This window comes from Bombus huntii, chromosome 12 (assembly GCF_024542735.1).
Source record: "Bombus huntii isolate Logan2020A chromosome 12, iyBomHunt1.1, whole genome shotgun sequence".
Taxonomy (NCBI): Eukaryota; Metazoa; Arthropoda; class Insecta; order Hymenoptera; family Apidae; genus Bombus; species Bombus huntii.
Genome location: NC_066249.1, coordinates 1,632,299 through 1,776,477, shown reverse-complemented (window position 1 = coordinate 1,776,477; position 144,179 = coordinate 1,632,299). Strand labels below are relative to the sequence as shown.

The window sequence follows — 144,179 nt, the reverse complement described above, 5'->3', positions numbered from 1 at the left end:
TTCCTCTTTTTTTCTCTCCTTAAGTTTTCTTTTTCGTTGCTTATTTTTCTCTCTTTTTACTCCAAGCTTCGTCCTCGTTTTCGTTCCTTCCTTCCTCCGTGGCTGTTCATCGTATATACTGTCGGCGCTCTTCCGACCGTCTAAACAGACCTCGTTTGAAAGAGTTACCATCGCCGGCCTGTTCCCGCTAACGAACGAACGTTCATCACGCTTCGTTCCCGTGACAATCGAGAAACACCGTTTTCTTCGGGGTAAAGGCGCATCGAAGGCTTTCGAATGGTGTAAGCGTCTTTTCTGCTCGAGTGTTTGCCGAGGCAGGGTTTGTGGGCTTTTCGAAGATGGTATCGCGAGATGGAATTATTAGAATGGTCTTTTTTTCGTGGAGACGAAGAGACGGCTTTGTGCTTGTTAGATCGGCTTCATTATGCTGCATGATCCTTTTTTTAGGATAATTTTCAGATGTTAGTCGGGAGTTTTATATTATCTTGTTGAACACTTGACAGGTAGTGTGTGTTCTGTTTTAGGTATTAGATCGAGCGATGGATTAGGATCTTACTATGTTTATAACTACTTTCGTTGTTTTTCGGATTTCCCCGCAAGTCCAAGAGCCAAGAAAATACACTTTGAAATCAATCGTTATACCAACGCCTTTCGCGAACTTGTACACTCGTGTATTAAGTTGTTCATGCAATATATAGTAAAAGTTAAGAAAGATTTGAAGGAATGTACTTTCATAGAATTGACAGAGATTTGTACCATTTCATTGTTTCTCATGATTTAGTAAAAAAGAGAACATATGTTTGCAAGAATGTTGCACGGAATCATTCGTTCACTCTGTCCATAGCTACAGGAATCGACCAGGCATGTTTGGATCATTCTTCCAATATACTTGGAGCAATATACCTTATGTTCGATTTATGTTCGATTCGAAACAATAAATTTTCAATTCTAAACAACTAAGAAACTTTCAATTCGAAACAACCAACAAACTTTCAATTCTAAACAACTAAGAAACTTTGAATTCCAAATAACTAATAAGCTTTGAATACCAAACAACTAAGGAACTTTCATTTCCAAACAACTAAGGAAGTTTCAATTCCAAACAACTAAAGAACTTTCAATGCCAAACGACTATCAAACTTCCAATGTCAAACGAATAACAAATTTTCAATTCCAAGCAACTAACAAACTTTCAATTCTAAACAACTAGTAAACTTATAATTCCAAATAACTAAAGAACTTCCAATGTCAAACGAATAACAAATTTTCAATTCTAAACAACTAAGAAACTTTCAATTCGAAACAACCAACAAACTTTCAATTCTAAACAACTAAGAAACTTTGAATTCCAAATAACTAATAAGCTTTGAATACCAAACAACTAAGGAACTTTCAAATTCAAACAACTAAGGAAGTTTCAATTCTAAACAACTAAAGAACTTTCAATGCCAAATGACTATCAAACTTCCAATTCTAAACAACTTGCAAACTTATAATTCCAAACAACTAAAGAACATTCAATGTCAAACGAATAACAAACTTTCAATTCTAAACAACTAACAAACTTTCAATTCTAAACAACTAGCAAACTTTCAATTCTAAACAACTAGCAAACTTATAATTCCAAACAACTAAAGAACTTTCAATGGCAAACAACTAACAAACTTCCAATTCCAAACAACCAAGGAACTTTCAATTCCAAACAACTAAAGAACTTTCAATAGCAAACAACTAACAAACTTCCAATTCCAAACAACCAAGGAACTTTCAATTCCAAACAACCGACAACCTTTCAATTCTAAACAACTAGCAAACTTATAATTCCAAACAAGTAACATATTCCTTATCTACAAATATTTCGCCAAAGTGGAGGGGAAGAACGGGCACTCGATCTAAACGATCGGGCCGGTCTAAACGCTCTAAAACGGCCTCTTGATAGATCGCGCAGAATTATCCGGGAAACGATTTTCGTGAGCGTGGACAACGGTGAATGGAAACGGGCTGGTCGCGCGTTTGTCCGTTCGAGCGAAAAGACGAAGGCTGCGATGGGTGGTCGATCGTGCATGAATGTTTCATGGCTCCTAACTATCCACGAAACATGATCGATGGCCGGTTAGCACTCCACTGGTCGGCCCTTATGGCCAGTCCCTTAACCGTGTCTTCGTTCGTACGTGTGATTACACAAGCTTGCGTCTTCGCTTATACGTGTCCCTCCTGTGTGGTTGCACCAGGCGTAGTTCATAAATACGCTGCCATTTGGCAGTAAATCTTGGTAGCCACCGAGAGAGCGGCCGAAGGTGGTCTCTCTCGTCCTCGTCGGTTCTCCACGGCGTTCCTCGTTGTTAATTACCGTGTTTTAACACCTAGCCCCACACCAGTTTTGCCCGTGAGCCTCCGCTCCTGCCAGCTTTGCTCTCTCTCTCTCTCTCTCTCTCTCCCTTTCTCTTTGTCTTTCGCTTTCTTTTTCTCTCTCTTCTCGTTCTTTTCCTTTCTTTAACCTCTTTCTCTTTCGTTCCCTTTCTCTTCTCTTCTCTTCTCTTCGCTTCTCTTCTTCTTTGCCGCGGAACTCGCGCCAGGGCCGTCTTCTATGAGCTTCCATAAGCGGTTTCTCCGGCTCGTTTCTTGTTACCCACCATCACCGACGAGGGACTAATGAGTGTCGTTGCATTACACGGATCCATTGTGTAGAATCCCTTGGTCCTTTCGTTGTCGCCACGCGGCGACGAAATGTTGGTTTATTTGATTGAGACCTTGGAAGAGGTTCGATATGAAGAACGTTTGATATTGGAGTATCGGAAGTAGGTTGCGGATTTCTATGCATTTGTGGGGAATTTAGGCGCGCGGGTATCGTTCTCGCTTTAATATTTAACAGACGAAAGAAGACTCCATCGAGATTCTTCTATTTTACTTGAGTTAATGTCAATACGAATTTGCATAAATATCCGCGGTAGAATTTCGCACAGAACATTGTTTTTCCCGTGTTAATAACAGTCATTTATTCTGGATATGTACGTATATCGTATTTATTAATTAATTATTGCTCCTGTTAAAAATAATAAACACGTTTTGTAAAATCGTGCTGATCTTTCATATTGCTTATCTTTCAAATTTTCTTTCCCACCAAAAATTCCCCGATCCGAAGAAAATCCTTTATATCATTTATCAAGATTCTTTATATCACTCTACAAATACTTCAGTTTCTTCAAAAAACTCGTACAATTGTAGGATCCAAGCGAGAAAATCCTGTCGATTGATCTGCATGAACGCGATATTAAAAGATAATATTCGACAATGAGCGAGGTGACGGAGGCAAGATTGCAGGTCCGAAGCGAAGTAGTATTGAAACAACGACTGCATCATAATCACGACGATTAAAAATACGATTCAATGATAGAAAGTGATTGAAAGACAATGGCGATACGTAGCAACGCTGCCACCCTATGTATCAATGTCTGGGAGATCAAGGGAGATCGGTTAAAAGATACAACTTTGTTAGGCAATGAGAAATCGATTGGTACTTAGCAATGCGTTTTCTTGACGATCGGTAACAGGTAGGCAGAACAATCGATCGGCGGATCGATCACGGAATGCTCTGGCCGGCCCTGGGGCGACGAAATCACTCGTCCCAGAAGCGACCGCGCCCAATGGGAGCTCGAATTTCAGCATTTTTCGAAGCAGCCTGTCGGCCCACCGTTAATTATACATTTGGCAGATATTACTGCTACCAGTTCCTCGTAAATCCCTACCGAAAGCCGCGACGACCTATCTCTCGGTCTTCCAATACTCCCGTGCTACTTCTCAACTTCTCACCGACGCATACGACGCATTAATTCCATTTTTTGCGCGGTCCGTTTCTTTGAAACTTGCATATTTTACCTGAACGAAATTAAAATTCCCTCTTTCGCACCCTTTATAGGCTTGCTTTAAAAATACGCCCATGCGTCTTTCTTTCTTTCTTCTTTGTTTAAAAAATTCATTTGCACTATGTCTTTAAATATAATGTGACGTAAAAGTTAAACTATTCGATCATCACAATGTTCGAATTTCATATTCACTATGTTTACTATCCTGGGAGATTTGTATAATTTATCTCCTTCGCTTCTTTCATTTGTCCCTATTCAAACCGTAAAGTGAAAAATCCTGGTGGAAACTCGCCGTTTCTCTCTGACATGTGATATACAGTGGCTACGGCAAGTATTTGTACATCATTATATTTATTACAGCATTTATATACCGGGTAATCAAGTTCACGTTACTTCTGCTAGAAAATTTGTACAATTCATCTGCCTCGTTTTTCTCGCTTTTTCTCATTCGGGAAACTACGATAAAGTGAAAAATCGCGTAGGAACTCGTCGTTCCTTTCCGATGTATGACACACGATGGCTGTAGAAAATATTTGTACATCATTGTATTTGTTATAGCATTCGTATGCTAATTAATGAAATCTATTCGGTTTCGTATCATCCGCTGGCAGTTGCACGTGACTAGAAAAATTGAATATTATAATATTTAAATAAAACATGTAATGATAAAAAGACGCGGCACTAAAAAGATAATGGTATGCACAAGTACTATTAGAAGTCAAAACGCCATGTACTACTCACATTATTCCCTCCAGAAAATTTCTAACAATTTTCCTCGTTCAAGCAACGAGAATAAAGTGGAAAATTTCGGCAGAAACTCGTCTTCCTTCTTGGTGTACACATAATGTACAATGACACACTACAGAAACTATTTACACATCGTACGTACATTTATTCTTCGTTGTACGTATCAAAGCTTCTATACATTGGGTCGTCCGAAAAGTTTCTTTCGTTTAATAAGGAAATAATGGATGCGCAACATTTTCCCTTTTATATTATTTTATCGAATTACATACGATGCATTTTGTTCTATCAAAATAAACATCACAACGTTCGATAGATTAGGTTTCATGTTTGTAGAACGATGCATCGTTGTAAAAGACGCGTCTGTAAAAAAAAAAAAAAAAACACTTTTCGGACGACCTAATACTAATTAATCAAACCCACTAACTTTCGTACCATCTGTGATAATTCTTTCATCTGACTAGAACAACTTAATACCATAAGAACGAAACCTGTAACCCGATAAAAAGGTGCTTCATTGAAAAATACGAAAACCTGTCTAAATCTATAAATATTATTTATAGACGTAATTTAACACTAAAACACTAAATATACTGTCCACGGAAAATTTCTAAAATTTATTTCCTCCACTTTCTCTCGTTTCCCCTTATCCGCCTAACAACAATAAAGCGAATAATCTCGCCAGAACCGTAGAAACTCGTCGTTCCTTTCTGATAACGTTCTACCCGCTGGACATATATCAACTCTTGGTTATGTCTCGTTAGCTATATGCAACACATTCGCGATGGCTACGGAGGCCGTCGGATAATAACCGTGCATCCTGTATCTCTAATTGCGGCGTCAGAGGTGGTGCACGGTGGCGGCTCTAGGAAGGTTCTACTCGCGCCAGAGGTTGCTCGTCGAGAGGGGCCGGATAACAGATAAGGATCGGCGAAAGCACGGAACGAAGCGGGGTTGTTGGCCAGCACGCCGTTTAACCTCGCGCGCATCGGCCACGGTGGGACGGGTGGTTTCAGCCGGATGCCCAAGAAATACGACGGGCCCGGGGAATTAATATACGCCGGCTGGCAATATGAATGGCGTTACGCAATTATCGGTTAACCCACAAATTGATATAGAATTATGGGTGCTGACGGGGAACGCGTTTACCCTGTCACGTCGTGAGCCCCCACGAGGGATGCTTCGGTTCGGTCGGTGAATTTGCAAATTTTCTGAAGCACGTCTGAGTTACGGAGGTGAAACGCCAATGAAGAATAATCGACGTGCTTTTGAGAATGGTCGAGACGCTCTGCGGAGCGAACGTGGAGTCCGATCGAAGCGCGTTAAACAGTTTTTAGCGTCAACAGGTATCGAGGAATCGTAGAATTGTTTTTTTTACAAAGGAGTTCATCGAGTCCAGAAAATACAGATTTTAAGTACATTATTCACAATAAACATGAATTTTTGTAGTAGTATGTTAGGCAAAGGTACCGATACGCGGCGGTACGACGTAGCCATGCTGTATTATGTGTCGGCGCTTTACTTTTTTTGTTGTATGATGCAGTTTTTGGGTTTAAGCCTCTGGGGAGCGGAGCTTTTTTTCTTTTTTTTTTGTTTTTATTTTTTTTTCTGTCCTGAAAAACTTTTTTGTTTGCTAGGAATTGTAGAATTGTAGAATTGTGAAAATGATTACAAATAAGGCGTGTAACTCTTTGAACAGATTAAATTGGATTGTTAGATAAATTAAAATTTTTAGATGTCTAAAGGAATTGACAAAAGTTGAACTGGATTGAAACATCGCAGACTTTCTGATGCAGGTAAATAGGATTACTCGAACGTTAAAGTGCCGTGACGATTACGTGGCTCGCAAATAGAATTTGTAATTGCGTGGCCGATTGATCGCGAAGAATGTCACGGTCAAATTGCAAAGCTCGACATACGCCTCGACTCGTAGGATCCAATAGTTGTCGAATCTAAAATACTTGTAAAATATACTTGTTCATTGATTTCATGTCATGTACTATATACTATGTGAAATGTCAATTTGAGGATTATGGGTTGTGATAAGTTTTAATGAAGATCTTCATAGAATATAATGATAGAATTCATATAATTACATTGGTAACTGTTATACGAGATAAAGTTCAAATCCACAAGAGAAATCGTTGTACTGCAAGATTTAACGCTGGCGTGATCATATTTCAGCATTTAAATACGTATATTCTAATCCTGCCTATGCTCATATAATCCAATGACATATTATGTAATAATCGCGTAAAAAAGATATAAGATGTAATAATAGATAAACAAAAATTCTAATTTTGCTGACCAAAAAGAGAAGAAAAGAAAACGATAAAGAACCAAGCAATTCCCGATCTGAACGAACGAAAGTCTCGTTGAGGTAGGGAACCGAGTCGATGATGCAACAGGGAGAAAAGGAAACATCCGGGTGTCCAAAACCTCGGAGATAGCCTCGGACGTGTATTCGTTCGAGATCTGTGTGTCGTTGGTACGTATCGATAGCGGTGTCGTCGTGGTACCGTGGCGAGAAAAAGGGCGTGACGTATGGTACCCTGGGGTCCTACGATACGAAAGCGCCTCTCCCCAAACAGCACCACCACCGTGGCTTGCTTATATTATTACCGGCATACATATTTATGCGTGGAGCACGCAAGACCATCGTAGTGGAGGTGGAAAGAGGTGAACGAAGAGGGAAGAAGAAGAAGAAGACGACGACTAAGAGGAGTAAAAAGGAGAAGAGAAGGACCTGAACGAGATAGACGAGGAAACGAAGAGGGAACAGAGAGTGAGGAATGCGCGAGAGAGGACGCCTCACGTTGGCTCGGTTGAGTTAGTTATTACTGAATCAATTACCCGTCCGTATTTATAGAGTGTAGCGTGTTTCTTTTCTGTTTCTCTCGGCGCTCGGCCACTCTCCGCCCCTTCCCTCTTCTTCACCTCGACTTCCTTTCTTTCTTTCCTCCTCTTCTTTCTCTTCTTCTCTTGTTATCCTGACGTTGTCTTCCCGCGCCAGTCTTCGACCGGATCGAGAAGAATCTCTGGTCTCGCGACCACGACGAAGATCGTATCGAGATACGACCGGAAATTCACGGGCGCCCCCTGCAAATATACGGCACCCATCGCTCGTGCTGACCACGCGGTGACCATTTTGGTGCATCATCCCCTTCGATCAACGCTTCACGGTTTTTTCGCGAGGCCCGCAGCACTTGCATGTTGTTAAGATTCGGTGTTTTTGGGCAGGTTTCAGTTGGGCACCTTTTCAGGAATTTTTGTTATACCGGGAGTTTAGAATTTTCTAATAAACGAAACAGGCAAGTGTTTACCGTACACACCGACCGGTTATTCGCTGCATAATCGCAAAGGTCATGGATGTACTATGTCGAATAGTTCATTCGATGTGGTAGTTGGCCCGACAAAAACACGGATGCGCTGCTGATGTATAAACAACGTTATTAAAAAAAATGTGCGCGATTTAAGATTCAGGATGTTCGTGAAATGCCAACAATTTCATTAAGAACGAGAGATGTCTTGAATCATTCGAGCGGCGGTATATAACGTTTAATCGCGAACATCTAAAAGCCTAGACACATATCCGCGCACGATAAACGTAAAACCATAAGCACAAACACTAGCATATCCATCTTCACGATCCTATTTCGAATCACGTTTATACAATCCCTCTGTCATTCCCCGTTTAGCACGCCGTTTAATAACTCGCTATCGCCGATTCGTGTCAGGAAGCGCGATTTTATCGGCCATAACAGGAATCGATGAAAAGATTTATCGCGATTGTCATCGGGTTATTGAATCGTGATCGACGAGACGAACGAGGGAACTCGGAGGATTTAGAAGAGCTCGCTGACAGAATGGTTGCTTCACGATACGGTTGAAGCGATGGCCCCCCCATGACCGGCAATAACAACGGGGCTAACGTTGGCAAAACAATTACCACGCCTCTCTCTCTCGCGCCTCTCGAGTAAGTAGGTAGCCGGCTATTTACGACTATTGCCTCTTGCCTGGCTCATTTCATTACCGATGCATTGCCGGATACCAACTGCACCGGTCGCCAAAGTCACGCGACCATAATGCCACGACTCGTAAATACGGTCAGAGGAAACGAGCCGTACGACGCCATTGTGATCCTTCGTTTGCTCGTGTGCTGCTGCCACAAACGCCACATGCCAAGTCGGCTCACATCGTGCCAACGACTAGGAAATTGCTTTTCAGATTGCTGGCTGGTGGAATTGGTTTGTGCTGCGATTTCGCATAATTAATTATTTAAGGGTTGATTCGAAGTTTTGCTTTGAAATCTTGACGTTACGATTCGTTTGGTAGCTCTGTTGGGAGTCAAGAGGGATCGGTCGTCTGGATCTGCATTCGTCTGGAATCCTAAGCTTTATAGGTTGAAGATTCTACATTCGACGAGAGTTCGCCTGTATTGATCCTGAGATTTAGCGAAAGTCAGATGGGGTAATTAGATTAATGAATTGCTCAGTAGTTGATTGCAGGTTCTGCAGTGAAATCTGTATGTGGAGACTTGAGAATTAATATGTTTTAATGTTACATTTGTTGAGAGTCAGAAGGATTAGTCATCTAGATTCATCTTATTTCATTCAAGATCCTAAGGTTCATAGGTTGAAGATTTTGCAGTGAAATCTGTATGTAGAGACTTGAAAAGTAGTAGGTTTTAACGTTACATTTGTTGGGAGTCAGAAGGATTAATCATCTAAGTTCATCTTGCTTCATTCAAGATCCTAAGGTTCATAGGTTGAAGGTTTTGCAGTGAAATTTGATGATGAAGATCTGAGAGTTTGCCAGTGTTGATCGTAAGACTTGGTGGCAGTCAGATGGGGTAATTAGATTAATTAATTGCCCAGTGGTTGATCGAAGGATCTGCAATGAAATCTGTATGTAGAGACTTGAGAATTAGTAGGTTTTAATGTTACATTTGTTGAGAGTCAGAAGGATTAGTCATCTAGATTCATCTTGTTTCATTCAAGATCCTAAGGTTCGTAGGTTGAAGATTTTGCAGTGAAATCTGTATGTAGAGACTTGAAAAGTAGTAGGTTTTAACGTTACATTTGTTGGGAGTCAGAAGGATTAATCATCTAAGTTCATCTTGTTTCATTCATGATCCTAAGGTTCATAGGTTGAAGGTTTTGCATGGAAATTTGAGAGTGATGAAGATCTGAGAGTTTGCCAGTGTTGATCGTAAGACTTGGTGGCAGTCAGATGGGGTAATTAGATTAATTAATTGCTCAGTAGTTGATCGAAGGATCTGCAATGAAATCTGTATGTAGAGACTTGAGAATTAGTAGATTTTAATGTTACATTTGTTGAGAGTCAGAAGGATTAGTCATCTAGATTCATCTTGTTTCATTCATGATCCTAAGGTTCATAGGTTGAAGGTTTTGCAGTGAAATTTGATGATGAAGATCTGAGAGTTTGCCAGTGTTGATCGTAAGACTTGGTGGCAGTTAGATGGTGTAATTAGATTAATTAATTGCTCAGTAGTTGATCGAAGAATCTGCAATGAAATCTGTATGTAGAGACTTGAGAATTAGTAGGTTTTAATGTTACATTTGTTGGGAGTCAGAAGGATTAATCATCTAAGTTCATCTTGTTTCATTCATGATCCTAAGGTTCATAGGTTGAAGGTTTTGCATGGAAATTTGAGAGTGATGAAGATCTGAGAGTTTGCCAGTGTTGATCGTAAGACTTGGTGGCAGTCAGATGGGGTAATTAGATTAATTAATTGCTCAGTAGTTGATCGAAGGATCTGCAATGAAATCTGTACGTGGAGACCTGAGAAGTAGTCGCTGTTGACGTTAAATTTGTTGGAAGCTCTGGGGGATGGTTTGATGAAGATGATGTGATCCAGTTAAAAGGTCCTGAATGGTGGATGGTTCATTCATAGGTAACATGACTTGATTGTATCTTATTATTGATAATGGATATATAGATTATTATTGTCGTTTATAGCAATAATATTACGTTTCTTAAGTGTGTTTCCTCACAAGGTTTAGATATTCCATACGCGTCTCTATAGTTTCTTTTTAGCTATTGTTCCCTGGTAATTTGCAAAAAATAGATATATTTTGCAAATGTCCATCGCAATTTTTTGAATAATTTATTCTAAATAATTATTACACAAATTCAGCCAAACAAAATGTTCCTATTCATATTCTCACCATTGTATTAGGTTGTCCGGAAAGTGTCTTTCTTTCGCAAACGTGTTTCTTACAACAGTGTACCTCCATACAAACGTGAAGTCTGTGAAATGTCGCGGTGTTTATCTCAACAAAATAAAATGAATCGTACGTAATTCGACAAAATAATAGAAAACAAAAACCGTTGTGCGTCTATTATTTCCTCATAAAACAAAAGAAACTTTTCGAACAACTTAATACATATAATACACTTAAGAATGAGCCGAAGATAGAGTTAAACATCTGATTGAGACGATAGAATAGGAAGCGAACGTTAATCGTGTGAAAAGAAGAAATCATTTATCTGCCAATCTGTCACCCTAAGTAACGAGACAGAGAATGTAGAACAGGATTAGCATTTTCAATTTAGCCAGAGACTGTTCCAAGGAAATTGGTTAGAGCTCTGCGAACGCATCGTGCTGGAAATTAAACGCGATGGAGAAGGCTGTATCTTCTCTGCCTGCTCGTAGACGAATCCGAAACGTTGCTTGCTATATAAACGAGTAATCATGTAGGGTTTATGTTCGATGGTTCGATCGTGGAATAGAATAGATGCTCGCTGATCGGTCTAGACTACGATTTCACGCGATGATGCCTGTTAGAAGCCCATCGAATCAAAACTGACTGTAAATTTACAATAACAATTTACAATGCGGATTATTGTAGATCGTAGAACGATTGTAAATTTACAATTGTAATGTTCTTCTTCGTGTAACGGATGTAACGAAAGCTTTGTACTTAGGAATATTCGATACGTTGGTCTTTATATCTATACTATTATCTTTTTATTGTATATTTTATACGAATTTACAGTCGTTGTTGAAGACTGAGAAAATTTTCTCTATTCAATTAGTGAAAGTTAATGACGCCAGCCACACTTACAGATTATGTGAATTTTGCATTCGTCCAATGGCAACGTGAATAAAATAAAATAAAACGATCGACGAGCAGCAACACTTCTATTTAACTTGTTTACCTTGAGGTTTCTATTTCATTTAATTTCCATCCTTCCTCCGATTTTACTCTTAACCGTTTCAACATGGATTTTTCTTTTAATAGTAATAATATCGCGCAGATCGTCGTACATTCAGATTGAGAAAAGAAACAAGAAAATTTACGAACAATTCTTAAAATAGTATTCACATTCTGTTCCATTTATAACAAGATCGAGATCCTATGGCTGGACTAAAAATCTCTATGAAATTACACAATTAGCAAGCGAGATACTCAATGGCTAATATTCTTTATATATGTTTCAATAAGATGTTCCCAAGTATGGTATTAATTGTATAATATCGTGTTTTACGGCTTTACGGGTCCCTATTAAGTTATACGAGACAAGAGTCGTCCCTATTGGGTTCTATAATTTGGGGGTGGTCTCTTTCGTGTCTCACGACATGGGAGTCGTCGTGGTCGGATCCCATGAAACGGGAGTCGTTCACATCAACCGTGACCATGCTACTACCATCATCACGACCTGCAACTAATTCCACAATCTCGATCCTGTTATCATGCAAAATATTGAGCCCGCTCTTTGAACAAATGAATTTTTCAGATACGTATAAAATTGAATAGCGATTGAAGTGCGTTGAAAATTTCTTCAGACTAACATAAACCAGTAGAACAAATGAAAAATCTGTAAACTTATTATTACGATCATTAAACGATATGGTGTAGAACCCAAACTGGTTAAAAAGCTACATAATAACAAAAGCTACATAAAAACTTTTGGAAAAGTTTCTCAATTGTAACAATTTGCATATTTTCTTAATATTAATCGTGGGCAATCTCACATTCAAATCGCGAGTTATTGTATAATTAAAAATTGATTCATACCTTGTTTAATAAAAAATTGCCCGATAGCGTAGAACCCAAACTAGTTAGAAATCTACGTGATCCTTGCGATAGAATATTTAACAATTTGCGATAGTATTATACAATCCAGTCAAGATCTATGTCACGATATTTGATAACCTTTACAGTTATAAAATATGATATTGTCGTATAATGTTTAATTCTGATAATCCAAATATAATGGTTGGCAATATCGATTGACTATACATTTATTAAAATAACGAGGAACATTCGTTACTAACAAAAATCGTGAAGGAAGAAGTGTTTGGAAAAATGAGAAGAATGGTAGCATCGAGTGCAGCGAACAGGAGCATCAATTTGTTTAGACACGATAATGAGGGGATCGTTAAGAAGAATAATGATCTGCGTGTGCCTGTTCTCCCTTCCACGTGTCCGTGCCCCCTCATTCCTCGCCCTTTCATCCTTTAATATATCCCGAAAGGCGCATCGCAGTATTGAAAACCAAAATCACAGATAATACACCGAAGCCACGTGCCGTCTAATGTCTGCGATAATGTTCACGTGCTGTGAATCTGTCTCGATGATCCGGTGCATCGTCATTTTTACGTGCCACTTACATCGATGTTGTGTCTAATTCGTGCGAAGACAGTTTATATACTCGCGAGAGCAAAAATCGTAATTCGTTTATAGCTTTCCGCTTTAATCTGAAATCTAATAATCAACAGTTCCTATAAACAATCTATACGGTACCAATATTTGTATACGATAGTAAATTGTGTGTTATTGCGCGATAATATGTTATAACAAAATACAACGATACGGTGATGAACGTACGGTTGATGTTAATTCATTTATTTATGAAACATTTAAACGTAAATATAAAATAAAACAAACTTCCTTTCTACGTAATACATTTCCAAGCGGGTGGAACAACAAGTAAAGAAAATAAAACAAAAGGATCTTCTTTTCTATATAAACTTTCGAACCATATAATATCATAGATAATTACGGATCTTCTTCTCTATATTAACACACTTCCAAGTGAATGGAGAAATAACTAAATAGAATAAAACAAAATAATCTTATCCTTTATACAACGAACTCGCAAATTGCGGAATATTACAAACAATTCCCAAACTGTAGCCATAAAATCAGTAGATACGTCGTCTGCTACTCGTTCAGACAACGATTTCACAGTTGTCGAGCAACTGATCGAGGGTTCATTTTCGCACTCGTGCCACTGATGGACGCCTAATGCCGTCCAATTAACGCGCGATGCCATTTAACCGAATGCCACGACCCAGATCTTCCCTCGGACCTGTTGTGTACCTGTTCGCGGCACGACCCTCGTACGTCGTACGTGAGGACATACAACGTCGTTAATGCGTGCACGGAAGTTTTCCTCGTAACTGATACTTGTCTCCGTTCTCCAGTTACCACGGAGGAATGGTACCGCGCCAGGGTACCATGACCACCTCGACCGTCGCATTCGTTGCGCTCGAACGTGCAATTTCGAGACGGCTGCCCCTTCCTTCCACCTTCGTCCGCTGCCCCCGATATCCACATCCTAGCTTAACGACGTTTTCTCCAACCTTGCCGATCGTCTTGGGAATCGTCCGACGCGTGCACGCCTTGTTTCTATACGCGGTTGAAAAATTATTGACACGCCAGTGTATTTATTACGACAGTTACAGAATGAACTATAGTTCGGTCATAATGTATCAGATCTCGCATCTTTCAATGGGATATTTACATGATGGGAAAAAGTTTGATACTACGAGAATGAATAAATGTGGAATTTCGTGGGAACAGAGTTAGGCGAAGAAGATAATGGTGTTTGTCTATACTTTTTATAGCAACTGTACGAGAGGATGCGGCTATCGAAAGGACAGTGATGTCTCTTCTATTGAAAGTTGCGAAGATAGTTGGCAGATAGGGGGAATTTTTTGATTTTCGTGGGTTAGAACTATTGATATATTATTTTGAGTGGAACATTGGAAAGATGGTTCGGAGAACAGATTCGCGAAATGTTTAGGATTTGGTGGGTTAACTATTGTTATAATATTTTAAGTGGAATATGGGAGAACAGTTTGCACGTTAGATTGGCGAAAATTGTTGAGTTTCATGGGGTAGAATTATTGATATATTATTTTGAGCGAAATATTGGAAAGATGGTTCGGAGAACAGATTCGTGAAATGTTTGGGATTTGGTGAGTTGGAACTATTGGTATAATATTTTGAGTGGAATATGGGAGAATAGTTTGCACGTTAGATTGGCGAAAGTTGTTGAGTTTCATGGGGTAGAATTATTGATATATTATTTTGAGTGGAACATTGGAAAGATGGTTCGGAGAACAGATTCGTGAAATGTTTAGGATTTGGTGGGTTAACTATTGTTATAATATTTTGAGTGGAATATGGGAGAACAGTTTGCACGTTAGATTAGCGAAAATTGTTGAGTTTCATGGGGTAGAATTATTGATATATTATTTTGAGCGAAATATTGGAAAGATGGTTCGGAGAACAGATTCATGAAATGTTTGGGATTTGGTGAGTTGGAACTATTGGTATAATATTTTGAGTGGAATATGGGAGAATAGTTTGCACGTTAGATTGGCGAAAATTGTTGAGTTTCATGGGGTAGAATTATTGATATATTATTTTGAGTGGAACATTGGAAAGATGGTTCGGAGAACAGATTCGTGAAATGTTTAGGATTTGGTGGGTTAACTATTGCTATAATATTTTGAGTGGAATATGGGAAAGATAATTTGGACGATCGATAGGGCAAATATATTGAAATTGATTGGAATTATTGGCATTTTGGATAGAATTGTCAACGATGCTCACGACTGAAAGTTGAACGAGGAAGGTTGGAAGTTAGGTTGGATTAATTTTTGAATTATCGAGAAAGTCTGCAATTAGAAAATTTAGAAAGATATCTTAGATCACAGAAACCTTTCGACATCAATTGGAACCGTGGTTTATAGTTCCGAGAATAGATGACAGCAATCTTTTGAAATCGATAAATTCGAGTTATATTTTAGATTTCCATCAAACACGGAGAAACGCGAGCCAGTGTGCTTCACAAACTAGGAATTAAAGCGATTCGGAAGCGACGAGAAGATAGGCTCTCGCACGATCTACCCCCTTGGTGCTATGATCTCGTTACGCGACACCCTCGGCTGTTAACATCCCCACCGCGTGTACAGCAACGATCCCTTCGTCAGCCTCCGATTCGGTATCGTGTATAAAAACACACGGTGGAGTTGTGCGTTTCTCGTTGTGCACGTGAATCAACACGTGGCCAGAGGCGATGGCCATGGTAATAGGTTTTTCGGAAACTTGTCGATGACGAGCGGATTTTCTGACGAAAATTGTACCACGACAAATGGAAATGGGCGATTTCTCATGCGTGTTCTTTTATATTGGAGTATTTTTCCTTCAGATTGGAATTATGGGCTTCAATGAAGATAGGATTTCAGAATATAAGATCACAATAAATATAACTATCACTATTCTACACTATTAGAATATTTGAAAATTTCTATTGTTTAAAATAATTAAACACCAGGTAATAGCAACATTTTATACAAAATATTAAGTACCTACGCTATGTAACTTGAAGACGACACACCCACGCGTTCACATTTCGTTGATATTATTTTCCCTTATCATTTATCTGTATGAGATAAAACCAAAGAACAGGCTTAGAGAGAGTTGAAAAGATCAGAGTACAGAAGTTAATAATAAAATAAGCAGATTAGTTTTTATTACTGCACTACAAGCAGATTAGTTTTGATGCAGAGCATGCGCGTGAAAACGCGAAGAATATGGTAGGACGTGTGCAAAGAAATGTAAACCCAAATCCTATTTCTAGATCAAAAAATTTTGAATAAACTAAGATACCAAATTATTTGTAGTTCTTTATCTCGCTCATATTCCATTCTAAATAGACGTTCTTACTACACTGTATTTCGTGATCCATTTCTTCGTTCCCATCTCGTTTTCGTCCTCGTTGCAGGAACTTTCCTACCGCTCTATATTTGATTTTATTATACCAGCCAGTTCGTGGTTCCTTCCAGATGTTACCCACCTATTGCTCACCTACTAAACCATTTGTACCTTGTATCAACATGCAATTAGTTTATTTATAACGATCGTAATCTTGTTCTCCTACAAATAAATGAAATTCTCTTTAGCCTCTCCTTCGTTAAAAATAACGAATTTATAGGAATAGCAAAAATCATGTCGAAAGGTAAAATACATTTCGAAAAAAGCTACATGTTAAAACATAAAAACAGCAACCAAGATATATAATCAAAATAGTACTTTGTCCAAACGTAATCATTTTGATTATCATTTTGTAAAATAAAAGATGTCCAATTAGTCGGTTGCAATGCAGCAGAAAGTATCGTTAGGTATCTAGGTTGTTTTGCGGTTGTTTATCGAAGGGTGCGGGGTATTTAGGGGATGATATTTAGAGGCAACAGAGAAGGGGTGGCTTTCGATCATGGTATTTCCCGTTACGAACACCCCTCGATGCCAGTATCGATTATACACCCTTTGCCTGCGATACCAGCAGTACAAAACGTGGCCGGGGTGCGTCGAGGGACCGTTTTAATTATCCTCCGAAGTAATTACAAGGGGCCGACGGACTATCGGTCGATAAGTCAAGAATCATTTCACCGATACTTCATACCTGTTCCGTTTCTTCTTCGCTTCCTGTGTATAGAAATACACTTACTCGGGCGAAGTAAACTATTGAAACAACACTGGAATACCTTCAAGTTTTCTATTCTTCTTCCCCGAAACGGCTTCTCCTCTTAATTAAGCGTTTCTCCGTATGCGAAAGTTTTAATTACCGCGCTGGATGGAAGTAAAAATTTCGCTGTTTTTATTCACCACGATATCTCTTAAGTTGCAACCAGATGTTTATGAAATTGAACAGTCATATTTTAGTATCTTGGAATTTTTATATCGATCTTTCAGATGCTTAAACGGAAGCTTTCTTTGGTTCTTATTCTCGTAACAGCTTATATTAATTAATTCACGATTCGTGATACACAATCTCTATTCTTCGCCATTAATAATAGTAATTAATAATAATATCACAGAGAATAATAAATCAAACTTTCTTCCTCTCCCACCAAACTACCCACAAATCGTTCTACACTCGTTTCAAACTTCCACGGCAAATTTTGCCACACCAAAAGCTTCCTCAACTTCTATTCTTACCATCGAAGAAGCACTATCATTGATCACCACCGCGAACGATAATCGAACTTCTCCTTTTAGCTCGATCATTTGCGAACCTCCACTAGCCAATCTATGCCGCACGATCTTTAAATTTGTACACTTCGAAAGAAACAACCCTCCGTACTCGCGACCAAAGAAGCACCGCTAACTATCACAGTGATTAACAAATCAACCTCCCTGTTCATCCATCCGCACTACCCACGAACCAATCTCCGTTCCACAACTTCAAACTCGCACAGCGTCCTGTCCAAACCGAAACCTTCCTCGACTTTCATTCTCGCTACCGAGAAATCCAACCTCAAACTCCACGCTCTCACAACCCTCTCAAACCTTTACGACTTCGCCAACTTCTGCCTCCTACCGCCGTCTTCCCCAAAAAGGAGGGAAAAAAAACGAAAGAAATAAAAAAAAAAAGGCAAAAGTAAAAGGAGGACGAAGAAAGATGCACGACCACAATGTCTCGTTACTTCGCGACGATATTCACCCCCTGATCCACGACGTGTACACGTACATCTACGATGTATAACGGATGCAGCGTGCAGAGGGGCGATCGAGGGCGACGAAAAAGCGGGACATGTGCGAAACTAAGGTGACAGGACGGATGGTAGGCGTACGTAAGGACAGACGTACAGACGGCCGATGTCGATGGTGGCAAACTCGCGGAGGCACGGAGGAAGATGAGGTCGGAGGTAACCCGACACCTGGCCGCACCGAAGGTAACGTGAGAGCCCCTTTACCCGCCTCTGTTCCTTTTCCTACCACCTCTTCCAGCCTCCTCGCCGGCTGCTCGTCCTCCCGTGGCCACGATCCATCCTCTCGTAGACTCATCCGCGGAACCGTGAATCCATTGGAAGGACAGGGACGAACTTACGCTTCTTCGTCGTCCCTCTTCTACCATCGTGAAACAGTCCCTTGGAGGTTGGGAGGCGCGGGAGAACTCAATTATGTCCCACGGGGTGAAGATTGACGGCAGGCTTTTTTGCCTGCAACCTTTATTACGTAGGTAATTAAGAAGCCAGACTTTTGGATGACTCGAGGATGGTGGTTACGTTGGATCTGAGAAGTGGTTAATTTAGGGTGGTTTTGCCAAGGGATGTTGAATTTTCTGGGTATTTGTCGTATAGTATGACAGGACTTGGTTTAGTAAGAACACCTTACGATTAGTCTTCTCTCCAATCTTGCAATCTTACCGCGTACCGTGATGCTTGTTGTATGTATGGATGGATTGCAATTTTTATGGGAATTTGTATTTTTGTAAATATCTAGTTACGTAAATAGGAATTCAAGCAGAAAATTATTTCATCCATTGAATTAGTATTCATAGCGTCTATTTCTATAGTCGGAGAGCATTGTCTTTTTCGCGTTCAGTGAGTAATTTTAGTTATATGGTAGTTAGGACTACCGTCTATACTTTGCTATATCTATGGTGATAAAATTTTGTTATAAGATCAGTTAATTGGCGCGTGGAATTGTTGCAAGAGAATATGTCGACGGTGGAGCAGGAAGTTAAAAAGTTAAGTTAGTTTCCGTAAATTCAAGAAACATTATTTGTTCTTAACGATGGTTAGACTAGCAAGAAGTGTTTTACGGTCATTGAAGAGGCAAAACGATAGATTGCTTCGTCGTTTCTCATCGTTTTCAGACAGCATTAAGTTATATCGTGTAGTAGAACTCGAGTCTAATATAGTATTTATAAATACTGAAATCATGAAATATAATAACAGTGGCGTATAAACAGTCGTAACATCTCTTTCGCGTTTCTTCCTTAAGAGCAACCTTAGTTTCCTTTAATATATTATACTAATTCAATATTTATCCTTCATTATCGGCGTGTCTTATGATTTTCTATTAAAGCTGTTTTACAATGCCAATAAAACATCGATATTCTACGCCATGAAAACACAATTTAGATACAGAAGTCTCGAGCAAGAACTCTATTAACCCTTTGCACTCGCAAGACTCCGGCTACGGCGCCGTGTATTATTATAAAACATATGTTCAGGATGGGTAGGTATTGCTTTAAGGCATTGGATGGTATCCAATGATACGCGATAAATATATAAAAAGAAGAATTATATTTTAGTTGGATAGGGAGAAATATTTTTCCATTCGTTTCTCGATGCATTTTGCATCTTGAAAGAGAAAATCGAGGGACATAATCATTTCTCTGTTTTTCACACGCTTTCGAAGTCTTATCGATATTCTTCATCGTTTTGGAACATAACAGCAACTTAGAATCCCTTGGTCATTCCTCGATCATTAATTTACTGAACGCTCACAACCTCAATAATCTCTGGCATCGCAACGTCTCCTGCTCCTCGTTTTCACCGACAGACAACCGATTAATAAGAATGAACAATATTCTACGTAAAAATGTGTTACTCTGTCCTCCTGTGTTGTTCATAAAATCCTACAGCGCTGCATACCGGATCGTAAAACACCAAAGTCAGCATCACCAAGAACCAACTTGTAAGAGAGCAAGTGTAAGACTAATAACAAACAAAGGAAGAAGTATCTCTTAAAAGTTAACTTGTCATCTCAATATCCACAGTCCGGTTTATTACAATGCATCAGAGACCGTCGCTATATTTTCTTTAAAAGCAAGTGCACGACTAGCCAACGAGTCCAGATCTAACGACAGAGAGCAAGTCTAAAACGAACGACGACAAAGGAGGAAAAGAGTTTGTCTTGAGAATTAAGTACCGATATTACCCTAACTAGATGTTCTTCATAAAATTCTTCACAAAAAAACGGTTTGTCATAAAACACGAAAGTTCGCCACTATTTTTACTTATATACGTCATATTTTTATTTTCTATTCTCTGTAAAAGAAACTGCGCGATTAACCGTCGAACGCGTCTAAACCGAACGACAGAGAGTACAGGAAGCTTCCTAAGCTAAAACACCAGCGTTCCAGCGCTGTTCCTCCGTCCTCGCCGCTTAAGCACACTCTCTCTGCCTCGTCGCGTGACACTTTTTCCTGTGGCACCGAGACGAGCTTCCTCCGTGCGACTTTTCTGTCTCCCGTCCACTTCTTCCATCCTGCTTCTGCCCTCGCAACCGTCTGTCTCGTCCCACCGTCCTTTCTCTCTATCGTACACGTATGTATCTCGATTCTGCAAGTGTGAGGGGATGTCGCTGTGTGGCCGATCTTACGTACCGCGGAGCATGTACACGGCCGGGATGTAAGTACGTACCTACCTACGCCCAAAGGGATTGAATTACCCACCGCGAGCCCCTATGTGGCAACTCTCTTACTTAACCTACCGTCGGGAACTGTATCGACACATTTTTCTTGAACGGGGTGTCCCGCAAGCGGGCCAAGCCTCGACTATTACACAGGTCGGACCTTCCCGCTTGTATGAATTTTAACGATCGTATATATGTGCTCCTCTCACCAAGCTGCGCGATTGGCTTTCGATTGGCTCTCGGTTAGCGAGAAACTGGCTTAGAAACGAGAGGTGGCCGTGCGACAGGTGCTTGAGATGTGGCAGAGGATTGCTACGAAGGTAGTTTAGTTTTGCGCATAGGCGCATGATCTTGGAAATTAGATTCTTAAGACTTGGCAGGAATTTTCCGTTAGGATCGTAGGGGTTGCGATGTAGAGGAAGTTGCACTTTGCAGTGATGGGAATAAATCGACAAGCAAAACGATCAGGATTAAATCACTTTTTTCAAGCATCTATCGTTAGCTACTATTTGTAAGTAGCAAATTCTGCGCTTTTCTCAATATCGAATTTACATACGTCCAATAAATATAATTGAAATATCGAAGCTGCCTCTTCTTTCTTACTGCAAATCTTTCGATTCATCGATAGGAAATTATCGATAGGAGAATATTGATTTTTATTATACTACAGGTTAAGGCGTCTACTATCTAACTATCAATCCGTCGGCGATTGAAGAACCTTAATACTGTGAAACATTTGTAAGTTTGGTTTCAGTTCTGCTTTATGTGTGCGAACTATGTGTAAAACCAAGTCCTATCATCAGGCTGAAATAAATAAGTACGGTACAATATCCTGGAACATCAAGTTGTACGTATCGTTTCTTTCCAGAAACACGAGTGTTATTTCTTCGCTATTCTTAATATTACGTATTTTCTTCCAAAATCCATAAGACATAGGATATAGAAAGAAACATATACGACACTAAAAAAATACAACAACTTTAATACGTCTGCGTTGCAAACGTTCTAACTCGCCCGTTACCCTTACATTCCCAAAATACACCTAACTAAAATTAAAATACCTGAAACCAAAGCAGCGCAAACCTAGCCCCGGCCAAGCCTCAAAATTTAAAGAAGTATTCCATTATACACGGCGAAGGAAAACGAGAAGCGTGGAGGCAGACGGAAAGCCCGTGCGCGGGCAGGGGAATGAGACAAGCCGGGTCAGACTCGTTACCCAGCCAGACGTCCTAATCCCCTAATTGTAAGACGAGCCAAACAGAGCGCTACGTTTTTCGGCCGGGTCTCCAGTGTGTAAGTAGTAACTGCAACCGAGAGAAGGAGAAAAGACGGCTAGTTTACACGGATAGAAGAACCAGCCTCACTTGGTTTGGACTTACGAAAGACAGAGACGAGGTTCTAGGACTTTATAAGGGAGGAAAGTGGATAGAGAAGAACGACGAAGGAAGCTCGAGTCGACACGGTGCGCCGTGTACGTGCAGCAAAGACACTGGTGGAAGAAAAGAGAGATGGAGAATGAAAGGAGAGCGCGAAGGGAGAAGGTTGGAGGAGAAAAAGGTGGTGGAAACGAGATGGTCGAGGCACACGAAGGAAGCTCGCCTTGCATGGCGGCCTCGAGTACCTACCGACTCCCACTGACTGGCTGCACCATCGCCATCGCCTCCACCTTCTTTGCCCCACCTCCTACCTGCCTATCCTCGACGCGTATCCTGCACCTTCAGGGTGGCGTCACGCTCAAGACGCTTCCGGTGTTAAATTACTCGGTGCCTCTCTCTTTTTCGCTCTCCTCCTCCTCCTCCTCCACCTCCTTCTACCCCTCCTTCTCTGCTTCTTCTCTTCGGCAAACTTCTTCACCTCCATCACGGTTCTCTCCTCATCTCAGCGTTTTTGTCTCGATACTCCCTTCCTTGGTTTTCATCTTTTTTATTTTTTCCTTCTCTTCTATTTTCTTATTTCTTCTTTTTTTATGTTTCTGCTTTGCTTCGTGGCTTCCCGAAGTCTTTTGTTCCGAACTTCGGCAGCCAGGGTGCAGACCTTCTTCAGTGGTCCTCGCGTCGCTATCAACGAAGGACAGAGTGTTTAGGGAAATTGCGATTCATATCGTGGTGCGTTTCGAGTTTTGCAGTCCAGGATGGGATTTTCTGGCTACGATTCGACGGGTTTGCTGATGTAAATGGATCTTAGATTAGATTTGGGCTGGAATCGTAACATCGTCCGTTCGCGTGCAATTCGGCGAACGTTTGGCTTACCGAATTTTCTATTTGATATATCGCGAGCGAGATGTTTTATCGTTAACCGAACGTACCCAGCAGCCGAGATCTTGCGCTGCTTGGATATTGAAGTTTATTACTTTCTAGATGAATTTGAAACTTTTCAGGGTGAAGTACTGATTATCAGTAGACTGAAAGGAGTCTTGTTTCTGGGAGAAAATTCATGTATACACCTCTACACTGGTAGAAGCATCGAGCTTTCCTCGAACGTTCTTAACTAACGACGTAAAAAGACAAGAATTATCACAGCACAGCATCATAAAACATAAATCCAAACAGAAATTCAAGAATCCTCGACGCTCGAGTCTACAAGATACGAAACAAAGCCTGTTTATCACCAACATTGCTCTCCGACGCATTGATCCATCCACCACCCCCTAACGATACCCTTCGTTGCAACGTTACCGATTCAAGCCAAATTACCAAGTCCATTACCCTCGCTGAACATCCCTTTGACGAACAGCGCAGAGATCGATCTTCGTGCGACCGATGCCGAAAACAGGCGACGTGTGCGGCACGCTTTCGAACAAAGAAGACTCTTCTCTCCCCTATCACGAAAGAAACGTTTCGTTTACAAGTGTAGCAAACAGATCAAAACAAAAAGGGGATCTTTCAATCGCGCCTTTCGTTAACTTCTGACGTTCTGACGATAACGAAAGCATCTGAAACACAGATCTTGCCCCTTTCGAAGGGAAATCATCTACGATGAAGACGCGATACGGATGGACCGGTGTCCTAGACGAGTATCCTCAACCTCGAAGCTGTGGTCTTAACGAGCCGGATCTCACAACGTAAATTACAAATAATAAATATCCGGGCCGTAGGTTTATCGTGGCCGAAAGATCGGGATTTTAGGATCGGATAGGGCGCCGCTGTTCGCCGCGATGTGGGCGGGCATCGGGGCCCTTCTACGGGGGCCCCCCACTGACACAACGCCGCGTGGTGCCCCGCGCTGTCTTACCTGGCCGTTTCTCACCCCTCGTCACCTCGAAAAAACAATACTGCCAACGACGAACACCTGACCAACGAGAAACGGTCCCGCTCGATCTCGTCACTCCTGTTGTCGATTTTTCAATGCACCGGCTCCTGGACCTCGTGGCCACCTCTAACTGAGATGTAGATACCGTTGTTTTCCTATGGACAAGACTGTTCGTGGGACAACGATACATTTGTATTTTCTTCTTTTATTTCGTGTTTTTTCATTCATCGTCTTGCGGTTTTCTTTTCCTACTCGCAGATGAATATCTTCGAAAATAATGATAATAATCGGAAGTTGCAAAGGTTTAGGGAAAGTGGAGGATTGTGGGAAGAATTGCGGCAATTTTGGTTGATATAAATTGCGGTGGTAAATTAGGGATCTGTCGTATCCGTTATTTAATATATTTTAATTAATCGTCCGAAGAAATTCCTCGTTACTTCTTTCTTCTTGTTATCAGTCGCTAAAATTTTCACTCGAAAGTGGTGGTAGCACTATGATTCCAAATCCAAATAATTTGATATATCCAATCAATACTTACGATCGTTAATATCTTCACCAGACTGTCTGTAGAGAATCTAAATATCCGAAATGCAGTATCGTATCATATCGCACCTAATATCGTCTAATGAATTTCGAATCGTTCTCAAGTTATATATATAAATCTGCTGCTCATAAATTTGCATAAATACATATATCCCGGCTCTGGTCGTCACTATCGTGTCGTCATAACGGGACAAAAATAAGATTGCCAGCCGTCAAGGACCGAGAATCATTTCCCACAGTCGTTCCTCCGAGGTGCCATAATTTCCTCGATTTGGCGAAGAGCGACGGCCTGTTATCGAGATCCCTGTGGCGCGTCCTTCTAATCCATCGAAATTAGCATTATCCCCGTAGCGGATACGTGGGTGTGGAACAGGCGGCCCCGACGTGTGATAACTTTTCGACAGTGGACCGGACGAACACACGAAAATACGTACGGACGATGGACGAGAAATGGTTAAGAGTAGGAAGGGAAGAGAAAAGGAGGGAGAGAAAGAGAAGAGGACGTTTTACACGCATTCACGGACGCACGCGACGCGCGGCACGATTCACGAGACAGCAGACGGCTTGGTGCGTGTGCCCGGTGCACGTCGTTGCGTGCGTGTAAGCGGCTGTGTGGGTGTCACGGGGTGGCCACCTGTCTAGCGAGGTATGCGCCGATAGCATCACCAGAGAAAGAGAACCAAACGGAACGAACGCCCAGCGCTAAGCAAAGACAAGGGCGGTAACTCACCCCGACAAATTATAGAGTGGCCAGACAGCGCGATTCTCTCCACCTCTTTCTGTCTATTCCCCACCACCTAACCAAGTTTCTTCTCTCTTTTCTCTTTTATTTACAACTATGTGTGTGCGTGTGTGGGTTTTTCTGGCGCAGTTGTTTCGTGCTTGTTTGTTCGGTTGACTATTTTTTCGGAAATATTTGATCGTAGAATGCTTTGGCTGAATGGTTTCTCCTTTTTTTTCTTCTTCTTCTTTTTTTATCTGTATGTATACGTACGTGGGAAATATTGGTTCCTTTAAAGAGAACTTTGAGATCGGCTGGAATGTTTAAGATACTATGTATAGTGGAAGATTGGATCTATCTCGGATAATCCAAACGTCAGATAACACGAAAGGGTTTCTTAATGTTCATAAATCGTATAATAAAATCGTTTTGGCAATGCAATGTTGTACGTATATTTAGGTTTAATTAATTACTTAATCCATTGGAATTTCGTTCAACTGCTTTCACGATATCTGACTATTTGCGCTTTCGTACTCTTCCTGTTAAAGTTTCGAAAAAAAATTAAGTTATCGTAAGGTACAAAGCGTCTCGGATAATACGAAACTCCGGTTAACCGGACCTTCGATAACCCAGACTCTACTGTAATTTTTATATAATTTTATAAAACATGTTAGCACATGTCCTTTCTGTTACTTCGTATTTAGAAAAGTTGCCAGATCCGGAATTGAAAAATTCTTTTAACGCTGTTTTTATTCGGTTCTTGATAATCTTTAGTAGACTTTATCTAGATAATCTTTTAGTGATGTTTGGTTAATCTCTTTTAAGGATTTATCGTCAATAGAACCTTGCTACCTTAAGATGAGTAAATTGGAATAATCGTCCTAAACATTTAATAAATGTTAAGTAGAATGGTTCAAGCGATAGTTAAGTGTAAATGATGATATGGTAGCTGGATGATCGAATCGAAGGATTTAAATGGTAAGAAGGTGTGAAAGAACCGCGCGAGCCGCCAGTGGCGTCATTTATGGTAAATGGGTCATGGTTTTGCGACGGATAGATTGCGAAATTGTGGCAGTTCTTTGAACTTTTCTTGCGGTGAAGGAAACCGATATTTCAAGCGGCCGTATTTAATTATTGATATTACGCCGCGGTGAATGCGACAAGCCAGCAACTACCGCCAGACGTAGCCCTAGATTTCTTTGCTAAAACCTACTCGAACCACCGTGAAACCAACGACTGATCTTGTTGAATGTATTCGTCAACTTTTATTATTTTGAAGAATAGGAAAAAAGCGTAGATATCACGGAGACTCTTATTGAAAGTTTACTTTGCAACAGTAGTTTAGTGAATTTGATTTGAAATATTTTAGGACAGTAATATAGCAGTGCGTCATCTATCTGTTTAAGAAGCTAAACGTTAAATAAATATTTATATCTTATTATATTATATTATATTATATTATGTTAATTTATCATATTATATATAATATTTATTATAATGTAATTGTATTATAATTGTACTATATTGTGTTATAATGTTATATTATATTATTGTATTATATTGTACGATATTGTATATCTGATATATGTAGAAAACTGTACAAAACACTGTTTCTTAACAGTAAAGGAGAGAGATATAAAGAATATTTTATCAGAAACTGTCAATATCTAAATTTATTTTCGTCTACTACAAACATTCTATTCCTCTTTCTACAGATAATAGAAATTAATGCTATTGGAGGCATAATAAAAATTAAATTAAATTAAATTACATTATTGGGTATATGTATGAATGTGTATGTATATGAATGCATTGATGTGTGTAAATGTTTATATATATATATACGTAGTGGATGTCTATAATCTCTTTTGCAATAGGCTGTGAGCCTGAAATACAAATAAACAACAAACTACTACGAAAATTTGATTTCAAACCAGTTTACAGGAAATTTTTCTTTCGACCAACGATATATATTCTACTACTAAAAGTAGAATTTTCTACAAAATATCACCGATCAGAGTTGCTTGAGAAAAGAAAAATCGAACTAGAAGAATAGAAAAAAGAAGAAGAAATATCCACGGGAGACGTTCGCGGTACGAGACAGCAAGGCTGGTTTCCATTTGAACTCGTAGCATGATTGGACGTAGTTAGTTCGGGACCGAGGCAACACGCATCCCAAACTTTGATTAAACGAGTCGCAGGGACCTGCAGCCCGACTCATTTGTCTGCCGTCTGCCTCTTCCCTCTTTGCCTTCTCTGCTCCTCTTCCTTCTTCCCTCTTCCCTTTCCATCGTTCCTACCCTATCTTCGTGATTCCTCCACCGGTACCAAGAATCGTAACGATTCCTTGAAATTCGCCCCGCGAGGGTGGTCGAAACTTTCGGTTGTTCGCTGTTTAAAACAACGGCTCGCGATCTCTATCTATCGCCCTGTTACTCTGTATCGATCACGCGTAAGGATTCGAAGAAAATCGCGGTTACCTTCATCGAAATCGTCCGTATTTTGGAGAAGTTGAGGGAAATGTTTGCTTCGTGGAAAGCGAAGAGAACGAATACTTGTGGGGTGGAAATATATAATTATTTCTATACGCATAATCTGTGGATTCTGTTGCAGTAAAAGTGTTTTGGTGGTTTGGAGAAGTTGGAAGAAGCGTTTGTTTTACGAGAAATGACTAAGAGGGATATTCGGAAGGAAGTTCAAACAATTTTCAGGAAAGGATCGAATAGATATGGACATATTGCACTACTTAATTATATATTAAATGAATCTTTTCATAACAACCGAACTATTAAACACAACGCTACTAAAATACATCCAAATAGTCACCCACGTCATTCAAGCAAAATCTCATAAATTCCAAGGATCTCTGACATCCTTGCATCAATGCCCGAAGTACTAACTACAACTACATCATACAAACATGCCTAAACGTAACGACATAAATGATAAACCAACGTCGTCCAAATCCGGCACCCATAAACGCCACTAAACTCTGAAATCCCTCGATCGAACTCCTTCAAACTCCTTCAAACTCCTTCAAACTCCATCAAACAAGTATCCCGTTAAAGTGTCGTCGTTTACAGCTTCATACTTGGACGATGCATCTCCAAGCTAATAATTTTCTAATTCCTTTCTCCAGGCGTCGCTTGCCACGCTTGTTTCTGTATAAACGAAACGAAAGCCATCTTTCCCATAAACCTTTCGATACAAAAGGCAAAGAGTGACGTATCGATGAAAAAAAAAATCAAGAAAGTTTATCATGTGCACGAGCGATTTCCTCCGCTCGCAAGCTTCACGTTCTTCCGCGTGCTTGACCGACTCTCACGAGTTACCTTGCCCGATTCATTGCCGGTTAGCCGAGATAATACGATAATCACTGAAAAATCCTGTTGCATCGAACAGGGCGACGTTTTGCTAGCAGGCCCGACACCCAGTCAGGTTTGCCAATGGTCGTCAATGATTCGACGCGCGTCTAGCGAAACCGATTACCGTTATCGATGGGCGCTACGTGTATGGAGATGGGTGTAGACGAATGCAGCGGGCTGAGAGGACGCGAAACAGGCATTCCGTAAACGGATAATGGTACGCCACCTCCGCTTCTACACGGCCCTATTCCCTTTGGAACATCTGTATGGAAGCCGTCTGCGGGCCGTGGATGCCGGCGATATCGGGTTACTAACGTCATCGTTGCCGATGCGCTTCGAACAGAGGGACTACGAGCGACGAAACAGAAGGACAGGGACAACCAGGACCACACACGGACCGTTTCCACGGGTGCGAACTACCGTCGACGCGTCCTACGTCACCAGCCTCTTCGTCAAACGCGGCCGTTGGTTGTTGTCGATTGATGTTTGTTCTGGGCGGGCTAACTTTTGCGCTAGGTCGTGTCTTGGATGAGGAGTGTCTATGGTCAAGCTGATGGTTAGTGTGTGTTCTCGATTAAATAGTTACTTTATTTACACTGGTTTTGAAATGCACGAAGTTTAAGAAGGTTAATGGTATTATCATGTTGGAGGTAGTTGATCGGCGTTTGTTCTGAGCGGGTTAACTTTTAGGTTAGGTCGTGTCTTGGATGAGGAGTGTCTTTGGTAAAACTGATGGTTAGTATGTGTTCTTGATTAAGTAGTTACTTTGTTTACACTGGTTTTGAAATGCAGGAGGTTTAAGAAGGTTAATGGTATTATCATGTTGGAGGTAGTTGATCGGCGTTTGTTCTGAGCGGGTTAACTTTTAGGTTAGGTTGTGTCTTGGATGAGGAGTCTCTATGGTGAAACTGATGGTTAGTATGTGTTCTCGATTAAATAGTTACTTTATTTACACTGGTTTTGAAATGCACGAGGTTTAAGAAGGTTAATGGTATTATCATGTTGGAGGTAGTTGATCGGCGTTTGTTCTGAGCGGGTTAACTTTTAGGTTAGGTCGTGTCTTGCATAAGAAGCGTTTTTGGTGAAACTGATTGTTAGTATGAATCTTTGATTAAGTAGTTACCTTGCTTAGATTGATTTTAAAATGAAGAGCGTTTGAGGAAGTTAATGGTATTATCATGTTGGGCATGGTTGATCGACGTTTGTTTTGGGCGGGTTAACCTTTGGGTTAGGTCGTGTCTTGCATAAGAAGCGTTTTTGGTGAAACTGATGGTTAGTACGTGTTCTTGTTAAATAGTTTGCTTACACTGGTTTTGAAATGCAGGGGATTTAAAAAGGTTAATGGCATTTTCATATTGGGCGTGGTTGATCGGTGTTTGTTCTGGGCAGGTTAACCTTTGGGTTAGGTCGTGTCTTGGATGAGAAGTGTTTTTGGTGAAACTGATGGTTAATATAAATCTTTGATCAAGTAGTTGGTTACATTAATTTTAAAATGGAGAAGGTTTGAGAGGGTTTATGATATTATCATGTGGACTGAGCTTAATTACTATTGTTCGCGTAGAATAGGAATTTTTTGAGTGATTTACACTGCAGAGGAATGTTCTGACTAAATATTTTGTGTGGTTAAGTAAATTTTGAAAGAAAGAAGATTAAAAAGAGTTTCTTGGAGGTAGGTTAATGATATTACAACGTTAGATGTTACTGATCGATGTTGGTCTTTTCCGTTTTAATTTTCCGGTTATTAGTAACAAAAGGTGAAATCTTCGTTAGAATTATTAAACAGATACGTAGATTTAATTCCTGCAAAGCGCAAAAGATTTAAAGAGCGTGTATTAACTTTTCGTATAAAACAGTGATGTCTTTGTTGAAATTCTTCATCAATAAATAACATTATTTCATCTCTTTTCCTCTCTTCACACACCAAACAAGCTTCCAAAAATCTTCGCACCTCTACATAAACATATTCCTCCTCGTACCTTCTACTCGCAATTAGCAACACGGAATCACGAGCGATTCGTGCAGATCGAAACGGATCGGGGACGAGCTGTAGCATAGTAGGTGCAAAGATACGGATACCGTGTCAAAACAATGCTACCACCGTTTGGAGGAAGGCGCCACCGGAACTATGGCCCGGAGGAAGAAGAAACCCTGAGCGAATGGCCGTCGCGCGACCAGAAACACGCGAGAAAAAACAAAGGAGGGACGTGTATACGATTTCCTACTGGCGATAAACGTCCCGAACCTTGGCAGGATGGTTTCGCGTGACGGAAACATGCGAGAAAACGTGCATACATGCGTGTCTTCTCGTGGGTCGACGGATCGCGTCGCATAAAGTAGGTGGATATGGCTGTCCCGGCGAGCAAGCGCCTCGTAGATAAGCAATTACGATGGAATCCGTAGATAAGGAGACAAATTCGAATTCCAAGATTCGGGGCTCTGATAGGATCGACACGATGCCTCCTCTTCTCTCTTTCTCTTCCATTTCACCCTTTCTACTTACTTTCTTCGTTCCCACGAATGCGTCTCTTCTCTCTTACTATCTGCTGAGCCTCGGGTCCTGTGCTCGTATTTTCCAGCTAAGAATTCGCCGTGTCCTCGTGTACGAGCAGCGTAACTATCGTCATTCGAAATAATGTTGGGTTGGCAACGAAGATTTTGACAAAATCCGCGATCACTTAGTTGCCAACCCGATAGAATCCTCTGAATGTGCTGTTCGTTCAGGTACTTAGGACATTAGGTACAGCTTGAGGAACGTCACGTGGTTGTTCTTCGTGCTGATCTTCGAACAAACGTGACCTTCTGTGAAAGAGGAAGACGAGATATCTTGTTGTATCGTGGAAGTTTAACGAGGTGGAGGAAGTTTAGTGCCGTAATTCCGCGTGATATGTTGTACGAGCATAGTACATAGTAATTTGGTGCAAGTTCGAGAAAATATAATTTGCAATTTTTGTTTGAAAGTGGATTATGTGGCGCCATTTACGAATTTTGCGTTTAAAAACTATAGGATCCAGCAATCTCTGGAAAAGTTACTTAACCGTCTTGTTAGTAGACTACGGAGATCTATGCAAATTCATACTTTAATGAGTAGAATCTAAAGAATAGAAGCTAGGCAAAGATTCTTTTCAGCCATTAAGTATCATAAAGAGTACCATACTTTGCGTATCTTATATATCTTTGCACATTGTGCATCTTGAAATTTCTAAATTCACAATCTACATCATTACATCGTTTTCATATAATCCACCGTATCTGTTGTTCGCAAACTTGAGAAACTTTCGCACCACAATACACAAATATACACAATATCTACCCATTAGTCTTATATCGTTTTTAAATAATTCACCATATCTACTATTCCCAAGATTAAGAAATTTTCGAACCTCAAACACACACACACACACATGCAGTCAAAAATAGCTGCAAAATGCACAACTTACCCATTGGACTTGCGCGATTTTTCAATAATTCACCGTATTTATCAACCGAAAATTAAGAAATTTTCGAATCACGAAATTCTAAACCGATGAAAAACAATTCACCACCGACTGTCCGTATACGATAAATGATCGGTAAGAAGCGACAAAGTGGGCTGCAAAGAGCAATGCGTTTTCCCCGATATTTTCCATCTCTGTGTTCCAGCGTATCGATATCGTTCGACAACTATCGAAACGCAGGAAATCGAACGTCATGATACGCTGTTATCACCGACCACGTTTCGCGGTTACCAATACACGAAGAACAATGTGCACACGCGTGGGTACGTGGTCCGCGAGTACGTTTACATAGGCAGAGGAGAGTACAAACGTATCGCGTTACGATGGAGCAACGCCCATCGGTTTCGGATAGCAGAGAACGCACACGAAATCGCCTAGCCACGTCGAGCAATACGCGAAACGCTTCGCGTAGACACGGGCCAGGGTTTTGACACAATCGGCACCGATTGCCACTTTGATGCCGGCCGGACTAGCGTGACAGTAACTACGCCGACTTTTAGGTAGCTTTACACGATTCGCGCTCGTCGATCCTTTGAACGATTCGCTAGTATAGAATTCCACGGCTCGTAGATATTCGTATATCGTAGTTAATATTTGTGAAAGTATTGAACAGAGATCGGTGAAAGTTGATAAAGAAATATATACAGTGGCATGCAGAAAAAGTATTTGTACACCATTGTATCTGTCACAGCATTCATATAGATACTATTTAGTTAAGTCGATGCATATATTAAGTTTCAATATCGTTTCGTATTATGTACGGCTATAAACTATTTAATACTATGAAACGTGCGATCTGATGACAATATTAAGAATACAATAATAATAAGAAGACAATAATAAGAAGAACAATTTTTGTAATCAGGTTATTTAATAATTCGAAGAATGTTCGTCGTTTTTCTTTTGATGTTCGTAAGATGTCGAAAGATCTTTGTTGATAGAAATTGTTAATATAGGATCATTATAGATTATTTCTATAGATATACATTATTTAGATGTGCGTTTAAGAAACAATGTGTCGTTCCGAGCAATCAGAACACCTCTGTCATTTTCATTTTTATAATCGCTTCTGCCGTATGTATCTGTTTTTTGATTATTATCTTCGAATCAATTGTTGTTATAGTATCATCGAATACATCCAGATTCATCGAGCACGGTTCTTCTCTTGTACTTGCTTCATCGGTAAATACCATGAAACGAATCATAGCAGCAATTCTCTAATTATTTGAAACAGTGTAACATATGTATTATAAAATCATTTATAATATCAAAGTTTCCTTACTGGTATCTTACAAAGGTACGTAGTTTTATTATCCAGAACGATTCTGTGGAATAATTCGTTTTCTCATTTCTTAGAATATACTAGGACAGCTGGATAAGTGAGTCATTGAAATTATCGTCGAACTTTCTGGGAAGTTTCAAATGAATTAGGAATCGACGTGTTGTGGAAAGACAGGGAAACCGGAAGTCGAAGTTGTATCGTGAGATTTATAGTCTTCCGAGTCCGTCTCGTTGCTGGCTCTTGCTCGATACTCGCCCCGCCCACGAACGGCAGTAGATTACGCGGTTTTTACACCGTGAAGCATCCCGTATGTATTCCCCTAGGCGCACAATTTATCGATTATACAAACAATAAGGAAATCGTCGAGCGAACGAGATGTCGAAGAGCAGCGAGAAATGGTTCCGCTTTCTGCGATAAGGTTCCTCTTCTTTCTACCTCCTTTCGTTCTTATTCTCTACGCACAAAAATCTTCCTCCGTTATTATTCCTTCTTACGTGTAAATCATTCCCATTCTTTCGAGACGATCGGATCTAGAATCTTAGAAATTGAAATTTAAAACTGACGCATACGGTATAGAAATGGATTTGTCTGGATGAAATTTTTAATAGATACTCGATTACCTGAACTTTTGCTGCTTCAATTCGTTTATCTGAATCTAACCTCCTACTATACGAACGAAACATATTATAGCACAGTAGTTTATTCGTTTCGGCTTATTAGCTTGGTTAGGTATTATATTATATATTATAATATATTATATTAAGTATATTATAATATTATTGTATTAGGTTGTCCGAAAAGTTTTTTTCGTTTCATAAGGTGATAATAGATGAGCAACAATTTCTGTTTTATATTATTTTATTGAATTGGATATTATCCATGTTGTTATTTCTGTATTCAGAAGTAGGATCACGATAGCTATTATTTTATTCTCTGGATAAATCTATCACACCGTTCAGAGCCGAAAAACCTTTATCGCATTTTCTTGCACGGACTAGGGATAAAAACAAAAGAACATCTTAAACCTATCGACTAAATCTATCGATTGTATCTAGAACTATTTTCTAGTTACTATTTATTGTAACTAGCGCATCTGCATATAGATGGCGAGCACGAACTCATGTTGTTATTTTCAACAATTCATTTTGTTCTATTTCTATTATTAAGTTCGTGTATAATTCAATAAAGTGATATAAACAAAAACATTGTGCGTGTATTACTTCTTTATAAAATGAAAGAAACTTTCCGGACAGCCTAATATTATATGATATGTATATATACTATCGCCAAACCCGTGTTACATAATTGCTATAATAATAACTTACTTCAGAAAAATAGTAGATATTGTCGATGATTCAGACCAATTTCAAAATATCGCTGTCTCATCCGATTTTCCTGTCGTCTCTCGCACACCAATGATACGAAGAAAATTCAGTTAAATCCCTCGGGCTTGCGGCCAGACCAGATAAACATTGGCAGATTATGATATGATAGATTTCTCTACTATTCATGACGAAATTTTCTATAACTTGAATCTACAGACACTGAGCAAATGGAGACTAATATTCGACGTTTTATTCCTAAGTAAAATAGCCAAGAATATTGTTCGCTGTTTTAACGTGATACGGCAGTTCTCTCTTAACGTTCCTTGAAGGTGTCTTCGAAATAATAATTTGTTTCAGGTTAATCGATATCGCGCAATTTATGGTTATTGTCGTTGTTTTAATCGCGTACTAGATTGTACCAACTAATTTCATGTGGAAACAGATTTATTTTGGCGAACCATAGTCTCCTTAAAACACTCGCTGGAACGTGTACTTTAATCTATATATATGTACACAATATTTAACTGCAACCTTCTCTTGCTTTGTCATCTTATATGCCAAAGAGTTTATTGTCATTTCTCGTTTAAATAAATGAATAAATGAATAAATAATTGGAGAGCTGCTGTTACATGAACTCCAATTATATAAACTGTTTGTCTTCCAAACAAGTTCAGATAAGTGGATTTCTATCATATGTTATGTATGTATGTATGTTAGTGATTCGTTCGTACCAATCATTATATTATGTTTGCAATGACTGTAAAAAGTACTTGCACGGAATTGTACTTGTTATACACAGCAGTACATACCAACTAACTAGATTCAGGTATTTTAAATATCGTATCATTTAATGGTATTTTAATACAATCACAAAAATTTGATATTACAGAAATGGAATGTAGAAGCCGATAAAAAGACAGTTTCATTGGAGAATGAGGTTATGCGCAAATATTTTCACAGCCACTGTATATATGAAAAACGTATCGTCGATGAAATTATCGGAATGCAATAAAACATTGTATTTTTAATTAAAATCATAGATACTAATTAATTCATACGTGATATCGCACTTAATACGAAACGCCGCAATGTCTCGGCAAGTAACCGACAAAATCGATCCGCAAGAACAAAAGACTTCACTTGGGAAACTATCTTTGACGATGCGGCTGATCGTTGCGTTAAAATAGTACAATTTTTTAATGCAGGTAAATTAAAAAATGCGTGTTTTTTCATTAAACACATTTGTTTTCCAGCCTTTTGAGAGAGAAGATTTTTCTTGTTAAATTTATTCTCTTCTTAGCATAATTATCATTTTTCTGCCTAAATACGTTCCTATCTAATACGGAACACATTGAATGTACGTAACGTATGGAACATGGCAATGATATCGCTACCGATGACGATGACGATAGATAAAAGATGCGATGAATAATGAAAATTTGATTTATTATATTTATTTGTTTATTTGTCTTTCCTATTTAGGAGAGATATTAATTTTTTACGGTAAAAGTAAAGTTTCCTAAAATTTATTTACAAGTGTCCTAGGTGTTCCATATTACCATTTTTTTAACTCGCCGCATTTAACTTTTTTAAATTATCTTTTACCATGACTTTTGCATAGTTAAGGGCAGATGGACGCGTAACAACAACAGAAGCAAATGACTTTTACGAATTTTTTTAGGCTATCTGCTAGTTGTATCAGTGCACATCTGACTTTTCCTATTTCGATTCTTCTTGCTGTGTATTAACGTTTTTGAGTTAGTCTGCACGATAACTAAAAAGCTAATCGATTAATCAATTTCGGACAAAACTTGTTCGCTTTGTAATAAATTTCCCCAGGGACTGAGCCATAAATTTCTATTTGATTATTCGTTTATAACATTTCTTGGAACGACGTAAACGCAACTTGTCTGCCGAAAAAACTGAACGTTTCTTCCAAACGATAAAACATTACAATTGTAGCGGCACGCAATTTTGTCAAAGCAAAATTTCAACCGGCAGAGACTCACATTTGTGGCGGATCGGTATCAATAGGACGCCGACAGGTCGAGCCGCTGCTACCAACCGCCAACACTAGAGGGCTACGACGACAACGGGTCTGTCTGTCTAACTCGCTAGCGGTCGAATATACGAGCGATTGATACAAATACCGCACCTAGCGAGACTCCCTCTACGTCTAAGGCAGGGACTACCGGGCATAGCCTCACTGACGAGTCCACCGGTAGTCCCGGGACGAAACGCAAACTCTCTTTTCATCAGCCACACATTATTGTGCCTTGGAATGCCAACGTTGTTTTGGTTTGCTAGATATCACGAAAAATCACAAAGTTTGACAGTTCGAGAGATGTGAAATGTTCTGAAAATACCTAAGACAACGATTCATAGGTGTTTAAAAAAAATAACATATATAACCGCTCGAAAAACGGCACGAACTTATGGGATGACCTAATACAATTTTATCACTCGCCTCTTTAATAAACCAACACGTTTAATATCTCCACCTTACAATTTTTCACGTTTTTCTTTCAAAAATAGGTTCGATCCTATCGTAAACTATGTAGCTTGAAACCAACAATAGTTACGTTGTCGAAGATGATCAACAAGACTTGTATGATATACGATAAACAATTAACCGAAACAAAAGAATTACATTCGTACCTCACGACTATCTATTTACATGTCAAAAAGGTCTAGTTCCATACAACTAGTACAGTTAGTCTAAAAAAAAAAAAATTCACAGAAATCAATTGCTCTTATCGACATTACACGAGTTAATATCCACATATTAATTTCATCTTGTTTCAACGTTAATTCGATCGAACGAGAAAGATACCGTTCCCTTTTTTCGCAAAGCTTTTAAGGTCCATCGATCTTCAACTATCTACTAAAAAAAAAAAAAAAAGACACTTGTAAAAAAAAATAATAAATAATAACCAATTCGAAAAGATCGTCTGGTTAACCCATAAAATGGAAGAGGAAGTAAAACACAGGAAGTGAAACTGTAGGAAAAAAGGGGAATGAAGCTCAGCGGACGCAGAATTTGATATTTATGGCACAAGTGGAATTAGCTCGCGACTTTAAAAGGAAAAGATTAAGGCGATGCCTTTCTCTGTTCCTTTTTTCTTCTTTCGTTACCTTTTTCTTCCTTTTTTTTTTTTTTTTTTTTTTGGTTACTCATTTTTCTTTTTCAATCGATTCGAGTGAAGACCAAAAGGACACGCTTGTTTATAAACGAGTTCCAGCTGTACGGATGCTCCTCGTGCACCGATTCGATTTTGTTTCGAGCTTACTGTCAGATCGGTCAGGTAGTCCGACTCCGTATTACGTTACCAACGACGCTCGCTCGAGTGCATTCGCTCGCGTTGGTGGCTGCACGTCACCTGACTTTAACTTTGTTTTAAATTAATTAACCCTGAGGTGTCGGGTGGACGCGGCCTCGCGATGTCCCGCGCACCCAACACGGGAAAACGCGTTCTTCCCTCTCGAGATTTCGCCCGGAACTCGCCAGAGATTGCGAAACGTTTCCTCTCGAAAAATAATCGAATTGACTACGCGATAAAACTATGAGAATTTCATCAGCGACATATCAGATGCTTTAAGGCGAAAGATTCTTTTTTTAACTTAATTTAGATAAATAAATTCGCGGAAATTTACTTTTATTTCGATAATAACGCGTGGCGTTTGCATTTGTTTTTCGAAAATCAATAACTTGGAACTGCTTTTGTCTCGGGAATTGGGCGATTTAAATTTGATCGATCGTTTTCAAAGGGAATTTTTCCAGCCAATATTTCGACTCTAAACATTTCTAAGGTTTCTTGGAATCGTGCAATTTTCATTTCTAGAATGGTCGAATTAAAATTCTCGGAATTCGTAAGAAGAAGCCTGTACTTCAGCTGGTTGTTTTTCAATTTCCTAAAGAAACTCGATTTTCCTCGTTTATTTCGCACGTTTGCCACCTGACCTAATGATACATCTGTCACGGTCGTGATATGCTGAATTGATAGTGAATAGGTAATTTAGGATTTATAAAAAGTTCCGATTTATGGAAATTCTGTTGGATAGTAAATTTGACGAGAGGTGTTCGATGTTATCATTAGGCAGGAAACGTTGCTCGTTTCGCCACGGTGCATCCAGATAAATATCACTTGATTCTCGTTGGTAGAAGAAACCGCGTTTTTCTTTCAGTAGGGTAGCAAGAGACGAGAGGGAAAAGGCAGATGCGCCTGTCCGGAAAGGAGAATAGCCTCGCATTGGTCCATCCGCCGTTTCCATGGACGCGAATCATCGATCTGTTCGCCGTTGACGTTTGTTTCCGGTACGGAGCATGCTCCAATGGAACTCGGTCTCCCCACGTCCCAACGTTTTATTATTCGTAGCAGAGGTATTTCGAGCGAAAGAAATGATTAAGCTATCCAATATTTCCTTTTCTTTTACTTCCACCTATGTCCAATTTATTCGACGTAGTATAAAAAACGTCTTTTATAATATGTAAGTCTTTTTACATCGCTTTTTAAGTTTCTTCCATCCGCGACCTCGTTTCGCCCTGGAAAATTTTACGCCACTTCTTTTATATACAGGGTGGTGGTGGTACAAGCGGAAAGGGGGGTGATTCTACGCGAAAAAAGAAGTCGAAAATATAGAATAAAAATTTCTTTTAATTTTTCCATCGAGACAACGATCTACAATGTGATCCGTTATAACCGCAGGTGTACCGAGCGAAAATTCAAAGTCGATTTTCTCGAAAACAAAGCCTCGAACGAAAAATTGTTATTCTATATTTTCGACTTCTTTTTTCGCGTAGAATCACCCCTTTCCGCTTGGACCACCAGTTACCAACCACCCTGTATACGAAACAAAATCTCGACTAATATTAAACTACAGTTCAATTGGACTAAAATATCAGAATTAAAAGAGAAATGTTTATAATATATTTATAATCGTAGTCTGACGATAATGATCGGTCAAAGCTATGACAATTTCACGGTAGATTCATGAAAATTTAATATACGCGTATCATAGGAAATTTCTTTAAAATAGATTCTACGATATACAGGGTGGTTGGTAACTGGTGGTCCAAGCGGAAAGGGGGTGATTCTACGCGAAAAAAAAGTCGAAAATATAGAATAAAAATTTTTTTTTCTCTTTTTTAATTTTTCCATCGAGACAACGATCTACAGTGAGATCCGTCATAACGAGACGTAATAAAGTGCACGCGTACCGAGCGAAAATTGAAAGTCGATTTTCTCGAAAACAAAGCCTCGAACGAAAAATTGTTATTCCATATTTTCGACTTCTTTTTTCGCGTAGAATCACCCCCTTTCCGCTTGTACCACCAGTTACCAACCACCCTGTATATATATATATAAGTATATAAATAAATATGGAAAAATAAGAACAAAATATGCGACAAAGTTTGTTGATCTAAGGTTTAGTTTTTGGGGAAATCGAGTTTGAAAATTTATCCGCTATACTTGAACGTGGCTAACTACCGACTGAGTACGAACAAACAATCGGTAGGATGTTACTGCCGAAGCGTTTGTAAGTAAAAAGATGTGAAATAAAATTTGTCCGTTCGAGGTTTTATCTTCGAGAAAATGCAGTTCGAACACGTTCAGTTGAGAATCGATCTGGTGTTTACGTGCGTATGATAAATTTGCAAATTTATTTTACAAGCAATTAACAAAGCGTCTTGAGAAAAAATTTTATTCCGCACTTTCGGCTTAGTTTCACGTGTATTGGGTTGGCAACTAAGTGACTGCGGATTTTGCCATTAGGTTGTAATGACAAAAGCCGCAATCACTTAGTTGCCAACACAATAGAACGACCTCTTGTCGATTATCTAGTGCTGTCTGGTCCGAAATTAACCGCGTTCAAATATGAATATCGATAAATTGTCAAACTCGATTTTCTCGCAGACTAAACCTTGAACGAAAAACGTTCGTTACTTCCAAATGTATACTTTGTATTCCATATTTTGTTCTTATTCTTTCATGAGGAATCACCTCGTGTCTGTTTGTACACGTTACCCTGTATATAAGTACGTAAATAAAGATGCATAAAGAAAGCAAAGAAATGTGAAAATAAAACGTAGAAAATAAGAAGATAAGACACATAAATTAATATAGAAACGTAACATAAATCGGTAATAAATCGAAGGAAGTTTCATTTTAAACGATTCTTTGCCATTCGCTGAAACTGGAATTATCCCAGCTATTGGGCTGGCAACTAAGTAATTGCGCATTCTGTCAATACCTCCTAATGACAAAATCCGCAATCGCTTAGTTGCCAACTGAATAATAGAAAGACGAAGCTGTGCGAATCGTGGAATTTTCGTACAATGGAACAACCACTTTCCCAATGTGAGAGAAGAATGTAAAAAAAATGGCCATTCTTCGACTTTCTTATCTTGAAGTATCTTGCGTATCTTGAGGAAGTAAAGTAAAGTAAAGTAAAGTAAAGAACTTAAAGATCTTACCAAGAGATTTATCCGAAACGCGATGGGAAAGTTGAGAAAAGTGAGTGGAAAAATGGAACAGTGGCGATGGTCGAATTATATGTTACGTTTAATCTTCATCTTCTTCCGACACCGATCCATCAACGAAATAAATTGATCTTCAGAAATTCTCTTGTCCAATATATCTTAGCGATCGTTCAAATGAAATAAATAAATTCAAGGCAATATTTCTTGTATTTCTGAGCGAGTTTTTACAAATAAAAGATAGTAGATTATTATAAATCGAGCGACTTAAAATTTGTCACAAATATTTGGTCATGCGTGGAGAAAATACGATGCAAGTTTCACGCGATTATATTTGTCGTTACTCGGATTATCGTCTGAATAGCTGCTACGATTGTTCATTTTCACAAGAACAGCACGAAGAATGCTGGATGAGCTACTTTTTCAGCTTCCTTACAGAATTCTCAAACTAATATTCGTTCTTTACGTTCCCTCGATCCTGATATCTACTTTCATTTCACCAGTTAATTGCGTCTACCTGATTGGCAAATTAAAATAGCATTCGAATTTCTCTCTTCGAGTAACATTGCAATACTCGTAGAAAACACGCTGCAAGTGGTACAAATTGAAAAATCTTCTCTTCTTATTGGGAAATCTTCTACACATCAATCAGAATACTCCGTGGAATTAAATGGAATTTCTCTTTCCAAATATTAGAATAATAATGCTAATAATGCTAATTATATGGTGTCGCAACGTCGTCTCTATAGGAAGCTGTAAGAAAAGGAGAAAAAAGAAAAAAAAGTAGCAATAGATTGTTAGTTAATTATCTTTCCACTTTTCTAAATCAACTGTCTAAATTAAAGCGAAACATTGAACTTTCTTCACGATTAAGACGCGACAGTGTTTTCTACTCATACGCTTTTCTTTCTCATCAATTTCCATTATATGAACGCGCAAGTTTTCTTTCCTCATCGAAGGTAACTTGTTTCTTGGCATTCCACGACCACTCTGTTCTTCGACTCTGTAAAAATTACTCTCTCTCTCTTTCTGAACCCTAATAATCACCGGTTTTTGGATTTTGAAAGATTCGAAAGGGAGATGGGAACGTTTCGCAAGATATATCGGGTGATTCATTACCAGTCGAATTTTATTCGCCGTGGAAAAATATAGTTTCGCGTCAATTAAAAATCCCAGGAAATAAAAAAAATCTGGCGTTTCCGCGCGCGGTCATTAACCGATTGGAAAATCGACGCATATCGGTATCTGTGAATTTGAAAGTTGGCCCGTGTGATTCCGAGGCCACCGCGTTAACGAGCCAAGTTCTCGTCCTACGTTCGATAACTCTGCAGCAGTAATTTAAGTGAGCCGCTCGTCTGTGCACTTGATTGCATATCGTTGCAGAACGTTGCTTCAGACGTTGCGGCCATGATAATGCCTTACTTAATGAGTAAAACTTGCCGATGGCTGGTTCTCCAAGTACAGTCGGGGGAAACGTTACCGAAGTGTTGCGTTTCACGGCATTTCAAAAGTATCCGGGGCTTTGTTTAATCGTGTATTTGCCCTTCTAATTGAATCAATTAAAAGTAGGCGGAAAAGGAATTAAGAGAATCGCTTGCGCACGACTCTGAACCCTCAACCCTTCGATTTACATAACCGAGAGTATAAAACGCAACGATATAATTCTGTCATCTTATTTCCACTGGACGTTACGAATTTCTTACATCGTGTCCCATCGTTTTAACGTTCTTTGCGTAGAATATTGCGTTGGCAGTGATTGCGGATTTTGTCATTAGTTACCAAACTAATAGAATAGAATAGTCTGAAAGATGAATAATTCTGAAGAAGTAAAGCGAACGTGCATTTTGCTGATTTTTTATCTTGGCGTCACTTTGTATGAGATAATGGGTTGGCAACTAAGTGATTGCGGTTTTGTCATTAGGTGGTAATGACAAAAACAACCCAACAGAATAGGATAGTCTGAACGATGAAGAATTATGAAGAAATAAAGGGAACGGGCATTTCGTTGATTTTTTATCTTGACGTCACTTTGTATGAGATAATGGGTTGGCAACTAAGTGATTGCGGTTTTGTCATTAGGTGGCAATGACAAAATCAACCCAACAGAATAGAATAGTCTGAACGATGAAGAATTATGAAGAAGTAAAGCGAACGTGCATTCTGCTGATTTTTTATCTTGACGTCACTTTGTATGAAATATAGGGTTGGCAACTAAGTGTTTGCGGACTTTATCAATACTACCCAATGACAAAATCCGCAATCACTTAGTTGCCAACCCAATAGGATAGAAAGTCTGAACGATGAAGAATTATGAAGAAATAAAGGGAACGGGCATTCCGTTGATTTTTTATCTTGACGTCACTTTGTATGAGATAATGGGTTGGCAACTAAGTGATTGCGGTTTTGTCATTAGGTGGCAATGACAAAAACAACCTAACAGAATAGAATAGTCTGAACGATGAAGAATTATGAAGAAGTAAAGCGAACGTGCATTCTGCTGATTTTTTATCTTGACGTCACTTTGTATGAAATATAGGGTTGGCAACTAAGTGTTTGCGGACTTTATCAATACTACCCAATGACAAAATCCGCAATCACTTAGTTGCCAACCCAATAGGATAGAAAGTCTGAACGATGAAGAATTATGAAGAAATAAAGGGAACGGGCATTCCGTTGATTTTTTATCTTGACGTCACTTTGTATGAGATAATGGGTTGGCAACTAAGTGATGCGGTTTTGTCATTAGGTGGCAATGACAAAATCAACCCAACAGAATAGAATAGTCTGAACGATGAAGAATTATGAAGAAATAAAGGGAACGGGCATTCCGTTGATTTTTTATCTTGGCGTCACTTTGTATGAGATAATGGGTTGGCAACTAAGTGATTGCGGTTTTGTCATTAGGTGGCAATGACAAAATCAACCCAACAGAATAGAATAGTCTGAACGATGAAGAATTATGAAGAAGTAAAGCGAACGTGCATTCTGCTGATTTTTTATCTTGACGTCACTTTGTATGAAATATAGGGTTGGCAACTAAGTGTTTGCGGACTTTATCAATACTACCCAATGACAAAATCCGCAATCACTTAGTTGCCAACCCAATAGGATAGAAAGTCTGAACGATGAAGAATTATGAAGAAATAAAGGGAACGGGCATTCCGTTGATTTTTTATCTTGGCGTCACTTTGTATGAGATAATGGGTTGGCAACTAAGTGATTGCGGTTTTGTCATTAGGTGGCAATGACAAAATCAACCCAACAGAATAGAATAGTCTGAACGATGAAGAATTATGAAGAAATAAAGCGAACGTGCATTCTGTCGATTTTTTATCTTGACGTCACTTTGTATGAAATATAGGGTTGGCAACTAAGTGTTTGCGGACTTTAACAATACTACCCAATGACAAAATCCGCAATCACTTAGTTGCCAACCCAATAGGATAGAAAGTCTGAACGATGAAGAATTATGAAGAAATAAAGGGAACGGGCATTCCGTTGATTTTTTATCTTGACGTCACTTTGTATGAGATAATGGGTTGGCAACTAAGTGATTGCGTATTTTGTTAATACCATCTGATGACAAAATCCGCAATCACTTAGTTGCCAGCCCAATATCTCATACGGAAAAGTAGACAAGTTTCGTGGTCGAATGTGCAACAAATCGAAGAATTACAATACTCGCGAGGAAGTGCTAAAAATCGCCGCCAATGATTATCTTGTGAACATCCTAATTTCGTTCATGTGCAACGTTTACGAAATTGTGTACTTGGCAACTAAGTGATTGCGGATTTTGCCATTGGTTGGTATTGACAAAATCCGCAATCACTTAGTTGCCAACCCAATAGATACAATTTTCGATATAATTTCGATATAATTTGATATTACGCGAAAACCTGTTAGCTGTAGGTTAAATATCGAATATAAAAATTTTCTAGAGGCTAAAACTATAGCTGTCGAGACGAATTATATCTCGATGTTCTTCGGTCTTTTGCTACTTCGACGTATATGTTCGATGTTATCTTTAAAGTAGGAAAAAGTGGTAGGAAAGTTGACGTTTAATCTCGTAGAAATTAGACAAGTTACTCAGACAGAAGGAACGTGTTATTTGGCCAACTTTACGGTAAACAGATGAAACAAATTATTCTTCGTTTGCCGAGAACCACTTCACCGTGTACGTGAAAAATTGGTCGTTCGCCCGACGACGGGACAATGTCGTGGAATTAAAAATTCCTTTTCGCTGGTGCAGAAAATTGAAAAGTATTAAACGCTCGGGAAGAATACATGCGGTGTTGTAACATTTCGTAAACGTTGGACATGAACGAAATCAGGACGTTCACCAGACAATCTTTGGCGCCGATTTTTAAGACTCCCTCGCGGGTATCGTAATTCTTCGATTTCGTTGTTGCACATTCGACCACGAAACTTGTCTATTTTTTCATATAAAACGGAAAGAGCAAGGTACATCCAGCGGAAAAGCTCACAGCGAACCTCTACACAGCGACATTTCTGAGAAATGAAATTTCTTAACCTTAGTCGAGTGAAACGCTCGAAATTAATACACTTTTTCAATGCGTCTATTTAAACTATTTGTACTTGGCCGCGCCGCTTCGTTCCAGCAAAAAGTCAAATATAATTTACAAGCAATAACAGCCGGCCAGTGTCATATACTTTTTCATCGATTCTCATTTCCGGGATACATCAGCCTTGAACGATAAAACAGTGGAAAATTTCTTGCGTGCATATATTTATTTTAACTGCCTGCAATATTTTCTATCCGTCTATTAACGCGTCTTTCTCGGCTCTGCTCTCCAGCCTCTGCGATCGTGTAAGGTGTTGAAAATTTCGAATTTCATTTTACACCTGCCATATAGCTTTACAGCTAATTAGCCTACGATTTTATTCTCTGCCACGATATTTCCTTGTCGCTCGAACGAGATACAACCAACTTTAGCAAAAGTAAGATACTATTTTTTTGCATCAAGCAGCAGCATCTTCCAAAAAAAAAAAGAAAAAAAAGAAAAAGGAGGGGTAGAGGAGGCGATAGAAATAGGAATGGAAATAAAATGCTAAAACATTGATCGTTCTGTTGAAAGGCGTTTATCACGAACACGAACGAGAAAATATGGGAACCGTTTCGATCGATCTTCGATCACTGGACACAAGTGAAAGGCGAGGCCAGCTGGGTGGAAGTTCTCATGCCGCGGGATCCTCGAACGAGGGTCCTGAGCCGGATGACTCGGACGCCGCCAGCAACGAAGCTCGTCTACGGGGTGTGCTGCAACCGACCTCGACCGAGGATCAGGCGGGAAATGTTCGACGACTTCCGGCGGAGGACGCTGAACCTCGCGGTCAAATACTGAAACTCGGTTATCCAAAAGGCAAACGAAACAACGGGAAGAAATCAACTCGGTGCAAACGCAGGGTCACGTTCGCCGTATAAGTTCCATTCCGACGCTACTTTCACAAATGTGAGAAATAAAGCGAAATAAAATTGATCGTATTTTGAACATTCGTTGCATTTCTATTTGTTAGACATTTACTTATTTATTTATTTATTTATAATTACTTATTACAATATATTATAATATACTTTATAATGATTTCTACTTTATAATACTATAATATAATACTATATTTATAATACTATAATACTATAATATACTTTATGATGATTAGAAGCTTATTATCTACTTTTATATTGTATATTATAATATTTGTTATATTAGGTGGTCCGAAAAGTTTCTTTCGTTTTATAAGGAATAATGGATGCACAACATTTTTCATTTTATATTATTGTATCGAATTGCGTATGATCGATTTTGTTCTATCAAAATAAAGATCACAATGTTCGACAGATTAGGTTTCACGTTTGTATAAAAATGCATCGTTGTAAAAGACGTGTCTGTAAAAGAAAGACACTACCCGGACAATCTAATATTATAAATTTGTTAACGTCAGTTTTGAATTCTGCGAATTAACGTCAAATCGCCGTACGATTTCTCAAACGTTAAATTTAGAGTTTCGGGAATTTTGTATTTTCCGGGAAAAATAGGTAAATTCGTGTAACCTCGGGCAAATATCTAATACGATGTGTAACAGCTAAACTGCGAGTATTTACGCATTTAGCAATAGCGTAAATATGTATGTGAGTATAAATAGAGCGCGTTTATCAAAGAGGCAAAATACGTATCGGGATATTTAGAAGATGGAAAACATAATTCTACCCGAGTTCTACTTCTTCGTCGATGCTTGTAAGAGCGTGAACTTGCGTAAATAATTGTAATCTGACGATAATGATCGGACAAAGCTACGACAATTTCACGGTAGATTTATGGAAATTTAATATACGTGTGTCATAGGAAATTTCTTTAAAATAGATTCTACGATATACAGGGTGGTTGGTAATTGGCGGTACAAGCGGAAAGGGGGTGATTCTACGCGAAAAAAGAAGTCGAAAATATAGAATAACAATTTTTCGTTCGAGGCTTTGTTTTCGAGAAAATCGACTTTGAATTTTCGCTCGGTACGCGTGCGATTATAACGGATCACATTGTAGATTGTTGTCTCGATGAAAAAATTTAAATAAAAAGAAAACAAAATTGTTCCTTCTGATATCTTTTCTAAATAAGTTAAAGTTAAAAAGTTAATTCTGATATTTTAGTGTAATTGAACTATAGTTTGATATTAGTCGAGACTTTGTTTCGTATACAGGGTGGTTGGTAATTGATGGTCCAAGCGGAAAGGGGTGATTCTACGCGAAAAAGAAGTCGAAGATATAGAATAAAAATTTTTTTTCTTAATTTTTTAATTTTTCCATCGAGACAATGATCTACAGTGAGATCCGTCATAACGAGACGTGATAAAGTGCACGCGTACCGAACGAAAATTCAAAGTCGATTTTCTCGAAAACAAAGCCTCGAACGAAAAATTGTTATTCTATATTTCCGACTTCTTTTTTCGCGTAGAATCTTCATGAAAATTTAATATACGCGTATCATAGGACTATTTCTTTAAAATAGATTCTACGATATACAGGGTGGTTGGTAACTGGTGGTCCAAGCGGAAAGGGGGCGATTCTACGCGAAAAAAGAAGTCGAAAATATAGAATAACAATTTTTTTTTCTCTTTTTTAATTTTTCCACCAAGACGACGATCTACAGTGAGATTCATTATAACGAGACGTGATAAAGTGCACGCGTACCGAGCGAAAATTCAAAGTCGATTTTCTCGAAAACAAAGCCTCGAACGAAAAATTGTTATTCTATATTTTCGACTTCTTTTTTCGCGGAGAATCACCCCCTTTCCGCTTGTACCACCAGTCACCAACCACCCTGTATACGAAACAAAGTCTCGACTAATATCAAACTACAGTTCAATTGGACTAAAATATCAGAATTAGAAGAGAAATATTTATAATACTCGGAGAATATTTATAACCCGACGAATATTATGATACTTAAAGAATGAATAATACTTAGACGATATTGGAATATTAAACTTAGATTTGATCTCGAATTTTGCATATTTTATATATTTCTTACGATATTATTGATATTACGCGCGTCTAATGGAAATACCAATAACAGTTTATCGAAGATGATCATTTTAATTCGTCGAACGCCTGTTCGTTCATATCGATAGGTAGAAATCGAGGATCGATTGGCGAATGTTTCGGTAACCGTGGATCAGCCGATCCCCCATTGTTAATTAAATGCACGTTCAGTCATCGTTCAAAATGCCGCGTCGCTGAGTCAACGGCAATGGAATATCCCTTGTAAAATTATAATCACACGTTTCAAAATTCTAAGTGATTACGATCGAAACAATCAAAATCCATCGTATCGGTTCCCAATGATTTAAAGAATCGTCCAACAATGAAAGGAATCAGGACATTCGTGTTGCAGGATCTTTCTCACGTTTTACCCACAAAAAGTTTCCAGGTACCGACACTCAAATTGCCATCATACGCGAATTCACGTTTTCGTGAATACGATCGAAAACAGCTTGGATAGAAAATCATTTTGCTCGAATAAATATTATAAACTAGAAGCTTCTATCAATTCACGTACTCGGTGAACCATAAAAATAATCTGTCAGACGAAAGTCTAGATTTCGATGAAATTATATTTCGGTGAATTGAATCATTTCGTTTAGATTAGATTCTCCAATTACCTCTACGTAATTAAATCTACACAGCCTTTGTATCTTGTACACATATTGTCAGACATCGACGTTCAAATTTCCCGTAAATGCAAAAAAAAAAAAAAAAAAGAAAATAATATCATTGCAATATCCATTGGATATTATAGAAGGTAATCTTACGCGAAATTTTATTCTTTCGAAACAAAACAGAAAAATCTCGTGCCAAGTTATTACCTGTCGTCGTCGCAAGTGCACACAACATCGTCGTCTCGTCGATTTTGGAATTTCTTCGACTTCTCGTGCAAAGAGGAGCCGGCCAGTCGCGACAAAAAGAAGTGTCTGCCTTCGAATGGCATCGTCTCGTCGTCCTTATTCTCCAACGATGCTCTGGATGCCGTCTCGAAATCCGTGCCGCCGAATTCCGTGACCACGACCGTAACGTTCACGCCAAAATACATCAACGATTCTCAATTGGACCTGAAGGCAACGTCGATGACATGTTTAAAAATCCAGGGTCTAATGAAACAAGACAACTTGGTGTCTTTGCTGGATGGAAATCCTGTGCCAAGGACGCTGAAATGGAAACTCAAAGGTTACAAGACTCTTCGAAACGAGCAGGCTGTTGACTTCGCCTTCGTTCCTGGCGCAAAGTCTTACGAGTGCGATATTCTACCGCGAAACGAATACCACGAACACGAACAGTCAAATCGTAGAATGCTACCACGTCGGAAGAGCATCTGTTCGGGGATGGAAAACAGCGGTGAAAATGACACGCTGTCCTTGACGACGAAAGCCATCGAGAACAAGGCTAAGATCGAGCGTGTGAAGAAAGTAGACGCTAAAGACGCTAATATGGTGGAAAAGGAAAGTAACCTGGAGCGTAAGAATATTTCAGACGTGGACAGACCAGCGAACGTTTCCAGTCAGGAGGCTTCAAGCTGCGAGTTGACGGCTCGCGCGCTTCAAAGCGCTGGCCCGAAGAAAGAGGAGATAAAGTATCTGCCGATTTTGAAATCGGAACTGTCAGCGGCAACGAGTCAGACGCAGCCAGTGGCTCGATTTTGCTCGCGACCGCCAAAGAAAATCCAGAAACCTGCAGCTCCGGTATTAAACCGAACGGAGAAAGAGGCTGATAGCGCGAAAGACGTTTCTTCGATGGAACTCGACGAAGAAAAGAAAGCTGCCGCGTTTCAGGAGAAACAGGCTTCTTCCCTTTCGAAACCGTCGGCTCCGGGGTACTCGGAAGTCACCGGAAGCGCGTCGCAGCGGCGCTCTATGGGAAACCGTGGAGAAGAAAGATATCCAATGGAAGATGAAGCGAAGGCTCGAGAAACGGAGAATGACACGAGTGCTTTTCAATCGTCCGCGAAGATGTCGCGAACTGAACCGACGGAATTCGCCAGAGATTTCGCAGAAACGTCGGAGAAGAGGCAAGCTGCGTCACGAACGTCCACCTATTTCGCTCCAAGAGCTTCCGGAGGTTCCAGTCACGGCTGGAACAGGCAATCGTCCAAGACCCAGGGTAACCGTACGTTCGAGTCGATAATTGGAATACCAGAGAACACGACCGCGCCGTTGAAGTTAAGCAGACGAAACGAGGGACAAGGAGTGAAGTCGTCGCCGTGCGCCGCCACGCAAGTCAGATTGCAGCAAAACGAAGGCAGAAGCGTATCGAACTCGCGAACGAATTCCTCCGGCAACGGTAGGTCGTCGATGGCCGGAAGTTCGGACGGGGGCTCTCGAAAACCACCGGCTTCGTTCGCCCCGTTTACGACCAGAAGATCTTCCTCGAATTCCTCTTGTTTATCGAGGAAGCCGGCGGTGTCGAAGAGGACTGGCAACGGAGCGAAAAGCGCGTTCAACTCGAACAACTCGCTGAATATTTCCACTTGCAGCGTGAATGCAGCGAGGAAATGTCGCGATAACGACGCCAGATGCCCGAGAGCGAGGAAGTGCGAGCAAGAGAGGCCGAGGAGTAAAAAGGATAAAAAGATTTGCAAACGTTATTGCTGTCCTGCGTTGCAGACGCCGACCCAGTGCGATTATAGCAGGTTCCAATGCCCGAAACACAAGATTAAAAATGCCACTCAGATAGAGAAATACGAGGTGAAGAAAGATCCCACGTGCATGCCGAATGAGACGGATGAACAGTCGAGAGAGTTTTGCACGACTATGGAGAGGAGCAGGCCTTCTGATCGGGATTGCAAGAGGCAAACAGAGAGGAAATGCAGCAGAGAGAGGTATATAACGCGAGTCTTCGACTCTGTCGTTTCTTTAGTTTCACTTTTGTCATTGGATAACGCTGCAAGTAAATCGATCCTTCGGTTTGACTTTTTAAACGCGATAGAACTTGGCGTGAACGTGCACGACTGTTTCGCTTATCGGAAGAACATTTTAATTAGTTGCCGATTAACGCTTTAGAGACGAGTCTCTCTTTGAACGTCGAATGAAGTAGTATGACAGTAAACACTGTGGTACTTTCAAGTTTAAAGAGAAAAAGGTACAGGTGAATCATTTTGAATGGAATACGTAGCTCCATTTAGAATGGATTCTTCGTGTGTCTCGATGGAGTTTAGCAGTGCCAGAAAAATTATATCGATGTTGTGATTCTCCTAAAAGTTACTAAAAGCAATTAAATTCCTTTTTCATTTAATAGTCACTTCAGTTAATGTAAATACACGATCACGTAAATATACTCCTATTTATTTCACGTCTGTGTATTCACGTGCGTTTATACTCGAACTACGGTGGTATCTATCGTACGTCGTTACTTAACTTTAACGTTGATTTATACGCAGCGATAACTAATTCCTATTGGCAATGTTCTGATAAACACGCGATCATTTAGGAGAGATCGAAGCTGCGATAGGAGACGAAGAAGATCCTGCGAGCGAGAAGAGCGACGAGATTGCTCCAGACAAGAGGAGGGTCGTACGATCTGCACGAAGCCGAGGAAAAGAGATACATCGTGCAAACGTCGAAGGAAATGCAACGATCGCGACTGCGACAGAAGATCGGCGAAATGCACCGGCAGGAGAAACTACACCCAGTCGGCATTTTCAAATCATTCGACGAACGTGCCGAAGAACGTGAAACGCTATTCCTCTTTGCCAGCCTTCGCCTTCCCTCTGATCACTATGAAAAACAGTAAAGAGGCGAGGCAGAGCTTGTTCGTTTCGCCGTCTGTATGCAAATTTCTGCGATCGCCGCTGGTTCGTTCGAAAAGCGACGACAAATGCAAGAAGCCATCGACCAAGTGCAAGCTGACAGGTGGCAAAGACGAGGACAAGTGCAAGAGGCCGTCTGCAAAGTGCAAGCTGAACGCTGACGCCAAATGTAAAAAGGTGGACAGTTGCAGGAAAGAGAGCACTAAATGTAAAAAAGAGGATCCATGCAAAAGATTGAGGGGGACCTGCGAGAAGGAGAAGGAGGATCCTTGCAAGAAAACAAGAGGAACCTGTGAAAAGAAGAAGGAAGATCCGTGCAAGAAGGTGAGAGCTACTTGCGGGAAGAGAGAAGATCCTTGCAAAAGGACGAGGACTACCTGTGGCAAGAGAGAAGATCCTTGCAAAAAGAGGACAAGCTGCGGTCCAGAAGTAAAGAAAGTGGAGGATCCTTGCGAGAGAGTAAGATCAGCCTCCGAGAAGAAGGATGATCCTTGCAAAAAAGCCAGCAGACCCAGCTGTTCCGCCAAGAGCGATCCTTGCAAACCATCTGACAAGCTAAAATGCAGTGCTGTGAAGGATACCAAGTGTACATTGGAAGATTCCTGCTTGAAAAAGAGAGAACAACTGTGCCAAGGTGACTTGGGAGCTACCACAAAACGTTATGTTCCACAAATCTTAGTGTAATTCACGCGGTAAAACAATTGTCGCTATGGGTTTGCAATATTTTTCAGAGATGTTCTTTGTGTAACTATTGTATTACACTTTGACAGATTATTCTACACGATCATCCATAGAAGTTCCCGTAAGTCTTATGAAAGGGCCATTTTTACTCGAACGAAACGTATAGAATATCACATAGTAACAGGTTTACAAGATATGTTAACGTATGAAGCGATGATAAAACGGAAATCTTACACATTTTGCGATGCAATTTTGTAGTATCTTATTCGAACAAAATTGGCCCTTTCGAAAGTTTCTCTTCCCTTGCTTTCATTACGTTATACGTGATCTAATGTAAGTAACACCGCAAAATGTAACCCTAAGAGGCGACCTAATGCTTCTCTAACTTAGTTCATACAAATATCGGTTGACGTGAACATCCTAATGGCAATCTACTCGTAGCTTCCATATTAATTTAGTTGCAATTTTATTCGATTGTCGCAGAAAGATGCATGGCATCGTCCACAACCGCTGAGTCGGCGAAAGAGAGGCTGGATAGAGAACGAAAGGAGGTAGAGGAGTGTAAGAAGCACATTAAGAAAAACCACCACAAGAAGAAGAAGGAATCTGCGACTGGTTTAAAGTGTGCCACCAACCCTTGCAAACAACAGCTGAAGGACTCTCAGTCAAAGTTCGCGTCCATTGACTTACCCTTACAAAGCTTCGTGAACGTTATATCGAACACGTGTATGAGCCAAGGCAGCAATTTGGTAAATCTTCCGCGGGATCGATCGTATTCCATCTTGAACTCCGTGAATCATGACGAAGTCAATAGGGAAACGGATTCGCCAGAGCCCACCAGGAATTTTTGGAGCTTCAACGATGAAAACCTGGAGCCAGTGATTACACCTTCGATGGATAATACATCTCAAGATAATGCACCAGTAGAGGATTCTCATTCGGGATCGACATCAAACTGGCTCTTTTCGTGGCTCAACTGTAAATATTGAAACTATTCGCTGGCTTGTCGACGAGACGATAATCTATCAATTTCAAATCATATCAATCGTATCGATAATCAATTTTTAAATCTACTTTATTCGTATTTGAATGTTGTTTTAGAATGGTCTTGGAAAAAAGCCAGACTGGCAAACCTATGCGCAAAACATATATCTACATTGTATATTAAAACCATATTTTACGTGTACCTTCGTATATGAAAAGGCAAAATTATAGCGTATGCAAAATCAAAGTTATACGAAATGCTACTTATTTGGAGCGAATAAAAGGTAATTACTTGTTTTATTTCTTACAGACGAGAAAACGTTAAAATTTCGTTAAGCTGTCTAATGTCTAATGCCACTTTATCAAAACTGTAATTTTATTTGGTACAGAGAATATATACATTTTTGCCACGCTGTTGCACACTTCTGAAATATTAATTGTCACAGTACTGAACATGTTGTTGATCTTTTACAAACTTTTTTCTTAGACATAGTCACTGTTATCGCGATCATCGATTATTTTATACCCTTTTTCATCGTCTGTACTCATCTATTCTCTAACTCGTGGTTCCATATTTCACAGAAACGCTCTTTAATCCTCGGCAACGGAGGTTCGATCATTATCGCGATCGTCGAATATTTTATTTCATAACGATAGAGCAAACAGCTGATAACTAAACTAATTCAAAAAATACAATTCATATATTTCAATAGAATAACGATACTTAACACTTAGCCAACTGAATGGGCAGATCCCTCCACTTTAAAGTAAATCGCTGCATGACCGATCGGGAAGATCTCCCCACTTTAAAGTAAATCGTTGCATGACCGATCGGGAAGATCTCTCATTTTGACGACCTTATCAACGCGTTTTCTTTTATTTTTTTTTTTTTTTTTTTTTTGTTACTAACAATTATTGTTTACCTGAAATTGTCCCCAATTAATTGAAATTTTTCTGCTTTTATAAAGTATATAATAAAATGCAGCAATTTAGTGGTGTTGACTTGCCCGAGCGCGGTGAGAAACGTATAGTTCGCTGTGGCGCGCGATGTTCCAGCGTACTATCGGTAACTGTGCAGATCCAGTAACTATCATCCAGAGTTCACTACAATAGACATAGTTACGCGATCGAGGGCCGATGATAGTCGCGTTTCAAACAATCTTCAAATGAAAAGCGTCCCGGAGCAATGTTCGTCCCGGGTGAATCGAGTGTCGCGGCCAGTTACGAGATGCCTTTGTGCGAAGAACGAACTACTACGACAGAGCCGTGCACGTGAATGGAGGGATAGCAATTATGGGTTATTCAGGTCTCGCCACGGGATACCCAGGGTGCCGTCACCATGGAATTTTTCGTACGTACAGTACATACATATACCTGGCGCCTCTCCACGTCCCCTTTTTACGTCCTACGTATACACACGCGTGTGTATGGCGAACGTTGCTGCTGTCTAAAAAAAGAAGGAGAAAGATAGGCAAGGGAAACAGAGGGAACAAGCGAGAAAGAGAAAGAAGAAAAATGGAAGAGAGAAAGGGAGAAAAGCGTGAGGACGTCTCTGCAGGGATCCTCGCGCTCTGCCACTTATGGGAACGTGATACGAGCTTTTCGTTGGATGCTCTCTTGCGTTTTCGCATTGTTGCGCAACCACGTCGTCCTTCCTTCACGTTCCCTTTCCTCCTCTCTTTTTTCCTTTCTCTCCTTTCTTTCGTTTCCCTGTCTCCCTTCCCGCTGTACCTTGACGTGTCTCCGTGCCTCTTTGCCTTCGTCCACAAAGAGAATCGATGTCAATGCGAACGCGCCTTTGTACTCGCCGTTCCTTCTCCGCTTCCGGCTCGTCCCACGAGACATCGGAAATTCTTGTTTACGCCGTTGAAAACTGTCACCGTCTTTTTTTTTTTTTTTTTCAGAGAGATTTCACTCACACGCTTACATCATTTGACGGTTCGACGTTGGATCGATCGTTACGATGATTATTTGTACATCTTGCGATCGAATTATATCGCTCGGTTACAAATATGTATATGTACGAGTAATTGGGTAATTATTTACATATCTGTAAATTGAATTCGAAAAGTCGCAGCTATCGTAGAATTTGGAAATGATCGAAACGAATCAGTTCGTGGGTTTTACTTGAAATATGTTTGGAAGATAACCTATAAATTGTTTATTCGATTCCGTAGAATAAAACTAGTTAGTAGTTTGGATCAGTGCAAGTAGATCATTAAATTATCTCATAACGATATAGTTTTGTAGAAGGTGAAGAAAGATAGTAAGTGATTGTAGACAATGATCAAAAGATATGTATGTATATGTATACTTATATGTATGTTTAACTTTAACACAAACGGAACGATATACTAAACATAAAAGGGAACGTTTAAAGATATATCGTTAATCTAGGATATTGATAATCCATCGCAACAAATCAAACAAAGTGCAACACTTGAAGATAATTATCCAAATATTTTGAGATAAAATGAGAATAAACGCGATATATATAGATATAAATATATAGATATAAAACCGCACGTGACACAGAAATCATTCTTAACGCGGACACATATATGAGCGCGGATATTTTTGAACAAGTTGTCATCGAGAAGATCGAACGGTTGATTTCACGGTTGCTTAAAGGGGGCGAGGAGAGCCGTAAGCATCTAGACGTCACATTATGATGTCAACGACTTCTTCCTGGACCACAAACCGCTTCGACCGTGTGTCCAGGATGAATGGTGACGCCACGGGTGGCACCCCGTCGGAGAGAACCGCATACAACCACTGGAAATGTGTCAATTTCGTCGAGATCATTCAAATCTAGATGAGAATCTTCAGTCTCACAATCAGTCAATGTTTATTCGTTCATCTAATAAAAATAATTTTGTAAGACAATTTTCTTATGTTAATATGTATGTATATATATATATATATATGACTATTTATGAATTATTTTTAATATTTAAACTAAATTTTCAATTAAAGATCTTTGTGAAAAAAACAGCCCACAAGATAAAATGGTGAGTTCAATATTAACTATGTTTGATTTAATATAAAGAACAATTTATATTCAATGGATGAATATTAATACTGGAAGAAACAGAATTTATTTTTATTATTCGTTCAATTTTATTGTTATTGAATATGAAACGTCCTGTCAATCTATATTCATGCAGTATGTATAGCATTTTAAGTATACCAGTGTATTGCCGTGAAACTTTATCCAACTTCTGTTATTAAGTATTTTTTATTTTCCTTCATATGCTAGCGTTCATAAACATGCAACTGTCATAAATCGATTTTTCATCGTAACTGAATCGAACCTGTTCACGGCAAAGAAGTTGACATTAATAACTGTTTTCCATTTACGTAACACACAAATCGAAACGCAATATTTTACCGTCGCTGATGTCCATGTACACTCGTATGTAACGCGTTTCATCACGGAAATAATACTATATATTTCCAGAAAGAATGGAAAGCTTTGTCTGATTTATTTGATGCAATGCCACGGTTTACCTCGCAAATTTTAGCGCAGTTTGATGATTATCAACGAGTACATTTTTACGTTCTCTACATATTGACACGTTTCGTTAGTAAAGTAAAACGTGTGATTCTGTTTGTCTCTGTCGTGAAACGTTTGTCTCTGCAAGTGATACTGACATCAATACAATCTCGAATTCACGCCGCCAGCAAATTGAAATATAAATATTTACCGTAAATGAGATAAAAAAAGGAATTAAATACGTTAATTGAGAACAAATGTTTCACTTTAATGAAAACAGAGTGTTTAAAACATTTTACATATAAAGACTACACAGCAAAAACAGAGTGAATCACATTTACATTTTTTAGTTTCAAAATTAGGTATATTATCAAATAATCTTATGTTAACAAAATTGTCCTTTTATTTGTATTTTGGGTTATACATGTATTTTTATATCTTGTTCAAAAACATTATTTTCTATAATATTAAACATTGAGACATTTAAATATTGAAGATATTAAAATATTTTGTCTTAATCTTTGAGTGAACCTGATAAGTTCCTTTCATTGTTAATTATTTAATATTAAAATATTTCTCCTTAATCACAAAATGACAACACTTATTAAGATGTACATATGTTTCTTTCTGTGGTCTTCATATCTATCTTTCATAACCTCCTTTTTACGACACAAAAAAATACTCTTTAATGCATTTTGTTTTTTATATATACAGCTTACAAAAAATGTAATTATACATCTCAATAAACATAAAATCGTGAGAAATATTTCAAAGTCGTGTTTTGAAAATTTTTAGCTAGATGAATACTCAATTTTGAGAAAGATTATATGACGTGGAGGATAAAGGACATATTATTTTCTCAGATTGCGAGGACTTTTGTAATAACAAGGCTTCGTTTCCTAAAATAATGTCTGCCAGCCAGATTTTTCGGTATGTCTTGTTTCAAAAGTTTCGTTCGAACGAAACGAGGACGCGGTTTGTTTTGCACACACCGTTTTCTATCTTTTCTGATTGACGTGAGACATTTCTCAAGCTTCGCACGTGTTATCGTCGAGAACCCTTCTGCTCTTCTTTCGTCACTTCCATGGGTCTCGGCCTCTTTCGATGGTTATTACAAAAAAAAATATCTAGTCACGATGCCGTCGGAACTTCCTGGAAAAAGAATTCATTGACAAGTGACTTCCTTGACATGTGCCAGATCGAAAGGTTCCTTTTTATATTTCTAGTGTCCATGAATTTGTGAATCGTTCATCAATATCGTCATATGTTTGTTTTATTATTCTAATGCACTACTTTGATCATGTGCAGTAAAATACATATTTACATACATGTACCCTTTGTTACAGGAAATATTTGCACATACCCTTATTTTTCAATGCAAATGATTTTTGTAGTAATGATACAAAATTTAATATACATACTTTGGTTAAATTAATTAGTATGAAAGTTCATAAATACAATAGTGTACAAACATGTACTTTCTGTATCTACTGTATCATCTTATTTCCTTTATTACGTATAAACAGTAATAACCTTTAGTAATAATATTTAGAAGCAACCGCTATATACAAGTTATTAGCAGTAGAGAAAAATAGAAAAAACATATGAGTTAACAAATTACTATTATAGTATTCATTCATTATAATATGATACATCCTATATCCCAATATAAGTTAAAAAGACATTTAACGTCATACAACGCAAAGAGCAATTGTATGAAAATAACGACAACAAAAAATAGCAGACAAATAAAAATAGTATCCAACATAAATATTCGTGTCATCCAATTTCCTGACATCAAATCAATATTCTGGCTGTAACAATAATTCATGAATCGATCTCATGGTCCGAAGTGGTCAGAAGGAAGAGGTTTTAGCGTGATCGATTTCGAAATTGCAGCTATCGCGACGACGTCTTGCGTGAACTTCACCAAATACGGGTTACGATTTCCACCGAAACAAATTCCACGCGTTCTGTGTATCGTCGCGCGCGAGATATTCATAGAAGACAATTAAATACCTAGTCAATCGTAGAACTTAACGAGCATCGCGAAAGAAATATGTTCGTTTTGGGATGGATTCGTCCGATTTACTTGCGTGTCTCTTCGGCTGCATTCACATTGAATAAAGAAAGGTATAGCAGTCGGGGGTGTAATGAGGCTTATTTATTACCATAGGAGGTTCGACCAATAAGGAGACGGGATGGTGGTCGTAGCCATGCCCAGCAGCCAATGAGAAGAGAGATCGAGTAGCTGTCAGATGGGCCACGCCTCGGCCAATCGGCGCTTAGCTGCGCATGACAGAGTGTCTCAGTCTCGGAACACGCCGGAGCGGCAGTCCCTTCTGGTGCGTGCGTAGGAGAACGTCTCTCTTTCGCCCGGTCACGAGAGAGAGGGAGTGTGTAAATCTGACGTTTCGTTATCATTCTTCGAACAATCTCCGTCACCGCAAATCCTTGGTACCCTTTGCGGTGTCGCGCGTGTTTTTGGTACTGATTATACGATTGACGCGTCGCGTGTTGTCGAGTAAGGAGTGTTAGGTGTTAGGAGTGTAACATAAACAACACACAGTGCGTTTCACGAATCGTTCCAATCAAGTGCTACATCATCCATTGTGTCGCGTGTTTCTCGATAGTAGAATCAAGAGCTAGAATCGATGCGCAAAAGGGTTTTTTCCCACTCGAAGTTTTAAATAAAAAAGAAAAGAAGAATCGAAAACGAGACACATAGAGGAGGACAGAGAAAACGGACTATTTAACACGGTCCTAATAATAGCCAGTGCGCGTTCGTACGCGAGTATACTAAGCGCCTATAAATACACAGCTACCACGGGCCGCGGAAACACGAGCCCGTGGATTTCACGGTGCAACCTGCCACACGAGGAGATAGAAAAGACGCGAGTCCGAAGGGAAAAGAGGGAGAATAATCTTGAAGGAGGGCGCACCTGGCGCTCTAAAGAGAAACTTGCCATAATCGGATCTAGTCGGGGCCAGTAACGCAAGATAATCGTGCGTGGTACATGTAAGACGGAGGGAAACTATAGAGATAGAGACGACTATAAAGAAATACACGTTGGAATACGTTGTATATGTAACATATACGCGAAAGATAGAAAAAGAGAGAGATAAGTGAAGCAATCGGTCCACCTTAGGCTCTCCGCTGTTTCCAGTACACCCAGCCTCTCAAAGCAGATTAGAGAATAACTAGAGTGAGATTTTATTATTCCACCTTGGTATATCCAACGAGTATATCCTTTCTTTTACTCTTGTAACACGAGAAACATCCCATGTTGGAATTCGTCGGCAGCTTCTCGTGCTTGCAGTAACTCTCTACCAAGCGGTAGCCTAAAAATATCTCCTTCCTGCATATTCTGACGCGTTTATACAGTCACAAGTGCGGCGCGTTCTTCTTTTGTATTATCATATGTACTCTCCACTCGATCAAAACTGAAAAGTATACTCGACCACTTTAAGTAGACGGACCGGTCATATATCGATAGAGGTATATCGAAAGAGACTTTTTATAACAATTGTTTTCGACTAATCGATACAATCAAAACAACGTGTTCGTTCGTTGAACCTAATATATTATCCTATAGTCTGCTTTCTCTTCGTTAAAAAACGCTTTAAATACATACACGCATTGGCTGCATATCAGATCTAGATTAGAATTGTTAAATAAAAAAAAAACAATTTCTATAGCGTTACGTATAATAGAAACTAAAATACACGATTAAAAGATCGTGTTGATTGAAGTTTAATCGCAACACGGCGAAGATAAACTGGAAGAAAATGTCTCGAAGAAAATTGGATCTGAGGAAGGAGCATCGTGGATGACCATCGAAAGGTATGAAGATCGTGAACGAATTAATCACCGCCGGTGGCTGCTACGTAGCTGAATATCTGCCGTCGGAACGATTCTCGAAAGAATCAAATCTGGTCCGTCGGCTGAGCGATCGATGCGTTCCACAATCATTATTGGTGATTAATCAATCGACTAATTGTTCGATTAATATCACTTGGTAGAAGGAATAGAAGAAAAAATCGAATAAAATAGTGAGTGAAACGAAGTGTACCGAAGAAAAGTGGTCCACGGTGGAGGGTGGAGGGAACGGAGTGCAAGGGGTCGCCGTGGCCCCCGGAGATGATGCGATGATGGCCTACGGAGGAACCACCGGAAACGGAGGTGCGATGGGACCTTCTTCTGGTGGTGCTGATGTTTTGGGCTCGACCGGTGATTACAGCCCTCAGGGGACACCGACGCCGCTTACGGGACACGCTGCTGGACCCGTCGAGGCGACCACTTATGGTCCTACCACAGGACCAACCAGTTACAGCCCCCAAGATAGTCCTGCGAGTTCCGCCGGCGGCGGTAGCGGAAGTAATGGCCAACTTCCCAGCTTTGGATTTACTCAGGAACAAGTCGCCTGTGTTTGTGAGGTAAGTTTTCAGTTAAAAAATGTTTGATATAGTGTTTGAGTGTAGATTTGGAATTTGAGATTTGAATTTGCTTCGAATCGATGTGCGATCGATCGATGAAATAGATTCCGCGCGCGGTGTTGGACAACGAGTGTCCGACGGAAGGGTGCAAGGTGCAGTTTCCTTAATTACGTTCCATACTACATAAATTTCATTTAAAATTGATGGCCCACAAAATATTTAAACGGAGAAAATATGTGTACTGACAGATAATAGTGAAATGTAATTTGTGATTTTGTTTCCTTTTTGTAATTAAGTATTAAACGAATTGAGGCGTTTCTAACTTTCTTTTAGACGATTGAACAGAAATCAAGGTACTTTAAATAATATGAATACTTTTGGAAGATTTATTTGTATATGCTATTCTTTAGATAACTTATGAAATTTTTGATTCTTTTCTTTTTGCTATTTTGTAAACTAAAATGTAAATTAGCAAGACGAAACTTGAATATTTTGAAAGTTATTTAGACCTCCGCGGAGAAGATTAATCGTGCTGTTTTTCTTAGGTTTATATGGCTCAAAATGGGTGGTGTATTTCAGTATTTATGTTAAACATTTGGTTTTAGTATTAAATATAATTTATAAATAAAGTATTTCCAAAAAAAGATGTCTGAAGAATCATAAATGCGAGGAAGCGAGGAAAACAGCAGAGAGTTAAAATTTCGTAGAATCCCTGGATATCTCATTTCGTTGTTTTAGAGTTAATCGTCCGTATAATTTATTTTATTTGTTCGTATGTATATAGCATTTAAAAATATGAATGTTATCTGTATATCCGAGAACAATAGAGAAGTAAAATTCGCAACGTTGATAAAATTACCCATAAAATAGCTGTTAACTCTTGGCTAGTGTAAAAACGCTTGTTCGTAAGATGCTTAACTGGATTCGTTGGTTTAATTTACGTACGTTGCGAATATGCGATGATGAAATTGTCCCTGAAATTTTCTATTTTCCCGGGCCATGTTCCACGAGCACAACATTGTACAGCACCGCGCGCCAAGATTCACTTGCATGTCACACACCTAATGGAGTTCATACGATTTTACTGCAACCATAAATTGTTTTGTGTGCGACGTTTACGCTCCTCTCGCATTGAACTGATCGAGCAGCCCACATGTGCGCGGCGGAATTTTACTTACGTGTTCCGAATATTTTATTCGGGGCACTGGTTCGAGATCGCCATTTTGTCTAAATTGGAACAAACGAAAATTAAAGATGGAGGAAGATATATATTGAAAAAAGTTTATTTAACATTCGCACGACTATGAATGTTTGTACTTCTTTACAGAAATTAATTGAAAATTGATTGACCAGAAATAATCTTTCCTAATTTCAATGTTTAAGATAATATTTATGATATTTTTTTAAACATTTCGTTGATTTTGAATATTTATACAAATTTATCTTTTTATGAAGATGGTTAAAAAGGTAGAACCTAGAAAAAATATTGATTTACTTAGTATCTAATATATACACTTGTCAATGTATAACATTCGATTAATTATACACAAGTGCTAAGAAAAAATTTTGAAAAACACGGAATTTATCGGAATACTTATCCAATAATAAAAAAAATTCTTATTCAACAATACATACATTAAAATCAGTACTGACATCAGAAGTTATAGGTACCTATAAAGAAAATGAAAGAGCGAAGGTTCATAAATATTGTTTTTTAATAAAAATTGAAATATCCAGACATACAAATTATAATAATTATATGTTTGCTGAAAAGCAATATTCGGAAGTACTATAAAAATAGAGCATGTGAAGAAATATTCAAAATTACTATAAAACATACAAAATCTTCAGTGGCAGTCGTAATTATTTGGCAGTGGGCGTGCGAGCGTTAATTGTGTTAATTGTATTAAAGTATTTACTTGTATTACAAAATTATGTAAATTACATGAACCACTAGTAAATTAGGGCGCACATTATAGTATGTAGAAGGAATGTGCGAGGAACGTTGATAATGTATTTACACTTTTCCCATCAGTGCGTTACGTATACGGCTAGACGTTTAACTCCTTGCCCACGTCACATGGATATTCCGTTTAATTTATGACTACGTTTTGCGTTTTCGATAAACGACCCCGCTGTTCGCTCGGAATGGAATCGTTTAACGGGTAATTACGCCCGCGTCATAATAGAGAGGCTTAGAGAGTCTAGTGCATTTACGATCGTGCCTCACAATAATTCAAACTTATCGTTTCGGTTAAAAGCATTCCGTATCTTAAACATTTACCACGATCAAACGATTTATCTTTATTTAAAATTTGAGATTTTGAATTTGAAATTTTTAATGTTAAAATTTGGAAATTAGTAATATTCGACTATGGATGTTTATACAATACATTTATCCAATTGATATTTATGGATGTTTATTCAAATTTAATATCTAAACGTTTATGAAACATAAATGTACTTTTTAATATCTAAATATCACAACCAGTACTATACTTCAGATAATTTTTATATTTCTGTACATGTATATCTTACATATTTTGTATATTCAAATTCTTCCCTCTACCCCAAAAAATATAAACATCAGCAGTCCAGTAATAATACATGACATCTGGTGAGATGTTGCTTCACCGGTCACCATGGTTACGTGTGTAATTTGCGATAACTCCGTGAGACGTGGGCGCTAGTTGTCTTGTATCATTCGAAATAACCGGCGTGAATCGACGTGTTCGAGAAAGAACGATCTATCGATATTTAGCGGTTCGCCGGGTGGTGCCGGTCGTTTCTTTGCGCTACCGTGTGTGTATATCGCGTGCTTCAAGTTCTCGCGCGCGCGAAGACAAATCGATCCTCGAGTTTCGCGGTGGAAATACGCGATGAAACGAGACAGAACGAAATCGTTTAACCGTTTAGTTCACCCCGGCATGTCGGTTTGATTTGTCGTCGGCCAATCGAAAATCGTTCTTACACCGTCGTTAAAGTCTGATCGCAGATCTCTCTGTCGGCCATTTCTCTTGGGCTTTCGTCGCGGCTCGTTTCTCATTATATGGCTGGATTTCTCTTACACATTTCGTGATTAATCGTTCGTCAGAAGCGTTGCGCTTGGAAACTAGGTGGCACCCGGCGACGCGAATGAAGAAGTAACCATGGCAGGTGCACGAGACTCGTACCACCGTCGCATTTAATGGACGCTCGTTTTTGGTAATTTGCCTGTAATGAGCAATCGAGTATCGATTCCGTCACAGCGTGTTATCTTTTTCCCCTCCTTTTTAATTTAATGCTCATGTGTAATGAGAATTTTACGGTGTTCTCTTCTTTTTCTATTTTGTTCTTTACACGTTACGAGTCTTGGCATCGGAGGATAGCTCGTGAAAAGGGCATATCAATAGCGATGTGCTTTCAAACATTTCGATCGCTTTGAATATTTATACGTTGCGAAAAATTCGAATCACTTTAAACGCGACTCGATACTTGAAATTTTTGAGAGATTTAGTACATTCTGATCGAGTTGTTAAAATTTTGGTAAGTCTTGAAAATTTTAGTAGATTTCTTGTATATCCGATATAAAGAGTCTAAGATATAGGAAATATTCTTTCTATAATGATCATGAAATCTATCAGGACTTTCAGGGTTTATCGAAGCATTAACAACTCAAGAATTTTAAGAATTTTAAGCATCGAATTACGTTCAAATTATTTCGAATTTCCTTGAATCGATTTGAAATTGAAACTCGAACGCCACCGTTACGTATCAATGAATTTATCAAAGTGTGATCTTCCTCGATAAATGAACAGCATGCCATCCCCAGATCTTTATCTACGGTTGTATTTATGGAAAAGAGAAAAAGATGAAACTACCCTTTTCGCGAAAAGAAATAGATACGAGACGAAATAATAACGATTGAGAAACATACAAGATACACTAGAATAAGAGGAGATCGGGATGAGTTCTGCCGACTAACAGTGTGCCCCCCCTGTCTATCGTCTTCAAGGCGATGGTGTCGTCTGTCCAGGTTCTCCAACAAGCAGGCTCCGTGGAGAGGCTCGGCAGGTTTCTATGGTCCCTGCCGGCGTGCACTAGGTTGCATCGCCATGAGAGCGTGCTGAAAGCCAAGGCAATTGTCGCTTTCCATCGGGGCCACTTCAAGGAGTTGTACAGGATCCTTGAGAGTCATACGTTCAGTCCGCACAATCATCAAAAACTGCAAGCTCTCTGGCTCAAGGCTCATTACATAGAGGCCGAGAGACTGAGAGGAAGGCCTCTTGGTGCAGTCGGTTAGTATAAGATTTTCTTCAAATTAATTTAAATATGCGTCGTCTAATCTGAAATATGATATGAATAATATGAAAGATACACGGGTACTATGCGCTATCTTTCAAAGTAGAAGGTTACTCGTTTGTCTAAAATTAATTGATGACTCAAGGCACTGAAGCATAATATGTTGTTTATTTATTCTGTAACTATAGCTCCTGGTTTCCAGTTCAATTGCATTGTAGTTACCTAAATTAAAGCGCGAGGTTATCCTCTCGTTCAAAGTGAATTGATCTTTAAGATTATATAAACACTAACTTATATGCTGTTTATTTGCTTATTAGCTTTCGGGTTTTTAGTTTAACTCACTGAGGGCCGACGTTGAATTAACGCAACATTTCATTTGCAGTATTTTTTTCAATCATCTTACATTATCAAATCCATCTTTTAACATTGTGACTATATAAAGGAATTCCAAGAATTCGCGTAATACCCTTTTTGTCACTATTTCGTTCAGTTAGATTCTACAATTGTATAATATTTGAAAATATTGGGATATTTTTAACATTATGATAATAAACCATTGCTCGGTCCTTAATGGATTAATCGCATTGTAGTCATCTGTAATCTATATCTACTAATATGTTTCTTGTATTGATTGTCCATTCTATTAATAAACATATCCTTGAGTATTAATAGCATTTCATAACTTTAGAAAATATATTTCTAGGTACTTTGCAATTGAATACAAAATTCTATGCTGTTATTTTATCTAACAAAATATAGTAACATTAATTCAGTGTAATATAGGAACCTTGAGTATTCAACTGATATTTAGATAAAATATATCTAACATTGAGTTCATTTTGTCACAGTTACCTAAGAGCTAAAACATATGACATTTCTTAAACTGTTTTGGCGGCCATATTGGTCACGTGACAGCTCAGCAGTCTAACGTATAGAATACGAAATCTAACTTCTTCAGTGCCTTTTTTACACAGTTTCGACACGTAAAACATAACTTATTTTTATCTTCTATAGTTGAATGTATGTTTTAGTATATCATTGCGAAGGAATGTTTTCGAATGTTTCTCGTTCATTGTTGCTCTCGATGTTTCGTGATCTCACTTAAGCATCGATGATACGAGTGAGTTTAAAAATACGAATCAACCGCGTAACAACGCAGGATTTAATTTATTGGCGATTATAATAGCGCCGGAAAGGAAACATCTCGCGAAGGAACAAGCCTCGCGCCGCAATTTCGCGCCTGAGGCCTGCAAGCTTTATTTCTGTCGCGCATTGTAAACAGGGATGAAGGCGAGTTTAACGAGCTGACATTCTAATTAGATCTTTCTATTTACTTTTGTGAACCAATATGTGTCATCTGATCCTTTTTCCCCTCTCCTCTTTTCTCTCTGTATGTCTGCTAAAACCAGAGAGCAAAAAGAGAAATTTTACTCCACCTCCCGTGTGACACGAAGCTGTAAAGATTTCCGGCTGCTTTGTTAGAATATTTCGCCATATTTCTACGGCATCATTGCTAGCCATGTTTTTTTTAGCGTACTTAGGTTAGGTCCTTATGGCTGGACCGAAAATTTTTTAAAGCCGGTCACCAATGGTAGTTTCCTTCTTCCTTTTTATATAAATTTGCTTTAATTATTAAATGATTTAATTTGTTTACAGTGATGTGAATAATATCCGCTCAGATGCATTTGTTCGATTTTTAAAATTTTAGCTAGTATTGAATATTTGCGGGATTGGTAAGGATAATTGGCTTTATACCCAATGCAAAAATAAACAATTGTGTAAACAATTAATAAAAAAAATTTTTAAGTACCGCTATTGGAATATAAAACGAAAAGTCTATCTAACTGAAAACTTTTGCACACGACTGTAAATTCATTATATCGTTAACGAAACGCCAGAAAGGTATTTTTAAAAAATCTTGGAAATATAAGCTTTTGTTTATGTGTTTCGTTCTCGTGGTCCCTGTATCGATGGCAATTGATAGCCGAAAGAGAATGCAAAACAATGCACGATATTTGTAGATCAAACGACGGAAATAAAATCGAACCACGCCATGCGTGCATCACAGTTGCGTCGTTTTAAAAATATCCTCTCGTAATTCAGAGGTTTACCGTTATTCGTATATATCGTGTAACTCTCGTGGGGGATTTGTTTCGTTGTAATTAATGATAGCTGCGTGTAATCTTGCTTATGAACAAGAAAAATCCATAAAAGTCCTAAAAGTAGTGATATTTAAAAAAAGATTACAATAGTTGCTTATTACTAGAATTTAGATATAACGAAGATTGTAGAGGTTATCCCTAGTAGTAGTGAAGTTAATATAAATGCAATGTAAATTTATTTGAAATATTTTATTTACGAAATTGACCAAAAGTGTTTGAATTACAGGAAAATATCGCGTTCGTCGCAAATTCCCACTGCCACGTACAATTTGGGATGGCGAGGAGACGTCTTACTGCTTCAAGGAGAAATCCAGGAGCGTCCTGAGGGATTGGTACGCCACCAATCCCTATCCCTCACCTCGCGAGAAACGAGAATTGGCAGAGAGTACGGGCCTCACCACTACGCAAGTCAGCAACTGGTTCAAGAACCGAAGACAAAGGGATCGTGCAGCTGAACACAGGTATTTATCTCTTTCCTTAAGATTTCTAACATTAATCCTATCTTAATAACACTATGCTTTGTGTTAAAAAGTGCTAGGTGATACTCACAAGTATCTCTGAATCAAATATTTTTATCGTCTTCTACTTCGAATAGTCTTTTCCGCATAGTAACCTTTGAGAGGTCAAAACCATTTAGAACGTTGACATTTTATACACCGTCATCGTCTTTGTTCCTGCTAAAACATCCGATACCTTATTCATCTTACCCGGCCGAGTAAACAGATAATGTTAGTAATAAACCGTTGAAATGTATCATCAGTCAGGCGGGAAATTTGAAAGCTCTTACTCATGCAACGGTGTGTTACTTACAGTTATTAAGACGCTTTATAAACAGACAAATTTACGCGTACACATGATGAACGTGTAAATTAGCTCATGAATAAGGGGTTTCCATCTCGGACATTTCGAAGAGGAAGTTACATAACCTCCTTCTAATAACCAAATATCGGGATACGCCAGACACGTCTGCTTGTTTTGAAGCGGAGGAAAGAGAGGAAGGAAACACACGAGGAATGCCGGTGGTGATATAATTGTTGCCATAATAATATCTCGCTCTGGATATATGTACATATTTTCCTATATATCTTTTCTTGGATGGCCTTGTTGGAAGAAGTTAATCGACAGTGGCCGAGCTGATATCCGTGGAATCCGTGGAGGGCGCAAGCGTAGGAGTTTCATGTTGTTTGGAAGGTCGTTGCTCTACATCCGATTTTAGAAACGACCGAGCAAACTCGAAGACGGCCTCATAACTACGTAACGTTAGTAGCGATACTAGCGATGCATTTCTCTCTCGTCTTGTGATCCGCTTTTTGTTTGTCGTATCTTAACTTCTCCCAGTACGTTTATAATTTACACTGTAAGAACACGTTGTCTGGTTATCGATAAAATAAGGGTTCTTACGTGTACGCTTTTCTTTTTCCGTTGTTACTTCTAGATTGTCCTCGAATTTAATTATATGGACGTTAACTTTTCCGTTCTGTTCACGCTGAAGCTCTGTAATTTTCGATCCGAAACGAACACCTCGTTCAAGGTGTAACATGATCTGTCGAACCGCTTAATCGTAAGATCCTCATTACCGCCATTTTGCTTCTTAACCGGAAAGAGTTAAAATTCTCCACTACTCGGAACAATTTAAGTACCGTTATAATACGCTCCCTTGAAACCGCGTGGCAATATATGTTCAATTTTTATGTCCTCCTCTTGTATCATAATTTTCTATTTCCGTGATATTTTAACTGATAACAAGAACCTTCTCATGTTCTTCATCTTCTTCGCTGAAAAGAAGCTTCAACTTACAATTAGATGCATGCAATCAACCAACTTGATAACCGAGAGAAATAGACACAGAATAGGTGAATATATTAAAGTAAAGAATCTTCAACTTCCGTTCGAACCAAAGTTCTTAACTTGTGGACCACGAAATATTTTCTAGAGGATTGCCGTGGTCATTTTTAGTTGAAGATTTTTAGCACCAATTAAATATTAGATTAGAACTAAATTTTGTAGATTTCATTGAAATTGTTCTTTTATATAAGGGATACGTATAATATAAATTATATAGGGGTATATATGTACCACCACATGTAATAAGAGAAGAAAGTCACAATTTATTTGGTTATCACAGGAAAGTCGTACGACTTAAAAAAGGTTAGAAAACTTTGATATAAGAAATTCATGATGGTCAACGAATAGACTGAGACGCAATCGAGTAGACGTGGTCGGATGCAACAAATACACAAAAGAAAGAAAACCAGTCGTTGTTCCCTTGATTTTGGTGAGTCCATCGATGCGAATCATGGCCAGGATAGACAGCGTTCCTCCTCGCCGAGAATTTCGCGAGGGAGGAAGTGGGAAGCACCACCGTGGCGAGGCCCAGTCCAGTACACAGCCGTGTCACGCCACGGGGAACGTATCGAATTTCTTATGGCTTCTGTGTATTCCCATGAACGGAGACAGAAGGTCAGAGCGAAACAGAAAGGTAGACAGAGAGACGTCAGAGGGGAAGAAAGAGAGAGATATAGAGGCGCGGTGGTGGATCCTATAGTCCTATCCGATGGCTTTGGGGGTATCGTGGATACGCATGGCATCATTCGCGGCATATTAATTACAGGAAATCCTACAAAGCATCCATATCACCCTCCCATGCTTTCCCTATACGTAATTCGTTGTACACCCCATCGATGGAATATCGAGTTGGCACTGAACGATTTTGAGATCATCGTTGCACTTTCACTTCTTTTTATTAGGAAAAATATACATTATATCTTTCATGAGAATATTCTTCCTTTTCGTTGGTGGAAGATCGGTGGATTGTATTTCGATGTCGTTGTTTTTTTTTCTTTTTTTTTAAGATCATTGCCCGTTCTTTTACTTTTTCTCGTTGCGTATTTGTATAAACGAGGCGATTAAATACACTAACGATGAGCTCGAGGCATTGAGTATCTTTGACAGAGGGGTTGGGTCATTTGAATTTAGACGAAACAATTCCATGACGGAATACGATTTTTGTCTTTTGACTCATAGTCCGTCATCTTGGTTCGTTGTGCAGGGTAGCCAACTTTATCTTGCAAAGAGACTAGGAGGCAGCGCGAAACGTAAACAAGCGGCACGGATTGCACCGCTTAGACAAGCAATTCTTATCGCCACGCACCGTTAACCGCCTCTTTTTTTTTCTTTTTTCCTCTCCTTCCCTTTTTACTCTTCGTCGCGCAGTTTCAGTGGGAGCACACGTGAGTCATTAATTCCCCGAAATGTTCTAGCTCCGCTCTTGTATTTTCGTTTCGGTCGAATTTATCGTCGAGTCTCAATCACCAAGGTTGCATCCCAATTACCCAGTAGTGTAACGTGAAACTAAAGACGAGCTGAATCAATACTTATATATCGTAAGAGTTTTTCAAATGAAAAGTCTATCCATTATTAAGTGAATTTTGCTGAAACAGACAAATGATCTCGAGTGTGATTGTCTGGTTATTCGTAGATGAAAATTTAAGCCCTTTAGGTGTCGTATCTCGATAGCGATCCATCGAGATAGGTTATAATGCGATACATCAAAATTTTACCTCCAAATAAGATTTGTCGCGAACGTGAATTATCGTAGGAAGAGAAAGGATAATTCAATTGAGCACGGTCTTCTTCGTCTACGTTGTCTAAACCAGAGAGAGTACTTTATTAATTGAGCCATCCAAGTAATCAGATGAATCTTTTCTTCCCGGCTCTGTATCTAAAGACACAGCCGCCTGTTAACTCTTAGAACTTAAAACTTAGAACACATCGACTCAGATTTTATTAACAGACTGGCGACCGATAAGGAAGATTCCCCCATTTCGTTTAGCAACACGTTGCATATTTTGAATGAAAGAATATAATATCGATAATAACTAGACCGTAGATTTTTACTTAAATGTTTCTTGTATTCCTAATACAAATATTAATTTACATAAGCGGTCTAATAATAACAATACGCAGTCGAAAATAAGATATGATACTAATAGGTATAGTGATTTTACGAAATTTAAAAAGGATACAAAACGTATTGGAAGATGAGGCCTCGACTAACATGCAAAGAACAAAATTGACACGAAGATACGATCTCCGTTCTAACGAAGCTGACCAAGAGTCATCATTATTTTTTTCTTTCTCTTCCTTTACTTTTGATTTCTTTTTTTTTTTTTTTTTTTAAATTTTTGCTTCGACATTTACTGTCGATCAGCAAAAAAAACGTCATGCTAAACGTTGTCTGTGACCGGTGTCCGGTAACCGAACGTGCGCACGGAACACAAAGGGACGATAAGAGAAAAAGATGCTGATCGCGAGATTTCGGACGGCGCCGTCTGCTCGTTATCTGCACCTCTTTTGTTCCACGCAATTCCATCCGCGCTCTCGAATATCTTCCTCTTTGGCGACACGCGTGGCGGCTGCCAAGAGTTACCGGAATATTCTCTAGCCGTGTGTTGACTCTATCGGAGATTGAAATATTACCAGATTCTTTTACGATAGTAACAATTTTAGCCAGAGGAAATAATTGAGGGCGAATGTTTCTGGATATATAATATTGTAATTCGGGTTATACTACAAAAGTATCTTTTAAGTCTCAATTATTCCGCTATAGTACGTCGTATATTTTTGATAGAAAAATTGTTTCGAAATTAGCTACGTGTAGAAATTAACTTTGGCTTTATCGAAGTATCTCTAAAAGTATACATGGTTTTAATTCAATAATATGTACAAATTCAATGATATTGAATTTTTATAAGTATTCTGTACTGTTTTAAGGAATAATTCTCTTCTTCTCAATTATTCTGTTATCACGTTGCACGTACAATCTTCGTGTTAGTGAGCACTTCGGTTTATTCAATATGAACTGACTTGCATCAACAAACTGAAATACCTTGAGATTCATAAGTGAACGGAGATTTAAATTGCCAATACCCCCGTGAATTAACGCCCGGAAAATAACCGGAATTTATGGAAAAATTTACAGACAGAATGAAGTTGTCGAAGGTTATTGCCTTGCGAACTGCAAGTTTCGAGTCACGCGAGCCTTTTGAATAAATCGTCTGTTCTTCGTTTGTGCATTATGTGTATGGATCACGTGTAAACGAGCTGGTTAAATCGTTCGATAAGAGCTCCCAGGGGAGAGGAGGGTATACACCGTATGCATTCCGGAGTTTGACGTTTTTTGCCCGACGCCGACGCCCACGAGACGCCCCAGTCTCGTGGGGCCCGTGATACCGCTAACGTTTCCGCCCCTGCGCGCGTCATCCAACTTTAATTTACATCAGCTTGTCGAGGCCCCGGATCGTTTGTCGAAGAACTCGGACAAAATTTGTCTCGCTCGAATTTTCCATAATTATTCGCTTTTCGCGTTCTTGTTTTTTTTATTATTTATTTGTTCTTTTGTAGCCAGATTTCTGTATGGAAAAATACATTTTTATAGAGAAATTATTCGTTTCTCGTATTCTCTTCTCTTGTTTGTTAACTTTTTTCTGGTGAATAATATTTACGGCGATATACATTCGTATAGAAATTTTTCTTATTTATTAATTTTGACGTATGTACTACTTATGAATTCTTGGTGAAATTATGGAAAAGTTGGAAAATTTTTGCCACGAAATATGGAACGTGAAAATTAGATTTGAAAGAGTAGAAGCTGATGGAATTCTGCTTTGCTCGGTTTCTCGATAATTATTTATCTGTCACCATCTTAATTTCTTACTTATTTATTCTTCTCCAGTGAGATATTAACAAATTTGGAAACTATTCGCTTTTTAAATTCTTTTCTATTACTCATAAACTTTTTTCTAGCGGAATCTTTTTATACAAAGGTACAAGTATATAGAGAAATTGGAAATTAGTCTTATTTACTAATTGTTTCATGGAAAAATTGTAGAAAAGTTGGCGCAAAGTCTGATATCAAAGTATAAAAAATGAAGACTAGAATTGAAATGGTAGAACGTAGGAATGAAAAATAACAGCATTCGTAACAACGTGAAGTGAAGTTTTGTTCTACGCAAAGAATTTCAATCAGTTTCTGATACTTGTTTAAAGCATAGAAAATGTCGCTACTCTGCGCCCGCAGAAATCACAGCGCCAGTCGTATTTTAACGATTATCGTTTCAATATACCTCACATTCTGTACTCTAAATTTTCATCGTTTATTTCGATCCTTTCGTGTAGAATACATCGCCTAATAATATTATTGTGGCGGATCGGTATCAATAGGACGCCGACAGGTCGAGGCATCAACGCAATCGCCCAGGAGGCGCAACACCTCCCGGGCGATCCGCTGGTACCAACCGCCAACACTAGAGGGCTACGACGACAACGAGTCTGTCTAACTCGCTAGCGGTCGAATATACGAGCGATTGATACAAATACCGCACCTAGCGAGACTCCCTCTACGTCTAAGGCAGGGACTACCGGGGATAGTCTTACTGACGAGTCCTCCGGTAGTCCCGGGACGAAATGCAAAACTCTCTTTCCATCCGCCACATTATAATTACTTCACATAGTAATTTATGGGAGACGAACTTATTATATTATTAAATTATTGACGAAATAAAATAACAAATATGTATGGATTGGCAACTAAGTGATTGAGGATTTTGTCATTAGATGGTATTGACAAAATCCGCAATCACTTAGCTGCCAACCCAATACATATTTGTTATTTTATTTTGTCAATAATTTCATAATTATTTTGTCATTAGATGGTATTGACAAAATCCGCAATCATTTAGTTGCCAATCCAATATTAATTGTTATAGACGAAGAACAATAGTCATAATCGCCTTCTCTTAACGATGATTATAATAATAACCAATTTTATTTTTAAATATACACTTTGTCTAGAACGATTCTAAAAGCGAGAAACTCTAAGATAAAATTCTAGATTCCAATATTCGCTTTTGCCTCACTCGGTGTATCATAATCATTAACTTTTTGCATCCCGGGCGTGTCGTCATCGAGCCGTCGATCATTGTTCCTGGAATTTCGAAGTTCTGACAAACTATGCTCCGCTGTCTTCGGGAATATTCGGCGGCTGCAGGGGTTACAATTAGCGACAGTCTACCGAATTGTCAAGGCTGTCAACAGCGGTCGATAATAACCGCGCTTCTTCTTGTGGCCACCGTTGGCAGTTTCAAGTTCAAGCTACAAGACACAGTATCAAGTTCGAGGTACAAGACACAGTTTCACTCTGCGCGTGTTGAAAAATCGAAATTTTCCAATGAGATGAAGAGCACGCAGCTGTAGAAAAATCGGCGGACTTATATGTGATCTAATACCAGCGGTCAAAGAAGAAATCGGAAGAAATCGAAACCAGCTGGCTGCTTTTTTTTTTATTTATTCATATTTACAGTCAATTCTCTTATTGAGAGTTTTCAGTAATTTTGAGCTGGCTGCTGAAGCGAGCAAAACTCTCGTAGAAAGAAGACAAAAAAAAAAAAAAAAACACCCCACTGACCTCACTAAAGTAATAAAATAGTCAAACTCGAAGATGGGTGTACCCATCCACATGTTATTTAGCAATTAAGTTACAAAAATGTGTAACTTACAAATGTCCAGCTAGACAAATTGTAAAGTACAAATTAAATAATAATAATAAAAAAAATATGTGATCTCACCGTGAAATCCAGAAGCTTCGGTCATTTAAAGATTCACCGTACTCGTCTCTAATCCGAGATTATGCCGAATCTTCCACGCTCCTAGCTTTTGGAAGTAATCCTTTTTTTTCTTTTTTTTCTAATTTGTTGTTTCTTACATTTGAGTCTCTGGTTTCGATATTTTGTAAATCGAAGAGTTCTCGTAGGAAACGCCGTGAGTGGCAAGAAACAAGTTTGTCAGGAGCAAAAAGAAAACTTATGCGTTAATGTAGTGGAAACTGTTGGAAAAGAAAGGCATATCTGTAGAAAACGCTGTGAGCGCGAAGAAACAGATTTTTCGCGAGGAACAGAAAAACGATGTATTAATGTAGTGGAAATTCGTGAACAGGAAAAGCGTATCTGTAGGAAAACCTGTATATATAGTACACCTCTTAGTTGTAAAGAAAACTCCATGTTCCATTCAGACGGCATAGACAAAAGTCAACAAACAATTGACTAATAATTTATTGGTACTTTTATCTGCTTTTCTATAAAGGCGACGTTGTGACATATTCTAGTCATTACTATTAATGATATAAAATTATATAATATAATATAATATAATATAAATTATATATATATTATATATATATAAATTATATAATTATATAATATAATATAATTATATAATGATATGAAATGATATAAAATTGAGCTTCAATTTTATGCCACGGTATCCTCATTGGTACGTAGAACATTTTTCAATAAAAAATCGAAATCCTGCAATTTTGCCATTTACAGTGTCTTCTACAAGTACTCTTTGATTTTGATCTCGCGTTAGAATGAGCTTACAGTTACAGAATTTCGTGTAGTCTCTCGTCCGATCTTCTGGTTTTAAACTTTCATCTATTTCGACGTAGCACTGGCGCCTGCGACGCTACGATCCAAACACTCTTTGAATCTTCGATTCAACGTTTCAAACTCTAAATCGATAATAATCAAATTTGAATTATTGCAGTACGTTGGTTATATCTTGCTAATAACACACTTGTTACGATTCATCTTCCTAGTATTCTTGCCTCTGTGAAATTAAAAAGAAAATAGACTCTGAAATTGTGAAACTTAGTTCACCTTGTGGTTTTCTCTCTCTCTCTCTCTCTCTCTCTCTCTCTCTCTGTCTCTCTCGTTACTAAACTTGACGCCATAAATCGTTACGAGCCACTCTTGAAATATCCGTGTGTCTCTTCCTGGACATAAAACTCTGCCGTTGAGAGATCCAGCGCCTGGTGTCTCTTCGTTGCATTGTACCCTGGCACTCTTCGCCACGAGCGGATGAAAATAAACTTCACTCTCTGCCGCACGTGCCACGACAATGTTTTTCTTTGTTTTTTTTTTTTCCTTGCGAACGCTGTTCTGCGCTACGCGCGTCACTTAACCTGTTAACTACCTGAAAGGACGAGCAAGATTTATATCTAATAGCTGTAAGATAATTCATCTATACCTCTGTATCACGCCATGTGATGTAATGCTTTATTAATACGAGGCTGGCTTGTATATATAAATTTTATTTGTTTGTTATTATATTGGTTATCAGCGGAGTGTATTTAGGCTAATTATTAAACCACAGAGTCTCCAGTTACGTCGGCTCAATTTTAGTTGCTTTTCTCATACGTAATTCTGGTTATCGTTACATCTGGCAAGTGATAATTTAATTACGCGATTATAATTGCAATACAACTTTTTTTTATATTTATTTATTTAAATTTTACAATTTGTCCAGTAGGACATTTGGTAAAATATCATAGCTTAGTGGTATAATAATATAACATGTGGGTGGCTACCCCCAGCGGGGTACCATCTTCGTGTTTGTCAGGTCATATCCTTTGTGAATACAACTGACTCTGTATAAGTACAGAAAGCACAAACTAGAACAAATTTTTTTTTTTTTTAATTTAAAATTTCACATTCATAATTTGTCCAGTTTGGACATTTGGTAGAATTAACTAGAACGAATGAATTCGCATTTATCAATCCTCTGTCGCTGCTCAGAAATTCAATTGTGATTCGTTAAGAATAACAAATGTAATAAGTAAATGTAATAAATGATTGTGATTTGTTAAATAAGTAATGTATCAGTATAAACGTATAAGTAACGTATATTTCAGATAGAAATTCTTAGGAATACAGTTAAATATATCATTTCTAGAAATATAATCGTTTTTATTTTCATATTTACGCGTTGTTCTTGTTGTTCTTATTTTCACGACGTTTCATTATGTGTTCACCTGTTCGAAAGGAGGTGCGGTATCATACCACGTAACTAGATATATGATATTTTTACTATTCTATAACGTTTCTATGTGATTCGTGAAATTAAACGAAATTACCAGCAAAGCTATTTAAATATTTTTGTGCACATTTCTTCCACGTTAACGTAACCTGCCTCAATCTGCACCCTGCAAACACGTAACAAGGGGGCTCAGTTTCAACTGTGTAGCGCGGAGAATGCTTTCGATTTAGAAACCAGTCAGTTAACAGGTTAAAGCGGTGGTGGTTATTATACCCTGGCCCTGACTAATATCATCATCCTGTCGATGGAAGAGAGCTGTTTCTCTTTCAGACGCCTTCTAATCTTCGAAAATGCCGAGCAACATAACTCGTTCGCCTGGTCGAAAGGTTAAGAACAACATTTCGCCGCCGAAAATAAATAAAGCCGGAAGAGGCAGACGTGGTCCCTACGTGCCGTCCAGACGTTTTGCCTCTTCCGTTTGGCTCTTTGGCTCGTTTTCCTTACCGCCAACAAGTATCGATGAATAAATAGAGGAACCAGCGAAACCATTCGCTCTGAGATTCACCGAAGATAAAATGCTTTATGATAGCATTTCTCACCATTACTCGGATAATTATATTTAAATTTCCGGCTTATGTATCCGCGTTCTTGCCCAAATTACTACGAAAAGATGTGTTAGAAAACATCGATCCATGATCCGAAAAACGAGCCAGATAAATCGAAATAAAAGGGAAACGTATCGCACGTTATCTTGGAAATGGAGAAACAATCTCTGGTTTGTTTCTCGTCGAATTTATTCCAAGATCTATGTCGAGTTTCTTATTCTTTACATTCTTCGGACGAACTTTTTAAGCTTGTTGTTCGATCTTGATATGTACACGTTGAGAACTCAATTTAACCAGTTAGCTGTTTTCCGACGAGTATACTCGTCATGAAGAAATGGCAATATTTTGTGTTGCGACCAGCCCTGTCGATAATAAAATTCAAAAATAAGACGGTCGTTTCGTTACAACTTGATTATACAGGGTGGTTGGTAACTGGTGGTACAAGCTGAAAGGGGGCGATTCTTCGCGAAAAAAGAAGTCGAAAATATAGAATAAACATTTTTCGTTCGAGGCTTTGTTTTCGAGAAAATCGACTTTGAATTTTCGCTCGGTACGCGTGCGGTTATAACGGATCACATTGTAGATTGTTGTCTCGATGGAAAAATTTAAATAAAAAGAAAACAAAATTTTTTTTTCTGATATCTTTTCTAAATAAGTTAAAGTTAAAAAGTTAATTCTGATATTTTAGTGTAATTGAACTATAGTTTGATATTAGTCGAGACTTCGTTTCGTATACAGGGTGGTTGGTAACTGGTGGTACAAGCGGAAAGGGGGCGATTCTACGCGAAAAAAGAAGTCGAAAATATGGAATAAAAATTTTTTGTTCGAGGCTTTGTTTTCGAGAAAATCGACTTTGAATTTTCGCTCGGTACGCGTGCACTTTATCACGTCTCGTTATAACGGATCTCACTGTAGATCGTTGTCTCGATGGAAAAATTAAAAAAAATTTTTATTCTATATTTTCGACTTCTGTGTTTGACGAGTATACTCGTCATCGATTGCTTTTTGCCACGCGTTTCAGCTACACGCTTTTCAAAGAAATCGCAATAGCTAACTGGTTAGTGACACAGTACTTCGTAATATTCATATTAAAATTATTCGTAATATTCGTTTGAACTGTACAAACGAACGATTCAAACCTTCCAGCGAAGCTGAAACTTCGCTTGAAAAACAATACAGCAAGATATTCGATCAACAAAACCGTTGCCCTCTATAACCTTGAGCCGTTTTTTTTTTTTTTTTTTTTTAAGACGTTTATTAAACCCAAGATACAATTTTAAATACATTTTGGTATTCACAATAAACGGTGAATTTTTGTAGTGATGTTTTCTCTATAACCTTGAGCCGTCAATCAGACGCAAATGACAAATTCCGCCAGGACAAATTGCTGCATCCATGGACAAGATCCGATCGTCGTGTAATTTTTGTATCTCATCTACTCATTGAAGTATCGAGTAATCACTAACTGGGTATCGGATAAGGCATGTTATTGGTTTGGCAACTAAGTGATTGCAGATTTTGCCATTAGGTGGTATGGACAAAATCCGCAATCACTTAGCTGCCAAAGCAATACATCGATCGGAACAGGAGGTAATCCGAAACGGCATATCTGCTGAATAAGCGAACTGTTACGAAAGACGACCCAACCAAGACTCGTTGCGATGTTTTTTGCCGTAAAAAGCAGTGTGTGGTCTATCGTTGCCACGCAGCAATTTCATAGAATCTCCTCCTTTTTGTCAGTATACTGTGTCGGTTGGATCTGTGTGTCTAAAGATTAGTAAAGACACAACGTTATTCCGTGATGTGAATTCCGTCACTCGTCTACCAAATGGCTGTAAAGTAATAGAAAGTAAGGAAAAATATGTACATTGATCGAACAAGTCTTTTTTTTTTTTTTTTAACCGATTTTAAGTTTCACTGAAAAATGTGCTTTTCTTCGAAATTTCTTTTTCTACTATCTACCCCACTACAGAGGTTCTGTTTACATTGGGATTTCATCGTTTCATCGTCGTTTCTACGTTATTATTCTCTGATTGCACAAATGGAGAAGTTTCTATCTATGTTCATTAATCGTGTTTTATAATTTCATTGTCATTTACGTTATATTATTTTCCGATTTTACGAATAGTCAAGATTCTCTGTCTTCGTTAAGATTCTATAATTTTATTGTTATTTTTACATTTTTATTTTTATTTGTATTTTATACAGATGAACGATTATAATACGTATTTTGTTTCGAAAGTAGAAACGCAGAGTCAGCTAATCGACTTCTGCGTAACTCTTGGCGTATGCCCCACGGGTTTCTTGGTTCGATGGATCGAAGAAGAGTCGTGGCTGCACGGTTCGCTGGGGTCGCAGCCCCAGTAATGGCTCTGTCGTTGTTCTCCAGTGTCAACAAAACATTGCTAATGTACCCAAGCCAACACAAATTCACCCTAGCCTCACCCTCGTTGCGCCACTGTCAGCGCACCCTCGTCTTCGTACCACGATAAATCGAGGGCTGCCTAGAGAAAGGAACAACCAGGAAAATGGAGGATCGGTTGCCTAGAATTCTCTTCCTGTAACTATCCAGCCATTGGAAACTCGAATCATATTTTTCCTCTTTCCATAAAATTTTCTTAACAATTTTTTTTCCATAAAAGTTTCTTAAAAATCTAATTACAAACATCTAATTGATTTAGGTCTTGGATCGCAGAGAAACGTTAATTGCTTCGAATTCATTTTCTACGTCTATCGATCGCTTGGAAAATTCGATATTCTACACGGTTGTTCCTGAAAATTGTCCTATGCGTTTTATTCGAGGTTCTCTTGAAAATTCGAATCCCTAAAAATTCTTTCCAACTTTCTGCATTCTTAGAGAATTAGTTCTATTGGAAATTGCTTTTCAACATTTATAGATCCCGTGAAAATTCTAATGTTAGTTATCACGTGATTTCTCTTAAAATATTTCTCCGCTTCGGATTCTTAGAAAATTAGAATTTCTCTCCGATATTTATCGATTACCCAAAAATACGAATTTCAATCTCTTACGTAATTCCTGCCAAATAATTTTTTTAGCGAAATTGATCGAGGCTTGGGTAACCAATTGGAATCGACGATATTAGAAATATTTTAACGATAAATTCGATTATGTACAAACCGGAGATGCTTACTTCGAATCTCTCAATCTGTTCGTTAGTCGTATGCATCCTTAATCGTTCTCAATTGCATTGATCTTCGATAACCGATTTTCTCGTTCTATTTCTAGATACTTTGACGGACATTCTTTCATAAGTATTCCATCAAGAATACGAGATGTTCTTGTAATCATTCTTCTAATCCCATTACGATTGATCGTTATAACAATAGCCGTCAGTCTTACATCTCCCTTTTCATTTTTCATTTCCTTCTCATTTTTTCCCCCGTCTCTGCTTGGGGGATAACGAATTTACTACTTAAATACTTCATTTATATAGATAAAAATATAGGTTAACTTATCAGGTTAGGTTAGCTCACAAGTGATGGGGATTTTTTTGCTGCCGCATTTGGTAAAAATAAAAGCTTATCCATCGGTAAATAACTAATGATGTATTTTTGTCTTATTTTCTACGATTCAATGGCATTCTTTTTTAAATCAAATTTCTGTCAAACTCTATAGCGAAGGTTAGTTGACAATAAAAATTCAAAATCAACACGCGTTTTCTATAGATTTGATTCTGCTAGGGAAATTAACTTTCCCCAAGATTGTTACTATTGAAGAGACATGTATTTACTTTAATTAGAAATTTAAATTTATAAAACAAAGTGAATAAATGCGAGTACATAATTTAACTATATTTAGGTTTTATTTCATATATTTTGTTGTGCCATTTGTAAAAATATAGACTTTCATAAACGTCATACTCGTCAAATTACCTGATGTATTAGAATAATTAATGACAAATTAATTCCATCAACCACAACTATGATCGATAATGATAATTTCATCGTTTAAAATAATTCAGTAAATCATCGATAACTCGGTAATAACGAAATAAGAAAGTTGGACATTCTTTAAAATATTATCTCGATTCGAAAAGCGAATTAAAGAGAAGTAGCTATATAAAGTAGTAAAAGCTATAATCAAAAGTGTCGGATTAAACGAATTAAAAGTAAGCAGTAGAAGCTGAAGGAAATATTCGTGGAATTTCTTCAAAGCATTCCTTCCTCGAAATGTTTGACGCTGTTGAACCTCCTCGAATATTTAATGGCGTGATAAATATCCTAGGTTTTTATTATTCCTTCTATCCATCAGATTATCTGCATGCTTAAAATCTTAGATCAGATATTCTCGGCGAGTAGGTTGGCCGCGTTTTGTTTGCAACACATTTAATCAACGTGTGTGGCTCTATTTACGATTTCCACGAATTAACTTTATAATCACCCTGTATAGTTTCATGTGTCACGTTATTTATTATTACTAGATCAAGCTACGATATAGTTTATCAGGAGGGGCGAAAAGAAATCGGATGAAATCGATAGAAACGTAAATTGTTATTCTTCCAGGTGCAAAACCATTTCTTTGTTAATTTTAGTCCTAGTTCTATAATAATTTCGTAACGCGTATGATTTTATCTCGTTCTTAACGTTAAAATTAATACTCCACTTTCAGAGCACCGGTTCTTTTCTTAGGAAACGCGTGATCTTTAGAATCCTATTACCTTTATTCTTCTTGATTAATTATTTCTCTTCCATTATCTACATGATTCTTGTTTGAGAATGGTGAGCGAAAAAGACTGGTAGGAACGATAGGTACATTTTGACTTGGATCTATTAGTAAAATTGTTGGTCAAGCTACTTAGAGAACTGTCAGTCCCTTGGGTTGTTCGTGTTGTTTGCTGAGCTTTCCTATGTAAATCTTGCCAGTCTCTTTTGACAGAACTTCCGACTTCTACAGGTCAGCTGGTACTTCAATTCGTAAGCTATTTTTTCGATACCGCAACGCCCATCAATTTAGGAATTTCTTAATCGAACAACTTTCAATTTCTAAATCTTCCGTCGATTAAAGCTTTCGAATTATTTTATCAGTTGTATCTGTACCGTTGACTTGATTAGTTAAAATTATTTCCGATTAAGTTGAATTAAAATTAACACTAGGACTACCGGGATAGTCAAAATGAACAATACAATATTAATTTTATATATCTTTAACAGTACTACTTTTGGGAATTTATATAATTCTTTGTAAAACATTTCCATTTTTGTTTATTCAGTATCAATGTCATACTTTGATCATCAGTAACTCGAATATCAATAATCAATGATACAATAATGTAATATAATATGATAAACTTTTCTCGGTCAAGAAAATTCTAAACAAATTTCCGCAATGTTTTCTCCATCTTCACGCACAGTATGTGTAACGTGTAATATGTAGTTCAAATTTAACGATACGCAGTGAATAATTATAAACTCAGTCTTATTTTTAGGGTTTTCAAAATATCAAAAGAAAAAGTGACGAAATCGTTTATGTAATCTGATATTATAACATAAAATAAAACTGAAGATACAACAAACAGAAATTTTCTTCTTTCGAAGTCTGCAAGATATTAAATATTACACTTTCAAACTTGTGTTTTCTACTATGAAAAGATATAAACTCAATGTTAATTTTGTTACGTTTCCATTCAATATTTACTGAATTCCTCTTTATTTTTCATTACTCTTGTTTGCTATACCATGCACTAACTTATTCGAAGCTTCGTTTTCAGTATCCACCTACGCGAATTTTATTCTTCCTTTTTTTAAATTCAACGATATTTTTGATAGATGGTTTCTTCAAATCGTAAACTTTTCTTGCTAGAATTTAGCTCAGGGTCTCCATCGGGTTCGAATCGCCCAATGCTAGTCATGATAACAATTCTATTTCAAAATCTTGAAATTACATTTTTGTAACTGCTGTACAAATAAGAGCATCGTCTTGCCCAGACATTGTCTCTTTGTCTTCCATTTCAGTTACGAAAGGCAATAATTCCTGATGCAACATCCCTTCGTCATATCCTATAGCGTTCAATCTATCCTTTGCGAACACCTCTTCACTTAACATATTCACTCATAATCGATGGCTTTTTGAAAATGTCGAAGAAATAACACAGAAAATATATTTAAGTCTATAATTATTCACACAACACTATGAATATAGTACAACACTACGAATCCCTCCAGGTATGATCGGTGGTTTCTTGGAAATATTACAGAAATAATACAGAAAATGTGTCTATTATTATTCACACAACACTATGAATATAGCACAACACTATGAATATAGTACAACACTATGAATATAATGCAACACTGTGAATATAATGCAACACTGTGAATATAATGCAACACTGTGAATATAATGCAACACTGTGAATATAATACAACACTATGAATATAATGCAACACTGTGAATATAATGCAACACTGTGAGTATGATGCAACACTGTGAATATAATACAACACTATGAATATAATATAACGCTACGAATCCCTCATCATTCATCATACGCGTCATAAGTTCATCATTATCTTCTATTCTTTCTCCTTTCTGCGCGCACAGAATTACATACACATCATCGGAAAGCTACGCACCCCAACCAAAGAAAAAACTAAAGCTAGAGTATTAAATGTCCATTATTCAGACTTAATTAAATCGTTCCATCGAGTGTCGTCGCATAAGTGGAAGATGGAGGCGCATCAGATTGAAGTGGACGACGATCGTGGGGTGTGTACGTAGAGTTGGTTGGTTTCGGGAAGGGTGGATGCCACTTCCCGGATGTGGAGGAGGACAGATGGGGAAAAAAAAAAGGGAATGGAGTCGGTGTCGAGAAGGGCGTTACGAAGGGGGACACCGACGACGGTTGTCGGTACGTTGGTAAGGGTTGGACGGTACACGGGGGTGGCTGCGCCAATATTGACTCTTTCTGAAAACCGAGGACCTCGTGGTGACAAAGAGGGTGGCGCTACTTTACCGAGCCTTTTGTGCGCCTTCAACTGTGGGCATGGCGCCCTGCTACATCGTCCAGCTCGAATCATTTTAGTTTGCTGAAATTGTATTTTCTTCGAAAGAATAGTTCGAGTTAGATGTATCATATTTATCAATTCTATAATTCCTACTATTATGTTTTATTTTGAAAAAAACATAAACATGGCATAACAAAAAAACATGGCAGTTGTATCTACGAATTTTACAAGTTTAATCATTTAGCAATTACAATTATATTTCTTGCGGTAGCGTAGGGATATATGAATTTCATTTTACGATTCTTCCAGTACGATCGTTTTAACTTTATCCTCTTTTTAACTTCTCACTTAAATCAACCAACCTATTATCGTCTTTATCGCTCCGGCATATCTGGTCCGAAGGTTGCCGAAGAACTGAAAATGTTGCGAATTAATTCGTTTGTTGTATCAGAATGTATGTAACTGGGTCGTTGCAGATTAGTATAAGCGATGTTTTTACTCTATTCTTTGCTACAGTCAAACGTTAGTACTCGTTTTCTACGAATGTCTATTTTACCACGCATAAATGAATCCGCTTTGTCAGATTGTATTTTCGTTTTCATATCCTCGGAATTGAAACCAATTTCATAAACAATTAAGTGTATCGTATAGATGGATAGCCATGGTGTAAAATAATTCGGCGTAACGAAAGGACTAGAGAAAAGCAGACCGGAAAGGATGTCACATCGGAAGCTTTTGTCTGCGCGAAAATTTAAGAGCGTCAACGTGTTCACTTGTTTCGCCCATATTATTCCTTTCTTTTACCATGTACAACGGGTTAATGGCGCACGTATGCATGCATGGCGATCGAACGACAGAGCGAACGCTCGATTACGAGGTTCATGATTCATCCGGTCTCAGCGGGAGATGAGCGAGCGTTCGCGGGTATATAAGAAGAAAGAACAGGGCGAGGTCTTCGACTTTGATGGAAGTCGATCGGTATCGAAGCTCGACATCGACTTTGATGGAAATCGATCACGATCGTCGACGTGTCGAGAGTCGCGGTGTCGACCCACGCTACTGGCTGCGGCCAGCAGCCCAGACAGGCCTATAACAGGCGTGCGACGATTCATCAACGCTGTCCTTCGGCCATGTGGATCCAAAGTCTTTTAGGCTCCAGCCTTCTTACTTTTCCACGGAAAAGCATCTTGCTGCTGATTCTTTCCCGTTTTCCCTTTTTTCTTCTTTTCTTTTTTTTTTTTTTTTTTTTTTTTTGGAAATCTTAATTTGCCAATTCAATGATGCGTTAGTTAATTGAAAGTGATAATTTGAAGAGGCAAATTGATTATGTGGATCCAAAGTGGAGCTTCTAGAATCGAATCTTCGCTGATACCTTTTTTAAAGAAAAACATCTTGCTAGTGGTTCTGTATCGTATTTCTTTTTTTTTTTTTTTTTGGAAATCTTAATTTGCCAATTCAATGGCGCGTTAGTTAATTGGAAGTGATAATTTGAAGAGGCAAATCGATTATGCGAATCCAAAGTGGAGCTTCTAGAATCGAATCTTCGCTGATACCTTTTTTAAAGAAAAACATCTTGCTAGTGGTTCTGTATCGTATTTCTTTTTTTTTTTTTTTTTGGAAATCTTAATTTGCTAATTTAATGGCGCGTTAGTTAATTGGAAGTGATAATTTGAAGAGACAAATTGATTATGCGAATCCAAAGTGGAGCTTCTAGAATCGAATCTTCGCTGATACCTTTTTTAAAGAAAAACATCTTGCTAGTGGTTCTGTATCGTATTTCTTTTTTTTTTTTTTTTTTTTTTTTTTGGAAATCTTAATTTGCCAATTCAATGGTGCGTTAGTTAATTGAAAGTGATAATTTGAAGAGGCAAATTGATTATGTGGATCCAAAGTGGAGCTTCTAGAATCGAATCTTCGCTGATACCTTTTTTAAAGAAAAACATCTTGCTAGTGGTTCTGTATCGTATTTCTTTTTTTTTTTTTTTTTTTTTTGGAAATCTTAATTTGCCAATTCAATGGCGCGTTAGTTAATTGGAAGTGATAATTTGAAGAGGCAAATTGATTATGCGAATCCAACGTGGAGCTTCTAGAATCGAATCTTCGCTGATACCTTTTTTAAAGAAAAACATCTTGCTAGTGGTTCTGTATCGTATTTCTTTTTTTTTTTTTTTTTTTTTTTTTGGAAATCTTAATTTGTCATCTCGATGTTCTCTTAGTTCATTGAAAATGATAATTTGGAGAGGTAAATTAATTAGGTGGATCCGAAATGGTTTAGGATTAAGCTTTCGTGGATACTCTTTCGTAAGGCTAAATATCTCGTTTCTGGTTCTTTTGAGTATTTTGCATTCTGCTAATTACATAGCACGCGGTTCTTTAGTTAGTGAGAGGTGTTAGTTTGGAAAAGTACATTTATTTTACTGGATCGGTTTTCGATCGTTTTCATTATTCTTAACAAGCCATATGAAAACTAACTTATCGATTTGATGCTACAATACCTGGAACAAAAATAGTTACCTACTTAGGAATGCGCCTAGATTCTCGACTAACGTGGAAACAACATGTAACGCGGGAACAACACACGCGCAAAGAGATTGTCCAGATCAGGATCAAAAGGGAAAATTATGTATTGGTTGGCCGGCAAACGTGCAAAATTAAGCGCAGATAACAAACTTTTCATCTACAAAACGATCATCAAAACCCATTTGGGTGTACGGTATCGAGCTCTGTGGGGCATGGCTGCTAAAAGCCACGCCGCTAAATTAGAAGCTCTACAAGCTACGTATTGTGCTCAGGCAGGACCATGGTAAACGCGTGCCGTGGTATGTGCGAGATGACGCACTCCCTAAAGATCTGAATATCAGCTCAGTCGTTGAGGAAATTACACATTTGAGTGACAAATAGAAAACCAGATTAGACAATCGTTCTAACGACCTAGCCAAGGAACTGTACACAGTCGACCTATCTAGAAGACTCTACAGAAGACATCCTAACGACCTTCTCCTGTAATAATAAAGCAACTACGTTGCTCACAAATCTGCCACGCTTCAAATTGTTGTACGTACGGATGCTGTCTAAAGAGACGTAACACGTGCGCGTTATATTTTCAATTATCGGTAAGAAAGATTTCTGTGGAATGTGTCAATAGGACAAATTGCAAGGTTCATTGGAATAGAGAAAAGATCTTATCGATTTATGATAATCTTCGTTCACGCATAAAATTACGTAATTTACGATACGTAAACGAAAGAAAGGAGAATGGACGGTAACGTACGTTTCTAATCGCATTCTTCACACATTGCCGACGGGAAGCACTATTTTGCGTCTTATTTATCATAATATGTTAACTACCGTAAAATAAAACAGTAAAAAGAAAAAGCAATAGATGCTACAGACAAAATGTAATGAATATAACGTTATATGCTTCAATAATAGGGAACCGTTATCAATATTTAAAAAGCTTTTTGAGAACATTTTATTTAATAATGAGGCAGCGAAAAATCGGTTTGTTGAATATAGCGCGGATAGTTGTGCAGATGTGTCGTCAGACGTACCAAGCGATGCCGAAAGTGGAAATAATATTAGTAATGGTGGCAGTGAAGTTGATTTTACTAGGAATAGAAGCGCTCGTCCCTTGCGAATGTTGCAGCCGGTTAACGAAAAACATGACGAAGACCTTTCTGTATCTTACATATTTACAATGTGTCTAGATTTAACATATAACATAGATTTATGTCATTGTTATTAAATATTACACTTGTTAAATGCCGTACACTATTTTGAATCTCTTTAGTCGTTTATTAAATCACTGAAAAAGTACGTGGGAATTCAGACTACACGCTTATCGCAGAGCATCTTATCAGAGCGTGTTGAATGTGTTAGAAAGAAATCCTATCGGAACGGATCTATCGATTCAAGAAATAATACACGCACAGGAAATAAAAAGGGAAACAAAGAAAAGTACAAAATGTAGGGGACAATAGCGGCCGGAAGTGGATGGTAGCAGTTGCCGAGAAGAGAGGAAGGAGGGTTTCGCTGCGCAAATAAAGATGCGTTCAGGTCAAGCGGCGGGTAGACACTCGTTGAAATCGTTCTCGCGATGCCGACGTCCCCGAAATAGCTACGAATACTGCCCGCGTACCATTGCCTGGTTTACGGTTACAGCATGCACGGTGCCTGGGCAACGCGCTCTGCGTATCTGAAACCAGAGATCCCATCTCGTCACCGTGTCTCTCGTACGCGCAACGACATTCACGGAACCGTTGCACGAAAAAGGCGACTTGGAAGTCGCACGCGCTGTAATTCCGCACTCACGGGTTCCGAATTCTCATTTTTCATTGCCACTCGGTCGCGCTCCCGTGGTCCCGTTTGCGAATCCTGTTTTCACGCCAACGGCACTCAACGGCGTTAGTTTTAAAAGGAGAGAGGGAGAATGGGGCATCTGGGAATTCTGAGAATCTGCGGCGGCAGCAGATGAAATATTAGGATAATTAGTTTGACGAGCACCGTATAGGAAATTAGGAAAGGTGAACATTTTTAAGGAAATAGGGGATATGGTATTGTTCCTTTTTTATTTTTATTTATTAAATTAGTTGATTTTATTTATTTTGTTATTAGCTTTATTGGTTAGATTAGTATTTGATGTGTCAATAGGAGAGATATAGGAGTTTGTGGAATGGTAGAAAGAACAGGACGTTTTGGATTTTGAGATTTGTCTGAGAAATTAGGAAACTTGGAAATTTAAATAGCGTTACTTAAATTGGCTTTTATGTGTTTGAATACCGTGACGAGGAATCTGGAAAAGTGACCATTTTTAGGGAAATGGAGAATATTGGGATTATGCATATTTGATGTTGGAGGGGAGAGAAGAATTTGTGGAATAATAGAGAGATAGATTTAAGGAGAGACGATTAGAAATGATGAGGATAGAGATGATTTTGATTTTGAAAACTTGTTCCAGAAATTAGAAGTTGTGGACGTTTTTGACAAATTAAATATCCCTAATTGATTTGGAAGGGAAACTGAAATATTAGGATAATGTGTTTGATGAATATTTGTAAGGAATTTGGAAAAGTGAACATTTTTAAAGAAATAGGGGATATGGTATTGTTCCTTTTTTATTTTTATTTATTAAATTAGTTGATTTTATTTATTTTGTTATTAGCTTTATTGGTTAGATTAGTATTTGATGTGTCAATAGGAGAGATATAGGAGTTTGTGGAATGGTAGAAAGAACAGGACGTTTTGGATTTTGAGATTTGTCTGAGAAATTAGAAAACTTGGAAATTTAAATAGCGTTACTTAAATTGGGTTTTATATGTTTGAATACTGTGACGAGGAATCTGGAAAAGTGACCATTTTTAGGGAAATAGAGAATATTGGGATTATGCATATTTGATGTTGGAGGGGAGAGAAGAATTTGTGGAATAATAGAGAGATAGATTTAAGGAGAGACGATTAGAAATGATGAGGATAGAGATGATTTTGATTTCGAAAACTTGTTCCAGAAATTAGAAGTTGTGGACGTTTTTGGCAAATTAAATATCCCTAATTGATTTGGAAGGGAAACTGAAATATTAGGATAATGTGTTTGATGAATATTTGTAAGGAATTTGGAAAAGTGAACATTTTTAAGGAAATTGAGGATATTGGGATTATATGTACATATTTGAGATTGAAATAGGAGGGATGGGAATTTGTGAAATGACAGCAAAATAAAACGATTTGCGATTCTGCGATTTATTCAAAATCTGAGTTTTGATTTGTTCGAAGAATAAGAAAACAGAAATTTTCAGGAATTTAAATATTATTAATCGATTTTAAAATTAACATTTACTATTAGATGCGACATTTACTGCACCTAAATGACATTGAAATTCTTCAAAGAAATTCTGCTTAACCTTTTACGTGACCAATCGAAGACTGTGACAAGGTGGTGTGATTCGCTTATGTCACGTTGTTCTAAGAAAGATAAGAATGACAAAGGAAATAGACGAGAAAGAAAGATTGACGCGTCATAGGTATCCTGCATTTCTTGCTTCAAGCTAAATCACACGCAACATTAAACATATTGAAACATTCGTTTCTCACTATCGTTTATGCCCATTCTCCTACTTGATAAAATTCTATCTTTTATTTATAAATAAAAATTCCGAAAAAAAACGTTTCATGGAACAATTTTGCAAATTTTTAATCGTCGCCTCCGTATTAAACAATCACGATGATCCATTAAATTTTTTATTTAATCCGTTAATTCGAAAACTCAAAGAAACCTGAAACACTCGCGCGACGAAACATCAGAAATAAACTTCACCTAAATTCTAAACTCTGTACCATTAATCTCTCGAAAATCGGAAATACAAAGCGAACGATGCAAGCTTCATTTATAATTCACGCCGGCCAATTCAACACGGGTACAACTTCAAAGAGCAGAAACTGCCGGTGTTGAAAATCTCGTGGCCACCACTGAATCATCTTTTGGAACGAAAATTTCGAACGATACGTAAGAAACATCCGGGCAAACCGAATTCCGATGCGTGTTGCACCTCGACGTCTCTCGTGTTCCATTCATTCGTTTCCCTCGCTACCGTTTCGTGTAGATTCTGTCGCGAGAAGAACGTCGCGCGTATAAATAGCCCGCGTTTTCACGTTTACGCGTCTATTCCTGGCTGACGAATTCGCGTTCTTGCCTAGCGGTGATTTCTCATTCAGATTTCCGATCTGGCTCGTTACACGTGAAAAATCGTCGTCTGATTGTTTCTGACTACGTTTCGCCAATGATAGATAGCTTAATCCGCGGATTCAGGTTTCATAAGGTTTGAAAAATGCACGAGTTAAAGGTGAAAATAAATAATTACAATAATTTAACGGTGATAGAACGACGAATAGTTTAAATTAGCCTCGATAAACGATCAATTTTAATAATTGCGTGTAATTAATGTACGTAGTAAGATTTAATAAGTACCGAGAGCAATGGCGGTAATTTTGAAATGCATTGGACCGCCTGGAAAGTTCGTTTCGATTTTCAAGAAATTTGGTCATGAAAGATCATATCGAGAGGTTTTTCGCTGGAAAATCCGAGAGATTCTGGAAGGAGGGGATATTCAAGTTACGTGAAAGATGGAAAAAGTTTATGGAAAAAAAATGGCACCTGTATAATTCGATAAATGTATATCGACAACGAATCAAGTTGTTATTCTCGTTAACAAGAATATTTAATATAGTTAATATTATACAGGGTGATTCTAGGCGAAAAAAGAAGTCGAAAATATAGAATAACAATTTTTCGTTCGAGGCTTTGTTTTCGAGAAAATCGACTTTGAATTTCCGCTCGGTACGCGTGCACTTTATCACGTCTCGTTACAACGGATCTCACTGCAGATCGTTGTCTCGATGGAAAAATTAAAAAAAAAATTTTTATTCTATATTTTCGACTTCTTTTTTCGCGTAGAATCGCCCCCTTTCCGCTTGTACCACCAGTTACCAACCACCCTGTATATCGTAGAATCTATTTTAAAGAAATTTCCTATGATACACGTATATTAAATTTTCATAAATCTACCGTAAAATTGTCATAGCTTTGTCCGATCATTATCGTCAGACTACAATTATAAATATATTACAAATATTTCTCTTTTAATTCTGATATTTTAGTCCAATTGAACTGTAGTTTGATATTAGTCGAGACTTTGTTTCGTATACAGGGTGGTTGGTAATTGGTGGTACAAGCGGAAAGGGGGTGATTCTAGGCGAAAAAAGAAGTCGAAAATATAGAATAACAATTTTTCGTTCGAGGCTTTGTTTTCGAGAAAATCGACTTTGAATTTCCGCTCGGTACGCGTGCACTTTATCACGTCTCGTTATAACGGATCTCACTGCAGATCGTTGTCTCGATGGAAAAATTAAAAAAAAAATTTTTATTCTATATTTTCGACTTCTTTTTTCGCGTAGAATCACCCCCTTTCCACTTGTCCCACCAGTTACCAACCACCCTGTATATTCGTATTAATTTTGTCGATTAGTTTGGGGTTAGGTTGGGGTTAATTTACTAGTTCGATAGTTCTTAATAATCTATTGTTGCAGAGTCTCTACTATCTATGGCTTTTTATTCACTTTTAAAAAATTGGAAATTATTCAATTTTAATTTACCAGAATACCCGATAAACATTTTATTTAACACAATTTAATATAAAGCTTAATTCATTAGAATGTCCGATATTTCAATTTTCTAGAAACGATCGTATGATGGTTTATCGATTCGGTCTCTGTGTGATAGAATTTCAGAAAGTAACGCTATACGGCCTCAGTCTATATTGTATTAAATATGGTTGCTCATCTGATGCAACACACGGCTGTATTATGTATGGCACGTCGTTAAAATCAAAGGAATAGTCACGTCACAGTCGCCATTGCGTTTCTTCGCTGACGAATAGTTTTAGGGACTGGCTTATGCGACACAGCCGTCGCAGAATCGAGAGAATACGACCTTAGCGTCAATCAGTCGGCCGTATTTTCTGCGTGGACGTCGTTACAGTTAGAGCTGTTGATTCGTAGAGAATCATTGACTCGAAATAGCCTCTATTGCTCGTTTTAACATAGGCAAAATCGTGACGCAACGTAATGGTGGAGTTGACGATGGCTCGATTTGTTTCTACGAAAATATCGCGATGGAATTTGCGGAATTTTAAATTACGATCCAGCGAAAAACAAGCGTGGACAGACCGTGCTACGAAATTTGTTGCTAGTTGCAAAATATAATTTGCTGATGTTTCTTTGTTCATTATCTATATCGAAATTTCTCGATAATTTTAGGGGAACTTTGATTTACGATTTAGCGCAGAATCAGATGGAAATACATTGTCGTGGCACGAAATTTGTTTGCAGTTGCAAAATAGAATTTAGTATTCGTATATTTTGACGTTTATAGGTACACCTTTTGACAACTTTCCATGAATCGTTCCAATGTAATGTTATCGGAAAATCATCGACGAGACGATTACGATCTATCCCGATGTGTTCCATTTATTTCTGCAAAGTAGAACAAACCACCGAACTTTATACGACCGATTATTATATCGAAGTAGAAATAGAATTGCTATCGCGATGAGATCTGGGAAATTGTGATTTACGATCTTGTGGAAATGCTGCTGCAGATACATTGTGGCAGAAAATTTGTTTTTAGTTGCAAGATATAATTTATCGTGAATGATTTTGCATGTAAATCTTCTGATAAGCCTCCGTAACTCGTCCTCGAGTGAGGATACGCTGTTACAAAAATATGATCGATGAGGTGATTTTCATTTGTTTCTGGAAAATAAAACGGGTTACTGAACATTATATGACAGATTACTGTATCAGATGTATGTGAAAGTAGAATTGTTCGAAATATCGTAGATAAATTATTTCGCTATTAAGAAACAGGACGCCTGTTTGTCGACACGTATGAATCAGTGAATAAGGAATGTTTGGCGTTGTACGTGCCATACTACTCGATAAAGTTCAAACGTTTATCTGGCAATTTATTGGGTAGTCCCTGCAACACTTAGGGACTTTATGTAACGTGAATTTATCGAACGCAGTAAATTGTATTTTATGGATGGCGATGAGATACTCTGGCAGTTCGGCCTTCGGGAAATATCCTGCGAAGTAGGTGGCGCAACTGATATCCTACGAAGTAGGTGGCGCAACTGATATCCTGCGAAGTAGGTGGCGCAACTGATATCCTGTGATTTAAATATCTATAAGGTGTAAGCCCTGAATTCTGAATTTCGTTGGCCGTGCATTTGTTTGTATTTTCAATTCCACGAACCAAGTCATCCGTTAAAATGATTTTCTTATTTACGAAAAAATCCGCATATGTGTTAGACTATTGTATTTGTCATTTGTGTTAGACTATGTACTTATTTATCGTGTCGCTAATTTTTTAGTATCTTCCTAATAGACAATTCCATGCGATGGAAAAGCCACTATTACGCTATATATGTACACCAAAATCCATTCTCCAAGAATGTCACCATCTTCTCCAACATCGAAGCTCGATGCCTCATCCGAACAGAAATTTCCAAAGGTCCGCTCTCGAAAACTATCTCCTCTAACGAACGAGCAATCTTCTCTTTTTCCATCCCCGACAGAGACAATCGGAAGGTAAATTTCCTTAGGTCAGAAGAGAAAAGCATCGCGCACGTCGTGGGGCACTGTCGTGTTCGAATTGTAGAGTAAGGTCGTCGAAGAATACATTCTTGATTCGAGCTATCAAACCGCACAAAGGATGCGTTTGAAAAAGCGAGGAAAGGACGAGCGTTTGATACGGCGAAGCGTTTTGCGGGGAGAGGAGACGGGATGAAGGGGAACGGTCGGATTCGACCCCTTTTTCGCCGAAGAGAGAGGCGAAAGGGGGCGGCCATGTTGGGTTGCCTCAGCCATTTTCGGGCACACGCGGACAAAAAAGGCGGGTTAGGGCCCCTTCTCGGTGAAAAACCGCTTCTAAAGAAGGACCACGTCAAATCTGACAGGCGGAGGGAAGAAGGGGCCACATATGGCCACGTAAGGGCCAAAAAGGGCCCGCCTCGTCGCGTACACGTCGTCCCTGCTGCCGTTTGAAAAAGAACAATCCTCTCAGTTCTCTCCCTTTCTCTGTGTAGTCGAGGGCGCGTGTTTCTTCTTCTGCTTCTTCTTCTTCTTCTTCCTCGTGCTCTTCTTCTTCTTCTTTTCCTCCTCCTCCTCCTCCTCCTCCTCCTTTCTCTCCCTTCCCTCGATGAGCCCCCCTCGTTTTCTTCTGTCGACTCTCTTCAGGCGACAGAGGGGGCATTCATTCATGCACGCATTCCCAGAATGCACTGTGTATGCCCGCCTCGCGTACATGTGTTTTGGAAGCTTTGAGGTTATGATCAAGCGGGGCGTGGTGAGAATAATAAAGTTCTGACGTATAAGGAAAGAAATGGACGGTAACGTGTTAGAGAAATATATCTTGTTTGAGATGCAAGATAGAATGTCAGTTAGCCAAAAATGTTGCGAAGTCAGAATATGAATCGAAATAACCGCTACGGAGAGCAACGAAAATAACTAAAAAAATTTCAAAGAAAATGAAAGCTACGTTTCTGTAGAATTTTTAGGGCAATCGTTTAAAAGGCAATATTTTCAAAAATCACGCGGATATCGTTTAAATAAAAATTGCGAGGCAAGCGTATTCTTAGATGTGGCGAGAAAAAGACAAAGGAAAGAGAAAAACAAGAAGAACGTTGGCTAAGCTGCCCAGAAACCAAAGTAACGTAACGAACAATGAAGTTCAAATGTAGCGTGCAATAGCGGCTAGCCGTCTCTAATAGAAAAGCTTGCCAGTCTCTCTATTACTCCGTTCTGTGTTTCTCTCTTCTCGATCTACCAATCCGTTCTGGATCGTTTGCATTTTACTGCGTTGTCGGACAGAACAGAAACACGGAGAGTCAGATCTAATCCAAGCCTAGGCTCGTCTTGTTGTGCAACTAGTCGGACACGCGATGCAAATTCAAGGAAATCGTTCGACAATCCAACATGCAATTTCCTGCGTCGATAACACGCGTTTCCGGATCTCGTTCGAATTCGTCATGGCTGCTAAAATTTTTCTCCTTTCTCCAATCCCCTCGACAAGGTTGACTTATCGTGAATTATCTAGCACGTTCTCGTAAATCAAGTTTTAAGTTTCGCCGTATATTATCGATTTATGCCGAACCGGATAAATGAGCTTTATTTCGTGGTTTTTTTTTATTTCTTCAGTCTGCTTTGGACAACACTATTCTTGTTGTAAGTGATCTTTCACGCGTTACCGCTTCTACATTTTTTTTTTTTTTATAATTATAAGATTTCTTGCTGAAAGTATTATTAGTATAATTTCAAATAATTTATCAGTCGCTATATGTATGTAATTACGTTATGTATACGTTTTTGATTATATTATACTCCCTTGGTTGAAATGTGCTAGCTACTATTTTTTCATTTTTCAAGTTAATGTTGAAATATTTGAAGTTGCTCGTGTTTTATATTATCATCGTTATTTTTATATCAAGTTATGTAGGCTATATATTATACAAGTAAATAATGATTACATATTTATAATTGAATGAAGAAAAACAAAGATGATATAAGAAAAATGATGAAACCACGATTTTCTTCAATTTCGAAATGATGATTTATATAGTATTTAGTAGATCAAACAAATCTGTGCCATAATAATTCGTATAAATATCCAAAATGTAATAATCAACACTGTGAGCAATCGTAAGTTAGTTTCAAGAAATTGCACAACTGAACTGTCCACGCGTCATCTTTATCAAACCTCTCCTCCTCTGGATCTTTTTCCTTATACCGCAGTCTGTTTTTTTGAATTCTTCACTAAAGAACTGAAATCGTTCGTTGTGTTTCGGTTGAATACGTTCGACGTCTGTATCCGTCATATTTTTTCCTCGTTTTCGTTTCGTGGTAGCATCCCAACAACGGAAGCGTTTTCGTGTGACGTACTGTACGTGTACAACGGTACACGCAGACGTTCCCTTAAACGGTATCGAGTTACTCGTCAGCTTGGAACACAACTTATGTAAGTATATACGTCAAGAAGTTTCGATCTTCGTGGTGTGCTGTCCACCTCCTCTGCCCGTGTGTCTGCTGCTCGTACTAAGTTTCACCTTGCAAAGAGAGAAACACCGCGTTCTCCCATTTTTTTCTATGTCGGATCAGAATGCAGATCAAGGAAACTGGGGAATAGAATTGTTTTGCAATCAGTAGAGTGAAAGAATAATAGGATCTAGGCGGAGATTTGTTTCATCTGATTCTTAGAATTCTGATTTTTAGGATCGCTTTGTCGAGTATTGGAATTAGTCCACTTTTATTTTGAATGCCTGGCTTTATATCATAACACGATAATAAATGGATAAGACATTCGAGTGATAAATGAATTCTTGTAATAAGAAATACATGACTTCTATGAGAAGCTTTGAGGATGATGATAAACGAGAGGATAGTGACTCGTAAATAGCAATAACATTTTGACGTTAGAAGTTTCATGAAATTCTGAGATACAATTGTCTCCCCGATGCCAACTATTTCGCTACGAAATCGAGTCGCGAATCGCAAACGATGAAGAGCCTATAAAGAATTCTTAACGATACTGTGTTGTGCTATTTCACGTCCTATATTTCCAGTTAAGAAAAGATGCGAAACGTAGCGCTATATCATTTTCAATAGACATCTCGACTCTTGTGATTCAAATAGGTGCCATGGGTATGCGCGTGGACGTACTGCGCATGTCTACCGGAACTAATGTGCCGCCATTTTTATTTACGCACGTAACTCAGCGTAGCTTGACTACGAAGTTTATCGTACATTATTAACCAGGAATTTACGAGGGTCATAAGTTTATAGTAAACGATTGTATATAGTTAGAGAAGGATATAAATAGGAATCCAGTCATTTTAACAGATTATAGAATATATAGTGTAAATAGATGCAACACGTTACGCACGAATCGCAATCCCGATATTATTTACTCCCTTGCAGTGCTATAATTTAGCAGAATGGATATAACCAGTGACTAAATTCGTATTTATGGCGAACCTAATTTATATATGCGTTTTTGCATCTTTAAATTTCCTATAAACATTCACAGCCTATATTTACTTGTTACACACTTACTACTTACAAACTAATGCTTGTATGAAGCATATAATATCTTTAAATTATAGCTTACAGAAGCGATACAATAATTCTAAAATATAAATAGAATTCTAGAATAACGGATAAATAATAACAATGAAAGAAATGTTTCTTTACTTATGTTTATAAAAATTTGAATTTCTTTAAAGATCCACAATCTAGTAATAAACTACTTGCTCAATAGTATGCGCATGCGCATTAGGAAAATAACAGAGCGTCGCTGTGTATCCTCCATACATAAAATTTACGATTGGATGTTAGTCGTCGTTGTTCTTTGATCGTACATACTAAAGTTTGGCATGAAAACGTAGAATTTCTGGCAGGCGGTGTGGAAGCAGCAAATTCTTCCGTACGATTCCAATGTGGAAACAAGCCGATCAGTCGGAGATAAAGCGCCATTCATTTCCCCGCGAATTTCGATGCGACCGCCACCTATGCAGAGGTCGATAACTCTTCTGCTCGGAATCCGCCGGCTATTCGTCTTTCGTTTGGTTACCCCTGCGTTACAACTGCTACATTCGTAATTATCGCGTCGTTAATCTTGTTGGACACGCGGGGGATTTTCAATGACTTTGAATTAGTATGTTCAATCGAAGAGACAAGTCGGAGAAGCCGAACATTCTTCCCAGTATCAATTGAGATTAATCGCTACACTTCTTGCGTCTACTAAATTTTGTCAAATGAAGTTAATTTTGATTGAAGCTTGTAAAACAGGCTTCTAGTTGTTTCAATGACTGATTCGGAAGTACGGTGATTTATATGGAAATTTTTGCATATATTCAAATTTTACGTGTAATACGATTCTTTATCGGAACAAAGAATCCTGTCTTGACTGCGTCATAAGTTAGAAATTGTACGCGTTTTAAATTGAAATTATTTAAGAAATATCGAATAATTATAGATAGCGAAGTGCAATGTACATTTTACTTTTGCATCGGATCTCATCAGAACTGCAGCACCATTTTGTGCACTATTGCATCACCGATTATTTCGTATCTGTTATTTATTCTGTGCTTAATTAAGTATGAGTAAATACGCTATTCGATAATCAAGTACTTTGTGCATTGTTTAGTTTATATTTAATTAAGTACAGTAGTAGATACACTATTGTATAATCAAGTATTTTGTGCATTATTTACCTTATACCTATACTATTGGGTATAAGGTACCCAATTAATTACAAAGTAATTAAGTACAAAGACATAGACAGTTACTTAGAGTTGTCTTCAATGAAAAGGTCGATAAATCAGAGGATTCGCATAGCAAGACGAAAAAAAGGGATTAAATCGTGGTCATAAATCTAGAGATAAATAGCCTCTAGGCGTCTATCTAGACTCTCCATCTCGCTCATGATCGATTTGCATATTTTTCAATAAAATAAAGGACGCTCGGTGGGTGTTCCGTCGCAGTATCTTTGCCCAGATTAAATCTGTTTCACGCGATAGAATCGATCAACCGATCATTGACATGATCATTAACCAAGATTCTCGGCTGTGGTACAAAACTTTTGTCCGAGTTCCGCCATCGACATACTTCTTCCTCGTGCCTCCCTGAAACAAGTTGAAGAATAGGAGTTGAAGACAAGCAGATATATCCATTCACTTGTGTAACACGTTCCTCATAGAACGAAGAAGACTACCGAGTGGCAGGTTCAACGTAATCCGGATTAAGGAATTCTGAAACACCGAAAGCGTTTTAACGCTTCGGTCCTCTTATTCAGGTGAGGACTTCTGAGTTTACCTCTACCGATGTTATCGCTCTGTCACCCATTCAACGATCCCAAATTATCGATCAATCAGTGGTATTAACTTCGAAATAGGAGTGCGGAGATTTAACTATAATCGATTAGCCGCTTCTCTGTTGTGGTTTTTGATTCGAATCTATTGGAACTTCGTAGTTTATAGCAGTTTGTATATTTCTCTATGTATTGAATATGTACGAGAGAAATTCAAATTATGTAATTGGAACAAAATTCGAGGCTTAAAACTTTTGAAAATCTTGATAGGTTTTCAGTCTTGGATGCCTCGATAACGATCCAGATTCCAAGCGACTCGGAAGTGTTTCAGATCTTATCGCTATACACACTCGCGTTAAAGCAAAACCGTGAAGGTTATTTTCGTATCCTTAAAAAGATACAGATACTATAGAAACTATATATAACCGTCAACAACCCATGGTGAATATTTCCTTAAAATTACACGATCGGTAAAATCGCCATGAAGAGCATGGGGTGAGAGTGGCAGGTAAAGAGAAACAAAAGGTAGACGCGGTTAGCTTGACCACGGAGGAGGAAGCAAGAGCAAAGAAAGAGGCGAGCAAAGTTTGTAAACAGAGGCGGTGTGTACACGGTAGGCTGCATCCCCATTATTTTAGGCCGAAGAAATTCTTTCCTATCTGCTTATGGAATCAGCTGCCGGTGAAGTCCCTTCTTCTCTTCGGCGCTTACTCGACGCGCTCACCTGCCGAGCGGACTGGATCTAGAGACCAGAGAAACTGTGAGAGCAGTAACAGGCTTCTTCCCTTGGCGTGCTTGGGAAAATTCTCTCTCTGCCTGCCGACAAGCTGACCAGCCGATTTTCAATTTGCTCTCTCTACATCCATGGAGATTCATCTGCGATGGAAAGCTTGCCTTCCTGCCTTTTCGACTGCATGCAGAGTAAATCCTGAAGTAGCCTTCTCTGTTCGCTAGTCTTCTCCGTTCGAAGGATCTCCCCTCCTGAGATAATAACGCGCCCATCTAATTCTGGATCTCACGAAAGTTAGGCTTTTGTAGTGGGATTTATGGCGCCAGATAATTCTGCGAATAATTAGTATGTAACGAGAGAGGTATTATTTTTGGTTGAAGTTCTTGTATTTTATTTCAATGTTTAATTGATATCATTGGTAACCGTGAATGTGTAGATTACTTAATTTTGGTGTACTTAATAAGTTAATGTAATTAAGATCGGTGACGCTACATGCAAATAAGATACTTATCTGAAGTTACTGAAAGATAATATGTCTTATTAATTATTGAAAGACGCAGCTGACTACTAATAAAAATGACTTTTGCAACTAGTAGCCGGTCGTCATAGCGTTAAAATATAAAAATAGAGTGAAAGCGAAGGTCAGTTGTAGGTTAAACGTTTCTTCCGATATAGGTACACAATTTAGTTCTCGACTCGAGTAGTAATTGAACTGTATGAACATGAACAGCAGGCGTTATGTCCGTTAGCTAGAGATTGTTCCCCTTTTTCTTTGTTTTTCACAACACGGTCTAATAATATTGTCTCGCGTTTCTAACGCGACGGCGAGCGCAATCGGATCGCATCTCTGACCAGAATAGAAGCCGAAATCTCAGATCTCTTGGCTCGGCTTTTAGTCGGCTTTCCACTGGTCACCTCGTGTCTTTTGCTCTTTCTATTCATTTTCCGTCCTTTTCTAATTCGCCGCGAAGATATACGGCCAACGTTTACGCGTGTCCCGTGCCGAGACGCCACACTCATGATCGTTGGAGACGCGGCACTACGTCTCACGCCCTCGAAATTCCTCTCTGTCTTATAGGCCTGTAATCAAATAGATCGTGGAAAAAGTCACCGACGATTGTTGACAATCGCGCAAACGAAGAATGCTGAACACTATAGTCGTTGACTGTATAGAATTACGTTATGTATGTTACAATAAAGTCTGTATGAGGAAAGACGAGATAGAAAACAAAGCCGAATAAGAAGTAATCATTTGCGTATGCGTAAACATTTTGTAGACTGTATATCGTTCATCGTAGAAATTAATAACGTCTTTTAACAAGCCATATATACACGGTGTTCATATACGGTAAGCATGGTACAATAAAAAATAAAATATGTATCAATTCATTCATGTTCATTCCGCTGTTTCGTTGTTCCTCATAATTGTTTAAAAAGTTATCCAGTTGACAGGAAAGAGAGACCGGCTAATAAACAAAAAAGAACCAGATGCGTAGTGTTACAATATAGTATGTATAAGACATTTAAAATATTTAGCTTAACTTTAATAATTGATCATAAAAGGAGCTATAAGATTCAGGTGGATATGTACGTACTTTCTTATGATACTCTATGACTTTATAGTGAACTGTACTCTTGTCCATCATCCTTATTAGGTTGACAAATCTAAAAATTATGCCCATCCTTAATCAGCTGCTCTTCAACACGTTCGACATATGGACGTATTTCAACATCGTGCATATATCTACAGTTCATCGTAATCCATTTTATCGCAGCATATTCGAGCGTCGTTTTTCATCGAGCAAACGATATCGAATAAAAGAGATACGATTCTATAGATGGTGGTCGATGATTGCGAGTGGGTGGCGCTGTCACGCGAGACATCTCGCGCGTACATATTTCGAAAAACTCTACGAGATATATTATAAACAAAAGTCACAACGTTCACGGTATCGATAGACCGATCATATCTGTCAGTAACCACTCGAACAGCATCGCCGTTTCATTCTTACATATATAGACAGTGAAAGAAAGAAAGAGCCGAGGGCTATTCAGTCGGATTAGCATAATTCGTAATTTAATTTCCCGATAAATTTCCTATGGCGTTATTCGCTAGCCGGCCAAAATGAGATGGTATCGGCTTGCGCGATTCCACTAATTCGCGTCTAAGTTTATATCGCTCGGGAGAGAGCAGCACGGGGTCGAGATAGCATCTCCCTTCTTTCTCGCCCTCTTTGTCGCACCTACTTCATGGCTTTCTTCGTTCCCCCTTCGTTGAATCTTTTTCTCTCGTGGGCCGCCTCGTAAAATCGGATTATATCGGCTCTGTCGCCCCTGCGTTGTCGCACACTTTATTCGAGCCACCACACGGTATCGCCCCGTCTCAAACGAGCGGGGTCAGGGTTCGTGGCGAGCGGTACACACGGTAATCACACGTTCTTCTTTAATAAATTCTAACCGCGCGATTCTTCTCGATGGGAGCAGTGCGCATGCGTACTAAGGACTGATGGACAGCGCTACGTACGGCATGTGGCTACGTCACATGGTACATGTTTCATAGGTATATGTAATTTGACCCTAACCTATCTTTCTTTTTTATTCACCGATTATTTTTTTTCTTTTCCGTTTCTCTTTCTAGCGCACTTATTACAATGATTTATCAGTATAGATCAAGTTTAGATCTCTGTACTTTGGTAAAATATATTTTCTTTTTTCTTTATTGGAAAAAACTTCGTAAGAAATTTATCATAACGATATATTATAACAGAATTTTCCAACATTGTATAGTATTACAAAGTAGTATAACTGGATATTTACATACGAAAGTACACAGTGAGATGAAGCTCTTTTTTTCGGCTTTCTCCTAGATACACGAGTTGCAACTATTTAAGAAGCTTAGAATGTGAAGACACGCTTTGATGTTCGGAATAGTCAGCAGCGTTGCAACGTCTAATGGTAGCTGGAAATTTATCTTTCGAAGGTTGTACATATATTAATTTCGTTCCTTGAACATTATATAGATTACATTGCCATAAGACATAAGGCATGGTTAAGTTTCATTTTCGAGATTGCATCTGCATTTAGGGTTGTTGGTAATACCGAATACGAGCGAGAGCAGCTGCTAAATGATAGTGATCTGCACTACTTCTATTTACAGTTACAATAAATCCGCGAGATAATTGATAATACAATACGCTTTCATTCTAAGTATGTATATAATAATTGCCCAAGGTTATCTTTTTTAACCTACGTATATATGTCGGAATCTTTTTATACCAATTTCCTAACTAATGTTATTTACTCTTTATTTGACGTCGAAATTGAATATTTGTAGTAATATGAATATTCTCGTGAGTTATGTTACGTTACTATGATCATCCTCCACGTTTCTTTTAACTGTTTAATATTCATGGTCTTTAACGTCAAAAGTGGTTGAATTATTAGGGAATTCTGCGGTCAGGAGGTGACCTTAAGAACAACGCCAGGGACGTTGTTCCTCGTAAGATAGAATCTTCTTCACGATGGGATCCATGGAACCGTTCTCGGCCATTTCTGTTTCTGGAAACTGAACGAATCGATCTCGTTGACTTCGCTCGAGCAATGGAGAGGAGAAGCCCGGTTACGGAATTTCCAAGTGAAGCTTATTTACGAACTGGCCGATTAATAAAACGAGCCGCGCCTTCGATCATTATCTCAGCGCCGTTTAAAACGGCGAGACCATGCTGATGCCATAAAATCGCGCGCCACGGTTTTTCGGCCCGTTTCGATGTTATTCACTAGCGTGTCACATTTTTCGTACGAGAAAATGATTAAAAATAACGACAGTAAAAATTATCCGGCCATCGTCATCCTCCGCAAAATCGACGATCGTTATCAGTGATGATACGAAATTACCTTTGAATTATTGCCTCGATATTGGGAAATAATTGGACGTGTTACTAATTCTAACGAACTGCGCCTGTATAACGATACATATACTACGTGTACTGTATAAGGTGATTCATTAATTTGTGTATGTAATTTTTTGTTCATTTAAAATGTGTCTTTCAACAAGAGTGTCACTTATAATTTCAGAATATCACTGCTCGTTTCTTTCTGGATAATTCTCTATTCTGTAAAATTAGTGTCACATATAATTTCAAAGTATTATATCGTATTTACTGGCTGTTGCCTGATGACTTAGAAATCGGACTTGGTTTTATATAATTTATAAACATAAAACCAAACGAAAATTAAATTCCTGTATATCTATAGATATACTACTACGCTTCATCCATTCTTCATTTACATATACCTATCTATATACAGGGTGGTTGGTAACTAGTGGTACAAGCGGAAAGGGGGCGATTCTACGCGAAAAAAGAAGTCGAAAATATAGAATAACAATTTTTCGTTTGAGGCTTTGTTTTCGAGAAAATCGACTTTGAATTTTCGCTCGGTACGCGTGCACTTTATCACGTCTCGTTATGACGGATCTCACTGTAGATCATTGTCTCGATGGAAAAATTAAAAAATTAAGAAAAAAAAATTTTTATTCTATATCTTCGATTTTTTTTTCGCGTAGAATCACCCCTTTCCGCTTGGACCACCAGTTACCAACCACCCTGTATACGAAACAAAGTCTCGACTAATATCAAACTACAGTTCAATTGGACTAAAATATCAGAATTAAAAGAGAAGTATTTATAATATATTTATAATTGTAGTCTGACGATAATGATCGGACAAAGCTATGACAATTTTACGGTAGATTTATGAAAATTTAATATACGTGTATCATAGGAAATTTCTTTAAAATAGATTCTACGATATACAGGGTGGTTGGTAACTGGTGGGACAAGCGAAAAGGGGGCGATTCTACGCGAAAAAAGAAGTCGAAAATATAGAATAAAAATTTTTTTTTTTAATTTTTCCATCGAGACAACGATCTACAGTGAGACCCGTTATAACGAGACGTGATAAAGTGCACGCGTACCGAGCGGAAATTCAAAGTCGATTTTCTCGAAAACAAAGCCTCGAACGAAAAATTGTTATTCTATATTTTCGACTTCTTTTTTCGCGTAGAATCACCCCCTTTCCGCTTGTACCACCAGTTACCAACCACCCTGTATACATCTATATACAGTGCCTACCTGCTCTATATCTTTTAATTTGTATCTTATTTCCCAATAAAAAAAAAAAAAACCCCGATGACTGTGGATAATCGCAATAAAATAATAAACGATAATAAGACCAAAGGTCTGAAAAATCAAGAGAAAAACTGTTGGATGGAATGGCGAAGAGAAGCGAGAGATCTCGCGGTAATAGGTTTAGTTGTCGCGAGGAACTCGTCCGCCAAATAAATGTCCCGGGCACGCGATGAGTCACAAATCCTAATGAAAATAATAATGCCCGAAAGATTCCGTTCTGTTAGGCAGGCAACGCGCGGCGTGCAACGCGGATAAATTTACTGCGCGATCTCGACTCGGATAAGGCATACCTGGGGACACCTCGTCTGGGGTTATAGACCCAGGCATGCAACGGGTGGCACGGAAAGTACCGGTGGAAACAAGCTGATCCCCTTGTCCTTGCCTCGGAACTACGTCGTTCCACGTGTGGGATCTGTTGCATCGCGTCTCGTGGAAATAATTCTTGTCCTCGGACGACGAGAACCGACTCCCCTGCAACCGGCACCGAACGACCAACCAGATTTTCACCTGCCGAACGGATTTATCGTTCGCCTTGTCTTGGAAGAATTAGTCGAGGGATATAGGAACCTATATCTTTCCTTTTTTTTCGTTGGGATCTTCCTTGATCTTTTTTAGCGCGCTTCTGTATGAGACAATAATTTCTATTATCGTTTAACGATGTGTAAAAAAAATAAATACTGTTACTGTATAAGTGAATTTCTATTTACGACGATACGTTAGACTCTTATACAGTGGAATCTTTCTTTGATTTTCAGCGGCATTTTCATCTTTCGTAGTGTGATTTTCCATGAAACGATAATTTCTATATCGTTTGATAATATGTTGGAATTCCGTAGAATCTTCCTTGATCTTGTTCTTTGAGATTCTTTTATCCGTTTAGTTGTGATACTGTACGAGTGAGTTTCCATAGAACTTAACGACATGTTACACTCTTATCTAATGGAATCTTCGTTGATCTTTTATCGTGATATGTATAGGACGATAATTTCTTGAGTTTAACGTTATGCTAGACTCTTAATCTAACGAAACCACTGACCTTCCTTGTTTTACTTTTCAGTTTAACGTTATGTCAGATTCTAATCTAACGAAATCATCGTTGTCCTTCCACCCTTTCTCCTTTACTATCCTTTCTTCTGATACTTTATGAGCCGATAATTTCTGTATGATTTAACCATATATAAATATATACAAAAATCCGAAATCTCATCGATGTCACAATAAAAATACACGCGGGAAAGCGTAAAAGTTACGATAACGAATCATTCGTAAATACGAATTTTATTCAGCTCTAGATACTCGCTAAGATACACAAGGAAGTCAATCCTCAGAGATCGAATAATTCCCGATATTATAAAAGTAAAATGATACCCGAAAGAGCGTAAAACCGCGTTGTAACGCGTGTATCCTGTCGATAAAAGACACCATACAAAATTCAAGCATCCACAAATTTAAATTTCATTTCGTTTAACCGAAATACCGTGAACGGGGTTTCCGTGGAAGTCGGTCGTGGAAGATCGAGAGGGTCGCCGATATCACAAAAGTGAAAGGTTACACGAAAGTGTGTGAAACGGGATGCCCGTTATCAGAGTTCGGTAGCTGGCAAGGGAGGCGGGGCCGAACTGAACGAACGCGAGAGGGACCGGTTCTCGAAAACACCCCGTAGACAAGTGTCGTGGCACTTGCGCCTGGAGAGACAGTGCCGTATCGCGGCGGCCACGTCTAAACGACTTGTAAAACAAGCGCTTAACGATTGCTCGTACCTGGATATAGAGAGTGTCTTAGTCAAGCATGACGAGGAGGTAACCGAACGTCCAAGAGAGAAAGAGGTTGAAGCGCGAGGCCGCAAGGACCCCGAAGTGGTCGCACGTGCTTCGTGGCTTCGAGGAGGTCCAGCCTGCTAAATTGAGTTTACGATACGTCCAGAGCGAGTTCACTCCTCTCTTCCTCTCTCTTTCTCTCGCTTTGTATTGCTATTCTGTTGTCAGTTTTACTCGTTCCTCCTTGTTCTCAGCGATGCTCCACCCTTAATTCACGTTGCTACAGCCAGAAAAGGAAGCAGTACCCTCTTCACCGGTATTTTACGAATCGAAGATGGTATTATCTTAGCAGGCATTATTCCGTGCAGCCCTTATCCTCTTCCGCTTCTCGGGATACCGAGGATCATTGGTCGACTGTTTTGTCGGTAATTATATTGGAACTGTTACCGGTTGTGAGAAGAAGAGTTTAGTATCGTGGCGTAGCGTGGTGTTGCGGAGGAACCGCCCGAAGCAAACGAGAAGAGAGCGGTAAAGATTCGCCTGGCATCGACTTGCAATATTAATTGGATATCTAAGCGGCCTCCATCGCTGGGTGTGGGTATTGTTCGCGTTAACTAGGAGAAATTTGTTGGATAGATAACGAGCGAAATCTATGGAGGATCTGTGTGCTTTCTGCCGTTTTCTAATCTGTTCTTGCATTGTTAGGAGGGCTGTGTGTTCATATTTTTGAGGAAACATTGAGAATGGGATTGCGTCGGGATCTTTGGAGAACTTAGAAGTGGAATGGTTGTTTCGCGATTTTATATAGTCGTAGTTTGTTCTTGATGAAAATCATTACTGGTAGGATCCGTTGATTGCACTTCCTCATTAGACAGACTTACTGTAATTGTTGAAAGTTACGTACAAGTTGTAAATTGTAATCGAATATCAGTTGATCGTTTGTCTTAATATCGCTCGACTATTGACTTGTAATTTACAAAATTTACATGTACGCAACTTCGTTTGTTCAATTATTAAACTGTTATTCAGGCGCAGAATTGCATGAAAAGTAAGTTTGTACTTCATCGATCTTCTCTAACAAGCAAACCGTCTTCTTATCTGTTACAGCGGCCAACGAGAGGATAAAACTCACGGCGGAGGTTTAGGTGATTCGAGCAGCGAAAGTGGCGATGAAACGAAGAGGCAGGCGGTCAATCAGCAACCGCCGCAACAACCATCATCCTGCGCTGTAGCTGCGCAGCAGCAGCAACCGATGATGGAACATCAACAGGCGTCGAGCATGTATCAGCTTCCTCCTCCTGTCTCGGTTTCCAGTCCTCATTCGTACCACCAAGGCCATGGCTCGACCTTGAGCCATCCTCACACGCCGACGCACCATATACAACACCACGATACCGGAAGCGAGAGCGGAGACGACAAACGGAACCTTCATCATCAGCTGCAACATCATCTCCAGGTCGGTGCTCACGGTACTCACGGCTTGGTACATCCCACGGCGACCTTGCCACCGCCGCCACCCAGCTGCGCCCAGCAGAAGAGCCAGTTGGACTATATGCAGTACTATAGTCCACAGGTATAGTGAACTGTTTTGTGTGGTTTTGCTACTTTCCATATTTTTTTCATTTCTTTTCTTGGCAGAAGAAAGAGGGACTGATCTTAACCGATTAAGGATCAAGCGATAGTTTATCACAATGTTGTCATAAATATTCAAGTTACTTTCAATTTCATGGAATTCCAGAATAGACATCAGTGTTTGACAAGTAATTTTAGGAGATGACCTCAGTGCACATTATTATATTTCACTGTAATTTTAAAGGATTGATAGGATTAAAAGGATTAATGGATTAATAGTTCACAGGTGCGGTGAACTATTTTCTGTGGTTTTTCTACTTTTCATCTTTTTTTTATTTATTTTTTTTGGCAGAAGGAAGAGGGATTATTCTAAACCGATTAAGCATCAGGCAATAATAGCTTATCACAATGTTGTCATAAATATTTAAGTTTCTTTCAATTTCATGGAATTCCAGAATAGACATCAGTGTTTGACAAGTAATTTTAGGATATGACCTCAGTGCGCATTATTATATTTCACTGTAATTTTAAAGGATTGATAGGATTAAAAGGATTAATGGATTAATAGTTCACAGGTACAGTGAACTATTTTCTGTGGTTTTTCTACTTTTCATCTTTTTTTTTATTTATTTTTTTGGCAGAAGGAAGAGAGATTGATCTTAACCGATTAAGGATCAAGCAATAGTTTATCACACTGTTGTCATAAATACTTAAGTTTCTTTCAATTTCATGGAATTCCAGAATAGACATCAGTGTTTGACAAGTAATTTTAGGATATGACCTCAGTGCACATTATTATATTTCAATGTAATTTTAAAGGATTGATAGGATTAAAAGGATTAATGGATTAATAGTTCACAGGTACAGTGAACTATTTTCTGTGGTTTTTCTACTTTTCATCTTTTTTTTTATTTATTTTTTTGGCAGAAGGAAGAGGGATTGATCTTAACCGATTAAGGATCAAGCAATAGTTTATCACAATGTTGTCATAAATACTTAAGTTTCTTTCAATTTCATGGAATTCCAGAATAGACATGAGTGTTTGACAAGTAATTTTAGGATATGACCTCAGTACACATTATTATATTTCACTGTAATTTTAAAGGATTGATAGGATTAAAAGGATTAATGGATTAATAGTTCACAAGTACAGTGAACATTATTATATTTCACTGTAATTTTAAAGGATTGATAGGATTAAAAGGATTAATGGATTAATAGTTCACAGGTACAGTGAACTATTTTCTGTGGTTTTTCTACTTTTCATCTTTTTCCTTTTTTTTTTTTTTTGGCAGAGAAAAGAGGACTTAAGATCTTAAATGATTAAAGAACAAGCAATGGTTTTTCGCCATGTTACAGATATTTAATTTTCTTTCAATCGTTGAATAGATAACAGTATTTCTCAATTATCTTGTTGATCATGATCTAAAGGAATATTTGCATATTTCATTAGAATGTTAAAGGATTAATAGGATTAGTTCTTTGAAAGTAATTGGACGTTGGTATTTGAAATTCTTGCTCTGTTAATTAAAAAATGTATGATGATGTGTATCGTGTTTATAGTATTTGGTGGACTGAGAATTACGGTGTACATTAAAGTGTAGAGGCTTGAGATTAAACGAGCCTTGCAACTTTCGTAAGAACATTCATTTAGTTTTGTCCAAATCATTCATTATGTGGTTAATTAAGTCATAACTACTACTTAGCATATATGCTTTCATAAGTTTAAAGAGTCGATATTACAGTTTTTACGATAACAAATGCAAAGCACGCGTCGTATAGCGTAAGAATATCAGGTAAGGTGAAAAATTGCTTGAAATTTATGAAGAGGGTTGAATAAATTTTTGTGTTTATAACCAACTAAGCGTAATGGTTTGCGCGAGGGGTGACAAGTATGATAATTCTAACTCCGCTTTAGTAGTTCATATCTAACTTTTTTAAGCATCTGTAACAAAAACTAACTAGAGGAAAATTAATGATTCTTAATTCGATGGTTGGGAACGCATCTAGGCTGTAGATCTACAGGTAACGATCACTCTCTATAATCTCCTTAAACTCGATTACTTACTTGCCCAAGATACTCAAATAGTAGCCAATTCTTTTCCTTTTATTCATAGTAAATATAATACTAAATAATTAAATATTTTCTTCTGATCTATAATTCAATTCCGGACCAAAAAATATATATCAAAGATAATCAAACGTTACTATGAAATTATTCCAGGGTCCTCTTGCATAATTAAACAAATATCATTAATGAAATTACAGAAATCACCATTAAATTTTCTCCTACGACAGCAAGTTTTAGGAATACACCAAATGAAATTTTACAGCTTTCAAATCACCTGATTATCCCATTGCAAGTAAATTTATAAACTCATAAAACACAATTCTGTAATCTACAACTTTATAATATTGCAATATTATTACTATTATTATTACATTATTACTTAATAAACTATTGCGCAAGAAGACTCAGACGATAAATCACCAGCAATACATCACAAAAGTATTTCGAGTGTCGTCGCGAAGAACACAGTTCACGAGCTCCTCCATCGATGAACCATGTCTATCCTTTTTTGTTCCAGGATTACCTAATCACACCGACCTCGGCGGATCTGCAGAAGTCGCTTCCTCATACAGCCACGTCGATGCAGATGGGTGCTATAGCTCCTTCCATGGGTGGTCTGAGCCCGATGGGCCCGTCGACGATGCTGCCGAACACGATGCAAAGCGTGAACACGATGAACACTATGTCGATGAACGGCATGGGGATGGGAGCGTATCAGGGCATGGGTTCCATGGGCATGTCCACGTCGCATGGTAGTTATCACAGCGGCCTGGTGTTAGGCGATTATCACTCATTGTGACCCTGGGCCCCGAGCAGCCAGGGCAAGAGAAACCAAGAGAAAACCTAAAGAAACAGAAGATACGAAACCTGTAAGAGAGAAAAAAAAAAAAGAAAAAAAGGAAACTGAGAAGGAAGCTAGTTTTTGCGATTCGTAAGCGAGTCTGACCACGAAATTATTATCTGTGAGATAGTGGGAGACGAAAGGTGACCGTATTATAATTTCGAGATAGCTGGGCCGATTCGTCCAGTTTGTGCTCGATCAGGAATCCAGAGTATACCACGTTAGGTAATTAGGAAGAACATTTTGTTGTTCGCGATGTTAGATCGAAGGCGCGAAAAACATGTCGATTCGAAATCGACGAGACGAACGATCTGCGTATAGTCGAGGATCGTAATGTACGTACTAGTTGTATACATTGCCAGGGAACATCAGTTGCGATTTTTTCGTGGCTCTGAAACGGAGATAGGACGAACGGAGAGATCGTGTACCGCGGAAGCGGATGCGCCCGATCTCGCTGAAGCTTCTCGTTCTAGGGACGAGTTGCAGCAGGTTTTGGGGACGTTTGCGGAACGTTGGAGTTCGGATAAATATCGAAACAAAGAGAAATATCTCGTATCTCTGACCGAAGCGACCACATCATGCCTCGACTTTTTAATCGCCGCACATATACACACATACACATATATACACACACACACGCTCGAGAAACGATCTTTCCGACAAATTAACCGGCAAAAGGAGAAAAAGATTTTCACCTGTGTTATTACGCGTAATACATGTTCTTCGCACACAGATACAGGATACATGAACGACGCCCATTTGGTTCTCCCAATTCTTTTGGGAACGAACGATATATATAGTATATATATATATATATATAACGCATACGATTATTACGAATAGTAGCCGTGAGAAGACGAGGAAAATCGAGGCAGCGGGGGAACGCTTCCGGCGTGAAAATAGCAAAAGACATGTTAGCATTTTTCCTTTTCTTTCTTTATCCCATATCGCCCTGCGACGCCAGACATGGCCAACGTTTTTCTTGTTTTTACAACACAGCTTGCAGAAACAACGCAGACATACGTCGTATTTTATCTTAGTTGTCTTTTCTCCCCGCGAATCCAACGATTCTCATTATTCCCATTATTATTCCCCGTTTTAATCTCGTAGCGTATCGCCCGTACCTAGGTCCTGAGAAATAAGAGCAACACACTCATACGTTGTTTACGGTTACCAGTAGTTGGTTGGAACCGTGCAAGCCTCGACCTGCTGCCGGAATCTTTCTGGACCTTGGCGAACGTCGTGTTATAAGCCTCTCGGCATTTTTCCCTGTCTTTCATATGTGGAGAATTACGAAATAGTGGCTCATCTTCTGTGTTGCCTGGAAGAAGGGAAAGACACAGTGTTCGATATGTCTGTAACAGTATTCGTGCGTGTTTCGTGGTCATTTTTGTCGAAGAATATAAAATATCCAGTAATCGTTTAAGTTGGAGAAAATTATCGGTAAAATTCTTAACGAAATACTTGGTAGCTTTGAAAGAAATTTCGATAAATTTATCGAGATGTTACGCGGTAGAACTTTGTTTAAGTTTTCATAACATTTAATATCTGCAACGGGATAATATTTGAAGAGAAATTATTCGGGATAATATGTAAGTTATAACGTAGACAAAATATTTCAATAATCTAGAAGTTATAATTTTATATAAACAAACGTTTGATATTCAGAGAAACAATTTTACGTTAACGATAATGTTTAGTACCAATTAATTTCTTCATTAGGTAATAACGGAAGAACAAGCGAGAATAAGTAAGCACGATGAACGTCGACGGTCCAGGAGCACCGGTTCCCCTTCCTTTATGGGAGGAGAACGATGTTATTTGGAAGATTCAACACCACCGTGCAGGCAAGATCCCTGAGAGTGATCTCTGAGGCGTGTACGGATCTTAGCCATCCCCCGCTAATTAATTAACGTCACTATAACGAACCACACACGCTCTTCACACACCGATCCTCTCACACCGTACGCTTCTGTGTTTGTCCTGTGTACATATGTAGATAATATACACTCACACAGTTTATACACACTTTCATACACACGTACACCTTCCTACACACCCACTCGTACACGTGTACACTGCTGGCCATTGTTAGAATATTCGAACGAACGGAATCGCTGAGAAGTTAATTTGATAAATGTCACTTTCGCGAAGCTTGTTAATTTTCACGATGTAAAAGATGTACACGATCGTTATTCAATTTTTCGTATTTTAATCTTGATACTTGCGGTCAGCAGAGTAGATACACGTTTACACGAGCGTTCGAAGGAAGATTAAGTTAATCTCGTCTATAACGGGCGAGTACCGGGTGTTTGCGAATCAGGCTCGAGTCACGATTCAATTTCATTCTCTGATACGCGATTATTCGAAAAGCCTGTCTTTATTTATGGCTCGCAGCATCCTCTTCTTTGTATCAATTCGCGATCTTGCTGCTCGTTCGTGCACAACGCTGTTCAAAACTAAGCGTATGTAGACGCGACCGTGTATATGTAGATCGAGAATACAGAGGAAGAACACGATAAGTCATACTTACTGTTTCTCACGGAAAAATACCGATAATACCAAACGCAATATCATTATCAATACAACTGTACGTAGTTAAGCAATATAAGAGATACGAGTAATTGATGAATCATTTAACTCTTCGAGGTGCACGAATTTCTACCGACTTCCAAACGTAAATACACAAGCAAATACGTAAAGACGCAATAAATAAGCGTATTATTTTGTAGAACAGAAGTACAGCATAAACGGTAAAATTGCGATTATTCCTATAGCGGAGAGAAATACGTGTAAACGTTTAATTTACACGTAATCCTCTAACGAAGTGCATCGTTGATAATGCTCTTGCTACGCTATATCAGACAATTTTTATTTCCTCGCGTACTCGTGACAGTATTTAGATCGTTAATCGTAAAGTGACGTTAAAATCAATAGAACGAAAAAAGTGTACTTATCGTGTTTTTCATTTGACGTGAATCGTGCAAGAGAGGAAGAGAAAGAAGACACAGCGAGAACGAAACGTTCGTTCGGTTTTACCGGTTTCGAAGATACCTCTTCATTAGGCCAGTGAAAAATGATGAAATTTTAATTGCTTGACGCGTGTCAGGCTGGTTATAGGCGGCTAGGACCGTGCATTAGATAGAAATGGTATGCAAATTAGCGTGACGAAGGCAAAAGCGAGCGGTAGGCGGAGCAGCTGCTTCCTGCCAGCCAATTGCCGAGTGCCAATCTTTTCATCGCAAATAGAATCAGCAACACCTTTACAGAACACCGCTCTTGTCTCTGTGTCTCGCTCTTTTGCCTCCGCTGTACTCTCACGTTATGAATTGCATCGTTGACAGAAATTAGTAGCAGTTTCTGAATAGTTGCATATGCGTTTCAATTAAAGTCGTCAGTTCCTCGAAATAAGGGCAAATTTTGTTATTCTCGTGTTGTTTGGAGTAATTGAAACGTAGGATACATCCGGTGGTTGTTTTAATTTAGTTACGCGTATTCGAGGATAATTGTTGGATCTGTATTTAACTAATCGTGTGATAGATCGCCTTGGATATTAATTGCGGATTAATCGTGGTATAGACGACAACGTGTTTTTTTTTTTTTTTAATTTCAGATGAACGTGGATAAAATCCAATTTTACTGACACGTTATCGTTTATTTAGAAATTTCGAGAAGCAATCGGGATCAAGATAAGTCGGCACTTTTCTATTTTGATAATGGAAATTAGAGAAACACGGTTGAAGCTTAAACCACGATTCAGCTCGTTCTTTAAAACCTACTTCGAGCATGTCACATTTTCTAATTTATCATTTCTACAATTTCTAGAGATAACGATGGAATTTTTAAGATACATCTAGGAAAATTCTAATTCTTGAACAATTATTGTACTCGAAGAACGCAGCCCGAGAAGCCAAACGAGAGGACGAGCCTCAAATATTCATTTCTTCCTCGAAAACACCCGGTATAAAATAAAAAAACACTGTCGTAGATAGCGTAAGTTAGAGCGTAACTTATCATTTATTATCCGCAGTTCGCAGTCTGTACATAAAGAGAGAGAGAGAGAGAGAGAAGAGCGAAAAACCTACAAGTACGAGAGAGAGAGAGAGAGAGAGAACGAGATTGAATGGAGAGTGGTAGAATGTGTGAAAGGTGTAAGATAATGAGCGAGGAAAAATCTGAAAACACACGGTATATAGCTAGAACGAGGAATAGGAAAGAAGAGAAAACGCGAGGTGTGTATCGTAGAGGTGACAAAATTTAAACGCTATAGAGGGGAAAGAAAAGGCAAAAAAGAGGTAAAGAGTATAAGTTTTATCGGTTCTCTATTTAAGGGACATCTCTCGTGCAGATGTCCGGAATGTATATCCCGTTGGATGCGACATTGCCTTGTAAGATTCTTATCTAGGATGCTGAGCAGAGGAAAGGATTTTTCCCTGTTAGAAAGAGTCCTCGGGACGAAACAGGGTAAGCAAAAGAAAGGGAACGAGGAACGACGGGGAAGAGGAAAAGGAAGCTAGACGAAGAAACGCTTTTGTATCATCTGTTGGCAAATCTGTTTAGACAATTCAAACTCCTTGTTTCAAATTTGTTTTATTTACGTGTTTACAAATTGGGGACAAACTGAAATTCTTGATCATTCTCTTTGTACCATCATCTTGGTCTTCCTTCATCAGTTTAAAATATTTAGTCATTAGTCAGAGTGTATAATAACATTGTGTAGTTTTATAGAAAAGATGAGACGCAGAAGGAGATTTAAATATTTTAACGTATCTTGAAAAAAAAAGGAACGATAAATAGGACACTTTAATTATATCAGGAGGGTAGCTTTTTTTCTCGACTATTATTTTATGTGCTATTGGTAATACAGAACATTCGCGTCGAGGATCTAGTTCTACTTTGAGTCTGATCATTTTATTTCATCTTTTTTTTTTGTTTTTATTTATTTTGTTCGCTCTTTTTAATTAGATTCATTGGATACGTACTCTAGACATGTTTAATGAAATTGGTGTACTGCTTTTTTTTTTTTTAATAGTTTTATTCTCTATCGACTTGTTACGAATATTGGAGTGAAAATAGAAATGAAATTTTTTTTTACGCGTTTTTATATCAAATCAATTTAACGCAGAGCTACCTCCGATTTCGGAGTCGATAACTGTGTTATGTCTATGTCTTAACGAGTCTTTTTTACTGCTTTTAACATGTGTGCATCGATCATGTTTCACCTTTCTTTTTATAACACACGTGAAATTTATTAGAATCATGGAAGATAACGTTATAATAATATAATTGAAATTTTATACCTTTCTTTGCAAGCTGTAAAATTAAGATATATATATAATCATCAGGTATACGTGTGAAATCAAGCTGCGTTACCAGAAGTATAAAATCATATCGCGTAAAATCAGGATCATAGAATCATGAAATATATACAGTCGATATACAGTATCATGAAACGAAGATCTATAGTCATCGAAAGTATAATGTCAAGGTATAAGATCAAGATATAAAATCAAAGATATAATATTGAGATATAGAATCTTCAGATACATGAAATCAACATAACATATATAGAATCATGAAACGTAAAGTTGTAATAAAAAGATCGTTTCTTTAGATTTTTCGCGTAATTTGATTTAGTTCTCGCACAAAATGTCTCGAGGAAAACTAACGACAGTGAAGAGCAGTCTGTCGCTCTGTTATATCCTCGGTTATATCGACATCCGTTCTCTTTCGAGATTTCTATAGTCCAACAAGGAGCCAAACTGTCTTCGATTCACGCACAATCTACGCTTTGTACGGCACAGTATACACGCTCGACGTCGTTCAGGGTGCACACCACTCGCGAGACATTCCGAAAATGCACACAAGCGCGGATTCAGGCAAAAGAATTCTTTTTTTTTATTTTCTTCCTTTTTTTTTTAATTTTCTAAGAATTTCCGGGCAAACGTTTGTTTGAACTTTGCGAGCGAATAAGCTTTTGGTTTTTATTCGACGATCAATCGCTGGCTTCGTTATAAATGTAGATCAAATTTCCAATCGACTTCCTTTCTTTTCTTTTATCTTCATAACAATCAGCGTTGTTTTAAAAATCCTACATTATATTTTTAACCATGCTGTTATACCTGTTTGGATGATTTTAAACCTGATCGTGTTTTTGTATTGTTTTGTTACGTTTCTTCAAGCGAGTCATTTTTCGTTTCGGTTTCATATTCTGTTTTTTTTTTTTTTTTTTTTTTTAACACCGTGTGGAACGTGAAGAGGGTCAAAGAATCGAAAGCTCTTGAATCTGTTTCTGTTCGTTGAATCAAGTGGAAGACAAGAATTCAGTGATAGTAGAGCAGTGTCTATTACTTCACCTTATTTCTGTAGGATCGATTTTCTTTTTTTATTTAAAGGAGAAAATATTTCTTTTATTTCTCATCTTTCTCCTTTTTATCCTTGGTCTTAATAGGGAAATCAGAGTTTCGTCTTGGTTTTATATTCGTTAATGTGTAATAGCTTTTAACGTATACGTTCGGAGCATGTGATCGTTCATTTATCAGGCTCGTTTCGACGTTCAGGCGAAGTTGGCTCTTTTAACTTTTAGAGACGTTTTGTCACTTTACCGGGCCAAGGCTGCCGATAAATCTTCCTAGGGTATAATTAGACAAGAATCATTTGTCGCGCGGATCATCTCCTCCCAGAACGCTAGGACTTTGCAACCAGCAACAAACAAGTCAGCAATAAAAGAATGTCGAGGAATCGTCGTTTTATATCTAATATATCGCGAGCAATTCTCGAAGAGGATTAGAAGAAACCGTTTGTAAATGAAACGCCACAATCCGATCACGCGATTGGCCTTGAAAAGTCCAACGCTATTAACGATATCAAGATCTCCAAATATCAGAAGTATTAATCGTATTAAGAATATTCAAAATTTTGTGAGAATCTGAAAATGCAAGTGATATTGATTGAAATCTCTCGGTTTGTGAAATTAGATTCACCAAATATCGCGATTGTCGAGAATACTAAAGATATTCTTTAAAAATTTGTCAGAAGAAGATAATCTCTAAACGTTTCGTTTCCGATATCGCAAATATTTTGAGAAAGTATAGAAATCGAAGAATACGAAAATTACCAAACGTAACAGCAGACACCAAGGAAACAAGACTCTCGCGAATCGAAATCGAATATTTAAATCTCAAAGTTTCGCCCAAGGAATTGGTCCAATCTTCGGTTGGATCAATCGGTTTCGTCAGTCTTAGCACAAATCTCTCTTGAATCGGTAATTCACAAAGGGAAACTGTACAAAAGTGCCGATAAATACACGCATAGCAGTGGTATTGTACCGTTTTTCGTTCGCAGAAAATGTTTTGCGCAAGGACGATTATTAATAACCGACAGTTCTTCCCAGCAGTTCTCATTCGTGTATTTTAGCGGACAAGCTTAACGTTGCACAACTAACTAAGACAAATCGCTAAGAGTGAGAGAATGAGAGAAAGGAGAAGCTGAGAAATAAGAGGAATGAGAGAACGAAGAGGAGAGAATGGCTTGTGTATATGTGTAGGTGTACGCGTGAATGAAAACTGATGTGCAAAGGGTAGCACGAATAGACAAGTAAGAAGAGATCACACGATGTACGATCGAACTGTAATCGAAGTAAAAGTTGATGTTATTTAAAGTAATAAAAGGAAAATATTATGTATATATATATATGTATATAATATATATTATATATTATATTATATATATATATATTATATATATATATATATTATATATACAACACGTGGGTAACGATAACTCCCTTACACGATGTATTATCCTGTAAAACTTCTGCGCTAATTAAATGTTAAATTAAATTCGTTATCGAGCATTGATTTATTTTTTTTCAGACGAATAAGTGGCTTTTTTTTTTTAAAGAAATTTATGGCGAACGAGAAGATGAATATTTTAAACCTTTGAAGATCGAATATAGCTATACGTAACTGCTGCAGCAAAAGCTGGATAAAATCAACTAGGAGATGCATACATAGGTATTTTTATACGTTTGTGTATATAGATTATATTTTCTGTTGAATTTTTCTGTTGCTATTTCTTGAAACTTGTATCTTCGAGATCTATGTAGTAATAGAAACTATTAAATTTAGTTGATAGAAATGGTGTAATTCCGGTGAACGAAGATTAATGTACAGAGTACACGTGTATTTAATACTGGATGCAAATATCTAAAGCAAAGATCACTTGTTTAGTTTGTAAATCAAGATACCTATTGGTAAGGTATTCTCCTCATAAAAATAGAGAAACGCCACAGTGTAATGATTCGAACGATAACAATAATTGGTAGACATTTATCCTTGGAATACTGATAATTATTTGAATAGTTTACATTTAGGACACGTGCAATTTCCAATGAATAATATACGAGATATAACGATATGAACAAAAGCGTGTTCACTGCTTCAATAAAGAATCATCGTATCTGTTAAAGCAATGTCAAGGGGCTTTTACCTGGCTTTTATATCGAAGCAGAAACGAGGTGAAGTGTAAAAGGTTTATCGTTCGAATAATTATGAGCAGTAGTGTACATATGTATATACTATTAACAAATTAATTAAATAAACAAGTGTATATCGTAAACCACAGTTTTCTTGAAGAACTTCAAAAACATAAAATCTTTCAAACTTGTTATTATTGTAACTTTCTGAAAGTTAGAAAACTCGAAGAATATATTAAGAGCAATCAAAAATCTATTGAGAAATTTTTCTTCTCAAACGTGTACAATTGAGGGGTGGATTGTCAAACGAAGTTTCCCAGGAGGAAGAGAGCGAGGAAGAGAGCAGGACGAAGCGGGAATCTCTTGTTTAGTGAGAACTACCTGCAAAGAGCTTTGAAAGATCGTCGAACGATACGTACCAGTAATTATTTCAAAACGAGCGTCGGTCCAGTTCTATTAGTTGTATCAGTGATCGCCGATGACAGATAAGGTCGGTCTATTCTTTGTGCCGATATTTACCGGTAACGTTGTTCGATGGGGACCTTCGTCTATCTTCGAGATCGCCGTCGATGCTGAAAAAGAGCATCTGGCTCTGTTTCCACGTGACCCCGATTTCTTTGTGCCCTGCTACAACTTCTCTTGTTTGTCGTACACCGGCGATCCAGATTCTGGGAATCTATTGAAACTGACAGTGCAAACAGCGATGGGGGAGCGGAAATTTTTTGGAGAAGAGGAAGCACTTTATTAATGCTTTTGCAAGCTATGGATAATTTTTTTTAATTTCTTTAAAGGTATACTGTAACATCTGAAGTTTGTGGGTCCCTCAGTGAAATGTATGTTTCATTGTGTCGTTTCTACTCTACTTCTTCTATTTCTTGCCATAATACTTTTCTCAAGGATGTACTTTGATATTTGTGCTAAGATCATATATACTTTACAGCAAAGTCAATGTTTTACTGTATCGTTTCTTCTTTTTACTATATTACTTTTTGTACTTTAATAATTGACAAATTTTCACAGTAAACTTTCCTTCACTGCTTCACATATAATAATAATAATAATAATATTACTTTACTTTATTGTACATCATTGTTCTTTGACACAACGTATTGGTTCACTTAGTATACCTTTTCTTATCTTAGGGATAGTTATTCTAATCATATAACATACATTAAACATAATCTATGTAATAATGATATAACATACACATGCGTGGACCTAACTACAATACTAATATACCATATACCATAATATCATGATATTTAATCATACTTATATTATTATTCAGTGTTTACTCCTTATTCTCACTGTTTTCTTATATTACTTCATCATTCTTATATTACTTGTCTTCCATATCGTAATTTTATAATTGTACCATGTAGATCTTCAACTATCACGTTTTCTCATTATCACTGCTTCAGATATGTACTCACATCTATCATGCACAATACGTTTCTTCCTTTCTCATCTTTTAACGGTTTCTTCCTAGATGGTGTTTAGCTTTTGGAATTCTTTGAAACGGTTTTAAGAGGTTCTAAAAAGCATCGAAAGATCCTTTAATCGGCTCCCTGGGACTGTGTCGGGCACGCTCTCGAGCATTCTCTCCCCGATTTCGCCCCTTCTCTTCCACGACTGGTCTTTTCTTCGATCCGTCAGCGGGGCGGAATAAGAGCAGTCGACGCATGCTCATCGGCCTGTTATAATTTCGGTTCTATTAGCCTCGTAGTGGGACCCCATAAGCCCCGAAGGGATTTTCAAGAGATCGTAAAGTTAAGCTTAGACCCCACAGAGCTATATACCACCGTGCCTCTTCTTGTCTCTCTGTGTGCAGTATGTATGTAGGTGTGTATCCAAGTACCTGGATCCTGCCCTATACACTGAATCTATCACTGGATACTCGGCAGAAGGTCTTGAAATGGATAAACAGATAGTTGGTGACGCGTGCAGGGTTACAGAGGATAATTTGATAATTGCAAGTTAGGGTGTGATGATTGTTCAGGGAGTTGAGCTTTGGCCATTGGGAATTGATGTAGAAAGTAGAGTGAAAAGCGTTTGATACTATTACAGACTAGTGGTTTATAGTAGCATGTGTAATATACAATAATATGTACATGCGATAGGTAATCAATTTATAATGGTATAATGGTATCAATATTGAGAATTGGTAAGATATTTAACAACTGTCCATGGTGAGTAATATTAATTTTAGTGGCCATAATAACGTTAGTATGTTTTTAAGTTGTAGTTAGAAATTGCATACACAGATTGTTGCAATTGACTGAGAATGAAACGAAATAGCAGTCTGAGAAGGCAGAAGGTATCGGTAGTTTGTAGAGGTAGTGGTTGGTGAGCTGCATAAAAGGGCAAAACTGTCTGTGAAGAGGGTCCGTTCAGGAGTACATCGTCAAGTAGCATCTTGACACGGCGGTTCACAATGGCTACTTGTTAGCTCGACGCGTCAACAGAGAAAGGGAAACGACACGGGGATCCGAGTTCTGCTTTTCACCGACCAAATACACTTGTTCCGAGTATGCGAACTTTTCAAGAGCTACTTTCCAACCCATCCGAGGTCTTCTCATAAAAATTTCAACTGTGAAAGCAGAAAATCTGTCAAATTTAACTTCCAATTATATTACACGTGTATATAATTTCCTTCTTCTTTCTGATTTACTTTTTTTAGTCGAAGAAATACTCGTATCGCTTTTCCACTCGTACAACCCACATAATTCGCTTGAAACGTATACGCGTACACATTTGCGCAGCTGTTGCAATTACATCGACCAATTTTCCGCCACTTTCTTCTCTTTTTCTTCTGCAGTAGAACGCGTTGAAACTTTCACGCAGGACCTGAAATACGACATACGAAATACAAAAGTAGATGCGTTAAACATACGGAGCACGTAGCTATTATATTTTTCTGCAGAAAATCGTGAAGAAATTTGGAAAATTTGAAAGAGGGGTCGAGAGAAGGGAGAAGAATCTTTTTACAGGCGTGTAAATGGCGAACGTTGTCGGTATAAAGCGGATAATAAGTTTGACGGCGTTACAATACAATCATTACGCGTCGATAATGACGGCGCATTCAAGCATGAACGACCAAGGTGAATCGCAATGTACCACCGGCCCCCATACGCCGCATCTGTCCGCTAACAATAGCTCGAACGTTCCGCTACCCTGCGAATCGTTACGCCAAAATTAACGATGCTCTCTTCTCTATGGTGTTTCTCATCAAAATTACATCCAGTATACGCGTCCATCGATGAGGATTGCCCCTGATATTCGATCGGATCGATTGGTGCTATTACATATCTGACGATAATTCCGGATATGTTCTTATAGATAGATATGTTCTTTGATTTAACGATGGAAGTTCGAAGATACAGAGATATGAAATAGGTGAGTAGGATACGTAGTATACGCGGACAGTTCGTAACAGTGAATGAAGATTTTTAGAAAACATCCTTGTTCCATTTTGATGGAGTTTAGATTGCGGGAGATTTTCCAGGCTGTTGGAAAAATGTCTGATATTAATATATATCGTTTCTTCTCTTTTCTTCGAGGTGTATTAAAAGAAGAATTCTCAGGCATGAATTTACCAAAAAGAAGATCTCGAAAGTGGAAGGAGGAAAAAGGCTGAAAGAATTCACAAAAGAAAGAATTCTCTTCTTGCTTAAAAGTTGCAAGCAAATAAGTGTCATAACTGGATCGCAGATTTTCACATTTTCATCGACATAACTAAGAAGACAGAGAATTACTTCACCTATTAAACATTAAGACGAACTATCCCATTTTCAAGTACTTTTGCGTATCATGTGCGTTTTATGCGTTTCTCCAGCTTCAACCTTCTCGTAAAAGCAACAAGATTTGTACGCGTAATCGATTCATCGACACGCCAGCGTCGTAAAATGTGATAAAAATCGCATAAAGCAGAACTTAACGACAAAACCATGCAGGTTTAGAATCTTAATAAATAAATCATATTAAGATCGCCGTAAGTGGCAACGCGCGTCGATCAGTGCCCATCGATATTCCATGGACGTTATCCGGTTGAGGGGGTCGGCGAACGTGCTTAGATCGGCGTTTACCTGGACATCGGCGTAAATTACGAGATACAAAGGGGGTAACGTCGTCTCCTGGCACGGCGCTGCTTAGACGAGCGGCGCACCGCTTTCGAGGTGGGAGAGAACGATTTCGAAGGGGGGAATATTTATGGGCAGACCGGCTGAAATTAATTTATGCAGCCGCATAGGCTGCCACGTAATTTATTCGCGGTGCTCGCGACGATCAGTCACTCTCTTCACTGGCTTTTGTGTGTAAGGAAATCCTTGCCCATTAGAAACAGCCACGAACACCCTTACTCCACCTATATATTCCTCTCAGCCCTCTGCGATACCTCTTCTTCCTTCTACATCCAGTACTCGTTAATATACACAACCCTGAAGAAGATCTGGAATTATCTTAGGTACACGTAGATGATTTTATGGACTCTATCGAGACGAGAGAATTTTTTTCTTGGATAAATCTGTTGCATATTTCGAAGGATTGGAGAAATTAGTTTGTAAATTTTGTATGATATGTCTTGTGTATGTTATGTGATAAATTTTGTGGATTGGACATTTTGTTGATACAGACAGATTTTTGTTCTGTTCTACGACGAAGATAGACTTGTTTGAGGATTTCTCAATTAGTAAAATTCGCGCAGGGTTAAGAAATGTTGTTCAGATAGGTGAGTTTTGTTCCCTTTTTATGATAAATGCTTAGCTGTGGTTTGACAGAACAGTTTTACACAGCCTTCTTGTAAAAGTCATTTATGTAGGTATCAGTGGATTTTGAATGAATATACAAAGGTTTGTTAGGTCGTTTAGCTTTCTTGCGATAAAAATATTAGAGAAACCTTGTATTTCCTAAATAAAAAAATTAGTCTCTGGAGGATAGCACTTGTGAGCGAAATTTTTCTGCACAACGATTTTCTTTAACCTTTATTCTTCTCTAATCGCTTCTCGAAAGTTTCTAGATATCTGCAGATAAGTATAAAAATAAATCCTACTCGCAGAACATTAGAAATTTCTTTAAATTGACAGAGACAGCTGAGCTGACTGGAAACACTCCAATCTCGTTAATTTACACATACGACATTCTCAAGCATCGAAATATCCAAACAACGCCAGATCTCCCAAATTTCCTCTAATTAACCAAATACTCTATTAATCTCTAACAACACCTACAAAAGACTCCAGATCTCTTTTCAGAATCTAATCTCTTCAAAGACAGCTTTTTATACAGTCGACAAAAACGCACGAGTTGGCAATCGGTCGCGAAAGAAAACACGGTTACGGGAGCGCGAAGAGCGCGGAAAAAGAAGAGTAGAGCGAGAAGAAAGAAGAAGAAGAAGAAGAAGAACCGGAGGATCTTCGTGCGGGATCTGCGGTGCACCCGCGTTATGATTTGTGGGGGCCCAGATCCTTGATCCTGTCTGCCTGGAAGAGGCACCCACGCTTTCCAGGAACCGCGTCCACCTCGTGTGGACGTAGCCTTCCCTCGTCCCTCGGTGGAAGAACGAACGAAAAGAGGAGGTGGAAGAACCGACCTCGTGGAGCGTGGTGGGGCGAGCGTTTCGAGATCAGCCGACCCGATTACAACGAGGGTGTAATGGACGGACTAATTTGTGAAATTTAAATTCCGTCCCCGACGTTTTAACCGCGAGCCAAGTCTCAGAGCGGTCCTCGAGGTTCCAGATAAATCGCGACCACCTCCACCTCCACTTTTGTAAAAACCTGCGACTTCATAGAATATCCAGAAGATCCAACCGGGAATCTTTCTGGAAAATCGTAGGTGGGCAGGTTTGAAGATGTTGGTCTCTTGGTGTTGTTTTTGGTGGTGGATGGTAGAAGTGTGTTGGTTATCTAGATTCGCGTCTCGAGCCGATCGTCGTCTTTACCCTTTGCCCGGCAATTTGTCAGATCGCTTAATTCCGACTATCAACTGATCCTTTTGTTTTGTCCACCTCGTGGAGCGAGAACGAGGGTTGGAGAAGTATCGACGTTGGGTTGGGTTATAGAGAGTTCTTAAGGAAAGTAGACAGTGGAGGTGAAAATGCGGAAGGAATGGAACGATATGGAAAGAGAATTTTTCTGGATTAATCGGACGTGTCGTCGGATAAGCTCTGGTAAAGGAAGGAACGTTTCTGAGTCGTTAAGATGCACCGGGTACGCGTTTGGTAGAGAAAAATTATGCATCGTATCATCTCTTAGCGACGAATCATAGTGAATATGTAGATAGATGTTATAAGTTGAATAATTGTCAGCTGTGGAAAATAGAAACGATAGAGTGGGAAAGTCATTTAGGAACGTAGAAGAAAGGAAATTTAAGTTAGTGTTAATTCGTTTGTTAACATCCAAATGAAACGAAGATATAACTAGACAGAAGGTTAAATAAAGAAAGTATGGAAAATAACGCCTGAAATCTGGCACAAGCGAATTCTCAAAAGCTACAAACCCAAATGGCCCACTTTCCACAAAAGAAAAGAATATAAAAATGGAACAAGAGTAAAGATAGGGCTAGTGAGGAGGGACGTTAGAGAAGGGACACGCGTGATCGTGGCCCTCGGTACACGCAGTTATGGGCACGCTTAAAGGGCCCGACTGCGTGTGGGTCCGCGGATACGAGGACGTGTGGATGTCCAGGCGGAGCCCTGGCCCCGTTCGTAACCCGACACCAACAGCTCTGGGCCCCTCTCCAACGCCAACATCCACCGCACAGAGTGAGACAGAATGTACGGCAGGCCCCACTTGGTCCGTTCTCGTTCATTCGTTCAACGCGATCCTCACGACCCAAAACTAAATCATAACCGTATTATGCGGCCCGACAATAGGACCGCTCGCTATACACCGAGAAGCCGCCTCTAATCCGCCACTCCGTCGACGTCTTGCTCCCGATGCTCCCATCTCTTCTTTTATCTCTTTCTCCCTTTCTCTCCTTCTCTTTTCAACGTTCTATACTGCTTCCCTTCCTGGTGTTCCCTTCTGTTCTTCGTCTCGTTTGCGTTCATTTTCTTTGATCCTCTTGTTCTTTGGAGTAAAGTAGCATTTGTCTTATCGTCCGGCTTTTACATACGTCAAACTTTGACATTTAATGGTCACGTTGGTTTATTTTTTGTATATTGAAATCGAAGATCCGATTTGCTGATTTTGGAATTTTACCAATGGTAATGTGTCGGATGAAAAGAGAGTTGTGCGTTTCGTCCCGGGACTACCGGTGGACTCGTCAGTAAAGCTATGCCCGGTAGTCCCTGCCTTAGACGTAGAGGGAGTCTCGCTAGGTGCGGTATTTGTATCAATCGCTCGTATATTCGACCGCTAGCGAGTTAGACTCGTTGTCGTCGTAGCCCTCTAGTGTTGGCGGTTGGTACCAGCGGATCGCCCGGAAGGTGTTGCGCCGCGTTGATGCCTCGACCTGTCGGCGTCTTGTTGATACCGATCCGCCACAGTAAATTTTCAAAGCGAAAATATTTCGTCGCGTTGATGATGCTTATCGCTTATTAAAAAGGGATATTCATCGTCGATAACGGTCATTGGTAACTAAAAGAAATTCCGTCGCCTGTAGTGATAAGCATACAATTCTTTGCACCGATGCTGATCATCAGTATCTATATTCTTACCAATAACATTACTAGTAGAATATATCGTTGCCAATTATTTACTCGTAACCAAAGACAATTTCCGTCATCGATGATGGTTAACGATAACCAAAAAAGTATTATTTATTCATTTTGGTGTGCGAGCAAAGTTATTCGAACTGAGAAGAAACCCTTGATAAATTCAAGGTGTATTCCACAGGTGATCGGAATCCTGTTGACAAAAATAGCGTCAGCTTTTGATTCCAAGCAAAGATAACTATTTACAATCTTTTCATAACTTACAGGACATCTGTCCTTTCATCCTCATCGTACTCTAAAATCTTCAAACTGGAAGATCGTCGAGCAGAAAAAGAGAAAGCGTAAATAACGTACATACGTTCCTATACGTGTAATTTTCTGCATGGAGAAAATGAACGGTTAGCGACGATCTTCCTACATTATCGGCTTTTTCAACGGCTAATGATTAGAGGAGAGGAGAACAGCTGGGAGAATTTTTCTAGGGTTAAAATAAAAATAGCCTGTCACCTTTCGCCACAATGTGTCCTTTTCTTGCACGACGCGGGTGCACGTTCCGCGAACTCGCGAATTATGAATATGATTATCTCGGACGGGCTCTTGACGGGAAGCCAGACCTGTCCCAGAGGTGTCACCTTACATCCTCCCTCTCTTTCATAGTGTCGACGTTCCTGGGCCCCCTCGTGTTGCTCTCCCGTTCTGACTTAACGCGTGACGTCGCTTCTCGTAACCGAATCTCGCGAATAATTGCACCTCGACAGGTCTCTCTGCTTTTCTTTCGATCGGCTCGTCAATCGTCCTTCACAAATTATTGGGAAAATAAAGAATACGGCAGGAGAAATTTCATTTCCGCAAAGTGACGACAGATCGTTCCATCCGACGTTGTATCTTTGAATTTTGTAAAAATTTGAGAAATTTTACGATTTGAGCCGAATACTAATTTTCCGAAGATAGTATCGAATATTTAAAGCGATATAAATTTTTGCTTTTAGTGGCTCAGCCTACTATTAACAGTTAGTAATTTTGTAGTCATACAGTTTCTTAGTGGAGTATTTCGTTTGGACGAAAATTAATCGCAAGAGCGACAGAGGGCCTTGCGAAGTTTGTACAGAATTTTTCTAATATTTAATTTCCATTCAATTAGCATTGCCTCTCGCGAAATCTCCATTCCTCTGCACCTAACAGCTATCTTATCCTTGGTCACGATCAGCCCGGTTAATATGTAAAAATGTAAATGGTCCAGACGGTCCAGCAATAATCTCTCGGTGGTCTTGTGGTCGAAAAACTTTAAACTTCCCAGAACGGTTGTCCTCGATCCCCCGAATTCACCGAAAACGAACCAACGATACCTGCGAATCGCATCAGTGTAACAGCAAACTTGAAATCTGTCAAGGACAGATATCTGATCTAAATTACCCAAGTACGTTTTATACACATTCCGCGTACGTGCAACAAATTTAGAAATACGTAAGAAATTGCCAATAGTAAGAACATATCATAACTTCGTCTAATAACTAAAAAAAAAAGATGAAGATACATTCCTACTAAAATCCTTAAAAATACGATTAACACTCAAGTAAAAATTCAAGCGAACCAATATCGTGCCTACAAATTTAAATCAAACCAGCGAAGAACTTCAATTAAAAAAAAAAAAAAAAATTCGAACGTTCTACTAAATTTTTCTAATCGCACAACTATCGTACGAACAATTATTTATCCTCTATGGTTACAGGACTAATATCGTGTACATTTTGCGCATTTAAGCCAGACGTATTGTCTCGTATTCTACGTACATAACGCGTTACAGCTAGGGATGAAAGGGAAGAGTTGCAGCGGAATGGCGAGGAAGAGGAAGGGGTGAAGAAGGAAGGGGGATGCAGATGGGCCGTCAGCCTCTTTTCCGCAGGGGCCCGCAATAAATTTAACGGGCCAACGAGGGGGGCAGGGCCGGTTCGCAAGCGGCGATAACGATCGAACGAGCGTCAGAGAAGTGCTAAGTAACTACCGATCGTATCGAAGATAGAACCGTTTGGCTGCAGGCGTTTATCGAACTATGTACGCCGTCTGCTTCCATATCCCGCCATCTTTCATAGTCATAGAAATTCCCTCTTCTCTCTGCCTTCCGTTCTATACGGTTTTCACTATTATCCACGTCGTCAGAAATTGTCACCGACACCACAATAGACGACACGATGGCCGCCTAGTGGGAATAGCTCGTAGCACGTGTTTGACGTTTATGAATCGAATTTCTCCTTGGACTGACACGCGACAGAGATACGGCGGTAATGCGCGCCCATCGACCGCCATGGGACCGATGGTGCGATATGTCAGCGGACCCGTAAACTGTTTCAACGACCGGAGATCCGGTCCGTGGAAAACTGTGACCATGTCGTCGATGAATGTGTATACGTTTGACAGGGTGATTAGGCAGATTTTGAAAGGTTTGCCTGGTGTTGGAATTGTAGCAGCGAATAGAGACAAATTTCTAAGGTAAGAGGATATATTATGAAACAATACTGTAATTCTAGAAAATGGTACTGTACGCTTCTCAAGATACCGAAGAAAGATAATGAATCATTACTGCGTTATGATATGTTTGGGTTTGGATTTTTATGAGATTTACAAGATAAGAGATACGAAGGAATTGCTCTTAATTTGGTTTCTTGCTTAATCAATCGTTAATTCCGTGTATTAATAATGATTTCTTAATATCACTTTAATAGTTCTACAGCTTTAACATGCGTAGCTTGGATTGTTAAAATAACATTTCGACAAATTTTTCTTTACAGATGAAATCAAAAATTGGTTAAGAGAGACGGTAAAAATATACGTAACATTAAAATGGAAATTTAAAAAGATTTAAATTAAAAAATTTTTAAGTAGAAGAACTCTATGTAAATGGTTGAGAGCGTCAGGCGCAAAAAATACGATTCTCCTAATTCCCCATACCGTTGTATACCTACAACGTGCTCGATCTACCCCTAATTTCGTTCATCGCCCCATAGAAATTCCCCTTGAATCTCTAGCCCACCAAACATATGTCGGAGATCTCGTCCCCTTTTCGGTACAATGACACCATGGAATTTCGTGCAGACGATTGGTTAGTCGTTCGTCCAATGAAACACGCTGGGAGAACTTTATGGGGGTTGACACGCGTCCTGTTTTCCCTGGGGTGGAATTCATGGGATTAGGCGGCGGCAACGTAAACGTAACGTCGTTATGATAACTTGTTTCTCTTCCTCGTTTCCTCCACTGTTTTTTTCTTTCTTTTTTTTTTTTTTACAGAAGGATTATGTTGGATTACAGGATACGACTTGCCACGTTCTTCTCGCTTCTCGTAAGACGTTGAACGTAGCATAATAAGCGTACATTGAGGGTACTGTGGAAATAGTGTTTTTCTTTTAATATCAATGGTATTACTTGAAATTCAATGGAAAGTTCGTAATTTTTGAAGTTGTATTTTTAAGATTTACATAATGAAATGTTAGTGTACGTAGAGGTAAGAGAGTATGCCAGTTACAGTGTCAGGTGAGCGACTATGGAGTTGATCGTTGGCTGCTTGTAATTCTAGACAGGAATTAAGCGGTGCAGCGGACAGCCACAGCTTCACCGTTGCAAGCGGTACTGTGGAAAGGACAACTTTGTAATATGATTACGGCCAGAGAGATTCAATATCGAAATTAGGAAAACTGAATTTTTAACCGTCCTAATATCTTCATCCGTGACGAACTATCGTAGCGAATAAGAACATCAGTGAATACTGGTTCCTATCAAAAGACGAAATTTTCAAAGGAAAATGGAGCGAAGTCAACATTATAAAGCAAAAAATCACATTACAAGACCTGCAATAATCCAACACTTGACATTAACGAAGAAGTATACTCCATTCGTTTTACTTACTATTCATCACTGAAATGCCATATTTTCTATGTTTACGCTTATCGTTGAATAGAAGTTAAGCGATTGTACAAAAATAACTGTACTTGTGATTCTATAACTCCAGGCTACAGTAATTGTGTAATACGGCGAATATCCTGTTTAAAAAATTGAAATGTATTAAAACAGAAATTAGACACACTATGTGTTTTCCTGGGAAAAGACAAACACGAACAAGCGTCGTTTTTGTTACGAGTCATTTAATTATCAAAGAAGTACTTTCCATCCATCTTAATTGCCATACACCGCTAAAAGAGCAAATTCCAAAGGAAGAATGAAAGAAAGTCAACATGTTGAAAAAGACGTTCACGCTGTGAGTCTGGTGTACGCACGAACAGCTGGAATCTCCTTCAGTCACCAGCGGGATCCATTCAGAATCACCGACGCGACAGCTGAAGGACGTTGTTTTCCTACGACAAATTACGCGCGCGTTCGCCGCTTTCGACGCGCGGCGTCGACGCGTGTGCGTGTAATCCTCCCGTGTTGTCTACACACACCAACACACAACGTACGCACACTATAACGCCGACCTACCCCACTGAGAATCGTGTTTCAATACAGAAACCGAAAACCATATCATTACGCTGAAGCTCGTAGCAAACTTTCGTAGCAAATGCGCGCGCGCAATCGACTAACCTTTGCGAGGGCCAGTTAGCGCGTTTCACAGGTGTGTGTTAATTCACGCGGTAATCGAGTACGCGTGCCACTAAGAAAACATTTTTCTGTAGTAAGTTTCTCTTTGATTCTTCGATACGGTGATTTTATTCTTTAATCGTGTGGTCCTGGACGGATTTATTGCGATTTGAAGTAAGTATGACAAAGAGTTTGGATGCGTGCGTATAGTGTAAATCGACTTTCCGCTTTAGAGGTTATGTTTATTGAATCTTATTAAGAATTGATCTTTTTAATTCTAAATGGATTTATTGTGATTTTGGGTAAGATCGATGGAATGTTTGGAGTAAGAATGACGGAGAATTTGAATGCGTACGTATAGTGTAAGTCGACTTTGTGTTCTAGAGTTTACGTTTACTGAGTCTTATTAAAAATTGAGCGTATTAATTTTGGATGGGTTTATTGTGATTTTAGGTAAGATCGATGGAGTGTTTGGAGTAAGAATGACGGAGAGTTTAGATGCATACATATAGTGTAAGTTGACTTTGTATTTTAGAAGTTGTGCTTATTGAATCTTACTAAGAATTGATGTAATTAATTCCGAATGGGTTTATTGTGATTCAGGTAAGATCGAAGGAGTGTTTGGATGCGTACATATGATGTAAATTGACTCTGTATCTTGGGGGTTATGTCGAGCGAAGTTAGTAGTTCATCGGCCTCTGATCGTCTTCAAAAAATCACGTTTCGTGCTCGCAACCAACAATTGCACAATACGATTTCGCGGTTTCATTGCGGTGCTTACAGGTTGAGGATTTTTCAAAGAAGTTGCGCTATACTCCTTCTACTCTTACTCGACATATAAGTACCATATGTAGGTCACTCTATTCTATGCAATTTTATCATAGAAAATATTGACATTTTTCAAGGTTTCACAATATAATTCTATTTATAGATATATAACGAGCAATATCAAATCATTTAAAATCATTCTGCCATATATGTTCTCCACTGAAGAATTCTATTCTATTTTCTATTAAGAAGCATGATAAATTAACAGTGTTCCGGGTAAACTATCATTACCAAACAAATATTATGTTTCTTTACTGTGAGGCTTACAACGGTTCCAGATTAGTTCAGATATCCATAATTTTTTATTATAAGGATTATAATGTCGATTAATGGAAACAGTTACAAATCGGTTCACGGTGAACAGTCTTCATCAGCTAGGATACCATAGTGCGTAACTCTTTAACATAAGAATTATAATATTAGTTGATTGACGAAAACAATTCCAAATCGGTTAGGCCCGAGAAACGAGGAACGAACAATTGGCGAATGCGGGGCAAAATTGACCACGTTGGTTACATAATGGGCCTCCTCGAGCTTCGTCAAATGGTGGGCAGTACGAGTATTTAGATGAGTTGACTCCAATTGGCGTACGTACCGTGAGAATCCAGTATCTAGCGCGTGGACCGTGTGTGAACCAGTCAGTCGAGGAAGAAAAATGGGTGAACTAATCATGCAAATTGGGTACAAAGTTACGTAATTCTGTTCTATCTCTATCCACCCGTCCGTTGGAATCTCGAACATTAGACGTCCACTAATAGTCGCTTGCATTTGCAGCAATTAACTATTTCTTCATCGAAATTAGATTGACGTTGACCCGCAAGTATTTTGTAATTGAAATATTGTTTTTGGTATCTGTACTGGCCTCGTTGCTAGTTCCTTGTCCCACTTCTGAAACTAGATTAATTGATTCCACCACTAGGTAATCGGTCTAATTATTCGAGCGTTATAACTTTCTTGGAGCTGTTAATATTTAATCGAGCAATTTGAGAATTAAATTCGCCAAGAGATATAGCTATTTCTGTACATATTACAGAAGAAATCCTCTTCTGATATTGCGGTATACATAGACTTAGAAATATTAAGGAATCAAATCCTCCCAAATTCTCAAACTTAAATAAATTAAAGTCTTTAAATGGATTCAGTAAGTCAAAAACTATTAAACCAGGTTAATTTCATTCGTAGGATAACACAATCACTAGCTTCAGTTCCATTGGAAACTATAGCTAGGAGTCAGATTCTGATTAGGTTTAAGCTAAATATTATCCAGCTTTTAACTTTGACTTTCACAGCCAAGCAATTAAAACTGCTGTATTGAGTTTGATTCGGATTACTTTTCACGACCCAAATTTTTGTTATTCATAACAAATACCGTAGAAGTTAAAAACAAAAACAGTCTGCTACACTGACAAAATTTATACTTGTTATACAAGAATAAGAAAAAGGATTTGTTTCAGGCTTGAAATCGTATTCGCATTGCCACAACATTCATTTCTCAATTAAAATTTTGGAAGCGACGACCATCGTAAAACTCTTAAGCAAAGATGCGCTGGATGTGTAACGTCGAAAAATGCTGGAAAAATCAGACAGACGTGTAGGACCGTGGTCTGGCTCGCGGGGCAGATTTGAGTGAGGAACGGAAGAGGAGGTTCGGAACGATTATGCAGCACGACACGGTGCCCAACAAGGAGAGACAAGGAGATGGAGAGAAAAAGAGAAGGAGTGCACGATGCACACGCTGCGAGCAATGTGCGAGGCTTCGCGCGGCCGTCAATTACGATTAATTAGAGCGGAGACTGACAGCGGACGCAGCGACGGCTACTTAATACTTTAACTTGTCCCCAACCCTCCACCCGTTCACTTCCTCCGTCGTCGTCGACGGTGACGAATCGACCGAGAGCTCCGTTCGTTTCGTTCATCGTAAACTATCGTGTATATATCCCTTTTTGCCTTTTTCTCCTCGATGTTCCCTCCATTCACGAAACGTGAGATCTCTGTTACGACCTTGTTCGCGGCAGGGAAAAAGTCACCATCCAGGAAATTCAAGCTTCTGGCTTAGGGCCACGCGTGCTCTCGTAATAGGACAGTTTGTTCCTTGCAAAATCATTCCTTTTCTTGAAATTCTATTTCTATTGCGTTCTTTCGGTTGTAAGAAAAAGTCTAAGGGAATAAAATACGGGGCTCATTACATAAATAGATAGATAGATAGTTTTATTTAAGCCTGGCGGCCTTGAAACAAGACTTGAATTACAATTCCTCAGTTTATTACAGTATTTAAAAGGCTAAAATATACGTAGAATACTCTTTGTTCGTTAACGATCGCAGAAAGATGCAATTATAACTTTTTAACGTTAGAAAATGTCTCAGGATTGAACAAGATATGAAAAATTTCTCACGGGAATGCAGGATCTTTTTAATGTGCTCTTACAAGATTAGAAATCCCCTTTTTCCGCTAAAATTGTAAAGATAATATAACAATATGAAAATTTCAGCATCGCAGCAAGGTTAAATTCGCTTCGATATTTGTATTGTATGAAATGAATTTTTAGAATATTTTTTGTATTGTTTTTTTGTACCAGGTATAAATAGTTGGAAGGTTTGTAGTACTTGAAATTAAAATCAAATTTTGGAGATTGATTTATTAGTGTCTTGATAGAAATATTTTTTACTATAAGATTGACTTTTTAGTGAGTGAGAGATACTTCATGCCAATGAATTAGTACTTTTTGACTATAAAAGTAGATGTCGATACAATGGAAGATCACTCATCTGAATCTGATTGTTGCGTTAGACATCGAGCATAGGAGAATAATTTTATTATATTATATAAGAGTTCACGTTCACATTAGTAGATTCAATCAGCAGGTGTTTAGTTACTCGAGTATTAAATAAAATCTTGTTCCAGTAAAACGAATTCTCCTTTATACACGTAATCTAAATCTACTCTTACTTGTCTATTAAATGTAGAATTAACATTTACAGTTACGGGATAACGTGTAAAAGTAGTTATCGAAATGAAATATTAACACCATAAGATAAACTATCAAAGCATCCCAATCTGTCGTTAGTTTGACGAAGGAAGTGAGAATTAATGACAATTAGTTAGTAGAAACATCAGAGTCTCTCGACTTTGAACAAGTCGAATCTAATAACAAGTTGTCGGTGTACACACTTCGTAACAACCGTAATTAATTATATAATATCGTGATCTACGTTAGAAAGAGAGGACTCGCTGCATTATTAAACAGCAACAATTAAAACGAAGAATTAATTCAGAATATTGCGGATGCGCCGTTTCACGGTTTCAGGCATACGTTCGTTACGCATCGCATCGACTTTATATTAATAAGTATGATGTTCTGCTCGTTTGTAAGACGTAAAATCATTAATCAAAGCTACAATTATATACACGTTGGCACCATTTTATAAGTTACCCACCGTAGCGCGAAAACTATTTATTTTTCCAATACCGTAGCAACAACACGGCTTCATATTGAGATTATATTTTATCAGGTGTTTCATTACGAAAAAGAAAACATTACAAACGTATGAAAATTTATTTATAGCCATTCACGAAGGTCTTCGTACACCTTATTCCTTCATATACCTTCCTATACGAAGGTCTTTTCATTCACTGTATGGTACAGTGGTTGTCTTATCACGTAACCGATATGTTCAGAAATTCATTAAAGTTTAGCAAGAAAATTTTGTTTAAATAAAAATGACGCTTTTATAAGATTCGCGAAGACTTTTACGATTAACCGTATACGGTAACCTTTCTTATTTTTTCATGCTAACAATAGGAAAGACAATTTTATCGTTATTAGTATGTTGCTGTAATTGTGTCGGTGAAATAGAAAATGGTCAATAACAATTCAATTGATTTAACAATCTAATTTTCACATTATCGGCATCGTCGTTATGTCAGTGAAGTAGCAATATCTGTTAAGTATGAATTGGTTACGTAGCCAATAGCAATGTAGTCAATTTAATAATTTAATATCGACAAACAATAGTCTTTTGAAGTAATCACAAGCGGAAGCTTTGATCGGAAGTTGTGGAAGTAGGGAAAGAAGAAGGAGGGCGAAAACGTATTTGAATGATTGCGCTCGTTGTCGGTCTCCTTCGCTAATTGAGCCATTGTCTAGGTCCGGTTAGGCACGTCTAAAAGCCTAATGGCCGTTTCCTAGAGACGCGCCAGTCCGAATACTGAACGAATTAGAATAATTCGTTCCGTCTGGCTGCGTCACTAGATCGCGCAACGACGTTCGTCGCCGGTTAGACGAAACCTGTCTTCTCTTTTCCTCCATTTGCTAAGAATCAATGGTTCTACTTCAATTTTTACTAACCTAACCTATCCTTTTTTTATTAGCTTCCTCGTCAAGTACACGGAGTTTTAAAAGGCTATTCTAAGTGGAATCTAGCTTAAACATAACCTAGACTTGTCTCCTTTTTCCTCCTGCAATTGCAAAGAATCGGTGATTAATTTTGATTAAAGCAAACCTAACCTAAACCTAAAGCAATCATAATTCGAGGCTAAGCTCAAATCTAATGTAAACTTAATTCGAGTTTGTTTAAACTTAATCCAAACTTGGCCTCTTTTTCTCTTGAAATTGCAAAGAATCGATGGTTAATTTTGACTGAAGCGAACTTAACCTAAAGCTAAAGCAATCATAATCCAAAGCTAAGCTCAAACCTGATGTAAACCTAATTGAAACTTGTTCTCTTGCTACTCTGGTTGCTAAGAATCAGTGCTTCCGCTTTAATTTCGACGCTTAACCTCCATTTCGCCGGCGTGCACCACGTGTATTACGTATTTTTTGTAAACATCACTTTTATCCGGCCACGCGGATGTTTTCCATTAAAACGAATCGCATAGCGAAAACTTTTTATTGTTCGCCGGTTTTTCCTGTTTCGACGTATTCGAACGTATTTTATACGACAAAAAACAGCATCCAGCAGGTAAATATCCTTCGAATCTCGCCATGGAAACGATCAATAGAAACGAGATTTGTCGTAATAATTGATGCTTCGATAGACTGTGTGTTTCCAATACAAAGAAACATTATACATACATAGTGTCTTCTTTCGTATTATAATATATTTACCTTCATTACTCGCGTTGCGGTCCTAGATTCAATATCAATATAAAATTATATTTATTATTAATTTATATTAATACAAAACTGTTTTTAATACATTTTAGGAAAATATTATTCCAACACTGAAGCGAGAAATCTTTCATATTTTCATAACATTAAGAAATTTGTTAACAGTAAAAATACACGATTGGATCAGAAACGATGGAAACAATGTGTTTCTTTTGTTCGTTATTCTGTGAAATAATAGTAACCTTCTTCGTTTTATCTTATTTTCTACACAACTTACTGCAACTGCCTACCACACTAATAACGCTAAAAGTAACTAAAAACTTCATTCTCGTCCATTAAAATACCAAACAAGCAAGAAAATGTTAATCGATAAAAGTTCTTGGAACCGTTCTTGGAAAAGTCCTCGGCGGAGAACGGGTCTCCCTTTTAATTTTTAATTTCATTACGGATTCTCGAGCAGCCCCATAATGGCCTCGATACGCCATAGGCCATCTGCCACGATCTCGAAGGATCTGTATCTACATACCGATCGAATATAATCGATCAGGATCGATCAGCGGAACATCATCTAGCTGACTGGTCGTCGAACGATCGGCCGGTTTCGCTCGTAAGCCGTGTAATCATGCTACGATCGAATTTACATGGCAAATTGCGCGAATCAGCGGATCGAACGTTTTCTTCCTGTTATCCAGCCGGAACAACGGCGGATTCATTTGTGTAAACACTAACCTCCGCGTTTACGGAAACGTTCGACTGTTGCTAAAGCGGAGAAACTGTTTCAATAAAACGAAAAATCAATGAAAAATTCTTCACTCGCACCTCTATCATCTTCAGTCTGTCATTTGTGTTCTACGGCTTTTCCAAAGCTGCACTTTTCCAAATCATTTTTTAACCCAATTTTATTTTTCTAACGTAAAAAGTATCTCGAATTTGAGCAAAATATCAACGAAATTCTTGTTGCTAATATATACATGATTTCTTGTTTTCATTCTATGTTAAACATCCTCCTGAAACAGTTCCTCTTTATCTCTTGAAATAATGCGGACGGAGTTAAAAAGGTTTGATCTTCCTAGGAAGTCCAGATATAATTATGATGCAAAAGGGAGAACGGTCGGGGGGAGGGGCAGTGTTGCGTTTCGTGATCGTGATTGCTGAATAAGATTTTTTCCAGGGAGAGCCGGAGGTGGGAATCTTACGGGCGTTGCGATAAGGCACACATTAATTGAAGAACAACATCCGGCATGGAGCCGGTGGCCGACGTCGTGACATCATTGTCTACGACAGAACGAAAATGGAATTAAACGAAGCACCATCGGCCTGAGCCGATTCAAAGCAAAGGGTAATTTTAGAGTGATAGCATTAGCGAGAATTTCTCGCTGGTATCGGCCATTTCAAAAGAAGTCGATCCAATGTTCGACCCATTTTTTCCTCGATTGTTTAGTAATCAAATGGACAACGTTCCCTATCGTATATTTTAAATTCTTAATCTTTTACGAACGGAGAACAGTTTATAGGTGTTAATGGAAATACGAAGTCAAAGAGTAGAGAGTCTCATTCGAAAGTAGGTTTATTCTAGTATAATATTCTTTCTCGAGTCTTCTTTCGTCGTTCAACGGCCAAATAAAAACTAATATGCAAGAAACGATCTCTATTATATATATCTTTAATTTTTAATAATGAAAAATCGATGTATTGTTGCTTTGAACGAACGAACATTCTTTTTTAAGTTTTACTCTATCGTCTAATGATCAAATTGGAATTAATGTCTATGTAATATGTATAAAGAATGTTCATTGGATATAATAGAAACATCAATTTGGAGGGAGTATCGCTCAATTATAATTTGAAATAATTTAATAATTTCTATTCCACGCGATTAGAATTATGGCATATAGTACGGTGAATAATGAAAATTTGAAAGATCAAATTCATCGCTCAAATTGATCCTAGTTACTGTTATTTTGCCAACGATCGATTATAAGCCAATGGAGCTTGTCCACCTGTCGTGTTCGATGAGAACGCAATTCTGACCCGGCGGCGGAACTAATAGCTTCGACGAAGGACTACTCGTAACAGTCTGCGCGTTTAATTAGATAGAAGGAATATTATAACGAGGTGAACACGCGTTTATATGTGTACATGAGTCACATACTATAAGTAGTAGACAGCATAGCACTAATAGATACTATCACACTGCAGTAGTTAGTACAGTAGATAGCATCATATTGCACAATTCGACGATTTGTTAAAAAAATGAAAGATAGATTACAACTACCAGATATCGTAAATTTCCATCGATTATCAAAATTATCATCTGAACACAATTAATCTGAACTATTATAATAACCGAAGAAGTTCAGAATATACCAAAATAGACTTCCACGTTTTACCATGAAAAAAAAAAAAAAATAAATATAACGTTATTTACAAGTACCAGGGTCGAAAGAATTTTTAATTTTGCTTCTTCCAATTTCCACTAATCGCCAAATATTTCACCAATTTCGATCAAAATACGATAAACACAAATTCCCAACACCGAAGAAATTCATAGCACAGCAATGAAAATATCTGTAAAACTAATGGAATCTGTGAGAAGTAAAAAATCTACTAATATACCAATCTCTTTCATCCCACGAATAAATTTTGAAACCAAAAACGAGTACGCAAAACGTATTTTTCTCCGGCGAATACTGCCCCTAAATGTTCCGTGCAAGAAACGTAATGGCCAAACGCGTGGCAAAAAGACGTAAACGTGCAAATGGCGAAAGAGAGACAGGAATAGAAGTATCTGGAGCGAGCACCAGGTCTGAGTGTTCCGTTTTACGATCTTCCTTCGGCCGACAGGAGCCACACGATCGGTAGTCGGAGGATCCGGGGTTAAAGAAGGGAAAAAATATGAGGGAAGTCGATGACGATAAAGAAGAGAAGAAGAGGTGGAGTAGAGGCTTGCTAGAACGAATGGCTGTGCCAAATTAACCATGATTTATGAACACGGCTGGCCAATATTCCATTCTATTAACATCGCATTATCCGTCCGTCAAATTACACGCCAACGACCCAGTTTTTCAGGAGCCGGTCCTGGCACAAAGTAATCTTTGCATTCATGGCTTCGTTATCTCGAGATCATTTGCTTTCTGTGAGTACGTTGTTATTTCATTGATTTTTTAATAGGTATATTATTTTATTATACATATGATATTATTCTGTCATGTATTATTGATTATCGGTTATTCATATTGGTTATCCTTGTTGTAATTTCATTTATTTATTTTATCTTTGTTAGTTTGGTGAAGTTATTAAAATCGTTTTAATGATGCGATATCTGTCGTTAATTTTCTTTACGAGTATAACAAGTTCGAATATGAAGTATTTTTGTATGATTTTTGTACTTCAGCTTCTCGTAACAAACGAATATTTAACTAGGTCAGTATTAATCAGATAATTAGATTTGTTATGCAGTTTAACTATTCTCTTCACTCTAATCCATAATATTTCAGGAACTACTCGTTGCAGTGAAAGAAATACTAAATCTTTGCGTAGCCAAATAAACCAAAAATAATCCATGGATTTAAAACGAAGCGAAAAAGAATGTTTTTTTTTTTTATTAATACAACGTATTTTCCAAATAACTATCGCATA

General features: G+C 38.4%; 3 protein-coding genes and 1 long non-coding RNA gene across 7 annotated transcripts; all 4 read left to right on the top strand.

The window, feature by feature from the left end:
- The first annotated feature begins 46,648 nt into the window (after nt 1-46,648).
- On the top strand, nt 46,649-46,986 carry LOC126872020 (uncharacterized). Its single transcript, XM_050631488.1, has one exon. It carries the CDS (start codon nt 46,662-46,664, stop codon nt 46,977-46,979), a length of 318 nt encoding a protein of 105 aa, XP_050487445.1. The 5' UTR covers nt 46,649-46,661; the 3' UTR covers nt 46,980-46,986.
- Nucleotides 46,987-49,413: 2,427 nt separating this feature from the next.
- On the top strand, nt 49,414-54,862 carry LOC126871972 (uncharacterized). Its single transcript, XM_050631396.1, has 5 exons — nt 49,414-49,479; nt 49,892-51,921; nt 52,530-53,528; nt 53,619-53,650; nt 54,013-54,862. The coding sequence occupies exons 1-5, from the start codon at nt 49,414-49,416 to the stop codon at nt 54,516-54,518; spliced, it is 3,633 nt and encodes a 1,210-aa protein (XP_050487353.1). The 3' UTR covers nt 54,519-54,862.
- Nucleotides 54,863-60,343: 5,481 nt separating this feature from the next.
- LOC126872005 (homeobox protein SIX1-like) lies at nt 60,344-122,527 on the top strand. Of its 3 annotated transcripts, none has more exons than XM_050631456.1 (5): nt 60,344-62,446; nt 66,462-66,723; nt 69,116-69,350; nt 110,532-110,997; nt 113,585-122,527. In XM_050631456.1, exons 1-5 carry the CDS (start codon nt 62,159-62,161, stop codon nt 113,864-113,866), a joined length of 1,533 nt encoding a protein of 510 aa, XP_050487413.1. In that variant the 5' UTR covers nt 60,344-62,158; the 3' UTR covers nt 113,867-122,527. The 3 variants fall into 3 exon arrangements, with proteins under 3 accessions (XP_050487413.1, XP_050487414.1, XP_050487412.1); XM_050631457.1 differs by having other exon boundaries at nt 66,441-66,723; nt 110,532-110,880; XM_050631455.1 differs by having other exon boundaries at nt 66,441-66,723.
- An 11,573-nt stretch (nt 122,528-134,100) lies between these two features.
- On the top strand, nt 134,101-143,906 carry LOC126871525 (uncharacterized). Of its 2 annotated transcripts, XR_007691677.1 has the most exons (5): nt 134,101-134,778; nt 135,058-135,117; nt 135,208-135,454; nt 135,536-135,819; nt 135,888-136,868. It is a non-coding gene; the product is annotated as an uncharacterized LOC126871525 (long non-coding RNA). The 2 variants fall into 2 exon arrangements; XR_007691676.1 differs by lacking the exons at nt 135,208-135,454; nt 135,536-135,819; nt 135,888-136,868 and adding an exon at nt 136,887-143,906 and having other exon boundaries at nt 134,335-134,778.
- The last annotated feature ends 273 nt before the right edge of the window (nt 143,907-144,179 follow it).

What these genes read in the sequence shown, in the direction of transcription:
- LOC126871972 (XM_050631396.1), top strand. Translation starts at nt 49,414, where the DNA reads ATGAAAGGAATCAGGACATTCGTGTTGCAGGATCTTTCTCACGTTTTA. An exon ending in TATGTTCCACAAATCTTAGT is followed by an intron (nt 53,529 to 53,618) that starts GTAATTCACGCG and finishes ACACTTTGACAG; the next exon opens with ATTATTCTACACGATCATCC. An exon ending in GATCATCCATAGAAGTTCCC is followed by an intron (nt 53,651 to 54,012) that starts GTAAGTCTTATG and finishes CGATTGTCGCAG; the next exon opens with AAAGATGCATGGCATCGTCC.
- LOC126872020 (XM_050631488.1), top strand. Translation starts at nt 46,662, where the DNA reads ATGGGAACCGTTTCGATCGATCTTCGATCACTGGACACAAGTGAAAGG.
- LOC126872005 (XM_050631455.1), top strand. Translation starts at nt 62,159, where the DNA reads ATGATGGCCTACGGAGGAACCACCGGAAACGGAGGTGCGATGGGACCT. An exon ending in AAGTCGCCTGTGTTTGTGAG is followed by an intron (nt 62,447 to 66,440) that starts GTAAGTTTTCAG and finishes ATCGTCTTCAAG; the next exon opens with GCGATGGTGTCGTCTGTCCA. An exon ending in TGCAGTACTATAGTCCACAG is followed by an intron (nt 110,998 to 113,584) that starts GTATAGTGAACT and finishes TTTTTGTTCCAG; the next exon opens with GATTACCTAATCACACCGAC.